General features: G+C 43.0%; 1 protein-coding gene across 1 annotated transcript; it reads left to right on the top strand.

Moving 5' to 3' along the window:
* The first annotated feature begins 35,988 nt into the window (after positions 1-35,988).
* ENPEP (glutamyl aminopeptidase) lies at positions 35,989-94,209 on the top strand. Its single transcript, XM_081877453.1, is given in 21 exon segments — positions 35,989-36,962; positions 47,981-48,122; positions 51,230-51,361; positions 57,579-57,699; positions 61,596-61,750; positions 62,872-62,985; positions 63,682-63,816; positions 65,070-65,135; positions 72,626-72,629; positions 72,632-72,690; positions 74,662-74,813; positions 75,184-75,263; positions 77,424-77,563; positions 77,895-77,950; positions 80,964-81,114; positions 84,514-84,587; positions 85,263-85,367; positions 85,485-85,655; positions 86,364-86,504; positions 88,928-89,009; positions 91,108-94,209. Coding segments are annotated over 21 exon segments (2,871 nt in total). The 5' UTR covers positions 35,989-36,309; the 3' UTR covers positions 91,246-94,209.
* The last annotated feature ends 17,805 nt before the right edge of the window (positions 94,210-112,014 follow it).

Here is a 112,014-nt window from a genome sequence, read left to right as displayed (position 1 = left end):
TTCTTGTCAAACAGTCTCTGCACACTGTGTGAAAGCGTATGCTTGTTCATTTGTGCAGCTCTTCTATTGTGTACAGAGACTATACATTTGTTGAGTAACATGTGACCATCCCCAGCTTGTAGACAAAGTTAAATGTCTGCAAATCACAGACTTCTGCTTGTCCCATGCCTACAAAGCATGGGTCTGATTGGTTTTTCTCTTGCCCCATGCTTTCCCCAGGAAAACCTGCTCTTTAGTATTAAATTGGAGCAAATGATAATTTGGGGAAAACTTGATTGATGTTTGTTCCAATTTAGCAGTAAAGATTGAGGTTTCCTGGGAGAAGGCAGCAGGGCATGGGAATGTCTGGATGAACCCTCTGCTTTGGCTTTAGAACCTTCAAGAAATTTAATAACTCATTACAGGCCCAAAATACACACAGTGTGATTTATTCATCCCACATTTTCATCTTTATTCATTTTCTAGTACTCCATAATTACACACAGTCAAGAAAGCCTAATAAAACAACTTTTCACTCCAATGGGCACTTTTTCCTGACAATGTCTAAACAAATTAGCAAATTTATTTTTCTCTCTCTCTCCTTGATTTTATACATATATTTATATTTATATTTATATTTATATTTATATTTATATTTATATTTATATTTATATTTATATTTATATTTATATTTATATTTATATTTATATTTATATTTATATTTATATTTATATTTATATTTATATTTATATTTATATTTATATTTATATTTAAGAAGATTGTTTTTGTTGGTACAAAAGCTGTTTAGTGGATTCAGAATTGCAAAGAGCTAAGGAGACTGAAAGGGATGCGGGTGGCGCTGTGGTCTAAACCACTGAGCCTACGGCTTGCTCATCAGAAGGTTGGCGGTTCGAATCCCCACGGCAGGGTGAGCTCCCATTGCTCGGTCCCAGCTCTTGCCAACCAAGCAGTTTGAAATCACGTCAAAGTGCAGGTAGATAAATAGGTACTGCTCTGGGGGGAAGGTAAACGGTGTTTCCATGTGCTGCTCTGGTTCGCCAGAAGCGGCTTAGTCATGCTTGCCACATGACCCGGAAAAACTGTCTGTAGACAAACGTCTGCTCCCTCGGCCAGTAAAGCGAGATGAGCGCCACAACCCCAGAGTCGTTCGTGACTGGACTTAACTGTCAGGGGTCATTTATCTTTACCTTTTAAGGAGACTGAAAAGTAGGGGGGGATGCATGCTCAGGTGTAAGACCCTTCAATTGAAATATATCTGTGATTTTCTTTCAGACTTGACAGATGCACTGCGGAGATCTTTAAACAGCATTATTTGTAACTGCTGGGGAATCAATATAACTACCCATCTAGCAAGCTTGACTGAGCTGTCAGCTAAGAGTATTCCACTCTTGATTTATTCTGAAGGATTTCATGCTTCTACAAATTGACACAGATGTGAGTTGTTCATGTCATCAGGGGTTTTTCAGTTTTTGTTTTCATATTTCTCCTAGAGGGAGGCTAGTACTTTCAAGTCGACAACAGGGCAAAAGGTGCTGCTGCTGCTGCTGCAGAGTGGGGAAGCTTCATACGTAGTCTATTGAACTGATGCTAAAAGGAATTGCAATGGGCCCAGCCCATAATGATAGATGGGGAAGTAGGAAGGTGACTCAGGCTTAGGGTGAAATCTACAGTCCCTAGCAGTATGTCTTGTGGAGGGAGGCACAGGATATAGAAGACTTGACTTAGGATTGGTGAGAAAGGTCTATACTCAGAGGCAGAGAATCTGCTTTGCAGGACTACCACTTTGTCACCAACAAAGGTCAGAGTGGGGTGCTGCTTGCTGCCCACTGTCTCCCAATCTGCTGCTAGGGGCACATGTCCTCCTTTGCTCTCTCTTAATCTGGCATTGAAACTGGTGGCCACAGGTGCTCTCCCAATTTTGCTGTCACTGTTATTTGGGTGCAGAGAAATTTCATGCAGGCTTATTGCTCTGCTTGTTGTTGTTATTGCTCTGCTTATTGCTCTGCTTGTTGTTGTTGTTAGATGACAACATGTCCCCGTGTCCAGATTGTGGAGGGCCCTTGATCAAGAATGCTCTCTGGTAAAGGTAAAGGTAAAGGTAAAGGTAAAGGTAAAGGTAAAGGTAAAGGTAAAGGTAAAGGTAAAGGTAAAGGTAAAGGGACCCCTAGCCATTAGGTCCAGTCATGGCCGACTCTGGGGTTGCGGCGCTCATCTTGCTTTATTGGCCGAAGGAGCCGGCGTACAGCTTCCGGGTCATGTGGCCAGCATGACTAAGCCACTTCTGGCGAACCAGAGCAGCGCATGGAAGCGCCGTTTACCTTCCCGCCGGAATGGTACCTATTTATTTACTTGCACTTTGACATGCTTTGGAACTGATAGGTTGGCAGGAGCAGGGACTGAGCAACGGGAGCTCACCCCGTCGTGGGGATTCGAACCACCGACCTTCTGATTGGCAAATCCTAGGCTCTGTGGTTTAACCCACAGCGCCACCCGTGCCCCTCCAACAATCCCCTGATGAAAATTGGGAGGCCCGTCTTTTGGTGCCGCCCTGCTGAGTGTGTTGGGCCTTTGGCTGAACAGGTCTCCTCCTTGAGCTCTTATGCTCTTTCCTTGCTTTTGTCACCGCTCACCTGCTTGGCTAGGAAAGGTGAAGAATTAAAAGAATAGCAGGGGCCACAGTGCTGGTGTCTGACAATAGACTGTACCTCCTCCATTGTAGTGCAGGCGTCTGCAGATGTGTTTGTGTGGCTGCCACCTAGTGACCAAAAGGCAGCAGTGTTTCTTGAGTAAAGGTGGAATTCTGCAAGCTTGAATCCTGTGGTTCCAAGATGGATGCCAGACTAAAAACTGCACAACAGAAGCCAAGAAATAAAACCAGTTGTTGTTCATCTTATTGGTGTAGCTTTCATATGTTATAGATGCCTCACAGTGGCAGCCCCTGAACATGTTCTTTTCAATCTAGAGCATAGCTGTCAACGTTGTCCATTTTTAAAGGGAAATTCCCTTATTCCGAATAGGATTCCTCGCAAGAAAAGGGAAAAGTTGACAGCTATGATCTAGAGGCCTCGTTGGGCACTGAGTTTGGGGACATGCCACACTGATCCCATTATCTCACCAATGCCTCTTTGCCCTGTATGATGTTTATGGAGGGGAGGAAACATAGCTGTTTCTGTATATAGAAAATGCCGAGCTTGTAACTGCCAAAGGTTAAATATTCAGACAGAGATGGTCTTTGTTCTGGAAAGTGCATGGGAAGCAAATTATTCACACCTAGCCCTTTGATCATGATTGAATTCCTGCAGACAGAATGTTCTGGGAGATCTGTCCTTATCTATGTGGCTTCTTCTCCTCACCTGCCTCCAACTGTGTCCATTCTACAAACTAAACTGTGCTTGTTCAGTTGGAAATACAAATATTTTCTCCTTTGTTTCTATTCATAAAGACCAGCGTATATCTGAAACAGAGCTTGCCTTGTTTTAAAAGGGGATAATTTTGAATGGCTTTAAAAGAGAATTTGACAAATTCAGGATCCAGCAGGGCTCTTCTTATGTACTTATATTTTCCCCTGATTAAGTATTCAATAACATTGAAAATCACCTGTTTGAAATATTCTGTTCCAATATTCTGAGGCCTGCAATTTACTCTGGTTCAGTTTCCACAGAACGCTAAGCCAAACCATGGTTTAGTGGAAATGAGCAAATGTTTCATGTTCCCAGAGAAGTCCATAGCCCAGTTCTACTACTGTAACACTATCCAGGACTAAGCCATGGTATAGCTTAGCATTATGTGTGGATCTGGTCTCTGAGCACAACAAATCCCACCTGCAAATGAATTGGTAATTTGCAATTTATTTATTTATTTTATATCCCAGCCCCACCAAAATAGTCCAGGGTGGCAAATGGATGTGCAATTTAAAACAGAAACAAAACAGAAACATTTTAAAACAGTCAAAACATTCTAAAAGCAATTTCAGTTAAAAGCATTATTCCATCTTGTGGTTGCCAGGAACAGTATGTTTCAGCCACCAAATGTCAGGGTAAACGTTTTCAAATCACTCCTGAAAGTCAGTAGGTTCACTTCACTAGGGAGGGCATTTCTACAACTGAGGAACCACCACTGAAAAGGCTCTGTCATGGGTCGGCATGTAGTGCCACCAACAAGACTTCACCTGTTAATTGTAGAGTTCAATGTGGCTGATACTGGGAAAGGCAGTCTTTTAGGAACTTGGGTCTCAAGCCATTTAAGGCTTTATACGCTAGTACAAACACCTTGAATTGGATCTGCTAGCTCACTGGCTATGAACTCTTCTAAATTTTAATGTTCTCAACTGAGCCTTCAGATTTTCCTCTATGGACACAGGCCTAGTTCATAAGAATGTGAGTAGTGCCCCATTTAATTCAGCATCCTCACGGTGGCCCTCTCTCTATTCCCCAGATGGCAGGCAAACCTGGAAAAGGACCCGAATTATAGGATCGAGGTTTGAATTTAAATGCAATCAATCCCACCAGGAACACAACAATGTTGTTGTTTTTTACATGGTGAGCATATAAACTACTGCTGAATTCTTCAGCTGGAAAGTTTGCTTCCTTTCTCTTATGTGGTGAGAAGCATTCCAAGCGGTAGTTGCCACAAAGTTTATTTTGGCTGGGCAGAGCATTAAGCTACGTGACAGATCCATGGGTATTATCCAAAGCAGAGTACATGAAGAAATCATCCCTAGTGACTTCCTTTGGCTGCTTAGTGGCCTGTGCAAAATTGGAGGTGATAATAACTGTTCTGTTGGGTAACTGCCCATTTCACAAGACTTGCTGCAGATGACAACTTTCTCCCTTGCTGGCTGCTGGTCTATGCTGCATGTCAAGGAAACTGATTTTCTAAAAGAGCAAGGGAAAACTGTCCTTTCCCATCAAGAATCAATCCTTCTTTGCAATGCACACAAGTGCTATTAGAGGAAGGTTGGCAGCATGACAATATTTTATTGAACGGAAAGAGGATCATGTTGCCACAGCTGACAACCTCCCATATTTCACCTGGTCACATAGATGTAGGCCTCTTGTTCATACATTTTATTTTATTTATTTTATTATATTATTTTATTTCCTTCCAATCACATCCTATAAAACATCTCAAAGTGACTTAACAATAAAAAACAAAAAACAATAGCATAAACACCATGTCATAGATAGACACAATTTCATAGGTTAAAACAATTTCAAACACAATACAGGTGCAAATTCTACAAATGCACCTTTCATTTTGAAATATACGTACATGTGAGTTAGGGAGAATTATCTCCGGAACATTCAGTTAAATGGTGGGGAATCTTAGGTGCAGGGGCTGAATGTGGTCCTGCTTTGGTTTGGCTCTCACCAACCTCACCCCTCCCCAGCCACACCTCTCACTGGTCCCGCTTCACATGCTCCTTGGATGCTTTTGCCTAGCAGGAATGTGTCCTTGGATTCTGATGATGACTTTTGGTTGCCTGAATGAAGGATAAAGAGTGGATGAGGATGTTTAGACACTAGTCTACTCTACAAAGGTCATTTTTACAGCCATTGCTTTGCCCACCTTTGACTCTGGCCCTGCCCACCACTGGAATGTGGCCTCTCAAAAGCTTACATAGACAGGAATATGGCCCTCAGCCTGATATAAGATGGAGGTTGGAGTTCATTTCCTCTTTTTTCTGTTTACTATTATCATGTGTTAGACTAGCTCTCCCCTCTGCTGTGTTGGGCAGTCCCAAGACATTTTGGGAAGCATTTTCTCTCAAGGCGTGATAGAGGTGCTACCATTTTATCTCCTGCTCACACTGTGAAGCTTTATCTGGTTCCATTTACAGCGGTGTGGAGAAAATGGCTTGTTCCACATGGCACATGAATAACTGGCAAAGGCCAGAGTCACTAATGAATATCATGTATCCATTTGCTATTCTTTCAAAACTCATTCATTTCCCCCCCATAGCAAGCAGGAGAGACTTGCTGGAGGTTACAGGGAATGTGGGGAGAGAGCAGAGAAGAGGGTTGACTCTGTAAACTATCCAATTTTTAACTCAGAAAACACTGTAGTAAATGTGTCCCAGCAGCTAGACTTCATCCCCTCCATGTCATTTGCATGTTTGACCGGCAGATGAAAACATTCTGTGTGTGTTCATTGATATGCTCCTAGAGTTAATTCACATGCCAGCCAAACACATGGATGGCAAAGCCATGGTGACTGGGCAGATTAGCAATGGGGCTATTGTTCACTATGTGAAAGGTGCAACATCTAAATTCATATTTCTTCTTTCTACATAGTATCACAGTAGGGGGAGTTTGGGAAGCAGCAGGAGACAAGGCTTCTTTGTTGCCTGATTTTCTAGAGAACAACTCTCTACTTGAAGGGCTGTCAAAGGACAGTCCTTTATTTGAAGGAATGCTCTATCTGAAAGGCTGTCTGCTCCAAGTCTGGTTTTAAAGTCTGAGCACCATCTTTGCTACCTGAGACAGGTGAGGCTTAACAAGTGCTGATACTTCATTGCATCTCTGAACAAGTGCTGAACCAGTGGCTGGATTTGATAATGGAATGGAAGAGGGTCAATAAATAAATTTTATGTATGTGCTGAGTTTTAAACTCTTTTTATAAATAAAAACGTGTGTGTGTTTAAAACAATGTTTTCTAATTGTTTAAACTGTTTTTATATATGTTCCTGTTTTATATATGCTTTATTATAAAGTATTGAAAAATGCCTTGTGGAAAGTAATTCATAAATGAAATAAATAATAAGGGACAGGATCCAACTAAGCAGATCCAGTAGCGCAAGGATTTTCTCTTGCACAATGGAATTTCTCCTTCCTTTCCTCTACCTGCTCTTTCCCCATTCCCTTCCCATATCTGCTTGGGGGGGGGGGAGTTGAGGAACCTCCAGAACAAGTTTGGGAAGAGGTGCCCAGGCACACACAGGGAGAGGGAAGTGAGGTTCTTGTGAAGCCAAAAGTCCAGCACTAATAGATCTATTTAGCTAGAATAATAATAATAATAATAGTCATCATAGTCATCATCCTCATCATCATACATCTTGAAGAGACTTTTTTCTTTTATCGTTGCAGGCTCAGGCTGCTACAAATGGCTATAGCATTTTGGAAAATCCCCCTTTTTTCCTGCAACTGTGAGCTTGCTCTGTTACAAGTGGCCCATTTGCACCATCTCAGAAATTGTTTCCAGGGCAATCTGGGGCATATCAATAGGAGATGGCTGCTTTGCTTCATAAGTGACAGCTGCAAAGTTGTCCTGAACTGAATGACCTGACCTGAGAGCAGTAAATGAAAGAGCACATCTTCTGCCTGCTCCCCACCTCCTGCCTCCCTGTTTTCCTGGCTGGTCTTCTTATGGTGCTCTGGTAGGATACTAAGACTGGCAAGATGCCTGCATTCTGAACACCTCACTGAACAATATGGGCTTGTCAGTTCCAATTAATAAGAAAGATAACAAGGATGATGCAAACTCTTGCATAAGATGTTCCAGTTTAGGGGCTATTTTTACAAAGATTACTAGTTACCATTAAATGAGGATGACGACCACGATGACGTTAATAATGCTAATAATAACAACATAACTCTGGCCTTATTTATTTATTTAAAAGTATTTCTGGGCTTGGCTTACTATTCTGAAAGCTCTAAGTAGGATACAAAAGTAATAAATCAGTATTATGAAAACAGTAATACAACCTTATAAAATAGGAATTCAAAAGTGACATGGTCCAGTCTTCTGAGTCAGAGGAGACCCAGACAGAGCAACTGCTTTGCATGCAGAAGTTCCCAGGTTCAATCCTCAACATCTGGTAGGACTAGGAGAGTCTCCTTTCTGAAAACATGGAGAGCCACTGGCCAATCAGTGTAGACAATACTGAGCTTGATGGACCAATGGTCTGCCTCAGTCTAAGGCAGCTCTCTATGCTCTTATGAGAAATGAAATCTGTCCAAGACTCAGACCAAAGAACCCATCACATTGGATTTTATGAGCCCATATGGTACCCAATAAATTTATATGTTACCCCTGGAAGCATAAACACCCACCATCTATCACACAATAGTCTGAGGACCTCACTGCTCCCACATTTGAACACATTTCTCTTAAACCTCAGTATCATGTACTACTTGAGCATTTGGGTAAGCTTATGTTAGTTTACGTAGTTATTTAGATCAAGCTGGATGTATAGGTGGTTATTGCATTAATATGAGCTGATGTTTCCACCTCCCGTTTCCCTCTCTGTTTTTCTCACCCCCTTGTTACTTTTGTTACAAAAAAATCATTAAAATAATGATGATTAACATTTGCATGAGTACTTTTAAATCTGAGCTATCAGTTCAAGTACAGAATAGTACCTGGTCACCCTTGCCATGGGTTTTCGCTCAAAGTGATTGTCGAGGCAATGATTCTTCAACATCAACTTCGTTGGACTGGTCATGTTGTTTGGATGCCTGATTACCACCTTCCAAAGCAACCACTCTATTCCCAGCTCAATAATGGAAAACAAAAGACTGGTGGACAACAAAAGAAGTTCAAAGACGCTCTCAAGGCATATCTAAAAAAAGTTAACAGAAGCACTGATAACTGGGAAACACAGGCCTGCGCACACTCCAACTGGAGAACAGCCTTTACCAAAGGTGTTGTGGACTTTGAAGAAGCACGAATTCAGGGCAAAAAGGGAAAAAATGAGCTAAAAGGAAGACACATTTGGCAAACCCTCACCGTGATCAACTCCCACCCAGAAACCTATGTCCCCATTGTGGAAGGACGTGTGGATCCAGAATTGGCCTCTGTATCACTTACGGACTCACTGTTAAGATCGTGTTCATGGAAGACAATCTTATTCTGCTACGAGTGATAGCCAAAGAAGAAGAAGACTGCAAGGGTGCTCTTTAGCTGCTTTTCAGTGTGTATTCCCCTAAAATATGCATTTTGTGCACATTCCACCTCCATAAAATGTCAGGCTTTCTGCAGTTTTGTGATTGAAACTGCATTGCAAAATTTTGGAGATGTGTACATTTTGATTAAATAGTTATGTTCTGATTTGCATACAAGACTAGGACTGGAAAATTGGGTTGGTTTGCCCCAAAATGCAGACTGAATGGCTTTCTCCTCCATCTGTGGATCTTGCATGTATGAGAAGAAGAAGAAGAAGAAGAAGAAGAAGAAGAAGAAGAAGAGGAGTAGTAGTAGTTTGGATTTGATATCCCGCTTTATCACTACCCTAAGGAGTCTCAAAGCGGCTAACATTCTCCTTTCCCTTCCTCCCCCACAACAAACACTCTGTGAGGTGAGTGGGGCTGAGAGACTTCAGAGAAGTGTGACTAGCCCAAGGTCACCCAGCAGCTGCATGTGGAGGAGCGGGGAAGCGAACCCGGTTCACCAGATTACGAGTCCACCGCTCTTAACCACTACACCACGCTGGCTCTCTAGTCCCCAGCTGTGCACAACACAGCCTCATCCTCTCTTCTGCCTGGGGTAAGGTTTCATTGCTGCAAGTGCAACACACTCTTGATACACCCTATTTCTCAGGGGTGATGTGAGGTTAAATTAATTAATGGGTGAGCTGTTTCAATTTTGATGAACATCACAGAAAAACTGGAAATCTTGCTGTGCTCTGGCATTCTATTTTTGCTTTTTTTCACCTCTCCTTAAAAGAAGGACTTTTTCTTTAGGAGCTACATTTTTCATCAGTGACATTACTTAATTTTCCTATAGGACAATATGTTCTCTTGCGCTGTAATTGTTGCAGTGACAGCTTTTCTGCCCTGCATGGTATGTACAAGATCTTCAGTCCGCTCGGTAGAATTATGACCATTATTTGAGAAACAAAAAGCAAAGATTGTATTTCTTGTAAGGTGATTGTTTCGAGCTTGTGCTACATTTGCAACATTTGTGGCCCAACAAGAAGCACATTACTTGGGAGATAACAAAAGAAAGAGAACTAAGCCACAGAAATGACAACGGAGGATTTTCTGTTCTGTGCTTTTTAGCTCCACCAGGGGGCTACTGCTGTGTTACATATATGTTATGTAGCTACTTTTTTAAAGGTAGGTTTCTAGTTGCACAGAGTTCCTCTGATGTCATTCTGCAACATGATCATCATTGCCATCTCTTAGGGTTGTCTCCTAAGTTAGTCTTGGGCTGTGTATACACCACAAATTTAAAGCACATTCCCCCCAAAAGCAAGAACTGTACTTTACTCCTTCCAGAGCTACAGTTCCTTAAACAAACTACAGATCCCAGGATTCTTTGGGAAGGGGAAATACACTTTAAATCAGGCATAGGCAAACTCGGCCCTCCAGATGTTTTGGGACTACAACTCCCATCATCTCTAGCTAACAGGACCAGTGGTCATGGATGATGGGAGTTGTAGTCCCAAAACATCTGGAGGGCTGAGTTTGCCTATGCCTGCTTTAAATGTATGGTGTGTGTGCAGCCTCAGGGTAGACCCATTAAAATTAAGGAACATGATTAACTTGAGTCTATTGATTTCAGTTGGTCTACTCTGAGTTCAACTTAGTTTGACACAACCACTAGACACTGGCAAAATTACATTGTGGCTGGTGTGCATTAACAAATTTGTCCATCCCCCCCCCAGCTGTAAAATGACAGTAAAGGGACCCCTGATCATCAGGTCTAGTCGCGGAAGACTCTGGGGTTGTGGTGCTCATCCCGCTTTATTGGCCGAAGGAGCCTGCGTACAGCTTCCGGGTCATGTGGCCAGCATGACTATGCCGCTTCTGGCGAACCAGAGCAGTGCACAGAAACACCGTTTACCTTCCCGCCGGAGCAGTACCTATTTAACTACTTGTACTTCGACGTGCTTTCGAACTGCTAGGTTGGCAGGAGCAGGGACCAAGCAACGGGAGCTCACCCCGTCGCGGGGATTCAAATCGCCGACCTTCTGATTGGCAAGCCCTAGGCTCTGTGGGTTAGACATGCACAGTACTGCATGTAATAACTTGAAATGGTTCTAACTTGGATGGGTGGAGAAAATCTCTCTCTCTCTCTCTCTCTCTCTCTCTCTCTCTGTGTGTGTGTGTGTGTGTGTGTGTGTGTGTACACCATGGAGTTCTTTGAAATGCTTTGTAAAACAAATATAAAATGATAAACCTTTACCTATATTTGTGTTCTTGTGATGCTTCTGGTCCATCATCAAAGAATAAGATGCCAGATCTCCATCCCCTCATAATAGCAACCTGCGAAATAAACACCCTAGTGCTAGAGAGGGGGAATTGCATGGCTTCTGAAGAAAATTTTTAAAAACTGCACACAATGAATAGTTAAGCTTTTCAGACACGATGATAAAAAGGAGATTATTCATGTTACGCACAATATCACTGGTTTGCTGTTTCCTAAGTTTCTCCCATGTGATGGACAGTGTTCTTGTTCTTTCTTTCTTTTTTGGATGAATCTGCCCCCTCGTGGCCAGATTTATATAGATTTATGCTCTGAAGAAAACCACTGCAATCCTTAAACACATTGTAAAATGGATGGTAATGATTGCAGTGGTACCTCGGTTTAAGAACAGTCCTGTTTAAGGAAGATTTGGTTTACAAACTCCGCAAAACTGGAAATTCTGTCCCAGTTTGAGAACTTTACCTCGGTCTAAGAACGGAAGCCGAATGGTGGAAGGGCACCGGCGGCGGGAGGCCTCATTAGGGAAAGCGCGCCTCAGTTTAGGAACAGTTTCGGTTCAAGAATGGACTTCTGGAACGGATAAAGTTCGTAAACCGAGGTACCACTGTATAAGTAAGCCTTGTTGGGACTGGGCAATGCATTGTTAACAAAAGGGGGGGGGGGTATAAGGCATGATATAAAAAAGGCACATTTTGATTTCATTTATTTATTTAGTTAGTTAGTTAGTTAGTTAGTTAGTTAGTTAGTTAGTGTGGTGGGTAGTAGAGGGAATGCCATTACATTTCATAAAAGAAAACACGTTTCCTACCAGTTGGATGTTCTAGTTAGGTGTATCTTTGATGCAGGACTTTACAGTTGGGATACTTACTGAGTTAACAAGATTTTTTAAAAAATACTGAAACAAGAAACTTAACATATAAGGAATTGGCTTTAAAAATCATTTTCTTTTAGAATTATAAATCACCTAGAGCTTTTTGTAGAAATTTGAAGCTATATAAAAAATTAACTAACTAAACTAACTAAAACAGAAAATGCAGTCAATGACGTGGAAACATTTTTGTAAGAGATCGATCCTATGTGGATATTATCCATTTGTTTCTGTTTTTTCAGGAATGTCTGAGTCACTTTTTGACAATCTCTGAAGCAAAGTACGATATTAAACAAATGTAAAATGATAAGCCTCAAATCATCAAAAGGTCTAAAGAAAGTTTTATTGTATTATTAACTGAATATGGGCAAAATCCCTTTTGGATCCATCAGTTTGTCGCAGCTTATGAGAAACCATTTATTTATTTTGAGAGAAATGAGCCATTCCAGTTACCGTCCCCAATCTGCTTCACAACTAGCCATTTTCATTGAAGAGAGGTGGGACATCATATAGATGGAAGGGGAGAGATTCTTTATAGGGCTGTGCATGAATGGACGAGAGGACCATTTGGTCTTATTTTCATTCCTACTGAGATGAATGCACAGAAGTATGAATGGGAATGAATGGGACTCCCAGTCAAGACTCCCTTTATTCATTCACACCATTCAGGATGCAAGGGGATTTACTTTCCTGGTAAAAGCTGAGGCAGCAGGAGAGCCAGCTTCAGAGAATGCTTTGGTTTCTGTCCACCCCCACCACTCTGCAGGTGCCCAGAAATCATGCTATTCTGGGACTTTTAGATGGAGGTGGATTATCAACCACACAAACACAAATTACAGCTGCTGTGTGTCTGGTGCGTGCACCATTCTCCCTTCCCCTCAGTGCCCCAGAACAATTATGATGTCCAGGTTATCTGGGCTGGAGAAAAAATGGAGGCTGCCAGGAACAGAAATCAAAGCCAGTGCTCCATTTATTTAACTTTTAAAACAAATAGAACAACAAACTGAAACAGATGTGAATATGAGTAACAAATGGGGTGTATCTTCATCAAATGCATGGGGAACTGAACGAGATTTTAATGAGAGTGTTTACATAATGAATTTGGTGTTTCTACAAAAGCAAATATCATTATGAACCAAACAAAAATGCCTAGTTATTTTAATCTCTCCAGGGCAGTTGCAGACTGTCGCTGTTCCTGCGTTGGATTCAGTCACATAGTGGGAAAATCAGGTTGTGCAATGCTAGTGGATTGAGAGGTCCTGCACAACAGACCTGCTCCCCCCAAAATGGGACTTTTTTGTGATAAGGAAAATGCACCGGAAAGGCTGGGACAATGTTTGCTTCGATGCAACACCATCTAACCTCCCCACAAACAAATGAGAACAAATCAGAGAATGTTGTCTGCTCTCCCCGCAAGTAAATCCAATGAACACCTAACTAACAGGTTGTCTGAAAGCACCATAAAGGTAAAGGTAAAGGGACCCCTGACCATTAGATCCAGTCATGGCCGATTCTAGGGTTGTGGTGCTCATCTTGCTTTATTGGCCGAGGGAGCCGACCTACAGCTTCCAGGTCATGTGGCCAGCATGACTAAGCCCCTTCTGGTGAACCAGAGCAGCGCACGGATATGCCGTTTACCTTCCCGCCGGAGTGGTACCTATTTGTCTACTTGCACTTTGATGTGCTTTCGAACTGCTAGGATACCTCTGCATAATTCCTTCTTTTCCCTGTGGGTGGCAGATCAAGCTTCAACAGGTCCATCCTTTAGAGCCAGCCATGTGAATTGGGATGCACTGTGGTTACTTATTGGGGAGGTATATATGCACCTGCTCAGACGCAACCTCTTCTTCTTACTTCACACGTTACAAGTTGGCACAGTGAAAACAGGTTCCAGGGCTCAGTTCATAAGTCCATGGCTCAGCTCTGATGATCCCTGTCTTAAATTAAGCTCTGGCATGGTTACAGCCTTCTTGAGTACAGAAGGTACGGAAGGATGCTGAAGGGTGCTATTTGAACCTGGTGTTCTGCCGAGCACTGGGTGATGGAACTTGCTGAATGGCAGCTGTTTTTCTACCCACAAAGAACATGCCCGTACACAAGCATGGTCTGTGGTGTTTCCTCAGTTGCACCAGTAAAGACAGACAGCAGATTTCATCAGTATAATGTTTCAGTGATTTTACAATCAGAAAGTAGTTTAATTATTTACTGTATGATGGTCCTATTCTGTGCTAGCTGCCTCACCCACAACTGCCTGCAGTCTACCTCTGGCTGAAGCTCCAGCATCTTACACAAACCTCTCACCCTCCAAACATAACAAGCCTCTCAAAGAGTTATCAGCACATGATCTATCAAGAACTGCTGCTGCTGCTTCATCTTCAAAGAGCCACTGACATGAATGAGAGTTGTGCAAGAGTGAGAGATATAAACTACAACAGATTTAAGGGGCCTTCCCTGGTAGTCAAAGTGCAAAAATGACATTATAAGCAGAAAGAGTATTATATCTTGAAAAGTGTGGTTATTATTCTGCATTCTCCTTCTGACCCATGTTTTCCTGGATCCACCTGATTCATTTTTAAAATTGTTGATCTTTTCCTTCCCCTGCTTAAAAAAATAATGAGGATTGTAAAAACATCAAAACGTAGGTTTTAAGGAAAAATAAAAACGCTTCATTTTCTATCATGCACAAAATAGTACAGAAATTTGAGTCCCAAAAACATTTCTCTTCTTAAAGAATGCTACTTGTAACTTTGCCAGCTTGGAGGGATGCAGATTAGCAGTAGAGCACATGCATTCAGTCCTCAGCATCCCCATTTAGGGCTGGAAGGATCCATGCCTAAAACCCTGGAGAGCAGCTACTTGTCAGTGCTGACAAAAATGAGCTAGATGGACCAAGGTTATGACTTTGTGTATGGGAGCCTTCCTATGTGTTTTGTGGTGAGCATGGCTGTTGGTGGCCTGGGGCTTCCTTTAACAATTTACATAAATTATGCCAAGAGTAAAATATTTGCTGGAACAGCCTTCCCACAACATGGTGCTCTGCAGATGTTTGGGACTACAACTTTCATCCATCGCAGACAGCATGGCCACTGGTCCTGGTGATTAAACTTCAATCATCTGGAAAGCAAGAGGCTGGGCAAGGTGGATCTTGATAACAAAAACATAGGAAGCTACATGATAGTGAGTCTGTATTGCCAATGTTGACTGGTGGTGGTTCTCCAGGCTCTACCTCTCCGAGGATCAAATCTGGGACCTTCTGCCTCCAAACTGTGCGCTCTACCATTGAGCTGCAGCCCTTCCCCAAAGATTCAGCAGCCAAACGAAAGACCAGGAGGAAATACAGATGTCTGTTTGTTGATGGGATGTGGAAAAGGCCAAATCTGAATACATCTGACTTCAAAAACGACACCCAGGAAATGAATCTTTTTACCATAATAGAGTTCAAGCTGTTACAAATGCAAATGTTACATTTGTACGTCCCAGTAAATAGTTTCCCACTGCAGTGTAAACAGACTTGACAGCTCAAATCTGACAGGCATTGCAGAGATTATAATTATGCAAATGCCAGGAAACACTGAAGGAAGTCAGTTTCTTTAATATTCATGAGAGAATACTTATGTTTAATTATAGCACCCAGAGCTCTAACATCAGAGGTAGACAAACCACAAAATACCAATGATGACCTTGTTCAGCAAAGGGGAGGGAATAACATGGTTGTTGGGTAGGGAAAAACATTGTGCTTTTTATTTTTAGCTATAAACCTTCCAGCCAGGGATGCAGAAACTTTTTCAGCTTAGGGGCTACATACCCTCATTTGCACCCTTTCAAGGGCCATGTGATGGTGAGGGGCAGAGGCAAAGACTGGAGCAATGGATGGGACTCTTACCTTTGTTCAGAAGGCTACATTCCAGCTACACAAACATCACAGGTTTACACACACCCTCCATCCTCCATACACGCAGGCAAGCAAGATGCATTATTGCTGCTCAAGAGCATGTGTTCCAGCCAAACAAAAACACTTGGGAAGGCCATGGAAGATGACTGGTGAAATATACATGGAGTCGAGTGTGGATTTCATGCTCTTCATTCAGCTCATAGTAGTGAGGAATGCAAGTTCCCCCGAAATGTCTGCTTTATATACATTATTTACACAATGGGCCCCATGTGATTGGCTAAATCCGGGATTCTCCTGTAGGCCAATCAGGTTGCGGATTCACTTCCACCTGGAGTTGGATTGGGTGGCTCCTGTGGACCAATCAGACTGCTGCATCCTGCATCCTATTGTTCTAGGACCAATCAGACTGCTGAATTCTGAATCCCATTGTTCTAGGACCAATCAGACTGCTGCATTCTGATTCCTATTGTTCTAGGACCAATCAGACTGCTGCATTTTGGATCCTATTCAACTCAGTACATAACAACTGGTGAAGTGGGTGGCCTGAGGAGAAAGGGTGTGGCTAGAGAGGGACATGGAAGGCCGCAATCACTGACCACTGGACCTGAGGTTCCCACACATTTTTACCAATGAAAATGTAGGGGTGAAGGAAATTTATACCAAAAAGTATTGTTAAAGATTCGGGGGTGCAACCTCTAAACCCTAGAAATTAATAAATGGTCGGATTTTGATTATTTGGGATATGAAGACAGAAATTCAAGCTGCAGAGGAGTTCCCGAACTAGCCTATGCAAAAAGAACCTGGCCAAGCTAGGACCATTAAGAAATAATGCAGGACCATTGAGAGCCATTGGCAATGCAAGAGAACTGTCCTCCCCTCCTTGCCCTGAGGTGTGAACAGAGACTAGGGATTTGGATGGTTCCCAGGGTAACTGGGTGTGAGGTGACAGGAAGAGAGAATTTTTAGCGGGGTGTTCTGAGAAGAAGAAGGAAGAAGAAAGAGTGGGATCCATCTTGGACAGGCTGCCTGGGAAAGATGCCTTGGACTCCATGGCTGCCCTGCTGTGGGGAACAAGGCCCTCTCGATATGACCATGCTGTAAGATCTGGACTCCCTCCATCCAGTCTGAAAATGTAAATAGATGGATAAACCATATTGCTTAAAGCTACAACGGTCTCCGCCATGTCTCAATTCTCCAAAGGAACACAGACCCTGGGTGAGTGCCTGGAACCCCCTGGAGTCTTGCAGAGAGTGGGCACCCAACATTGTAACCGTATTTATATATAACTCCTTGCGTGGCGAGGCCCCAGACGCTGGGCCCCACTTAGATAGTAAACACACAGACACCAATATTTTGGGTTAATGGGATAAATTAGGGCACAACTTTATTGGTTCCAGATGTGAGTGGTTTGGCTTAGGCATTGGGTGAACCCAGACTATATCCTGACTCCTGCACGTCCGCAGGAAGACTCTTAAGGGTCAGACACTGGTAGGGCGTGCCCTATGATATACCCCCAGGGTCCCCGATGAGGTCATGGCATGGCCCTAACCCAGGCTTTGGACAGGATCCACACCCCTGGATCCCTTTAACAGGATACCCCTAACAAGGAGGGACAGGCAGAGACAACAACCTCCCCACACATGACAAGGCTTACGCAATGCCTAACCTTACAAAGCTGTGATGATTGCTACAAGGTAGGCAAAAACCAAATGGCTGGTGCCAATTTGCCAAGTGGAAAAAATTCCTACCTGGCCCCAACAATAAGATGGCCAACGTTAGTCCATAGCAAGGCCAAAGTCAAGCAACGCATAAAAAGAGGGCAGGTGGGCTGGGAGATCCAACAAGGAGGTGAATGGAGGCCTCCCCCAGCCATGTTGCAGTTTAAATGGCAAGCGGCTACCCCCCGACTAACCTGATTGGTTGGCTGGGGGGCGCGGCATGGCTGGGAGTCCCAGTGATGTGGGCGGCATCCCTCCACCCACAGCCAGGTCACAGGGAGGTCCTAGGTGCCCTCCCGCAACTCTGACTGCCCCTAGGGAAGGTGAGCGGTCTTACCAAACATTCATGATAACTAATTCTTAAGAAAATCAGTACTTGGCTATCTTGTGACAACTCAGAATTGGCAATACAATGTCCAAACGCAATAGCTTTGAAAGTGATAAGAACAGTAAAACTTTAAACACCAAGTGAGAAAGGAGTTTCACTCTAGGCTCTAGCCTAGTCAGTTATAAATAAGCAATCAACACCCTCTGAAGGCCCCACCTCCAGCACCTTCTTGCATCTTAGCACGACTGCAAGGTACACCCACAGCTCACCAGGGGGCGGTACTGTCCACTTTGGAAACCACTGATCTGGTTTATTGCAGCTGGAACAGAAACTCCGTTCAGGTGTTAGACCTGTACATTTTCAATACGTGTGGAGGAAAAGCAGGGTGGCATTCATTTAGCCCGGCGATTAATATCCATGTTTCTGCCAGTTCCTTCCCTCAGCCCTCACACACTGAAGGGGAAGGTCTGTTCAGCTGAACATGCTTAGTTAGAATCTCTCAAATGAGCAGGAATCAAGTTCACACAAGCTCCTTCGTGCGGGAAGATTCTTCTGAGTGAAGATTCCGCACTGGATCATAATCCCCCATCCCATGTCAGGGCAGGACCTGGCTTAAGCTGGTCCCTTCCCACTGTCTCTACTATGAAGGAGCATGATAAAATTAAGATTACCCCCTCTCACCACACCTTACATTGTTCTCCCTCCTTCCCAAGCTTTGAATGCAGTAGAGCTATTGCTGGGACACCAAGGGTGGACTGCAAAGTTGACTGCGGAGCTGGAAGATCCCCAGTCGTTAAGGTTGCTCAGGAAAAGGCTTATAAAGCATGACGTGTAGATGGACCCAACTGCACGAAGGACCACCTTTAGCTGGAATTATTTTTCTGACAGGAGTAACCTGCGCCACATCACAGTTTGGGAAATGAGGAGCTGTTGCTAGGCAGAAGTTAATGACCCTAGTAATGAAATATGCATTGCTTCCTTTTTTTATTTCAATATCTCACATCATATGTAAATGCATATTGTGAGAATCAATTTCTTTTTGAAACTCTCCTCCCTTCCTTCCTTCTCGCCTGCCTGCCTGATGTTCCATGCATTGTGCACCCAGAAAAGGCCTCACTGAATTGGTACTATAGGTGTGCACCCTGCGCTGCTCATAGTGGGTTAGTCTTGCCTATGCATTTCTCATTGACTTCCTTGAGCGTCGCTAACTACTTTTTTTCTTTTGACAACTCGTGGCATTGGGCTTTTAAGTTTTTTTTAACCATCACTATCCTTTAGTGACTCAGCACTTCCTGCCTAAAGCTCTTCTTTGGTAGCTCATTTTCTAAACAACTGGAGATCCAGAAATTGCCGTGGCCCCATTATAATCAATTGCTTCATGCTTTCATTCTGCCTGTTTTCACTTCCCCACAACCTTCTCTTATATTCTTGGGTGCCCTGTTTTCCTGTGGCCACTGTTTCCCTTAGCCCCTCCAGGCTCATTCCTCTTCTCAACACCAACCCAATCCATAGCAATATTGCTACACTGGAATCCTTTTTTCTATTCCAGGGCAGGAGTTAGCAACCCTTACCAGGAGCTCTGGCCTAAGAGGCTTACGGTCTATAGGATGTAACTCCAATGTGACCTGAAGATGTAGATGATCAGAGCTCTGCACATTTGACTTCAATGTGCTTCACAGAATCCCAGATAACCAGATAACTTGGTGCCCTCACTAGGCTTGACTTCTGCTCTGTATAGCATGGATGAAGAACCCATGGCCCTCCAGATATTGTTAGACCAACACATTTTCCTGTAGCATCACACCCCTGTCATCTTCGCAATCTCCCAAATATCCTGTCTCTGTCCACTCCTCTGAGCAGGGAGGAAGGATAGCTTTTTGCATTGCAAATGGCCCTTAATATCCCACTGCCACGCTTCTCATTGTTTCTCAACAGTTCTGGGCTTAGCTAGCCTAGACAGACTGGTTTGCATAAACTAGTCCAGGAATTTCTTGTCTGGCTCATTTCTGCAGCTTGTATTTTCCCTTCATATCCCAAATATTATCTAATACTACTGTTTATTAATTTCTACCATTCTCTAACAGACTCTGGTATTCCAGATCTATGACAGTATACACCAAAAAAAAAGCTCTAGTAGACCGCTTTCAGTCCTCTTTGTAAAATACCATGCGTCTCTAGCTAAATGTTTTCAATGAATGCTGAGATTCTCAGAATCCTAAATTTCTGATGAACATGGTGCTCACAAAAAATGTCTTCATCGAAACTTGGGACTATCTTTCTTGACTGTCTCTTCCTTGAAGCAGTTTCAATTCGGAGCAATTTCAAGATTTTCAGCTATCTTATCATCTCATCAATTAAACAATGTGCATGATCAAGACTTTATACGGAGCAATAAACCTCACCCTCTTTATCAGAGTTTATGTCCCACTGTGAATTCCAGAAGAGATTAAATCTTTGGGAACTTTGATGGCATTTGTTATCTTTTTAGGGATACTAAGTACAACTTCAGTGTCAGGTCCAAGTCCATTCACGCCTGCTAGCTCATGTACTGATTAAAGCTATTATTGAGTATTACTTTTAAAATGTCACAATATGAAGGCACTTGAGTAAAAAAAAAAAGAAGAATATAAGAGGCTATTTGACTGCAGGATTGGACCATAAACACTCTTTGGTGCATGGAACGTTGGCAAACACATATGAGAGCTGGGTGGGATAGCTTCTTGGGGAATGGTCAAGGCTCAGTATTAGAGCATCTCTGTTGCATACAGAGACTCAGCAACTTCAGTTACGGCTAAAACCCCATCTGAAACCCTGGACAGCCACTGCCAGGCAGTGTAGACAATACTGAGCTACTGTAGGTGGACCACTGGTCAGACTCAGTATAAGATAGCTTTCTACGTGGTTTGTTGCTTTTGCTCACTAGCAGAGAGACACCAAGTGAGAGCAGCTTACACATTCACAGGAAACCAGTAACCATGACTTACAGACAGACATGGTACCATGTCAGGGGGGTGGCAGGGACAGACATTGGTTTGAGCTTTCGTTATCAGTGTTGGAAGCTGAAGGTAGTTTGATGGAGATTTGACTTCCTAGGGGTGGTATCCAGTTAATGTATCCCATCAATGTAAGGATTTCTGCTTGGGCAAGGGGAACTCTCCCTTTCTCCTTCCCCTGCATATTCCCTGCACCCTCAACAAATCTGCTCCAGAGGGCTAGGGAAACCCCTAGAACAAATGTGCCGGGCACACGCGGTGAGGTGGAGGAAAACATAGGAAGTTGCCTTATAATGAGACATAGGAGCATAATAATGGTCTGATGGATCAGGCCAGTGGCCCATATAGTCCAGCATCCTGTTCTCACAGTGGCCACAAGCGGGATTCAAGCACAACAGCATTATCCCCTCCTGCAGAGAACTGGTGTTCAGAAGCATTGCTGCCTTCAACTTTGGAGGCACAGACATCATAGCTAGTAGTCATCAATAGCCTTATCACCCATGAATTTGTTCAATCCACTTTTAAAGCCATATACAGTGGTACCTTGGGTTAAGTACTTAATTCGTTCTGGAGGTCCGTACTTAACTTGAAACTGTTCTTAACCTGAAGCACCACTTTAGCTAATGGGGCCTCCTGCTGCCACCACGCCGCCGGATTCCGATTTCTGTTCTTATCCTGAAGCAAAATTCTTAACCTGAAGCACTATTTCTAGGTCAGCAGAGTGTGTAACCTGAAGTGTATGTAACCCGAGGTACCATTGTAGACTGGTGGCCATCACTGCCTCCTTTGGGAGCGAAGTTCAGAGTTTAATGATGCACTGCGTGATTGTATGGAATGCCTGGCATTGTTTACCGGTATTTATCAAATTGAGATCCTGCCTTTCCTCCCCAAAGAACCTAGGGTGGCCTTTCATTTAGTTTAATACATAGAATCATAGAATCATAGAATCATAGAGTTGGAAGAGACCACAAGGGCCATCAAGTCCAACCACCTGCCAAGCAGGAAACACCATCAGAGCACTCCTGACATATGGTTGTCAAGCCTCTGCTTAAAGACCTCCAAAGAAGGAGACTCCACCACACTCCTTGCCAGCAAATTCCACTGTCGAACAGCTCTTCCTAATGTTTAGGTGGAATCTTTTTTCTTGTAGTTTGGAACCATTGCTCCGTGTCCGCTTCTCTGGAGCAGCAGAAAACAACCTTTCTCCCTCCTCTATGTGACATCCTTTTATATATTTGAACATGGCTATCATATCACCCCTTAACCTCCTCTTCTCCAGGCTAAACATGCCCAGCTCCCTTAGCCGTTCCTCATAAGGCATCGTTTCCAGGCCTTTGACCATTTTGGTTGCCCTCCTCTGGACACGTTCCAGTTTGTCAGTGTCCTTCTTGAACTGTGGTGCCCAGAACTGGACACAGTACTCCAGGTGAGGTCTGACCAGAGCAGAATACAGTGGCACTATTACATAACCATGTCAGTGCCGCCATTTTATGGTCCGTGAGATCAAGAAGGGGAACCAAGAGCTCTGAAGTAACAATACCTAGTGTTGTATTTGGGTCCCCTCCAAGTCTGCAGTTTTATATCTCTGAGGTGGGATTCTGTAGAAAGAGGGGTGGCTCAAGTGGTCAAAACAGTGTATTGGTTAAGGTAATGACTCTAGCAAGTCTGTAAAGTATCTCTTTGCATGATGAAAGTGTGGACTAAAGGGTTGGAAACTAGCTGGAGATGCTTCCATGGACTAAAGGGGACAGGCCTTCCTTTGTCTACTGGATAGAGGTAATGTCATCAGTGAGTGTAAAAACAGACCTGGGTTGGGAAGAGACATAGAGTTTTCCTTGCTCTCTGTTTGGAATTCAAAGCTATGGTTTTTGGAATCCTCCTAGAAACTTAATAGGGCAGCTAGATCTGCTGGAACGTTAATGCTGTGAGCCCTTCCACCCTACGCTCAGCCTAAATATATGCATAAATAAAACCATATATCACAAAGACATTGCCATCTCCTTTGACCTTCTTTCTAAGGATACCAAACACAAGAAATTTGCTGGCATGCTTGAAATATTTCACTGCGTGGAGATTTGGGTGCTTGTAACAATATTTATAGAAGGGTCCCTAATAAAAGGTTTGCGAACCACTGGTCTAACAAGACCCTGAACAGCTGACTCAAATAAAATATTCTCAAAGACTAATATTTATGCCTACGGATGGGAGCTCTTCCAAAAAGCAAGATGCTGCCACTTGTTATGGATTTCTGATCCATTGCAACATTTCCTTTCCTGCTGTTAAAAAACATCTAGTTATCACAGTCCTTCCCTGCACACTGCACATAATTCTAATCTGATAACGTAAGTACTAGAGCAGCATGACAGAAGATAATGCACCTATTAAATGACCTATGGGTCATCCAGATGAACTGCGGCATCATCAGTTTCCTTGAGCTTAGAGCTTTCTCCAGAGTATTTCAAAAGAGCATTTTGCTGCCTGATGCACATCGTATTCCTCCTAATTTTGACTGCTGTGCTACAGAATGAGAGTTGGCCCAGTCTGGAGACAGACACCTTGCGGAAGGTGGCAGTGGCTGGGAGCCAAATGATCGGCCGACTGTACCAAGAACTTGTCTGTTTGCTAAAATGAGGCCGCAGCGCCATCTGCCAATTTGGATCCTGTTTGAGGCATAACATTGAATTATTTGTGGGTTGCCAAGTAGCAGAACACAACAGGGCCTGTGGCCAAATCCATACTCGGTAGAAGCTGAATGTGAATGGAGGCAAGACCACCTTGTACCTGCTGTGAGTCTCTGCCCTTGTAAAGTCTGCTGAGATATCACTCAAATCTCACTAACTGATGTGAAAATAGGAGACATTAGGTTCAAATCTTCCATTTCTGACATGATCTAGCCCTGCAGTCCCCGACATGACATCCATGGGTATCCCATGGGTATTAAAACACCCACCAAAGTTCTTTGCTTCTCCCATCTTTTAAACTAGTTTTAGGGGAGTGTTCAGTTGCATGTTTATTTTTTGTGAAGAATGAGAAATTGTGTCTTTTTCATCTGTTTTATATGTGGTGGGGGAGTAGGTTTTCATTTGAACTTTTCCCATTTTTCCTCTGTGAAATGGGTTTGTGGTCTGTGCCCATGACAGTGTCATAGATTTGCAGGTGTGAAAGTCTGCACCACACAATGGAACTCACTGACTTTGGTTAAATTCAAGCTGTTTAAAAGCACACCCACAAGCACACACCTCTTATCTTTCTGCTGTTCCTAGTGCGAACTTTCTCTGTACAATTTCCAGTGTTGGAAACTAGCTCATTTTTGGCAACTAATGTTTGCAAATGCAATAAAAGCAGCATTTGACTTGAAAATAGAAAACCTGTGCAAAACCACCATTTTCCAATTCATGTTGCTGCCACAAAAAAACCTGTAACTGAGTAGGGTTACAGGTGTGCACTGAGAAATAGTTTCCCCCCACCAAAAATGTTACAATGAGCAACATCCAGTTGTTGAAAGTAAAATATTGTCACGCACCACCCCAATCTCTGCTGTGTGGTGCAGGATTCCAGCAGTACAGGAGCTTACCCAGCGCTTGTATTTCCTTTGTAAATGAGGCAAAGTAGAGACTGTGGTCTCTTTATGATATATGGTTTGTTTACACATATATACAACCTGAGCCTATGATGGAGGGGATTCCAGCACTACACTCCAAGAGGGTCCAGCTTTTCCCACAGCTGCCACCTTGGATTTAGACTGCTAGCCCCCATTGCTCTGATATCTTCTTCTCCAGCTAGATGCCACTTGAAAACTAACTTTTCCTCCTGCTTCCATAAAGCTGAACTGCATTGCTGAAACTCAGCTCTGCTGAAGGAGAGGGCCCACCTCTCTGCCATCTGGTACAGAGCCTTGGCTAATGGTGCAGATCCCTGTCTTTGTTTGCTTAACGACTTGGCCATTACATTTCTTTTGTTCTCCTTGATGGTCTTCTCCCAAGCGGGTTTCCTAGACCGGGAAAGCTGGTTTGGCCTGTATTTTAGCACTTCACTAAGCAGTTCACTTCAATACTCCAAGCACTGAATAAATTCTAACATCTAGAAATTAGAAGGGGGGCCCGGCACCCCAAAAACTCATAACAATACAGAAGCAAACTTCACAAAAATTCACTCCCATCCACACAAACTTAAAGGGTTAAAGATGATCCCCAATGTATTGATAGAAATGAATGCAGAGCTTGTGGGGCCATGTGGGCTAGCCCTGCTCTCATGCATGCAGCATTCATGCTCTCACTGTCTGTGTATTTGGCTAGCATGTAATGCTGGTTCCCTTCTACTGATGGAAGGAAGACCCTGAGTGGACCAGTTGTTTCAGTTCATTGGTGGTGGTGGCGGCGGCAGTGTGTCTTCTGCACTTGCGTTGTATCTTTCTGATGGATGTGGTTTCTCCAGTGTCATTTACCTCTGTTTTCCTGTAGCTATGAACTCCATAGCAGGTATGCTGTGACAACCTGTCATTGGCCTGACTGCAGCTTACCTGAATGCAGCAGTGGGGCAGGATGGAGGTGAGGTCAGGGCTATGTGGGTGCTCCACCTGTATATCCACGTAGCCCTGACTTTGTCATGACCCTTCCCTGCATCATCCAGGCAAGCTGCAATGACACCAATGTAGGACATAGCTGTCAACTTTTCCCTTTTCTTGAGAGGAATCCTATTCGAAATAAGGGAATTTTCCTTTAAAAAAGGGAAAAGTTGACAGCTATGATGAAGGAAGGCTGTCTCCATGGTTCTGCCCCACCCTGCCACCCACCACTGTACATACTGATAACTTGGGTTGTCTGCCTGAGTGGCTTGTGTTTTGGTTTCTATATTTGGTCCATAAACTGCACCTCTTGATTATACAGCATTATAAATATAGTCTCAAAACAGAAAGTGAAAAAGAGGCTAAACACAAGTTAAAAGAGGGTGCAAACAAGCAGGGCTTAAGAAAGCTGAACGGCACACGTTTCCTGCAACACTTAAATCTTTTGACAAATTTGTTATCTCCCTCTCGACTCTCCATCTGCCCTTCTCCTGTTTCACTTCCCTGTCTCAGAAGCCCAGTACCTTCATACCTTGACTTGCACCTGTTAGAACTGATAAAATATTGGTGGCCCTGTGGAAGCCAGCGGATTAACAAGAGTACAAACAGGACAAAACTGTATTAAAAGATTAGGGGAGCTTAAATTTACTTAAGCACATGGAGCAAACTACAGAAACTGTTCTTAGCAGATAGTTTTATACAATCCCCAGCACATGAACACTGTCCTTGGGGGCTTCTGTCTACTTACAGGACAATGGTATGTGAAAATTGTGGGCTTTCCTCTTTAAGGATCTGGTGGCACTCTTCTGGGTATTGTGTCTTTTTTTACATATTGTGGGCAGCATTTCCAGACCAAGTGGTGAATGTAAAAAAAAAGTTTATAGAAACATTTGCCAACTCACTGTAAATCCCCTGCTCCTGCTTCCATTTTCCCTCGAAGGGCCTTTGTGAACTGACTTTTACCCTTATGTCTCAGAGGTAAATCCCATTGAATTCAGTGGGACTTTCTCTCAGGTAAGTGGGCATAGTTATGCAGACTTAGTTATGCACACCATGAAGTCTTAAAGCCCATCTTTGTTTTCATTGTTCAATATACATGCAAGGCTAGATTTAACTGAGCTGTCCTGCCAGCAGTATCCAGTGTGTGGACTCCTGCTAGCACAACAGGGCTTCCCCCTCCCTCTCCTCACCCCCATGCTTCCCCCAAATCCACTCTGGAGGGCTGAGAAAACTCCCAGAACAATGCACAGGGGGAGGAGAGGAGGAGATCAGTAGAAATGCTTGAGCTGATGGAATGATTGCCATAATGTGAGGTTGAATTCCACCCTCACCTTTATAAGGTCACTTATTCTAGATAACTTTGTCCCCGTATTACTTGCCTCAAAGAAATCATAAAACCCTCATCACAATTGCTTGGCAATAACTTTACGAAGTCAATAAATGAGGAGAGACAGAGAGATCTGTGGTCTTTCCATGGAGTAGTCAATCACACTGTAAACAGGTTAGGCCACTTGATAGAGCTGTGTGAAAGCCAAGCCAAGTATTCTCTTCCTTTACATATTGTAGGAAAGAAAGTTCCCTCTACACAAAATGTCAAGAGTTTCTCACAAGCCTATAAATGTCTGTTTAATGGCCTGGGTACAATCCACACTGAAGCTTCTTTCATGTGCAGAGCATCTCTGTACTGTACTGATCTTTTTTGCAAATGCAATTGCTGCTCAGAAGTCACACTATATTTCCTTAACCACTGAAGCCAGGTTTTAATTGGCCCTAGGTAACACAGAATGCTTTTTAAGAAGAAACAGCAGAGCACATTTGTATACTAAATAGACTTAACTCTCTTGGTTTCCCCCTCATCGATAGAAATGAAGTCTGATATTCCTGTTACTCAAGAGCCCTTAAAGAAAATTCCAAAGGTTGAACCCAGACCCAGTGTTCATCAGAGGCTTCCAGTGGAGCTGATTTTTCTAGATTTCCCTATCCTCTGCAGGCAGCTCTCAGACCCACCTCCTATGCTGTTCTCTGTCGTTACCACAAGATGTGGATATGTCCACCAGCTTATATGGCTTTAAAAGAGGATTAGATAAATTGATGGAGGATAAGGCTATCAATGGCCACTTGGATGGGAGGAAGCATGTCTCTGAATGCAGGCTTCCTCAACCTCGGCCCCCCAGATGTTTTTGGCCTACAACTCCCATAATCCCTAGCTAGCAGGACCAGTGGTCAGGGATGATGGGAATTGTAGTCTCAAAACATCTGGAGGGCTGAGTTTGAGGAAGCCTGCTATGAATGGCTACTTCACTCTCAGAGGCATCAGATCTCTGAGCACCAGCTGTGGTGAACAATAAGAGAAGAGAGTTATTGGTCATGTGTCCTGCTTGTGGGATTCCCAGAGGCATCTGACTGATCACTGTGGGAAACAGAATACTGGACTAGATCTGATGCAGCAGCTCACGTCTGCCAATTTTCACATGTGCTGTTAAAATTTCAGTTTTCTGGAGGGCTTTTGGACTGGGTGGTAATTAAATTATTCACCAAATGGAATCCCTCTGTTCCAATGCAATGTGCTTCTGAATATCAGATTTTGAGGACAAACAGCTGGGTGGTTGTTACCTCCCCAAAAACATCTGGCTGGCCACCTTTTGGAAGCATAATAGATAGATCAATCCAGCACTGGCAGGGCTATTATGTTCTGATTTAATCAGGCTTGTTTGGGAATAATGTGACTTTTTAAGAAAATGTAGTAAAGATCGAGTTACAGAATAAGCCAGTTTGCAAGCATTTCAGTCTGAAAGCTGGAAGAGAAATTACAAATGGCTTTCATTACATGCACTCAGAGCAAAGTCCTGATGTTTCCAAAATGTACAATTCCAAGAGGACATCACTTACAAGTTGCAAGTGAGAATTATGGCAAAAGAAAATGTTTTTAAATAAACCAAGGCTCTCCATAAAGCAGCAATGTTTACACCCTAGGCAGTTCTAAGAATTAATGATCACTTGACAGCATTAAGAGCTGAGATGAAGAGGTCAGTGTTCAATTCCACAGGAAATATGGAGCCAGGGGAATTCTTTCTATTGTATTTCTTTGGGGTCTTAAATTTTCAGGACAATCAGTTCCATATTTCCTCCTCATTCTTACAGATGCTTAAATTTCCCTGCAGTGAGTTTTGAGGGAGGTGAAATAGCCAAGTAGTCAGGGCAGTGACCGCTTCTCCCTGAAGGTGGCAGGTTTGAATGCCTTTCAGCTTGTAGCATAGATCAACAATTTATTCTATAGGGAAATCAGGGAAGGGCCAGAGCTCAGTGCTTGGCATGTAGAAGGTCCCAGGTTCAATCCCTAGGAACCCCAGATAGGATTGGGGGAAAACTCATTTCTCTCCTTCCATCTCTCCCTCCCTCTTACAAGCACACACTTCTGAGTCTGAAAGGGTTGGATCTCATCAAACTCTGAGCATAGCAATGCCTTTCCTTCAGAAAAAAAAATCTGTTCATAGAATGAATCTGAGGACTGATGCAATGATCGAGTCTTATAGTGAGCCAGACAAGTGACATATGCCTCTAGCTTTGTAATGCTTATGAGTCTGGACTCAGTCATCTGAGGGTTTTTTCCAACCTTCCTAACGTTCCCAGTCCTGTTTTCCCCAATTTGCTCTGTAAACCACCCTGAGGTTTGTTTGTTTGCTTAAGAAATGAAAAGGCGAGCTTGATGTTTCTTAAATTAAATAAACAGCTAAAATCAAGGCATAGAATGCTTTCTGGAGCTGGCATATAGTAACATGGCCTGAATACAAACTGTAGTGTCCTGATTACTCCAGCCTTTGCCAACCTTCCCAGATGTGTCTGTTGGGGATGATGGGGGTTGTAGTCCAAAATAGCTGAACAGCACCAAGTTGATGAAGCCTGGATTGCAGAGTTTACAGGAAACAGGTCTGGCGGCAGCTGGGGAATGGAAATTTAAGACTCCAAAGGCTAAGAATGGGGGTCTATTCATGGGAGCCACTTAACCCATTGCACTCTTATGTTCCAAAACAAGGAACCAATTGGTCTTCTGTTCTTACTCCACAAAGTTTGTTAGCCTTACATCAGAGCAGAACTTGTTCCAGTTCCATTTATGTTCTCTATGATTTGTCCTACTCTTTTTTCTTCTTTCCTTTGTTGACTTCTTTGAGTCTTTCCAGAGCAGCTCCTATGCCCTGTCAGCAGAAATCAAGCAAATGGCTACATTTTATTTCAACCTCCTAACTACACAAATGAATAAGAATCACTGTCCAAAGCTACTGGTAAGGTCTAATATTCCTTTTCTGATGCGGGTGATAGGCAATTGGAGGTAGGAGATTTTTGAGCAGACGTTGTGGACCAGATCCAGGCCCTTTTGGAGGAAACTGATTTTCTAGATCCATTTGAATTGGAGTTTAGGTCTGGTTTTGCTTTGGTCACTCTGTATTATGACCTCTGTTGGGAGAAAAATGAGGAAATGTGTCTCTGTTAATTCTCCTTGGCCTCTCAGCAAATTTTGATACCATGATGTCCTTCTGCAGTGGCTGTCCATGTTAGGGGTGTGTGGCACCTCTTGCTGTAGTTCCAGTCCTATTTGGATGGTCATTTCCAGAGGGTGATGCTTGGGGAGTGCTCTTCAGCCTCATAGAGCCTTCAGTGTGAGGTTCCTCAGGGTTTAATTTTATCCCCCATGCTGTTCATCATCTTCATGAAACCGCTGAGCGGGGTTATATGGAGTTTCAGAGTATGTTGTCAGTAATATGCTGACGACACACAGCTCTACTTCTCCTTTACATCTACAGGGATGTCAGGGAATGTGCTGGACCATTTTCTTCCCTTGGAAATTGACTGGGTGAAGGCTAACAAACTGAAGCTCAATCCAGATAAGAGTGAGGCACTGTGGGCAGTTCCCTAGATTGGATGGGTGGGAAGTCGCCTGCTCTCAATGGGTTACACTCCCCCTGAAGGAGCAGGTATCCCTTGACATGCGACTGAATTAGTCCTGTGACCACATGATCCCTTCAGTCCCTAAATACCAGAAATGGTTGCAGGCTGCTGTGAACTCTTTTCAGTTATAGTTCAGTTTACATAGAATTTCCTACATGTGATCTTATATAGCAGGGAGCAAGTGGAGAAAATAGCTGGTCAGGTCTCATGCATGATCTGTAGTATGGTAATACTAAAGATTTGTCCAGGTGGCAGCTGCGATTGGTCCCAGTAGGGAACTATCAAGAAAAATTAGGATCACAGAAACACAGCAGAAAAAAAGTAAGCAGCAGCACAGGAGACCAAGTGTGAAGACTACATGCTGTACAGGTGAGACCATGCCGTTCATGGCTGGATCAGGAACCAAGTGAGATGGGGAGAGAAAATAGGGGGGAAATGAACCACCACCACCACAGCAGAATGAAGAAGAATGAAGAATGCAGGACATCTAGCCTGTGCCAGCAAGCATCTATGACTTTCTGGAATAGAAACAATATAAATATAAAATTATGGGCTGCAATTCATTTTTCCTGGCAGCTTCATGAACAACACTGGAACAAAATACTTCACTACAGCTTAGTGGCAACTCAAAACTTCCCAGTTTTTGCAATTTCCCATAATGAAGTCATTTAAATAAAATAAAATAAACTCATCTGCTTAGTCTGTATTGGCTCCTATGATTTTGAAATTATGGTTCTTTCCCTCATTGCAAAATCACTTTCTTTTCTTCATTCAGATAAATAAAAGACTATATTTAGCCATCATGACTATTTTTTTATTCCATACTACCTATACTTGAGGTCTTGTTGGTTTATTTGATGTTTGGGTTTAAAGATAAGTAACGGCATTCTACAAATTTGCATGATTTCAGTGACTTATCCTATGAAAATTAGCAAGGCAATAAAAACTGAAGAGTGCTAATTAATGATCCGCAGAGAACCCGTTGCAAAATTCGCTAGGTGTGAATTACCCAATGACCTCATTTAGTTTGGGAGCTGCTATCTGATCTATGAACCAAGAAGCTACCAATTCTCATCTCTCCCTTGAACCTCATCTCTCTCATAGCTTTACTATAATTTGTCAGCTCCAGACTCTTTCTACAATAATAAAAATAATGACCTTCCATAAAGTGTTGTAAATACTTTACTGAGATGATGTATGTAAAACAATGCATTATTTTAAAATAAAATAAAATTAATATATCTATGTTGAGAATATGATTATAATAGATGGACGGTAGGCATCAAGTTAGTGTAGAAGAATGAAAAAGCACAAGAAAATTTAATATTAAACCTAACTACAGTAACTACTTACCTGTTATTTGACCCGAATTAGGTAAGCAGGTCAGCTCAGAAAGTGGGTCAAATTCTCAGCTAATATGATTTGCCAAATCCTCACACACCAACTTTGACTTGTGTAGCCTGTTGAGACTTCCCATTTTTTGGCTGCCTCCATTCTTTCTCCTGCAGCTGTAAACAATGCTGCCATCTCATGGTGTTGTCATTAGTACAATAAGGTCTCTCACCTATGGGCTAACAAGATGTTTTCTGCTTCTAATGGCTTAAATATAGTTGCTTGCTATTTCTTCTTATTTCAACCAGTTGAAACTTGGCCTAAATTGTACTCTCTAGAAGGTGAGAATCTTTCAGATGACTAGTCTGATATTAAGACAGTGCTGTGAGGGTTTGTAGTGTTTGTTTGTCACACCAAAACTTGCCAAATAAGTAGATTTTTGTGTTGCATCAGGAGGCATGTGATACAACACTGATGTTGAGTTTCTCTGACCATCAGTCAGGTTGCCTAGATTACTAAGGTGATTATTGCAGCATAAGACATGTCTGCATGCTTCTGTTTTTCTTCTTCCTACATAATCCCCTGCTCTGATATATTTGCCACAAGCAGAACTCGCTGTTTTGCTTGCCACACACTCAGGAGACTTTGAGGGAGCTGGTAAATAAAAATAAAAATCTGCTTCTCACAGATGAGCACAGCCATTTTCCATGCTTGATTCTAAAATTGATCTATAGGCTGTATAGCTGTAATGCTGTATCAAGAGTCTCCAACGTGTTGCCCTCCAGATATTGTATACTACTACCACCAGCATCTCATTGATCATTGGACTTAACCATCTGGGGTCCATTACCTTTTTATTTTAATCAATATATTTATTGAGACTTTTGCTAGAACAAAATAGGACATACCATGGAAGTAACAAAAGTAAAGTCATAAGACATGACATAGGAATAAATGAAGCATTTACATCCTGGTTCACTGAGTTCAGTGTTGACACGTATAATGCGTCAGTTTCATATTTCTCTAATCGGGATTACAAGAATGTGAAGAATAACAAAGAGATAAAACAAATTTGTCATGATTTCCTCCATTCCATGCCACACACATTTAAATCTGGGCACAATTCAAAGTGCTGGTTATGACTTCCAAATGCCCTCATGACTTAGGTTGAGGCCACATTCTCCCATACAAGTTTGTCTGGTTTTTAATCTCCTCAGCAGAGGCCCTTCTTTCTGTCCCACCAACACCTGAGTTACATTTGACAGGAACTACATGGAGGGCAGGAGTGCCAACTTGGTCTTGTGACTGTGGGTGCCCAGGGCCATGGGTGCCATACAGTATGCATGGCCCTGGCACCAAAATTTGCGGGTGCCTTCATGGGGAATTTTGTGGGTGCTCGGGCACTCAGGGCCCCAGGGAGTTGGCACCTATAGAGGGCCTTCTCAATGGCTTCTCCTTGGCTCTGAAATTCCTTGCTAAGGGAGACACAACAAATTTTCTAGAGACTGTTCAGTTGGGAGCAAAGGCATTCTATTTAGACAGCACTTTGGCTTTTAGGGTGGTATCTACTAAATATGCAGTAGTTGGTGTTAACTGAGAGATTTATAGCTGAATAATACAGTACACATCATGGGGGGGGGGGAGAATGTCCTAACTCTGCTTTGCTTTTATTAATTTGTTTTTACTTTGCATTTTCTTGTATCTATATTATTGCACTTTGATCACCTTTAGGTGGAAAAGCAAGGTACAAATTTAACCAATGAATAAATAGTTTAGTTTGTGCATGAACACAGACCTCCCATGCTTTGGCAAATTTATCAGTGAAAAAGGTTGCAGCCCACAAAATTTTAGATGGCTAATGCTGGGCAACTCTTAATAGCAAGTCTTTGTGAGGGTGATCTTTTTCCAGGATGTGAAACAGGATCAGCTAAAGGCCAAAGTGGAAGATACATGAAAAACATGGGCTTTGTTGTTGCTTCTCACCCCCATACTTTTATTTTTATTTTTTTATTAAAATTTTTATTATATTTTCAATTTACAGAAAAGAGAAGAAGAATAAAGAAGTGAGAAAAAGAAAAAGAAAAAAGAAAGAAAGAAAAATAATCCAACTTTCAGAGTACATTTTTAAGTTATTAACTGAACTTCCCCACATCTCCCTCACCCTGCGTTCTTTACAATAAAACATATCAGCAAATTATTACCTTGTTTCGTGTCTTTTTTACATCTTTCAGAATATTTTACTTCTAGATTTAAAGTACCTTTTGTCAAGTATTTATACCTTAAAATAATAGATATAACAGCTTTAAATTTCAACTTTTCTTACTTATAACGTAGCTTCCTGTTTTCTCAATCTAGTTGCAGGAGCTAAATTTTCCAAATCATGCAGATTCTTAACATTCATACAACTTATAATGTTTTTGTAAATAGTCCTTAAATTTTTTCCAGTCTTCTTCCATTGTCTCTTCTCCCAAATCTCGGATTCTGCCAGTCATTTCAGCCAGTTCCATATAGTCCATCAACTGCGTCTGCCACTCTTCCAGCGTGGGAAGATCTTGTGTCTTCCAATATTTTGCTATAAGTATTCTTGCTGCTGTAATTGCATACATAAAAAATGTTCTATCCTTCTTTAACACTCCTTGGTCCACAATGCCCAGGAGGAAGGCCTCTGGTTTCTTGGGAAAGGTGTACCTAAACACCTTTTTTAACTCATTGTAAATCATCTCCCAGAAGATGTGTGGGGACAGGAGGGTTATAAATGGTTTGTCTACAGCTTTTCTTTGACCTCTTACCAGCATTGAAGTGATATGCTGTTAAATGTATTCATGGGGAAAGGTGGGGCAGTGAGATAAATAAAAGTAACAAAAATCTCCAAAGGGTTTTCATTGGTAAAATCAAATGTGGAATCCGATTCTACATATGATAATGGGGAAGTAAATCCCATTGTGTCCAGTCCTATAGACACTTGTGAGTAGCCCTACTGAATTTAACAGGATTTACTTCTGAGTAAATAGGAGTGCATTCAGGAGAGTGTGCAAATCCCCCCCCCATAGTACATTGTCTCATAACTTATTTTTGTAAACTTTGCCGCATTAAATGTATATTCTGTACTTGACCTCCTTTGTAATGTTTCATTTTGATTATCTTCAAGATAATATTTTAGTTCCCTGTTAATTGTGTTTCTTTTGATGTATACTTTATATTTAACTTTATTCTGTAATGTTTTCTTCTGGACTGTTTTATTTGATGTTTTAATGTCGTTTGAGATTTTTTTTGTTCTCAAGAATATAAAGCAGTGTAGAAATGAAAGGAGTAATAATAATAATAATAATAATAATAATAATAAATAGTTCAGGTTTTGCAAATGCTAGAAAAATCCTCTTTAAAAAGAATGAAAGAAAGCTTGCAATCGGAGGATTTTTGTTAATCTGGAAAGGGGGCAACTGTCCCCTTGCCTTCCTCAAAGTGGAAGCCTTGGAGTGCACGATAGGAAGTCTAATACAATACTATTTCAAAACTTGATATTACAACATGAGAACTAGCTGACACAAATCATTTTGTGCTATCCATTTCTCCCAGGGTCCTAGTTATCTGTTTACACAAAACGAACCAACCATAAATAGCAAAATTGGGGATGTACATCCACTGCTGATTGCCTGCTTGGTATGCAAAGCAGAAGGGACACTTGAAGATTGCACTTGGCGCTTTGCGCACACCAAAAGTCAGTGTTTACAGTCTTGAGCAAAAAGATATTTCTTTTATGGCCAAGTGTTCCTTCTTTAAGCACATGCAATAACAGAACAAAGAGGGAGAGGGGGAATAAAAACTCCATAACTCAGAAAGAGGAAACCCAAACATAATGAGACATGTGTTTTTTTTAAGAGAGGGGGAAATAAGGGGGAGAACCATGGGATTTTTTTTTCTTGCACAAATCTCTGGGGTGGAGGTTCAAGGAAATCATTGCTCATAAAAGATACCAGGGAGGGGGAAACCACAGGTAGTGACAAAGGTTGAGGTTTCTGAGCAGTTGCACACACCTCTCAGTCTGTGATCTCTCTTTTGGAAAGCTGCTGACCGAGCCTTGGCATTTGATCATCTCCAACTGCTGATTAACACAGCGCTGTTTTATATTTAACTCTGACCAGAGCAGGAGGAGTTGGGGGTGGGGTTGCAACTGCTTATAAGAAGCGTTTGCAGCAGCTACAATGTTCTTCTGTGTTAATTTCCTCTGTCTCCGCTCTCTAGACAAATCCTTCTTTACTGTTCACTTTCCTACAGATAAACTTTCTTTTTTAATAAAAGGAAGAAGTTAACTTGAGTTTCTGTAGGAAGGAAGTGGCTGGGGAGCGAGGCAGAGAGAATGGAAAAGTAAGTGAGCGAGGGAGTGAGGGAGAGAGAAAACTATTAAACATAAGCAGAGCTTGCTAAACCAAAAGGAGTGCATATATTTTAAAAGGCTACAGCACTGTTGTTTAATCAGCCTTTTTAATGTTGGATATATAGCTTTGGTCCAGGGGGAGTGGAGATGCAGAGAATGGATATGGAAGATAAGTCATCCAAAATGTACTGCATGAAGAGCAAACATGTGGCCATTATCTGTGGCGTGATAGCTGCTGTAGGTTTAATTTTGGGTCTGAGCCTGGGCCTGGGCTTAAAACCGCAGGACTGTCCTTCAGAAGAAAATGGGAAAGTGCCGACTGCATCACCCACTTCAGTGTCGACTGCATCACCCACTGCAAGCCCTGCTCCAGGTGAGACAGACCCATGCCCGGCTGAAAATAATGAAAGTGGTGATTGGAAAAATTTCAGGCTACCCACCTACGTTAGTCCGATTCATTATGACCTGATACTGAAGCCTGAGATGGAAGCTGATCTGTACGATGGATCAGTCACTATCACCATCCAGTTGGGAAGCCCGACCAGGCACTTGTGGCTTCACCTCCGAGAGACTAAGATTACCAGGATGCCCTTGCTCATGAAATCATCCGGCCAGTCAATTACCCTCAAGCATTGCTTTGAGTACAAACCACAGGAATATGTGGTGGTAGAGGCAGAAGAAGAGCTGGCTCCCACCAGTGGAAATGATGCCTATTTACTGACCATGATGTTCCAAGGCCGTTTAAATGGATCCCTGGTTGGCTTTTATAGAACAACCTACGTGGAAGATGGACAAAACAAGTAAATCTCTCTTTTTTTCTACATATTTCTGCTATTAATTTTTGCTCCAAGTTTCTCTCTGTCTCTGTCTCCCTTCCCTTCTCTCTAATCTTCCTTTTTCTCAACGTAAACTGCATATTTTCAAATGAATTTACTGAATATTAAGAAAGATGGCAATTGGGTGGTTGGCAGGTAGATGATTTATAACATTCTGAGTTTTGGGGAGAGTGTTTACCTTTGTTTACCATTTCAACCCATATATACAGAATTCAATGTGCATTTGAATGTGCATTTAAATGTACTAACACAATGAAGACTGTAAGTTCTCTCTAAGTTAATAGACCAGAATCTGTTCCTGATCAGTCTGATTTAAATATGTCTATTTGAAAGTTGTAAGGAGAGTTCATTGTATTTTTGCTATAAATTTCTGCCTTATGTTTACAGAAAGGTGCTCAAAATAACTTTGAAAATAGCAAAAAGGCTCTCTTTTTATTGCCTGCAAAATATCTGCAGGGACGGGCCATAGATCAGGAGTTGAGCACCTTCAGCTTTTCGTAGAGAAGATACCAGATTCCACTCTCAATGTCTCTAGGTAGGGCCAGGGAGGGACTCCTTTCCGAAATCCTGGAGAGTATGTCAGTGTAGACAATAGTCCGCTAGATGAATTCAGTATGTGGCAGCTGTCTATGTTCCATATGCCTGTCTTTATGTATAACAGTTTGGCAGCAATATGGCAGCACAGTTTGCTGCTGTAAAGTAGCATGCAGAAATGCATCAGAGGCTGGATGGCTGGCATCTTGACTGCTGCTTCCCATCCTCATGACTGCAGCAACTTCAAGAGCGCAGTTGGTGTTTTCAGCTGGACTCTGATGCAGCAATAGTAGAGTCCTACCCATATAGACATAAGGTTACCAGATTTTTCAATGAATCCGGGGACACTTTAATTAAATACATGCATACATACATACATACATACATACATACTACACGTTCAGGACATTGATGCTGCAGCAATGGCAGTGGCAGAGGGGCAGCTGTTGCCTTGACCTCAGCCGCCATGTTTCCCCTTCCTCTGAGGCTTCCTGCCTCCTTTCTCCATGAACCTGGGCAGCCCCTGCATTGTTGGTTCTTTGGTGGTGGTGGTGGGGAAGCAGTGCATGGTGGGTCAGGCATGGAAGGCGGAGAAGGAGGGCCGAGAGTGGCGCTGGTGGGTAGGCTCAGGCAGCGCAATGCCTCCCTTCCCATCAGAGCAGCCCCAGTCCCATTCCTACTTGTGTGCAAGTGGGAGGGGCGGGGATCCCTCAGCTGGGAAGGGAGGCTTCCCGTAGCCTAACTGAGAGATCCCTGCCCCGCTCCTGCTTGCACGCAAGTAGGAGTTGGGAGGCTACTCCGATAGGCAACATGAAGCCTCCCTTCACAGCTTAGTTGCTGGGGTCAGGGAAGGTGGAGGCAGCCCGAAAGCTGTATCTTAGAGCCCCTGCACCACCATCATATGGGGACTTCCAAGCAGCTCCTGAAGCCAGCCAGAGCCAACTGCTCCGGGCTGCTGAGACTGCCTCAGCTGCATTTCCCGGGGACATTAGATGAAATCTGGGGACATTCCGGGGATGGAATTTGTCTGGGGACTTATTCGCAAAACCGGGGACTGTCCCCGGGAAACGGGGACCTCTGGTAACCCTAACATAAGAGCCCTGTCAGATCTGATCCAAAGCCCATCTAGTCCATCATCCTGTGGACAGCGGCCAAGCAGATGCTTATGGGAAACTCTGAAACAGAACTTGAGTGTGACAGCACTCCTGCTTAGTACTCCTTGGCAACTGGTATTCAGAGGCATGCTGTCTCTGATACCAGAAGCAGGACACCGCAGTCATGGCTAAAAGCCATTGTTTGCCTTATCCTCCATGAATTTGTCAAATCACCTTTTAAAGCTGCCTGAGTTAGTGACCATTGTTACATCCTGCGGTAACAAAACTCCTTAGATTAGCTAAGTAAAGAACTATTTCCTTTCAGTAGTCCAACATTCAGCTTCATTGGATGACCCTGGGTTCTAGTATTATGAAAAACTTCTATCCACTTCCAACACACAGTACATAATTTTATATACCTCTATCCTGTCCAGCTCTTATCCGTCTAAATGGAAACATGCAAACTGTTGTAACCTTTACTCATAGGGGAGCTCAAGTCCCTTGATCATTTTGGATGCACATTTCTGAACTACTTGTGCTTAAAGTTAGAAGCTGTGTTCTACATCAACTTCCTTTTGTCCTGACAATGGGACCTGTATATTGAATTGAGTGTGTAGTTCCTACTTCCTTTCACTGCCTGTTATTGAATCTCTTGGCCACATAGCCTAGTCCATAATTGCATCTGTTAGACATTCTACATTCATTTTTTCTGTATAGCAAATGTATCCAGTTCAGGCCATCAAAATATTAGCACCTCCTTCATGGTAGGTGATCGCAGGTCCAGGACCCTAATATGGCCCACCAGCCCTCTCATTCTGGCCCTTGGAACTCTTCCCTTGATCCTGCTTTGCACTCTGAGTGCCTGGCTGGAATTTATCACTGAACTTTGATAATGCTTTTCATTTGTCTGAATGCAGGACAGGGGGGAGTGTGGGAGTGTGTGTAATAATCAGCCTATGGTCTTCAGAAGGTTACTGTTAAAAGAATGTGCCTCTCGGGCTTAACAATTTGAATTTTGTGGGGAAGGGATGCTGCTCAGAGGAAGAGCATTTGCTTTGCATACAGAAGGTACTAGTGTTGGGTGATATCAGCTTTTCAACATCGCGATGTATCACCAGCCAAATATCGCAATATAGTGATACATCACAATGTTGAAAAGTGGAGGAAGGAACAAGCTGCATTGGGCCTGGTGCCGTGAGCTCCCTCCTCCGCCAGTGCCCGGGCGACAAGGGAGGAACAAGCTCCCTTGGCCATGGCACCATGCAGGGCCAGGGCCAATGGAGCTTGTTCCTCCATGTGCTGGGCACTGGTAATGGAGGGATTCACCAGCACCTGTGGTGTTGAGGGGAAAAACAAGTGGCATCAGCTCTGGCACCTCGTATCTCATTCCTCCCTCAGTTTGAGGGCCAAAGTGTGATGGAGGGCCATTGTGCTCTGGCCTTCAAACTGGTCCTGGGTGATGTATCAATACTAGAAGGTACCAGCTTCAATTGCTGACATCTCCAGGCAGCAGAGGCTCTTGCCTGAAACCCTGGAGAGGGTAGACAAAGGTAAAAGTAAAAAAGTAAAGGACCCGTAGACGGTTGCATCCAGTCAAAGGAGACTATGGGGTTGTGGCGCTCATCTCGCTTTCAGGCCAAGGGAGCCAGTGTTTGTCCACAGACAGCTTTCCGGGTTATGTGGCTGGCATGACTAAACTGCTTCTGGTGCAACGGAACACCGTAACAGAAACCAGAGTGTGTGGAAACACTGTTTACCTTCCTGCCACAGCAATACCTATTTATCTACTTGCATTGGCGTGCTTTCGAACTGCTAGGTTGGCAGGAGCTGGGACAGAGCACTCCATTGCAGGGATTTGAACCACCAACCTTCTGATCGGCAAGCCCAAGAGGCTCAGTGGTTTAGACCACAGTGCTGACCATGTCCCTCGAGGGTAGACAACACTGAGCTAGATGGACCATTGGTCTGACTTGATATAAGGCCTCTTCCTATGTTCCCAAAAGGGTCCACACCACTGATCTACCTTATTCCAGAAGCTTAGTCCTCCATAATGTATTATGCCTTCAGTGAAGCTCTAGAAGTGCAGTATAGAGATCCCCATCCAATAAATGCAACACTTCAGTGCTGTTTATAAATTTTGTCACCATCAATTTGATTTGATTATTTAATTTATATACTACTTAATATATTTAAAATATCCCTAAGCAGTGTACAAAAAAGAAGAAGCAACAATAGACAACTGAAACAAAATATTACAAAAATACAGTTACTTATAAAAATGTTGCATTAATACAAAGTTACTAATGCATAAGGCTGCAATCCTGAACATACTTTCATAGGAGTAAGCTCCACAGAACACAGGGAGACTGTATAGAATGGCACTGTAAATCTTGGACCCAGCCCCATGCTATATTAAAATCAGAGTAGCATCAGGGTGAATCATTTTGCTAGCCTAAGAACCAGATGTATCTGAGTGAGATTTTGACCTTTACTCCCCCATCTGCTTTGAATTATAGGTAGGCAAGCCTGAAGACAGGAGAATGAATATGATTGGAGATATTCCTGTTCCCTATTGTCAAAGCCAAAAGTGCACCAACCAGAAACAAAGTCAGGTTTAGCTCTCCATGCCCTTATTTAGGTAGACAAGAGATATACTGCCTGTTCTGGCCTTCCTTTGTACAAGACTCTAACTGATGCTTCGGAATGATGCGTCTTGATCATATCTTGTAAATAGCTATTTGGCAGCACCATTTTACTGACAGAAAAGAGAGCTCATCAGGCAACGCGTAGACTCCAGGCTTGACATTTTCAGTCTTCCCTGAGAACTGCAGTTCTGTGAGAGTTTAGAATATCTAACAGATCATTCTGAATAGAAAAAGCAGAATAACTCAGTGACACCAACGTAAGACACCAAGGTCAGTTCCAGCACCTCTTTTTCTGGAAAAATAGCACTGACCTTAATAATCACCCTTTTTCCATACAGTCCCCGCAAAGTATGACTTTATCTGGAAGTACTTTTAACTAGTACTTTCCCTGCTTATTTTCTTCATCCATGACTTACCTCATTTGTCCATTTGTCCATTTCCCCCCTTACCCTTTTCCTTACAATTGGATATTAATGTTTTCACTCTTTATATATGGGTGGGGTTTTGTTTGTTATTATGTCACGTATTATTGTGCTTTTTATGTTAAAAACTGCCCGGGGGTCCTTGAATGAAGGGCAGTATATAATTGTACATTCTATGTTTCTGCTATTTTCCCCCTCTTTTGTATACTTACCATATCCATGATGTGTATATTTATTTTTTTATTTTCTTTCTTTTTAAAAAAGATGCATAACCATTGAATTAAAAAGAAGCTTTTAAAGAAACCCTCCAGTTCCCAGGATTATGTGGGGAAATCCATGACTGTTAAAGTGGGATAAGGGTGCTTTAAATGGATGGTGAGCTTTAAAATAAGAAATGGCAATCAGAATGCGAATTGGCATACCCTGAAACAGAGGTGGGTAGACAAAGGGATTCAGCAAACAGGCTTTTTTTTTAAAGCAGGGTTTGTTTTATGTAACAGATGACTGACTCATAGCAAGCACATCTTGAAACACTCCCCATCTGTGTCTTCAGTCAATCTGTCTGCAGAATGCTGAATTTAGATGCCATTCAGGAAAACTAGGTGGGTGGGTGGGGGCTACCTATATCAATGGACATTGAATTAATACCCCTTGGCAAATTTCCCCATCCAACCCTCTTACTGATGGGTAACTAGGTCCCAACTTGATACGAGAATTAGCAGGATATAATAGCAGGTGGCAAAGAAATTTGCTGAGGAGGTGGCAGCTTTGGATACAAATGACTGAGGTGAAATGACTGAGGTGAAAAACAAGCTAGCCATTCATTGTTATCAGTTTTCTCTTTGAAATGACTTGGGGGATGTATTTTCAATATCAGTTGGGCTAATTTCTCCCCCCCCCCCAAATTTGTACTTCAGCTTTGTTCATCCCATATATTTAAAGTGCATGGCTTTCCGCAAAGAATATTGGGAACAGTACTTGTACCTTGCACAGAGCTACAGTTCCCAGCACCCTTAACAAACTAAAGCTCCTAGGATGATTTGGGGGAAGTAATGTGGTTTAACGGTGCTTTAACTGTGCATTTAAAGCCAAAATTGGATTGCCTTCTATAATAGGCTGACAATTTCACTGAAAAGATGTGTTTGGCCAATTTTTTTTAAAAGGCAATTCATCACAGCTTCGGTCATGTTTTATTTTGGGAACAACAGCTGGAAGCAGTCACAGATGCAAGTAAATATTCAGTGTCTTTACACATTTCTTGCTTCTGGTTCTCATTTGTAAGGCCTGGACACTATAATGCAAATGATGGGGGCAGGGCAACATAATGCATTTTGAAAGCAAATATTTCATTTTCTATTGCCATTTTCTCAATACAAAGAGAACACAGCATCTAATTATTATTATTTATAAAGCCCTTAACAAATAGTGTACAACCTAGAGATCTTTTTACTGTTCTCATTGGGCATCATCTAATGGGCAGTTATTCTGCATTCATTGAAATAAATGAGAGCTATTTGCAAACATGCTTTTGCATTGCTCCCATTCATTTCTATGGGTCTTGCACCTAGGGATGGGTGAACTTCTGGTTTTTCAGTTCTTCAGTGCATTCTGATTTAAGGAAAGCAAAGTCTACATGAACATTCATATGCATTTTATCGCTCATGTTTCCTAATATACATATTTTCTGCAAAATTTGGCCTAGTATAAGCATCTTTGCAGAAGAATGTATATTATTTCCCCTAATATACACATTTTGGTATACATTCTTTGTCTGAAGAACTACATCACAAAATCTGGAGAAGTGACAAACTTAAGGGATGGGCCTTAGCTCAAGGGTAGACCAATGAGTCTGACTCAGTGGGTATTCCACAATACTGGGCAAATGACATTAAAGACTTGGTTTCTTATCAAATGAGCCCCATCAACCGGGGGAATGACCAAGATGTTCCTGCAGAACTCAGCAGATTTTTCCTCCATCCTTCCTTGCACCTTTTAAGTCCATAATGAAACAAGGCAGACCAGCTGCATGGTCAGTTGTCACATTATAAATAAGCCATCAGGTTCCATTCTTACTGGTAGTGGAATGCAAGGGTCAAAGAACCTTAGAAGAGGGAGTCCCACACCCTCTAACATTTCTCCGATGAAGATAGGGACATCCCATTCTATAATGATAATTTTACTATTTATATGCTACACATCTTATTGGGTTGCCCCAGCACTCTGGGCAACTTTCAACATATATAAAGACATAATGAAACGTAATACCACATTAAACATTTAAAAAACCTTCCCTATACAGGATTGCCTTCAGATGGCTTGGCAGTTGGATAACTCCATACCCTCCAGCATTTCTCAAATGAAAATCAGGGCATCCTAAGGAAAAGTGGGACATTCTGGGATCAAATCAGAAACCAGGACGGCTTCTCTAAATCAAGGATGTCCCTGGAAAAAAGGGACACTTGGAGGGTCTGGAGTCCTGCTTCAAAAGCAACCGCTTATAAAATATCACCCTTTAGGTAGCTGCTGACATAATATTGGAGCATTCTGTAAACCCACAAAGAAGAGAAAGGAGCAATAAATAACTGAAACACCATTATGGCATGCATGAAGATGTGTGCTGCTGCTTCTGTGATTAAGAATTTAGTGTATTTATGCTGTCAAATTGTAAGCATCTATATAAATAGAACATGATGTAAGCAATACCTAAACTAGTTGCAGTAAATTTAAATAATCTTAAATAAATGCAATTTCTCATGCGAATAATGTTTCACTAGTTCAACAGTTAATTGACATAAGCCATCTTGCTGAAAATATTGTTGTGAGGGGGAGTAGTTAGGCTGTATGCCTGAGCCCCTACTAATTCCTTGATCCAGCAAGGATTCAGTTGTTGCAATAGCCAGGCCAACTTCTTGGTGACACAATGCCCCCCATTTTGGGGTCATTAAGGTGACAAAGGAAGTGGTTCTGTGCCAGAGGACAAATGGATGGCCCCCCCTCCCTCAACTGGCTGGTAGTTAGAAAGACAGAAGCCAGAGCTAGAGTGTGTGAGCTAGAAGCTAGAAGCAGGCTGTAGTAGGCAGAAGCCTAAGAGGGAGAGATTTCTCCCTGATTTCTATTTGAATCTGAGGATGTGGCTGTGGGACCTTCTGGGCTGTTAATGTTGTGAGCTCCTCCATCATTGGCTCACACTGTATATGTGTGTGTAAATAAACCACATACGCTAAAGATGCCACTGTCTCTGCTGTCCCTCATTCCAAGGAAACCAAACCCTTGAACCATTGAAGATTGGGGCGACATGCAACAATATATTTGCTTCTTAGTCTGCTTTCTTGAGAGCACAGTTGTACTTTGGAAGTCAAAGTTCCATTCGACGTTCCAGAAGTCCATTCGACTTCCAAAATGTTTGAAAACCAAATCCCAGCCTCTGGTTGACTGCAGAAAGCTCCTGCAGCCAATTAGAAGCTACGGAAGCCCTGTAGGACATTTGGATTCAAAAAATTGTTTGCAGACTGGAATAGTCACTTCCAGGTTTGTGACGTTCGGGAGCCAAAATGTTTGGGAACTAAGCTGTTCAAAAACCAAGGTATGACTGTATAGTCTTTCTGAGAAGATTTTCAAGGCATGTAGGATATTTGCATATTTCCCTTTCTGTAGGTGCAGAGAGAGGTCTGACCTTAAAGTTTGTACAGCCCATTTTTATGCCCACATTATTATTATTATTTTTAAATTCCATTTGCTTGGTATCTCACTAATTCTTCAGGTTTGGATGTACCATTATAAGTTCTTTATGATCAACTAAGCATTTAGGGAGTCATAGGAAAATGCCAAGGACACTAGGACATTGACAAATTGACTGACGAGATAACTTATAGATCTTCAGGAATGTTACAAGCTATGTTCCTTCACTCTTAATTACTTCTTGTTTTTGCTTTATTTCTTTTTAAAAGAAGGGGGGGGGACTACTTTTATGTAGCTCAAATGTATCTACAGACGTGTGGTTGGAAAGCTACCAGCATTCTGAATTAATTGAAGAGACAACTTAGATGTGTTCTCCCATCAATCATGCTCCATCCTTGAACGCTATGTTGATAAGAAGAGCTTGATTCCATTTAGGGAGCAGATATTTTATGTAAACCTTGGCAACAATTTTAATGACCCTATTTTCCTCAGTCATTTATATCCCAGGCAGGTAAGCTGTTCTGGTACCAGTTGTTAAGGCAAATATCACTATATCAATTTATAGCAATGGTGTTCCACAGCCATTTATTTTGCTGCATCCTATCAGTATTCCAGACCACCGAGATTGTCATTATACTCTTGTCCATGAACAACGAAAGGCAGATGTGCAAGGTTATCTCAGAGTGATCAATGTCCCCGTTATGATTGTGCTGCTTTCAGCTAGCATTTGACAAGCTGCTTAAAGCTATCTATCACAGGTGTGTATGCACAGAAGAGGAGGGTTGGGGGACTGCAGCCTTTTTGTGATGAGACTCAATATGGGCCAAAACAGTGGAGGTTCATTTGGTAGTCAACATGGGGACATTCATATGACTGAATGGGTTTGCTGAAAATGTGTGCATTGTGCCTCTGAATATCAGTTGCAGGGAATTGCAGTTGGGCAGAGTGGTCTTGTCCTTGCAGGCTTCTCAGAGGCATCTGGTCAGCCACTGTTAAGACCAGGATGCTGGACTAGATGGGCCATTGGCCTGATCCAACCGGCTCCTCTTAGGTTCTTCATCCATGATACATCCAGCAGTTTGCCCAGCCCATATTTACCAAATATGAAATTGTGTGTTTACCTGTAGTGGTATAGTGTTAGGTTTTATTCTTTTAACTATGATTTTAAGTAAAGTTTATAACAATGAGGACTTAAATTTATATTCATAATTCTTTTTACTGTTCTTTCTTGTTGTTTTAACCATGCCTGCCCTGGGTCCATATGGTGATGGGCAGGTTAAAAATGCCACAAATTAATAAATGTGAGCAAAAAGTTTTGGATGTGGAGGGAGCTGTGATGTGGTAGGTATGTGGTGAGTAGCAAACCGGGTGGGTGCAATCACACAAATGTTTCAGCACACACAGAATTTTGCATGGGTCCAAATTCACCATCTCAAAACATTAATTTGGTTGGCCCATCCAGTCACAGCTGGGAAGAGATTTTATTATTATTATTCAGTTTGCATTTGAATGTGAACCTAACTAACCCATGCTTCCCAAAACCACAGAAGTCAAACCAAATCTTCCCCTATCCTTAAAAATAATAATACTTCTTTGAATTTTGAAATGCTATTCTCCAACCAAAACAATGCGTACAAAATAAGTGTGTGAGGAGAAAGTGTGCATAAAAATATATTGGTAAAAATAATAAAGAAAAATGTAATCCTTCGGGGGGGGGGGAGGACTTGCAAAAATGTGTGTATTTGGCAGAATTGCACACAAAAATGTGTATATGAGAATAAATGTGCAGTTAGATGCTTATGAATTTTCATACGTATTGTGGAGAATTGCAAACTGATGTGGAAATGGGGTGAGCTGAGTTTAAGATTGAAGAAACAAGAAACTTAAGAGATGCTGAAATACTGTATGTTAGTTTCATCCGTTCCTGGTCACAGCAAACCTGTGGATCATGTCATCATAGTTTTATCTAGGCCTTCGCAACCGAGCCAAATGCAGTCAATGCCTATTTTCCTGGCTGACTGGGAATAAAGAAACAAGGCATTTGTCAAGCACCATAAGGGCTTTTTAGCTATATTTGGCTGTGGGTTCACAGGTTATGCAGGATAATTATGCTTTCAAGCTTTACTTTGTCTTAAGACTATTTTTTATTTGTTTTTATTTCATGAAATTTATACACCGCTTTGTTTTAAAAAAATACACACAATTTTGTAAATTGTTCAAAACATAAAACCAGTGGTAAACTAAAAACAGACTAAAGCATACATCCACATTCTACCCATCTGAATAGGCTCGCCTAAGGAAAAATGCTTTTAGCAGACACCAAAAAGAGTACAGTGAAGGTGCCTGCCTCGTGTCAACAGGCAAGGAGTTCCACAGTGTAGGTGCTGCCAGACTAAAAGGCTGATTTATTACAAACGCAGAACCAGCAGTTCTGCAGATTGAAGTGGTGGAGCAGGCATATATTGGGTAAGGTGATCCTATGATATGAGCCATAGGAGAAAGATTATCCCATTTCTTTCATATGAAAAATTCATTTTACTGCTTTCATACTTGGTCTAATTAGCTATTTGCAAATAATGGTTTGATGTAACTGTCGTTTCTTTCCAAAGGAGTATAGCAGCCACTGATCATGAGCCAACAGATGCACGGAAATCATTTCCTTGCTTTGATGAACCTAACATAAAGGCAACTTATAATATATCCATTTTCCATGAAGACACATATGAAGCTCTATCAAACATGCCAGTGGAGGTATGCATTCTACCATCTATGTCTATATGCTCATATGATACATGAAACCTGGTGGCATTGATCACCAAATCACATGGCCTGTTGGTGCAGCCATTAGTATTCGCTAAAAATGGCCTTGGAGTAGGTGGGTTGTAGTCTGTTAGAGGAATTCATATCAAAGATAGTGGGCATTAAGAGCAAAACATTTGGCATTATGAAATATATTCCTTTTTTTGTTAAACCATAGATGTGGATGTTTGTCAAAATCCTTTCCTAGGCAAAGGTCATAGGTTCACAAATGGTTATATTTAGTTCCTTTGGGTTAAATTCCAAATCTTCTATGGAAGTCAATGGCGTAAGTTCTCTGCCTCTGGGATTTGCAGCGGAAAATGATTTTATGGATCTTGGCCAAAAGAATGTCCAGTGAATAGCCTAGTTGAAAGTCAAAGCCAACACATAACTTTGAATGAATAGTTTCTAAATTTCCAAATTAAGTGCACAATTAAAATGCAAATTCCATCCCAGTAAACCTTTGGCTAAAGACTTTTCCCAAGTTAGTTCACATAAACATCATCTTTAGTACAAAGTTCTAGAAACTTTAGATTACTGTTAACAGAAGTCAAAGACAAAATACGCAAAAATCATACCATGTCAATATCTTTTAAATATTTATGTTAAGGTAAAATGTCCTGTTTATGATATGGGGCTTTGAGACGCCACAATGAAAATGCCCAGAATCCATTCCATTTATGTCCTTGGGATTTTAGAGCACATAATTATGAACTGAGAGCCAGTGTGGTGTAGTGGTTAAGAGCGATAGACTCATAAACTGGGGAACCGTGTTCGCGTCTCCGCTCCTCCACATGCAGCTGCTGGGTGACCTTGGGCCAGTCACGCTTCTTGAAGTCTCTCAGCCCCACTCACCTCACAGAGTGTTTGTTGTGGGGGATGAAGGGAAAGGAGAATGTTAGCCGCTTTGAGACTCCTTCGGGTAGTGATAAAGCAGGATATCAAATCCAAACTCTTTATCATTGCCATACAGCTCCCACTGTTTTAATTTGTGGTTGAAAAATCGGTAGCTACTGCAGTATTTTCTTCTACACAGTAATAAACATAACTGACCTGACATATGCAAAGTTAGCCTATAGATTAGGGTTGCCATACATCTGGGAATTCCTGGACATGTCCTCTTTGGTGGGGTCCTAAATGCCCATCTGGGGGGATTTTACATTTTAAAGCAAATGTAAAATTGCCCTGAAAAAGCTCAACAACTTTTTGTGTCCACCTCTTGAAATATGGCAACCCTACTATAGATAACATTACCACATTTCCTCCACACTACGTATTTTGTGTTTTAAGGGAGCAAGTGATTGTCTAGAAATAATGTTACTGATTACAATGTTTTCTCTCAAATCTACCCAAATATTAAAAAATAAGTACATTTGAACTGTGAAGCCCAATTCTCAACAGCAGTTGTCTACAGTGAAGTTGTGGCTTCTGTTGAGTAGATGTGAAAGTTCCACCAAAAAGCTTTGAAGTAAAACTGCACAATAAGTTTGTAGTAATTTCAGTGAGCCCTCAAAAAATTCCCATTTATCAGTTTGCAAACACTGGAATATTTCTGGGGTAAGGTTGCAATCCTAACCCCTCTTGCCAAGGAGTAGGCCCCACTGTGTTCGATACAACTTACTTAAATAGGCATGGTTAAGTTTCTGCTTTTAGCTATGTAATTCCAGTACAAGAGTAGACCTTTTTATGCATTACCGTACTCCTTTGTATGACACTGCCTGCCAATGACCACATATTGAGCATGGTTCTCTTATGAAGAGTTTCCTATGCACCTCACAGTGTGCTGTCATTAGAGGGTTGAGGTAGCACAGTGATGCAGAATTGGGAGTGAAAAGGATAGCCTTCTCTGGCTATAAACTGGGAGTGCCTGACACATGAGTAACGTGTGAGTTAGGGATGGAGAAGAAATTCAATTCAGTTCATATTTCAAGGTGAACCTACCTAATTCGCAGATTCTGAAACAATATGCAGACTGAAGTACAGCCAGCCTTCAAAATTCGCACATCTCTGAATGTTGCAATGCAATTCTTCAGCCAAATGATGTGTTCCAAAATACACATACTGGGGTGAAATGTTGTTAAAAATGCATATTAGTGAAAATAACACACAAAAATGTTGTGTGCTATTAGGGAAATTTGCTTTGCAGAAATGTGTATGTTAGGTAAAACTGCATACAAATATATGTATATTGGGAGAAATTTGGACTCACCTGCTGATTAATTTTTATGAGGACCTTATTTTTATTTTTTTAAAAAAAGAATTATTCTGGATATGTGGAGAACTGAATTTAAGATTGGAGAAATGAGAAGCTGAGAGAACTGAAATTGACAGATTTGCCCATCTCTAGTGTGAACGCGGGTGGCGCTGTGGGTAAAACCTCAGCGCCTAGGGCTTGCCGATCGCATGGTCGGCGGTTCGAATCCCCGCGGCAGGGTGAGCTCCCGTCGTTCGGTCCCAGCTCCTGCCCACCTAGCAGTTCAAAAGCACTCTTAAGTGCAAGTAGATAAATAGGTACCGCTTTATAGCGGGAAGGTAAATGGCGTTTCCGTGTGCTGAGCTGGTGCCGGCTCGCCAGAGCAGCTTCGTCACGCTGGCCACGTGACCCAGAAGTATCTCCGGACAGCGCTGGCCCCCGGCCTCTTAAGTGAGATGGGCGCACAACCCTAGAGTCAGCCACGGCTGGCCCGTACAGGCAGGGGTACCTTTACCTTTACCTTTAACTAGTGTGAACAGGGCTGAAAACTGCTATGACATCTTGTGTTTTCCTCAAAAGTAACTTCATGAGGGCAGTACATTATTTACCTTCTAGTGACATACTATGCCTTCTTGGCGATTAGGAGAGTGTGCCTTTAGAAAGAGGTGGTATATATTTATTATAATAGTAATAAAGCATTAACACTGAAAAGGGCACATTTTACATGTAACCAAAGTAATAATACAGTAACAACAACAACTTTCCTGCTCCCATTCTGTACCTAAAAACAATTATTTGTCTTGGGAACGTTTTTTACTTGTAAACAATGCATCATTTGATTATTTTTTCCTCACTTTCCCCACAGCAAAAACGTTCGCTGGGCAACGGCTGGACTGTAACAACATTCCAAAAGTCTGTTCCAATGAGCACCTACTTAGTGGCTTGGGCTGTGCACCAGTTTAAGTATATAGAAAAAATATCAGACCGAGGAATTCCTGTAAGTCCTGTGCTAATTCTTATCAAATTTATGCAGTGTTTCTTGGTGATTTTTGCTTTGTGAACTGGAAACAAGCCATCCTCCAGTTACTGATGTTGTGAAAAAGGATAGAAACACTATGTATGTAGAAAGGCCTCTTTTTAAAAAAATCAAAATCCTTTGGTCTAGGTTGAACATGCTGGCCTTATTTTAGCTATAGTTCATTGAAACAATGGGATGTACAGTGGTACCTCGGGTTACATACGCTTCAGGTTACAGATTCTGCTAACCCAGAAATATTACCTCGGGTTAAGAACTTTGCTTCAGGATGAGAACAGAAATTGCACGGCAGCGGGAGGCCCTATTAGCTAAAGTGGTGCTTCAGGTTAAGAACAGTTTCAGGTTAAGAACGGACCTCCGGAACGAATTAAGTACTTAACCTGAGGTACCACTGTAACTGAATTTGTTTAATTAAGGCTGTGTACATACCATACCTTTAAGGGACATTTCTCATCCAAAGAATCCTGGGAACTGTAATTTGTTAATGGTGCTGGGAATTACAGCCCTGTGGGGAATAAATGACAATTCCCAGAATTCCTCAAATGTATGCCATGTATGCAGCCTAAATCAATGGGATTTAACTTAGTTGTCATCAATTTTGATGTGACTTAGCAGTGTAGCACGTGTCTACTCAGGAGTAAGTTCCACTATGTGAAATCGGGACATTTTGTCAGATAAGTGTTCATGGAATGGCAGCCAAGATCTCTTTTCAGACATTCCCCTCCATATGGAGAATGAATCCATGCAAAAGGGAGAAGGATCACACAGCTCGCTGTGGTTTTCCAGGCATCCCTTTGTCAGACCTCGGGTGGTCTTTGTGTGGCTCTGTGTGCAGAGATCATGGGTGGTATGAGCAGAATGCAGCAGCTTCAGGAGTGGGGGCAGGAACATAATCCTTCTTTCTCCTCCACACGTTTAGGCAAGAAGGAGAAAATCTGAGAAACATTTTGGTCAGATCTAAATTTAGCTGAAACTCGGCCAGTCTGCATATTGTCGGTCCCCCATGGGGGGGATTATTAAATGCAGAAGAGCAAAAGAAATGCTTGCCTAGACCAGACCAAAGGTCTGTCTCCAATAGTCCAATGTTCTGTCTCTGATAATAGCCAAGACGGATGTCCCATGGTGATGGTAATTTAGGGGAAAGACATAGCTCAGTGTTACAGCATCAGTTTTCCATACAGAAGGTCCCAGGCTCAGTCTCTTGCATCTCCAGGTATGGCTTTCTCAGAGAGGTTTAGCTCTCAACCCCACCTCACAGAGACCTTTGGAAATTGTAGTTCTGAGAAGGGAATAAGGTAAAGGGATCCCTGACCATTAGGTCCAGTCGTGGCCAACTCTGGGGTTGCGGTGTTCATCTCGCTTTACTGGCGAGGGAGCCGGCGTACAACTTCCGGGTCATGTGGCTAGCAAGACTAAGCCGCTTCTGGCGAACCAGAGCAGCGCACGTAAACGCCATTTACCTTCCCACCAGAGCAGTACCTATTTATCTACTTGCACTTTGACATGCTTTCGAACTGCTAGGTTGGCAGGAGCAGGGACCGAGCAACGGGAGCTCACCCCATTGTGGGGATTCGAACCGCCAACCTTCTGATCGGCAAGTCCTAGGCTCTGTGGTTTAACCCACAGCACCATAGGAGCCTCCTAGTACAGTAACTCTCCATACCCTTAACAAACCACAGCTCCCAGAATTCTCTGGGGGATGCCATGACTGCTTCAGATGGTATCATAGAATCTATTAACCTGTGGCAAGACTCCTGTTAATTGTAATGTTTCATTTGACTAGCTTAGCTCTCCTGCCAGGAATATAGCTGGCTCCTTCCCAGCTAAGCTTCCCTACCAAGTTACTAAACTTGTATGCCTCCAATTCCTTATCTGAAAATAAGGGCATTTTATTTACTGCATCATTTCACCGATCTGCAATTTCCTCCACATCTCTAGGGACCTGTCCCTGAAGACTTAGTAAATATTTCATAGCTCTCAAACAATGTCATTCTATAATGTTTTTTATGCTACGTTTTTGAAAAAGATAGCGGAAGTCGAGCTGCCATTCATCCAAGGAAGTTAACATAGTGATCAAATAGCCTTAATTCCCCTCCTTGTGGTGTTTGTGTATTAATTGCTCATTTAAAAATAGAGGCAAAGGGTCACCCAGTCAATAGTGGGGGTGGGGGCAATTCATGGGATTAATAGCAGCTGTCAGATGCTTCGTTCTTCATGTTTTTAGCATTAGTATTATCTGGCCCAAACACTCAAACACAGTTTTGGGAAAAAAAGTCTCTGTGAAATTAGAATGTCTTTGGGGCTTTTGGAAAATACAGGCGGAGAAAAACTTGGACGGAAACTTCAGCCAATAATTAGCCTTTTAGCATAATGTTCTAATAGTCGCCTTATAAACTAACACATTTATTATGGCCTAAACTTTCATGGACTCAAGCCTGCTTCATCAGAGGCACGAAGTGAAATAGTAGTTGGCAGGAATGTAAAACAGAAGAATGCGAGGTAGGAGCTGAATGGCTGTGAGATGCAAAAATTAAAGTCAGTGATAATTAGAGCTTAAGTATGTCAACAGCAGAGACGTGGGTGGCACTGTGGGTTAAACCACAGAGCCTAGGACTTGCTGATCAGAAGGTTGGAGGTTCGAATCCCCGCGATGGGGTGAGCTCCCGTTGCTTGGTCCCTGCTCCTGCCATCCTAGCAGTTCGAAAGCACGCCAGTGCAAGTAGATAAATAGGTACCACTCTGGTGGGAAGGTAAACGGCGTTTCCGTGCGCTGCTCTGGTTTGCCAGAAGCGGTTTAGTCATGCTGGCCACATGACCTGGAAGCTGTACACCGGCTCTCCCTTGGCCAATAAAACAAGATGAGCGCCGCAACCCCAGAGTCGGCCACGATGGGACCTAATGGTCAGGGGTCCCTTTACCTTTACTTTTATGTCAACAGCAGAGCTGATCCACCCATGAGACAAGGTGCAGCTACTGCCTTGGGTGGCAGGATCCACTGGGGCAGCAGATGCGGCCTCCAGGGAATGCATCACCCACTGCTGCTGCTGTGCTAGCAGCAATGGCTGCAGTTGCAGTACTTGGAGGCTAGATCTGTCACCTCCTTGGCACCTGATGTGATTCAGAGCAGACCCCTTTCCCCCCATAATGCTCCTTGATTCCCACATCAACCATTCAGTAAAGTTGATTTTATTTCCCCCACCTTGTTCACAATGTAGCACTTCACTCACCCCCTTATTCCCAATGCAATTTTTCATTCCCCCCTTGTCCTTGATGCAGATCTTCACTCACTCCTTCTTCCCTGGTGGGGTGTGTACCATTTTTGTGGTTTGCTTCAAGGGCTAAAAATTCTTGGGACAGCCCAGGTTAACACGCATACCTTTAACCTTTTAGCAGGTTAATTGTAATCCAGCAATTTCACATTACATTTTTGCGTCAGAGTTCTTTGTTTTCGTTCTGGAACTACCGTATTTTTCCGTGTATAAGACTAGGTTTTTTTCCTAATAAATTATGTCAAAAATTAGGGGGCGTCTTATACACGGATAGTGCCAAGGCCATTTTCTTAAATCTGAGTCCCCCAAAATAGGGGGCGTCTTATACATGGGGACATCTTATAGATGAAAAAATATGGTAAAATTAGTTTACCAATACCAGTATATAGCTGCTATCTGTGCCTGTTTCTTGCAAATGGTTCCCTGCACCACTGTGGGTGTTAAGGGAATTATTTATTGCATTTGTATCCCACCTTTTTCTTTACAAGGAGATCAAGGTGGCAGCCCAAGCCAGGGAAAGAGCTGAGCAGGCACAGGCGTGGGCACATTGCGACGCCACTGCACCCACACTTCTCTTTCCCCAGCTCAGGCTGGCAGAGACCACAGTGGCCCAAGCCCCACCAAACCTCCAAAACCCAGACATTTCCTTTAAAATTTAAAAAACTGCCCAGATGGGCATGTTGACCCCCCAAAAGAGGACATGCATATGGCAACCCTAATACCTGGTTATTCATACACAAGTGAGGTTTGAACCCTGTTCTCCCAGGTCCTACTCCAACTGCTACACCACACTGATTTTCAGCAGTTATCACAAATGTGCTACTGCAAAAAGTTAAGCATGTGCCTATTAGAGAGAGAGAGAGAGGTATATATTGTTATATTTACAACAATAAATATAGCAATGATTATAACTCCTCCCCATCTGCCTGCTCACCCCCTGATCTCCCGCTATTTCAAGCCTCATTTTTTAAAAGAACACATTTCTTTCCTATTCCTACATCATGCTTCCTGTAACACTCCTCCTTCCCAACTCTGCTATTTACCCAGAGCTCAGGCAGAGGGTCAATGACTGGCCATTGTCCGGTCATTGCACCCTGATTGCTCTTCATCCCAGGCAATTTCCTGGTTTAGCCTGAATTTCAAATCTAATGTCTGGCACCCAGGAATTTAAGGGGATTGTTGCCTGCTACTAACCCATAACACTATATTTAAAAGCACCCTGTTAATGTACAGCAAAATGTATTTGATTATATATTTTTTTATTTTACTATCCTGGGACCACAGCACCTTCTTAAACATTGGATTTTGGAAGCTTGAGAATTACTTATGGAACATAGCTGATATTTTGGTGAGGGATTTGATGGCAGAAGAAGTTTCACACTGTCATCTACAGCAGGGGTGGCCAACTCCCAAGAGACTGCGATCTACTCATAGAGTTAAAAACTGGCAGTGATCTACCCCCTTTTGGGGGGTTCAGGTCAAAGTTGTTGAGCATTTTGTAGGAAGGAAAGCCCTGTTTTTTTTGGGGGGGGGTTCAGGTCTCAGTTGCTGAGCTTTTTTTAGGGAGGAGGGAAGTCCCATTTTTTGGGATGCAGGGCAAAAATGTTGACCTTCTTTTAGGGGAGCCAATGTTTTTCAGCTTCTTTGGGGGGAGCCACTGATCTACCAGTGATCTACCACAGACGTCCAGTGATCTACCAGTAGATCATGATCTACCTGTTGGACGTGCTTGATCTACAACAATGAAAAGTCTCTCACCTAGTTTAAAGGGCTTTTGTCTCAGAAGGCCACTTACGGTAATACCACCTGGGTGCTGTTCATACTAAATGTACCATACTGAGAGCGTTGGCTAATGATAGAATCCCCAGAGACACCCATTTGTGAAGGAAAAGTCTGATCCTCAATGGTCCATGCTTCAAAAGGAGCTGAGTACATCTGTGAGCCACAGCAGCAGGAACATTTTTTTTAAAAAAATACTATAATTTAAATAGAAATACAATACATTTCACCATAGTAGCAATTACACCGGGTGACTTAGGAGCTAGCTCAGTCTGCTGACCAGGGAGGGGCAACCTCAAGACTTCTGTTGTCTCTTTGTATGGTTTCTTCTCTTTAAAACAGACTTTGGACTGGATAATCCTCAAGCAGAGGACAATTTCAGATGCAGGACTGTCCTCTGACAGATGGAGGACTGTCTTCTGTAAAGCAAGGAACATGATCACCCTAAGCCCCCAGTGTGAGATACTTGGAAAGGAAGCCCTGCTCCATCGCTAGAGACCAAATTTGCCCTTTTCCCTCCAAAGCTCTTCTCTCCATTGACATTATTACCCTTCCCTTTGTCGGACAGACATGTGACCTGGGCTTACTCTTTGACTCCCCTTTCTCCTTTGTTCCCCATATTCAGTACATGGCCCAACTCACTTTGCTTCTCCACTTAGAACATTGCAAAATATTGTCACGCCTTTCTGTCCCATTGGCTAAAGCTTTGGGGCATGCCCTGCTCATCTCTCACCTAGGCTACTGTGAGTTCTCCTCTCTGGTCTTCCATCCTCTCACGTTGGTCCCCTTATGTCTATCTACTACTCCACTGCCAAAATCATTCATCTCTTTCATCAGCCTGATCACATGAAATGCGAAAAGTTAACAGGGGCTGGGGAACATCTTATCTGGGATAAATCACCCCTTAGAGATGTGGGGGTGGGAGTTAAATGTTTAATGGAAGAAGTGTAGAACTAGTCAATGAAGCCAAAGTGCTATAGGGTAAAATGTATGAGAAGGTGCTTCTGCCTTTCAGGGCAAGACGAGTTAATCCTTTTAGCTCTGTGAATTGATCAAATGTATCCTGGTGCTAAACAGTAACTGTGTCCAGCAAGAAACACCTCTGATAATAACTTTGCTTTGTTTTACAGCTCCGTGTTTATGCCCAGCCCCAGCAGTTACACACAGCAGAATATGCAGCAAATATAACTAAAGAGATATTTGATTTCTTTGAAGGATACTTCAACATGAGCTATTCTCTTCCCAAACTCGGTAACAAATTAACATTGATGTTCATTTGCTTTCAGGATTTTGTTGTCAGTCACTGAGTCACCTGGAAATTGACAGGAAGTATGATGTTTGAAGTAGTGGTGTTTAGCTGCTGTGCTTGCGCCTTAACAGTATATTAGTATGCTTTGACAGGAAGATGAAGCTGCCTTATAATGGGCATGTACTGTACACACATAAGGCTAAACCATAGTTTAGCACTATGTCAATGACTTTCCACAAACCCAACCAAATTGTCAAGATTGCAGTTGAATATTGCTTTCAAATAGCCTTGGCTTAGCGTTATGTACAAATATGGGGCTACGGTTTATAACAAACCAATGATCAGTTGCTAAACAACACAAATTGACACTGGCAATGTGTCCTATGTTACAGAGGACAGTCCTCAATTTGAAAAGCCATCCAGTCCAAGTCTAGTTCAAAGATTTAAAAACCATAGGAAGTGAGTGCCAGTGGCTTAAGTTGCCCCACCAACAGCACCCAGGCAGCAGATTGAGTTATGCTGTATTTCTATTAAATTTACTTCTATACATATTAATCAGGATAGCCAAATTTCATGCAAATCTGTACCATCCATTGTCCTTTTCCTGTTGATGCATTTATTCTATTTTGACTATACTTGTGTGTCTTCCCTACATGGAAAGGTTGGTAGGAAGCAGCAGGTGTGCCTATTTAGGATGGTTTTGACCTGAGTAGTGCCATTCCCCACATGAACTTTGAGAAATGTCATACAGACCCCAGCGGCAAAATACAGGCCCACTGTGGCTCCAAATCTTGCAAATAGACTGCTTAAGAGATCCCTGGATCATGTGTTCACTCCTGAGGAGGGACAATGGCTGCTCCACTGAGGGGTTTTTCATTAGACCCATGCACAGCCCCGCTCAATCCAATTTGGGGCCTGATATGGCATTTTGGAGCAGCCCTGAACCACCCAGATCTGGGTCCCAAAGTGATTTGGGGGTTGGTTATTTCACAGTGTATAAATAGGGTTAAACTCCCTAATTAAAGATGCTGTCAGGAGAGGACAAGAGACATGCATAGACTGCCTGCATGAATCTCTTCCCCTGCCAATCCTTGCCACCAGGCAGCCCTAGATCACTCCAGGTTAACCCGACTCTACTTAAGGGGATCCAGGTTGCCTCAGCCCACTCTAGCCAAATCCTGTGTTGTCCCATGAGCCCAATTCAAGCCAGAAACTGGTGTTTGACCAGAGCCCTGCATCGCCCCAGTTTTCACACAAGTCTTCAAATCCCTCTGACCCTCTCAATATTCTCAATATTCATGATATTGCACACACATGATTGCAAAACCCACGTTGCCTAGACTGGAGCATACAACAACAACACACAGGCCAAAATCACATGTGCATTTTCAATGGATCCCTCTGGAATTTCCCCCTGCTTCAGCTGTTTCAGGGGACCATTGCTCTAAGGCAGGAGCTCTGGGGTAGAGTGTCTGCTTTGCATGCAAAAGGTCCCAGATTCAGTTCCTAGCATCTCCAAGTAGGAGTGAGAATGTACCATCTCCGAAAACCCTGGAGAGCTGTTGCCAGTCAGTGGGCACAGTTACTGAGCTAGATGAATCTGGCTCAATAATGGCTTCTAGCCACAATGGCTGCACTCTGCCTCCATGGCTAGAGGCAGTAATGCTTCTGAATACCAACAGCAGGAAACCACAGAAGGGAAGAGTGCTCTTATGCTTTTCAGGCATCTGGGTGAGCACTGTGAGAACAGGATGCTGGACTAGGTGGGCCATTGGCCTGATCCATTAGACTCTGCATATACTGATATGTCCTTTTATAAGGCAACTTACTATGTTCCTGTTCACAACTAAAGGAGCTGTGATCTATCTGTTAATACTCACCTGAGATACATTTTATTCTGCAGACAAAAGTGGTTGAAGTGTGTGTGTGTGTGTGTGTGTGTGTGTGTGTGTATTTCTCAATGTCTACAATTCCATCTGAACAATGGTGGGTGGTAAACTACTCAGAGGTGAAGTGCGGTTCAGAAAGGTTGAACTGCAATTATAAACATGCTGCCCTGCACAGTCCCAAAATGAAACCCATTTTGACCAAAATTAAACAGAAAGCAGTGGTTTCTGGCTTTTGAACCAGTGGGTCATGCTTTAGCATTGCCCATCTCAGAATCAATTTGAATTCTATGCGAGGCTAAGTAGCAGGGCTGTTCAGCCTCTCAGAGGAACCTAGCGTCCATAATTCTCATTTAAGCTGGTATTGATTGCCAGCCATGAAGACATGACCCTCCATGTTGTGGGGAGTAGAAGCAGATGTTCTTCATTACATGGGGATTTAGTTTACTTAATTTGCCAATAAATATTTCTTAGTCCCATTTACAAAATCCTTTTACAACCTAATTGCAGGAAGACATTGTAAAGACTAGTTTGGCATTACCAATCAGGCAGCAGAAAGCATCCCCTGTGGCAGGGGAAGAGCCTGCCAAGTGCCCTACTGAGGGATTGGGAAGAGGTCCAAAGGGATGTCTCCAAACTGATGTGAATGGGCATTAAAATGGCAATCATGGTTCAGTTGCTTTGCAAGGTATGGAGAAAGTGGAGAGAGAGAAGTTTCCCTCGTTCTTATAGTACCCAAATCCAAGCTCACCCAATATACCTATGTAAGTGGTTGGAGATTCAGGGCAGATGAAAGCAACTACTTCACACAGTACATATTACTATCATAGACTCTAGTGATGGTCACAAACTTGGATGGCTTGAAAGGGTGTTTACAAATTCACAGAGGATAAGACTATCAGTGGCTAGTAGTCATGATGGCTGTGTACTACCTCTGGTATCAGACACCATATGCCTCTGGAGCCTATTTTCTGTGGAAGACAAGTGGGAGAGAGCTACTGCACACCTGTACTGCTTATGGCCTTCCAAGAGGCATCTGGTTGGCCACTTATGGTACATAATTTTGGACTAGATGGGTCTTTGGTTTCATCCAGCTGGTGTCTTCTTACATTCCTGGTAGGACATGTACCTGGCATAGCTCCCTTCTCTTCTACATCACCCTTTGTTTGGCTGAGGAAAATAGGTACAGGTCTGAAGAAGGAGTTGGAGGAAGCCAACTGAGATATTTCATCCAGGACTCTGTACTGACCAGGCAAGCTTCAATTTTGGGTGGCTCCTCAAGAGTACATCTTTCATTGAATATATTTCAGCAGAGATTGGACAGCCATCTGCCAGGGATGCTGCAGTTGCCTCCTACAGTGTGAATCCTGTGTTGATCAAGGTTGTGGTGGACTAAATGTTTTCCAACATCCCTTCCAATTCTTCAGTTCTTTGATTGCAACAATTTGTACACATACTGTACCTAGTCAATAGGTGTCAATGGAGGACATCTAATCTTCTTGCCTTCTTTCCTCCCGATGTTAGTGCCTCCTTATCTCACTGTCTCTCCTTCCTTGGCTCTTCCCATTGGATACATTTCAGTGGGAAGGTGAACATGTAGATGCATACAGCCAGGGGCTGTCCTGCAAATACCATGACTCAAGGTCCACAAACCCAGCTCTTCATGCCCTCACCTATTTGATTTCACAAGCTCTCCAAAATATTAAGCATAGTTGCATCCATGCTGTCATAAGGGGGAATGTGAAACTGGGAGCAGAAGAACCTGGTTCACCAGCATCATCTTGGCATTTCAGCAGTCCAGACACATGTTGAATGTTCTGCTGAGTCAGACCAAGGGTTCACCATTGCCTATACTGACCTGCAGCATCTCTCAGAGGGTTGAACTCCAGGACCTTATGCATTTCAATGGTGCAGGGGGCACAAGCAACAAGCTGAAGTATTTCTGTTCTGTGACTTGAATAAGATAAATGAGCTTGAACACTCAGGGTAAACGTCTCTCTTTTTCTATCTAGACAAAATAGCCATTCCAGATTTTGGCACTGGGGCCATGGAGAACTGGGGATTGATCACTTACAGAGAAACTAATCTCCTTTATGATCCAAATGAATCTGCTGCTTCAAACAAGCAAAGAGTAGCGGCTGTGGTTGCCCATGAACTTGTTCACCAGGTACAGCTTGCATAGCATCTTATCACAAAGGCATCAAATGATAATATTTTCGTCAAGGAAATAATGATTCACTTATGCCATTTATTTTATTCTGTCAGATTTTTCTGCTTTCTTTTCAGCTGCAAAATAAGTGGATTCATTTTAAAGCTTTGAAGTACTGAAACATATTTCAGATAATGGTTTTGTCTCATTTTCATCCTGTATCAACAGCACTTCATTTGCTGGAGATTTACTGTTGGGGGCTACTACAACACAAAGCTGCAGTGAGACCATAGTTTCCCACCACACCCATTTTTGCTGCTGCAAATCATGATAAATTGCAGGAGCAATCTTCTCCCATGGGAAAGTGGAAGAGAAAGGAAACAACACCACAGTGATTTGAGCAACATCTCATGCATCAGTTGAATTAGTCCACCCCAGAGCCAGCCCTACTACTAGGCAGAGTGAAGCTGGGTGCCTCAGGTGTGTGTGCTGGAGCTGTAGATAGGAAGATGATAGTAGACAGAGCTTTGTGCAGGGATGTTGGGCCAGAATTCAATTTTGATTGCATTTTAATGAGCAACTGCCTAATTCACACTTCTAGAACAATAAGCGAAGTGTCACACAGCTATCCTGTGAAATTTACACTTCTCCAAATTTTGGATACAGTTCTTGAACTAATGTGTACAAAAAATGTACTTGAGGGAAAGTGTACATACTGTAAAATGCATTCATTGGTGAAAATAACATTTATTTAATCATTTATTTATTAGTTATTTTTCTCAACCACCCTTCATCCCATAGGACATCAGGGTCCTAACAAACAAAATATAAACAGAGCAGATAAAATGCAGACATAATTAGATTAAAGCCTAGTAAAAAGAGCGCAACAGATTAGTTCAGGAATGGTCTCAAAAATATCCAATACCCCAATGCCTCCATTAACATATCTGTTTTAAGCTGGCGCCTAAAAGTCATCAGTGAAGTGGACAGCATATCTCCATATAAGGAACCCTTTCATCTATTAATTTTGACACAGCAAGATCTGCACAATAGCTGTATTATGTAAATATTTGCTAAGTTACCATAGAGCTATAACCTGTATAAATAATGCTGCTTTCCCTCCCTGCTTCCCATTGTAGTGGTTTGGGAACATTGTGACCATGGACTGGTGGGAAGACTTGTGGCTGAATGAAGGATTTGCCAGCTTCTTTGAATTTCTTGGGGTCAATGCTACAGAAGGAGATTGGCAAATGGTAAATATTAACATTCTTACATTACATTATATTACGTGCTTATATTGTGGTGTGGAGCAGAGGCATTATTATTACTGATTTATGTAGATTTTTTTGAACCGATAACATGGGGGGAAATGTTTTATCAAAAACTCAAAACAAGCCACAGATATAGTGTAGAATAAAGCATTTTTAAAAAAAAATAAAAAAGCCATGGAGTGCTACCAAACCATGTCTTTTTCATGTTTCCTCCCCCAAGACCACTAAGTGTTCTTTCTTCCTCACAAAGGGCCACAAACTCTTCCCCAGCCTGCAGACCATCCTCTCTCCAATCTACAGTTTTCCAGCAGAAGGAAAACAGCATATCTCTTCCTATCCCTCCCTATTTCCCCCCACTCCAGTCAGAAAAAGCTTCCCTCAGTGCCAGGGAGAAAGAAAGGGAGGGAGGGAGGAGAGCTCACCAGGGGGTTATGGAGGCACCTCCCCTTCCTGTCCTCCTCTTCCCAAGATTATCCATTCAGACTCTGAGGTAGAGTCCTACAAGAGCCACTTTCCAAGTCTTGTCTCAAACTGTGTGCTTCTTTCACCCTTCGAGGTTCAGATTGTCATTGCAACATGATGACAGACCAGTAGAAATATTAAACAGAGAGGCATAATCATTTCTTGTAATCTTATTCAGTGTATTTTGCTCCATTTTTCGTTCATTTTTCTTTACAGATGGACCAAATTTTGATTGAGGATCTGTTCCCTGTTCTGAAGGAGGACTCTTTTATCTCCTCCCATGCTATTGTAGTGAATGTGTCTTCTCCTGATGAAATAACCTCTGTGTTTGATGGCATATCCTATAGCAAAGTAAGGAAGAACTTGTCTTCTCTTTGATACAATGTCAAAAAGGCAGACACAAAGTCAATAGTGTTTGAGTTGATATGTGGCTCTTTAGAAGAGGTCAGGAGATGAAGCTTTAAAGAAACTGATTTTATAGTATCTTCTTACAATGTGCTTTGGCTTCAATGCAGAAGATACTGGGACAAGTGGAAAAGGTGGTTTCTTTTAATATCCAGATGGTCCAGAGCAGGGAAATTTGGAGTTACAGCTGCATTAACAGACCTGGAATTCTGCACTGTAGTAGAAAATGTGTACATTCAGGAAAAATATCATACACAAATGTATATGTTAGGAGAAATTTGCACTAATGAATTAGTGTGTGGTGTTGTTGTTTTTTAAAAAAAATGCAAACTGATGTGGAAAACTGAACTTATAACTGAGAGAGAAACTGAGAGTAACTGAAACTGACAGATCCGTCCATCCCAATATACAGCTCTTTTTCCCAATCAGATTGCCACAAGCAAGGGTGGAGAGAGCAAGCAAATGGCCATAAGCCAAAGGGTTATGTGAACTGGGCCTTGCTTGAACACAAATGCAGAAGGTCAGCATGCCATATGAACCTGGCTCATGTTTGCTAGAGAATGTCTTCACTTAGGAATCTTTTTTTAAAACAACAACAACAACCTCCTGTGCAAACTTAAGTGCTTACACTGCTTCCTTGTATATGTAGGTATGTAGTGTTGTACGGGACTAGAATCTTCTTCAGACTAGAATTTCTGAGAACTTTGGCTTTTGTTAGTTATTGTCAGAAGTGGCCAAACATTTTGAAAAGCATCTGCAGGCAGGATCTCTTAAATCCACAGAAAACAAACAAAGTCGCAGGCAGAGCTATTTGAGGCAGGAGGGTAGGGCTTCCTTTGCTCCCAAGCCACAGGCGGCATTTAAGGTAAGATGCAGACAAACCACTATGAATTGCTTATGGCTGAAACTGGGTGATTTCTGCCTACTTCTTGTGCTCTGTGGTTGTTGGTTCATTCTGGGTTGTGTTGACTCTCATGCAGTAAGGAGGAAGGCAATGGGCTGAGAACAGTTCATAAATGTAAGGCATTAAAAATATTAATGATATGTTGCTGGGCTGTGCATAAATAAGGGAGTCAATCTTTTATCCATGTATTTTGCTCAGTCAGTCAGACTTTTTCAAGTTTCAAGAACATGGCTTGATTGAAACTGGTATAGTATCAACTGATAATTGCTGATCATCCCGATCTCTGCTTTCTTAGGGAGCATCGATTCTCAGAATGCTGGAAGACTGGATCTCACCAGAAAAATTCCAAGCTGGATGTCAGGTATGATCTACTCAGATTGGTGTAGAACAGGAAAATAGGGAAATGCTTAGTAATTAGTGTGAAATCCTATGCACACTTCCTTGAGAGAATACGTCCCCACTGAAAACAATGGGCCTTACTTCTGAGTAAAGTTGTTTAGGATTGTGGTGTGGGTCATTGTAGGGAATTTTGGTCAGAACTTTAGAGAATTATTTCACTTTGGTTCACAGAACAGGTCTTGGTCTTCTCCGAGCATCTGCTCTGTGATGACATCTCCAAACAGCAGCAATTTGAGTGTATAGACATGTACATAAGACCTTTCCCCACAACTATGTCTGTCTATCAGCTTCTCTATTACTAATATATATATAAATCAATATCAGTTCATTTCCCTCTGACACACCCTTCCCCCTCAGCCTCTCACCCAGGGTCCAAACAAACTCTCAGCTCACCCACAAAAGCTTCACAAGGAGTGTTCCCAGAAGCAGCAGGCATCACCCTAGTCTCTCACTCTAGACTTGCTTTTTATAGGCAGGCCCAAGGTGGGTGGCACTTCCTCAGGCTGCCCATAGCTGTGTCCCATTCAGCTTTACTCTCCACACCCAGTGCCAGGTACAACAGGTTTGCTGAGTTTCCCAGGGGACCAAAGGCTAGGGAGATGACTACCCTCCACTCACAACCCTTTCTTCACCCTCTGTCCCCTCCTCCTTCTCCAGATGTTTTACTGTCCCATGGCAGGGCTTATATGGACAGGCCCATATAACCTTTTTTTAAGGTTCTCTCACCCACCTGAAACTTCAAGCCCCCCACCACCACCTGGGGGGGGGGTCAGGCAAACCTGGAGACTTAAGGTCAGCCCTGAGGGTCTGGAAGAAGAAGAAGAAGAAGAGTAGAAGAAGAGTTTGGATTTGATATCCCGCCTTTCACTCCCTTTAAGGAGTCTCAAAGCGGCTAACATTCTCCTTTCCCTTCCTCCCCCACAACAAACACTCTGTGAGGTGAGTGGGGCTGAGAGACTTCAAAGAAGTGTGACTGGCCCAAGGTCACCCAGCAGCTGCATGTGGAGGAGCGGAGACGCGAACCCGGTTCCCCAGATTACGAGACTACCGCTCTTAACCACTACACCACGCTGGCTCTCTCCATTGCTGGAAACTGCAATGCCCTTTTGACATGTGACCCTGCAGAGAGTTCAAAGGGTAGTGCAGCCTTTGGCTTGAAAAGGGTTAGCCATCCCTTTTCTAGAGGGGTCTCCAGTCATTTCCTAGTCATTGTAGGCCATTTGTGTATGCTTCCTTTAACAACAGTGATGCTTGCTACCAGTGCTATTTTTCTAGAAAAAGAGGTGCCAGAACTCACCATGATTGTCTCCCTTGTTCTCTTGTAATGGCAATGGCACCCACCTGAGAGGTGCCGGAACTGAGTTCCGGCAAGTTCCAGCTGATGAAAAGCCCTGTTTGGAGCCACTGTGGTATAGTGGTTAAGAGCGGTAGTCTCGTAATCTGGGGAACCGGGTTCGCGTCTCCGCTCCTCCACATGCAGCTGCTGGGCGACCTTGGGCCAGTTACACTTCTTTGAAGTCTCTCAGCCCCACTCACCTCACAGAGTGTTTGTTGTGGGGGAGGAAGGGAAAGGAGAATGTTAGCCGCTTTGAGACTCCTTCGGGTAGTGATAAAGCGGGATATCAAATCCAAACTCTTCTGTTTGCTACCTTTGTCAGGACTCTGGTTTGAGTCCCAACTTCCATTTTTTGCCTAAGAAAAATGTGTGCCTTGCTGCCTTTAAAAGATACTGTAGGACTGTTGTGGGGAAGCTTTGGATGTCAGGAGTTGCTGACCAATAGCTCCCATCATCCCTGTCTATTGGCCATGCTTGCTAAGAGTGATGGGAGTTGGAGTTGAGCAAAATCTGGAGGGCCAGATGTTCCCCACAAGCACTGGCTGCACTAGTGCTTAAATGAAATTATTTACCATACCATTATATTGGGCCATTGCTCACTGTTACATCGCAGATGCATCCAGTGCCCACTGCCAGAACTGAGACCAAAGTGATAAAGGCATCCAAGCCTTTAGGATATTGCATTCTGTCATCACGGTTCTTATGCTAATAGAGAAAGGTCACCGTTGCGGTGAATGTAGCCTCCCACCCTTATTTCTGTACCATGGTTGCAATCCATTTGCACTTACAATTCGCAGTCTGCCATAATGTAAGCTTGTGTTGTATGTATATGCTGAAAGTACAGAAGTAGTTGAGAGTGAGACAAACAGTGCCATCTACTGTCCCACTACAGCTAAGTCAGGAAGGTACCAGGAAGAAATGGATGGTGTTATATACTCGATGTAACGGTTGTAACCTATCTGTCAAATAGCAATTGTCAAAGTGTCAGAAACACACACTTTGGAACTCCCTTCCTATTGACACCAGGCAGGTGCCTTCACTGTTCTCTCTTTGGCACCTACTAAAAATGCTTTCCTTTAGACAAGCCTACCCAGATATGTAGAATGCTGGTGTGTGTTTTAAGATGCTTTTAGTTTATTTCTGATTTCTTTGAAAGTTTTAAATGGTTCTTTTTAACTGCTTGTGTCAATTATTTTATTTTATTTAATTTTGTAAACTGCTTTGAGGGTTTTTTTTGGGGGGGTTGGGGGGTTGCAATCAAGCAGTGTATAAATTTTATGAAATCAATAAACATACCAGAGAGTTTCAGAAGAAGCCCTCTTCAGACAATCACAAAATCAAAATATGAAAGGCAGCGTTTCTCTACCTCTCCCCCGCCACTAATACACCATCACTGTTACTGCCACATCATTCTCAGGAATCTCTAAAAACCTTCTCCCATGCAGTTAACCTTCCGTGGCAGAAAAGCCAACTAACTACATGGGCAGAAGTTTTCATACACATTCCTGGGAGTGATGCAAAAGCAACTGCAGAAGCAATGCCAACCACGCCAATCAGACGTGTATTTAGGGAGCTCAGTCCACAAATAGCTATTATCCATGCATATGAGCTTGTATAACACATAAGGAGAACACAGGAGTATGAGATAAGCCCTGCTGGATCAGACACATCTAGTCCAGCATTCTGCTCCCACAGTGGCCAAACTCATGACGAGAAGCCCAGAAGTAGGCGAGGTGTTCAATGAGTGGTGACTTACCATGACGTTCCTGTAACCACCTGGCATATTTGCCAACTATGTCATCCTGCCAAGTGGTAAGAATATGATCATTTTATCATCAACATCATCATCATCATCAAGAGCACCTACACTTGATCATTAATCTGAAGAAGCGAAGACATGACAAGATTTCCTTTGCCTCTTTGCAAATATGATCAGCTATTGAACCATGTGGTGACAAGCACCCTGTGAGAATAGCAATCTGGGCATGTAACTATAGCCACCAAAAATGTACCATCCAACAAAGTGGTTCCCACACATCCTCCTTATCAACTACCATATTTTTCGCTCTATAGGACACACTTTCCCCCCTCCAAAAATTAAGGGGAAATGTGTGTGCGTCCTATAGAACAAATGCAGGCTCCTTGGCTTCAGCAATAGCAACGCGAAGCCAAGAAGCGTGGCAGGAGCGCTCCCACTGCGCTTCGGAGGCTTCGCGTTGCTTTCGCTGAAGCCTGGAGAGCGAGAGGGGTCAGAGAGCGAGAGGGATAGCTGCCTGAAGCCTTCGGAGTTCCCGCTGCGCTCCACAGGCTTCAGGTTCCTTTCGCTGAAGCCAGGAGAGCAAGACTCTCCTGGCTTCAGCAGAGAGGGAGAGCTGCGAAGCGCCCCTTCAGCCAAGTGGGAGGAGAAATGGAAGGGGCTATGTTTCTCCTGCCACTTCGCTGAAGGGGCACTGAGCAGAGAGGGGGAGAATTTTTTTTTCTTGTTCTCCCCCTCTAAAATAAGGTGCATCCTATAGAGCGAAAAATACGGTATATCACTTTAAACCTGACCTTAGGTATAAGATCTAGAAGAGGAGGGGGGGGGAACCCACCCATCTCAATTAAAAACCAAAGCACAGGGGTGATTTTAAAAGACAATTCAGCAGAAACACAGCTGTGTTCCCTGACAATACAATCTAGAGTGAAAAATCAACTTCTCTCCACGCTCCAATCTTGCATGTCTGCAGGATCCATTCTTTGGTCCCTGAAAGCAAGTTTCAACGCTTTCCAAAGGACAGGTCTATTTTTTATCCAGCAGTGACATTGGGAGTCAGCATTTTCCAGCCTGACACATTTACTAGGCAGTGCATTAGCACTAAAGAGCTTGGAGAGAGAGAGAGCGCGCTCTGGCTGTGTTCTTTTTTGTTTACTGAGGCCCACATGGTGTACCTGGATTATAAATTCCTGTCTTGGTAAATGGATGAGTGTTATTTTAAGATGTGTTCTCGAATAATGGGAATATGAACTCAACCAGGGTATAATGAGAACAATCTGCTCTCTTACATAAATAGCTTTTAATTGGGGGGAATAATTAAGGTCAATGAGAATTACATTTGTAACGGTTTAATCAAGGACAGATTTTAAAAATAACCCTCAAAAAAATCTCAGATCCCTTTCATTCATCTTGTACAACTTTTCTGTATAATCATTCTAGTCACAGATGAAATTCTTGGGTGGCCAGCATCTTACACCCGGTGATCTTAGAGGCTCAGCATCCTACACCTGGATCTTGCACATCAAGGCTGGGGAACCTACAGCTCTCCAGATGTTGGAGGACCACAACTCCCATCAGCACCAGATTTAGGGCGGTGCAGGCAGTTCCTCCTCACAAGGCACTGAGCCAAGGGAGTACAAAATATGCTGTACTGCACTTGAGAGCAGGCACAGAATAGAAAGTGAGAGGGAGGAGGGCATGAAACGCACAACATTTTGTCCTCATTCAGGGTGCCATATTACCAAGTCTATCCCTGATCCTATCATACTTAACCAGTGTCTGTGGCGGCTGAGGTTGAGGGGTGTTGTGGTCCAACATTTGGAGGGCCACAAGTTCTTCAGCCCGGCACACACAATCATTTATTTTATTTGTATGCCACTTTTCCACAAAGGAATAATGCTCAAAGTGACTTACAACAAAGAAACAGATATGCATTTCAAACATTACACAAAAAAATCCTAATAACATGGCAAAACAATAACACAGTAACATTTTCACAATAACATAGCAAAACAAAAATATTATAACATACCAAAAAACAACCCACATTTCAATACTATAAATAGAACAACATGCAGCATCTGAAATAAAAAATAACAAGGGAGCTTCACAGTTTCACTTTAGTCCTTCTTGAGATGTTGCTCAGAGTCCATCTCCTGTAGCAGCTGTGTAAGCAGCAGTTTGTTCAGTGGAATTTACTTCTGACTGAATATGCTTAGGAAGCATCCATGCAGTTCAATGTTATGTGAGGAAGAACTTGCTGATTCAGGCCAGTGGCCCATCTAGGACAGCATCCTGTCCTCCCCTCAAGTCCTCCTGCCATTCCCGGCAGCTGGTACCAAGACACATGCTGCCTCTGATCATGGGGGCAGAACATAGGCGAAGGGTCACTGATGGCCTGCTCCTCCATGAATTTGTCTCATCCTCTTTTAAAGTCATCCATGTTTTTGGCCACGAATGCCTCCTGTGGGAGCAAATGGTTTAACTTTGCGCTCGGTGAAGAAGCACTTTCTTTTGCCTGTCCTGTACCCTCCAACAATCCTGCAGCTTCATTGGATGCCCATGACTTCTAACGTTAGGAGAGGAGAGAAAAGCATTCTCTATCCACTTTCTTCATGCCTTGCAGAATTGTATACACTTCTCGCATGTCAAGGGTTGGTTCACACTTCTGCTGTGCCTAGAAAGCACGGGTCTGAGCGGTTTTCCCTTTGCCCCTCTCCTTACCAAGGGAAAAACTGCTCTTTAGCAATAGATTGGAACAAATGGCAATCCAGGGAAAACCCAAATTGTCATTTTCTCCAATTGAGCACTAAAGGTAGCAGGGTTTATTGGTTTGTTGTTGTTTTTGTTTTGTTTTTGCTTTTATTGTGTATTTTGTGCTTTTATGTTTCATTTTTATATTGTGAACTGCCCTGAGATCTGCAGATGAAGGGCAGTGTACAAATCTTAATAAGAATAAGAATAAAACAGTTTTCCCTGGGGGGAATCAGAAGGACAAGAGGACATGTGGCTATGCCCTCCCATGCCTTTCCTCTAAATTATGTAAAAGGTAAAGGGGCCCCCGATCATTAGGTCCAGTTGTGACCAACTCTGGGGTTGCGGTGCTCATCTCCCTTTATTGGCCGAAAGAGCCGGCGTACAGCTTCCGGGTCATGTGGCCAGCATGACTAAGCTGCTTCTGGTGAACCAGAGCAGTGTACTGAAATGCCGTTTACCTTCCTGCCAGAGCGGTTACCTATTTATCTACTTGCACTTTGACGTGCTTTCGAACTGCTAGGTTGGCAGGAGCAGGGACCGAGCAACAGGAGCTCACCCCATCGCCGGGATTTGAACCTTCTGATCGGCAAGTCCTAGGCTCTGTGGTTTAACCCACAGCGCCACCCGTGTCCCAACTTCCTCTAAATTAAAATACTGCAACCTTCCCCAGGAGTATTTCTTATAGTGTTCAGTGGGAACCTGAATTTCCTTGAGAATCTTGTCCAGAGCACTGTTATTTCCTTTAGCGCTCTCTGTGCTTTGGAAACTTGCCTGTTGCTTGCATGCAGGTTTTAAACTGACTGCAGCAGCACATAAGTGAGATATACCAATAGTGACACTCGCACTTTGGCCAAAGACATGACGCCGCACTGCTCAGAAGGTCTCTGCATGAAGTTGGTGCATGGCTGAAATAGGCAAGAAGGAAGGAGATTAAGAGGCACATCTGTTACGTTATTCAAAGCCACCCTCAGATTTTTGAATCACGCCTATGAAACAACAAGAAGCCAATGCAGAGTGAAAAGTTGCAGTTGCTGATCCACAGAGTCAGGAGGGTGGCAACTGCATGCTGCAGATCTTCTAACTGTTAGAATTCCTGATCTATGATTGCAGTCATGGGATTTTTGTCTATCACATGACAGTATAGGTTTTGACTCCACAAAGTCGGAAGTGACGGAGACAGGATGTTTGTGTTACTGTGTTTCGTGAAGTGGGACTATTGTCCTTTGTTCTTTTTCTCTTGGCTGTCTGATGCTAGAGAGAGAGGGAGCCATGTTGCAGAGCTCCGTGTGTGTTTATATGTAAATAAAGTAGATTATCCAAAATGCTGAGTTGCTGAGGTCTGTCACATGCATGATGTGCAAACTCTATGGATCCCTAAGTGTGCTGGTGTCGGTTGGCATCGGTCGCTGATGTTCGGGCTGAAGAAAGCTTATGAAGCTCTCGAGTGATCAACCAGGAGGGAGAGAACATGCCAGTTGGGCATGTGTCTCTGTCAGGGTCCTACTCGAGTGTAGGCTCAACTCCTGACACTAACATCAGACCATTAAAGCTGTTGAGGTGGGTGTTCATACTAATATTGAGTAACTGTTTCCATTTTCTCCAACAGAAATATTTAAAGATCATGAATTCAAAAATGCAAAAACAAGTGACTTCTGGAAAGCACTGGGAGAGGTATGTGTATATATGACTATGAATCAGTACAAATGTTTGTATTATTTTATTAGGGACAGCCTCCTAGTCCCACTTCCCCCATCTTTCTGCTTGGCTAGGAAATCTAATCTTAAAAACAACTTCTCTCCATACATTTTGAATGCATTGCTTCTGGCTCACACAACCTCCTGCTAAGTGCGACAGCATTTCTCAGTAAGAAAAATGCCTCAAGGCAGGTGGATAAGAAGAAATCCATAATGAAAATAAACTGCAAAAGAATTTCAACGTATTGGGCATTTCTGTTCAGCATGTTTCATCCATAACCTGCCCTGCTATTTTTAAACAAGGAAGTGGCTCGCCTGGTGGTGTGGAACTACAGCAATAGGCCTCCTGCAGCAGTATCTCCTAGTGGGAAGGACGAGGAGGTGGCAGGTCAGAGCTGCACAGACAACCTGCAGGATTGGCTCTGCTGGTGCAGCTGCCACCTTGTCCCTCCTAGTAAGTGGCACTGCCCCACTGTCAGGAGGCTTATGCTGCAGCTCCACCCCACTAAGTGAGATTCTCCTGCAAGAGCAACATCAAGTACCTTAAACGGGAGCTCACCCCGTCACGGGGATTCGAAATGCCAACCTTCTGATTGGCAAGTCCTAGGCTCTGTGGTTTAATCCACACCGCCACCCGCGTCCCTGTTCAAGTACCTTACACCTCTTAAATAAGACTGCTGAAGTGAAGAAAGCTTGGGTTAACCGGGAGTGTACTTTTGTGAAAGTACCAGCTCAGTTCTGGTTCTGAGAACAAATTCTAGGGTTCAGAATGTGCTCAGAGGCACCTTGTTTTTAATGCTGACCATAAGCTTGTTCACATATTACACGTGGTTTTTTTTGTGTGTTTTTTTTTTGAAGAGTGTACAGCTTTGTGCAGCTCAGCTGTTGTATACACAGATGCACTGACTGTACGCTTATTGGATGTTACTGTGCTCAACTATTTGTGTACAGAGTTGTAAATTTGTTGAATGGAACATGTGAACACGCATATATTTTTTGCTCCTGGCTGGTAGATCTTGAATCTCTAGTGGTTCCAGTGAATTGGTTCTAATGAGCCTGAAGACTGCTCCCCTCTGGCCTATTGCCTTTTATCAGTGCAGTCCTTGCTGTCCTGATTGCAAAATTATGGAGAGGAGAAAAAGAGAACATGAATGAATCAAGAAGCACAGATCACTAGGAATGGATGTCTGGTGGCAGTCTATCTTTTTTGGGGGGAATAGAAGCAATTTGACTAAAAGTGCTAAGCAAGAGTCGGCCAAAAGGATACGCTCTTCTTATCAACCCCAGTTGGATACTCAGATCCTTTGAAACCCTTTTTTCCCTTTAGGACCATTAATCATGTGTGCACGTGTTTCAAATGAAGCTGTCAGACAGCATCTCAGGCAGATTCCCTGTGGCTTTCATAGCCACAGTGCATGCAGACAAGTAGCCATGGCACTTTATCCCATCAATGTGGCAAACTTGGGTGGGTGAGGTTGTTGCCTACAGGGCCAGAGCTTATATCTGGTGGGAGGGGGGGAATGAGATTTCTTCCAGGCACCTTGTCTCTGGCAATGTCCAAATCCCTCTCCTTCCTTTTGTTATACTAATCATAGCAAACATCTTCGTATTGAATTTGCTATACTTCCCCCCACAACTTTCATGGAAGGAAAATATGAAAGATATTGAATGCTGTCACCTAAGGTGGCTTGTGATATCTTGAGCATTCACCTCTGCAGGAACTCCAAAATGTTGCCATCTATGCAAACAGTGTATAACGACTGGCTGGCCTTTCCTTGTTGTTTACAATCAATAAATACTGTTATTTAGACCAGCTATGCCCGTGCGTTTTCCAAAGCCAGCATTAGAAGAGAAAAACTGTAGGTTCTCACCTCCTGAGCAGAAGAGTAATATCCTTCTTCAGTCTCCTTTTGGTGTTCTCAGCATGATCATCCACTGTTATTCTTAGGTCAGTGGTTATCCTGTCCAAGAAGTGATGGACACCTGGACCAAGCAGATGGGCTACCCCGTGCTGAACATTCTTCCAAACTCAATGATCACACAACAGCGCTTTCTCCTGGATCCCACAGCAGACCCTTCCCTGCCAGCTTCTGAATTTGGGTACAGTTTCTCCAGTAGATGAGTATGCATTTTGCAATGCCAGTCAGAGTCCAAATGGGGATGTTCTGCTTCTCCAAAGGCTTTAAATAAAACAAATCCCCTCTCCCCTGTGAAAAGCTGTGCATAATTTTTTTTTTAAAGCTGCATTGAAGTTGGGTCTATGTAAGTACTCTGCCACCTTGGTAGCACTGGACTCAACTCACCACAGCAGATGTGTGCCTTAATCCTTTTTTGTTGGTGTTGTTTATTTAATCTAGCCAAACTATGGGCCATTGCTACAGTACATTGCATTGATTCTGTTTTTAAAAATATTTTGTGTGGTGGTGGTATTTTTTTTAAAAGTGAAATCTCTCTCTTTCCAAATGTTCAGCTATAGGTGGAATATCCCAGTGAAATGGTATGAGGGAGCTGACACTGATACAATATTCTACAATAAATCAAATTTAGCAGGTAATCCTCATTAGCAGGCAATAGCTGTCTATGCAATAAAGTTTATTAAGCAGTGTGCAAACATCAAGCTTCATGTTAAACATTAGTCTTTTGTGCTCCACAAGCTGGCATAGTAAATATGTGACCTGGGTAGAACCCAGCAACATTACTGCCCTCCTACAAAAGTGCTGTGATTTGCTGAACTCATCTCCCAATCTTTTCTTGTGTGGCATGCTGCTTTTAAATCTGCTGCTTATTCTTAACTCCATTGGGTTTGCTTGTTTGATTCCTTTTTAGGTTGTGCTTCTCTTATTGTGCTAATTTTGTGTAAGCTGCCTTGTGCACTTTTGTAGAAAAGTGGGGCATAGGTACTCCGAAATACTAATAATAACATGTTGGATTATGGGCAGGTAAAACAGCAAAGGAAAATCATTCTGCCCAAATCCCATCAAATTGGCCCTAACTGGACAAGTGATAAGCACCAAATGTGGGGTTAAACCACAGCTAAGAAATTGTTTGAATGTTTCATCATGAGGCCCAAACACAGAAGGTACTTTTGAAAAACCTTGCAAGGAAGCTGACTGAAAGTTCTGCATTGCTGAACATAAGATGTGTTCTAGATTTATAATGGAGCAATCAGATCATCATTTGCCAGTGGTCCACCCACACAGGAGCATTGCATGCCACCATAATAAGGGCATTGTCATAAGACAGAAGTGCTTTTGACTTGGTGGCTGAGTATGTGACAACAGAAGAGTGATAACTGAGTGTTGCAATCAAGTCTATGACAAAAGACAGGGGAGAAATCTGATTTGTAAATAGCTGAAATCCAAAGTCCAGTGATCTCAGTGAGTCTGTAGACTACTCTGTAGTCAGATACATCCCTATTTAACTCACTGTAGCTGGCTTCCAAGTAAATAGAATCATGCGGCCCCTAAAACCAATAATAAATGTTAACAAAAAAAAAAAAAACACTGCCCCATTTATCACAGGGTGATAAATATTTCCAATTAACGTCCTGTCTGCATGTGAAAATTGCCAATTAAACTACATTTCATTAAATCAGTAAAGTTCATTTCAGCTTCTTCTTCTTCTTTTTTTTAAAAAGTCCTGTTATCACAATGAAATGCTTTCTAAGTTGGGACGGCAAAGGTTACGTAGCTAGAGAACCTTCCAAACTGATTTTAATTAAATTGGCTCAAATTTCTTCTGAACACAGTGTGTAACTGTTGGATTTGAGTTGTCTTCAGGAGGTACTAGAACAGGAAGAATGTTGGGGGAAGTTAAGGAGAGAATGGCCTTGCCACTGATATCTAATTCTGCTGATAACATCCAGACTTGATTACTACCATATGTTGTGCTGCATGTGCAGCTGCCCTGGAAACTTCAGTTGGTTCATAACATGGCAGCCAGACTATTGACTGGAACTGACTGGTTGAAATGTATGTTGGCAGCAGGAGTGGTCAGGGAGGAGGTCGGCACCACACACCTGGCCTTTATCAGAGGTTATCAGAGGACTGCTTTCTCCTGTGGGAGAAGGCAGAACATGCCCAACGACCCAGCTCTTGAATGTCCAGCCAATATGTTCCTCCTTTAACTGGCTCTAACTCCATCTTTGTCCTGCCAACAGATCTAGTTTTCAAGTACTCTCCACCACCACCACCACTCGTAGCTAGCCTTGGCTGTTCAATTATATAGGTTTCATTAATGTTTGTTGTTTTAATATTTATATGTAAGAAGCATTGTGAGAGTCGCCTGAAAGGAGGAGTATGTAAGTTCACCGAACGGACTATGATGCACACAATAAAACTTTATTCTCCGTCTCCTCCCTCTAAAGCATCCTCAATCAGGATCAAAGAGTTGCGAGACCCTGTGAAGCAGATTTTGAGGGTGCATAGTCTAACACTGCTCACACCACATTGAACCTGGATAGCTCAGTTGGTTAGAGCATGGTGCTGATGATGCCAAGGTTGCATCCAACGTTAATAATAAACACCTGCATTTTAAAAAATGTGTACAGGAAGGCAAAAATGTTTTGAATGACCCATCTAATTTGGCCATCACATATAATTTTGGTTCTTCCTTGTTCCATTTCGAAATTAACATAATTTGGAGAGTTGATATGTCATCTAGTCACACGTTCAGAAGTCCTTCACCACTGTTTGTTTTTAACCACCACAGGAATTACTATTACGCGACCCAGCAATCCTGATCCCAATTCTTTCTTGAAAGTGAACCAGGATCATGTTGGGTTCTATCGGGTCAACTATGAAAGACAAGCCTGGGAAGACTTAGCCAGGATTATGGAGGCCAACCACAAGGTCAGTCTGCTGAACAGTTGCTTCATGGGATGTATAGATGATCACTCAGGGCCAGATTCAACTAACGCAGTGCCCTAGTAGCAACCAGCACAACAGCTTCCACTGCTGCAATCATGCTTTCTCCCCTCTCAGTGTGTGCTGTTGGGTGCCCCCTGCACTTCCCCCCAATCCACTCTGGAGCATTGGGGAAACACCCAGAACAGCACACAGGGGGAGGAGAGGGGATGATGGGATGGTCAGAAGAGTGTGGTGTTGAACAGCTATGATTTTGTTTCATCCTTTGGTTTCGCCACCAAGAACTCACCTGCTTATTTCCTTTTTCTCCCATAAGCAATTTAGTCTTGCAGATCGCGCTGGCTTTTTGGAGGATGCATTTTCATTGGCCAGGTAAGTGTCATAATCAAAGGAACTCAAGTAGACATGTCCAGTGGCGTAGCGTGGGGGGTGCAGGGGGGCCGAACACACCGGGCGCAACATCTGGGGGGTGGGCGCGCTCGCGCTCGCGCTCGCACTCGCAGCTCTCTGCCCCTACTAAAATCCACGGGTTAGGGGGCGTAAATTACTTGCCTTGCCCTGGGTGCTGACAACCCACGCTACGCCACTGGACATGTCATCTTATTATTTGTACCACACAACACTGAAATTTGGTTAGTCATCATTATATTTAACTGAAGAAAAAATAGAAATTGTGTTTTGTAAGTATATTGTTGTAATAACCTTTGTCCTCTCTGACTTAAGGCTGCAATCCTAGGCTTACTTCCTTAGGAGCAAAATCCATTTTTCAGTGGAACTCACTTCAGAATAGATATGCATGGGAGCAGGCAGTATGGCTGAGGGACCCCTTTCATGTGATTGAATGCTTACCTGTTCTAGGAAGGGAGTGACTTAGCCCCAAAGTAGCATCTAGGACAAGAGAAATGTGGTCCTTCAGATGTTGGACTTCAACTTCCAGCAGCCTCAGCCAAGTGGCTAGTGATCAGATGCAACATCTGTAGCACCATAGGTTTTTCTTCCCAGATCCAGAATCATGGCATTCTTACATTTCACAATCAAAGCCAGGAGTAACTGACCACTGGTGAGAGATGGAGCCTGGCAGCATATGGAAGGTACCACTGATCACTGATCCTTCACAGCTTCAATAGCAGCAGATATATTGTCTCCACAGAGCCATAATGGTTTCTTAAAACTCTGGCAAGTCCTTTTTCCTCAGGTTTTATTATATGACTGGATCTAGGCAGGAGATTAACTTATAACTGATTTAAAGCTGCAGCCCTGAGCCTGACAACTGCACAAAGTAACATGTTTGCACAAGACTCTTGAATCGTAGCACCTGCCCTGGTTTGCTAGATTCCCATCTAAGGGGGATAATCTCAATTCTTATCTTGCTTGTGAATATCAGACACATTGAATCAATACTCCTGACACTTGCAGGGTGGGGTGGGGGCTTCCATCCAGAAGTACCCCAGGATCAAATTCCGCGCCACTGTGATGAAAGTTTGAGAAGCTTCCTGTCTATTATGACCCAGTACAGGCAATTGCTTTTGCTATGGAATGAAGCTGAAGAGCTCTTGTAAGAGTAGAACTAAGTAACTGTGTACAGAAAGGATAAATGCAGACAACTGGGGAGACTCTTCATAGAAATCTTGTAGAAAGTCAAGAGAACATAAAGGCAACTTGAAACTCATTGCTAAATCCGTTAGGCATGGATCTGGAATAACAAAAGGAAGGCAGAATCAAAGGCTTGTTCCTAAGTTGCTTGGAGCTACTCAGATGGCTGTCCCTCCCCAGCCCAAAAAAGAGAGAAACAGCATTCCCCAGAGAGAGATTCTCAGGTGTGAACCAAAACACTGCTATCCTTCAGAATTCACGCTTATCCAAATTTTGCAATATAGTTCTCTAACCAATGTTTGCAAAAATGCATGTATTAGGGGAAAGTGTGCATAAAACAAATTGCAAACAACTTGCACATCAGTCAAAACTCAATATTACACGTGTTTATTAGGAGAAATTCACACTAAAATGCTGATGACTTTTGATTGCCATCCCAACTCCCTTCTACAAGTAATTTTTGGTATGGGACAAAACACAATTGATGCTGTTCAGGGAGATCTATCTCACAGGCAGCAGAAGTCTTGATGTCTTTCCTGGTTCCTTTTTGCATCCTTGTTGACAGCATTCCAAATCCTGCACACAAGTGAGCCTTTTAAGCATCTAGCGCTATTGCAGGAGGAGATGAACTAATCACCAAGCATTACTGTTGTGACATCTAAAGGACAAAACGTTCTGAAATTACGTTGATGCAAACCTCCATGAATTATTGCTGTAGGAACGTCTGACTTTTCTCATTCAGGGAGGGATGGGAGATGCAGAATAGGAGTCCTACTTCCTCCCCCATACTACATGCAGGATAGATTTCTCTTCCTCCTCCCACCTCCCAAAAATATGCTGGTCTGCTCTGTCATGAAACTGGGCATGCCTCCAGAGCAGGCTTTGAGGGCAATCGCTGTGTTATTACAAGTTCCCCAACAGACACAGTGCTGATCTGTTGCTTGTTTTTGATGTGCCTCAATTTAATCTTAAAGCCAGTCAACATAAACTGAATTCTCATGAGTGCCTGAAAATGTCCAAGCTGAAAATGCCATATGAATGAGGAATTAAGACAGTTAAAGTCTGCCTTACTTCCTCTTTGTGGTATTTGGGAGACTGAAAGATTTTGATACATTGCCTAAAATATACATGCCTTAAATTTCCTCTGCAGTTGACATAGGCAGAGTTTCACTGGGAGTAAGAATTTATCCATCCTTGTTGCTATGCAGTTTAACCCTGTAAAGCACAGGAATTTGGAGATCCCCAGAATTTGTTTAAAGGCCTTTCCCACCCCCACCTCACAAGCTTTTCAGGTCACTTTCACATATTGTTCATCATCAATTGCTTTTTAAATGCATACCCTGCTTTTTCCATGCACAAATGAGTTGCTCAAAGACTGTGACAGCCTGTGGCAAATTAGTACCTTTGCTTGATTCTAAACACTTCTGTTCAGAATGGTGCTAAGGTTAGCATGTAAATACTTAGGGGAAAGGGGCAGTGATGGCACCAGAATATATATATATATATATATATATATATATATATATATATATGGGGGGGGTAGGCCCAGAAGGGACACAGTATATTTCTACGTGGGCAAGTTGTGTCCCACATCTTAAGAAAAATACAGTAACAATATATGTTAATCAAAGGAGTTCAGCAATGGGAGGGTTGGCACGGCCCCCCTCTGGTGCCACCTGTTGGAGGAGGGGAATACAGCTGCAACTATAAGCAGTACTAAATCAGATGCTTATCTAGACAGTTATACAATAAAGCAGTTGTTGAAACTTCTCATTTTTTATTCATTTCTCAGGGCTGGACTTCTGAATTACAGTTATGCCTTGAACTTAACACGTTATCTAAAAAATGAGGAAGAATATATACCATGGCAAAGAGCCGTAGTAGCTGTATCCTATCTTAGAGACATGCTTGCAGATGATAATACACTCTATCCCAAATTTCAGGTAAGGTTCTAATGAAGTAAAGAACTATATGCCAACAATAATACTACATATTATTTATTTTTTTAAAAGAAAAGAAGGCTGTAACCCTGGCTTTCATTTTCTCCTCCTAGCTACAAGTGGAGGAGTTCTCCATTTTGGTTCTTAGGAGCCAGGGGAGCAAAGAGAAAAGTATTTCCTCCATGTGCCTCCCAGGATGCCTGTAATTATTTAAGGACAAACAAAATATGTAGCTGCTTTCTATGTATAATTAAGCAAATGTCAAGGTTGCCCTTGAAGGTTGTAGATTTAATGTTCTTCCAAGGCTGACCCTGGTACGTATTAATACATTTCTGAATCTTCTAGACCTGCAACAGAATGTTGCAATGTGAACTGTTAATGGTCAGAGTTGGTTTGCTGGTTTGTCTGTTTTCTATACCACTCTTCATCTGAGGATCATGGGGCAGTTTACAACATAAAAACACAAAAATACATAACATAGTATGAAAGAAAAAAAGAATCCCCACAAAATTTAAAAGGCCATAGATTGTTTAATTAGCTAAAGGCCTGGGAGAAAAGGAATGTTTTTGCCTGGTGCCTATAGAGATGCAATGAAGGCGCCAGGCAAGCCTCTCTGGGGAGAGCATTCCACAAATGGGAAGCTACTGCAGAAAAGGCCCATGTCAGCCAGCCAGCCTCGGGGTCCTCTACATCCCATCTACATCCCATCCCCCTGGTTTCCCATTCTTTTCCACAACAGACATTCAGTGTGCTCAGGCCTCATCGGTATGTGATTTCCCCCCTTATACCTCTGAAAACATTGGTGGTGTTTTCCCAAGCCTGTGTAGATCAGCATTTGGAGTTCAACATTAGCATATATGATTTGGGGAATACATTGGGCCTATTTACACTATAAAATAATTGTGGATTTACATAGGTTTAACAATCATGGTTTCCACCAGAAGATTCTTGGAACTGTGGCTTGGTACTAGTGCTGAGTAATCCCAATATCCTCAAGGAACTATGGTTGTCAGGGTTCAGTGGAAAAGTGCATTGGCAACATTATTTGGGCAGGATTTCAAGAGCAACTGTAAACAGGGTGCTCCCATTTGCGGGCACAATGTTATTTGTGTATTTTTATTTCTGTTGCAGTCTTGATTTATGTATAAGCCACTCTTCCATTCAAAAAAGGACCCTCAAAGTGGCATAATTCATGAAAAGCAAAAAGCGATTTGACAAAAGCCAACATCAAAACAAAAACAGACTAAAATGTTGAGAAGCACAGAAACAGGAGCCTTCAGATAGGACAGACCTCTGGGCCAGCATGTGATTCTGGCTAAGCTCCTTTTCTATAGCTTCTCCATTTCTACCAGTAGTTGATGACATTGTGGTGCTCACCTGACCTCCTGACAGCTGAGATACTGCTGCTTAGTGGGAAGTAGAGAGGGAAGGGCAAGCCAGCAGAGAGGTTAGCAGGTGCTGATACACTGGCAGGAATGCCAGATGGCATCAGGCAGATCACCCTGCTGCCATGCCTATCTCCATCTCTCTCCCAGTAAGCAGCAGCATCTCAGCATTTTGGAGCTCAGTTTAGCACCGCCATCCTACAACGCCATCCACTACTGATCTCTACCCACCTGCTCTCCTTGTGCTGGCAGTGATCTGCTGGCATAGGGGTTGCGCTGACCCAGCAGTCTTCTGGTGCAACAGTACTTTTGCGCAGGCTTAAATGCACATGCCAGCATAATGTTTTGCACTGCCAGTGCAAGGGGATTTAGTTCTGTGGTCCTGTATTTGTCCATCTGGCAGATGGGGCCACTCTGATAAATGCAGAGCCTATCAAATCATTTGAATGTTTCTTAATGAGCAGTGATGTAAGAGAGAATCCTTACCAGCAGTCCTCAAGGATAGGACGACACAGGCAATACTTCTCTGGAACAGGTTCTGTTGACACAACAGAATGCAGACTTTTGTGATAACAATGGGTGAAGCTGGAATGCATGCGGTGGGGAGACTGTTTGGCCAGACACAATGACAGTGGGATGAGGAATAGCTTGCTCATTGTGCTATAGCCTCGCCCACACCCATCTGAGTGAAATTCCACCCACTAACAAGGATCTATTGAATGCAAAGGCTTTAAGTTGTGCTCACCAATTAGTCCACAAAAAAGTAACACCTTACGTCAATTCTCTTTTCACTATTACATTACTCTCCGTAATAAGTATTGCTTTTGTTTTTTTCAAATTATAGTGGAGAGACCAGGGATTCAAGATGCTGAATCATAGAATTGTAGTCTGTTCCCACTCAGTCCCACCCATTTCAGTGAGTTTACCTGGGGATAGAGCTCCACAAACTACAACCAGGGCCTTGCAAATGCTATGTGGCGTGCCTGGCTTGTTCCCAAGCAATTTATCTGAGAACATGTTCATGGTTGGAGGATGGATGGCGGCTAACAGATTGAGGTTGAATCCTGACAAGACTGAAGTACTGTTTTGGGGGAACAGGGTGGGGGTGGGGGAATCCCTGGTCCTGAATGGGGTAACTTTGCCCCTGAAGGACCAGGTGCGCAGCCTGGGAGTCATTTTGGAGTCACAGCTGTCCATGGAGGCGCAGGATAATTCTGTGTCCAGGGCGGTCGTCTACCAGCTCCATCTGGTACGCAGGCTGAGACCCTACCTGCCTGCGGACTGTCTTGCCAGAGTGGTGCATGCTCCAGTTATCTCCTGCTTGGACTACTGCAATGCACTCTGGGGCTACCTTTGAAGGTGACCCGGAAACGGCAATTAATCCAGAATGCGGCAACTAGACTGGTGACTGGGAGTGGCCGCTGGGACCACATAACACCAGTCCTGAGAGATCTGCATTGGCTTCCAGTACGTTTCCGAGCATAATTCAAAGTGTTAGTGCTGACCTTTAAAGCCCTAAACGGCCTTGGTCCTGTATACCTGAAGGAGCGTCTCCACCCCCATCGTTCAGCCCGGATGCTGAGATCCAGCACCGAGGGCCTTCTGGTGGTTCCCTCATTGCGAGAAGTGAGGTTACAGGGAACCAGACAGAGGGCCTTCTCGGTAGTGGCACCCGCCCTGTGGAACACCATCCCTTCATATGCGAAGGAAATAAGCAGCTATCTTATCTTTAAAAGACATCTGAAGGCAGCCATGTTCAGGGAAGTTTTTAATATTTAATGCTGTATTGTTTTTAACACTTGATTGGAAGCTGCCCAGAGTGGCTGGGGAAACTCAGCCAGATGGGCGGGGTATAAATTATTATTATTATTATTATTATTATTATTATTATTATTATTATTATTATTATTATTTCGCTCCTTTGTTCTTCAAATGTTTAAAACAAATAGTAGTGAATCCATGAAAATGTTGTTGCCCAAAGCGTCCAGTGGTCATTGCTGCTATGTCTGTTTTCCAGGCATATTTTCGTGAGCTGGTTAGACCCATCGCAAATCAACTGGGATGGGGTAACGATGGAGTCCACATCAATAGGTAAATCATTTGTTTCAGGCTTGTTCTTTGAGAATTGCTTTGTATTTCTGTATTTCAAGTGTGCCTTATGTCTCCCATTTCTCTCAAGTTCATTGGTCCCTTCTCTGTTTGAAGAACAGAAGTTGCAGATAAATTTTGGGAGCCCTGTGCATAGTAATGGGATGTGAACATTCTGACTACCCAATTGGAAGCAGCCAAACTCATTTGCATTACACAGACAGTCAGTGCTAAGCAAATGATCATCTCTTTAATACTAAAACTCTTTAACAAATGCTAAGATCTTCTAACTTTCTAATGCTCCTTTTCAGGAGGCTACTTGTATGTTCCCAAAAGGGTATGTAGAATTCTCGGAATTTCACCTTGTATAGTGTAATCATGGTATAGAATGCATATATAGGCAAAAAAGCCAGGATACAAATAGGTATTTTAAGTACACATGAAAGCTTTGGCATGCCCATTGAGAATTTTTTATATCCCCTTCCTCCTTTAGCAACAGATGCCTGTTTTTCCAAGTCCCTTCACTTTCATATATGTGGTATACAGAGCAGCTGTTTGAGAAACCTAAGCTCCAAATCCTATTGGGTGCACATATCTACTTGTACTGCTATTTTACATTACTTAATATATCATATTCAAAATGAATAAAGCAGACTTTATTTCTTCTTTACTCCCCAGTCTCCTCCGTGTGACAGTTTTAGAGTTTGCGTGCAGCATGGGTGACCAAGAGACTTTGAACAATGCATCTAACCTATTTAATGACTGGCAACAAGGAACAACAAGGTGGATATCTCTCTATCTATGTATGAACTTCATTCAAAGAAGTACATGACAATCACATGCAGAATAAACTGAAAGCTGTTCCACCTCCCCTAATAGTATTGTTTTCTTAAATGTTAGCCCAGATGTAAACCTCCGCCTCTTGGTCTATCGCTATGGCATGCAGAACTCTGGCAATGAGGACGCCTGGAATTATATGTTTCAGAAGTACCAAAATACAACATTAGCTCAAGAAAAGGAGAAGCTGCTATATGGCCTGGCATCAGTGAAAAATGTCACCCTTTTGGACAGGTTTGTTTGGGATCTTACTTGTTTCCCATATAAAAGCTTTTATTAGGTGCTCTTCAGTGTTAGCTCCTGGAGCAACATACAATATAAAAACATAAGATAGAATTTTTTAAGTAGTAAATTGAATCAAGCAGCATTTTTTTAAAGCCCAGCATAAACATCATAACAAAACTAAAAGACCTGGGCAAATAAAAATTGAATGTTGTTAGGAGGCCCTATTCCTCTCTGAGCTACAAATCTCTGAGTGGTTTAACAATCAATCCCTCTTTACAAAGAATTCTGGTAATTGTAGGTCTTTTGAGTGGAACAGGCCTTCCTAACAACTCTCAGCACCCTTAAAAAAACTGCCCAGATTTCAGGAGGGGGAGCCACGACCATTTAAAGTGTATCACAGTGTTTTCAATGTACGGCATGAATGTGGCCACAGACTTTGTGCAACATCAAAGTCTATTTAGTCCACTGCCTGCCATTCACCATGCCCGTTACTCTGCTCCAGATCATTTATTGGGCATTCTGGCTTTGTAAACACAAACCGTGGGAATAGGCTCCACTTCTTCTTCCTCGTCTTCTTTAAAAAAGAACTTGTGTTTTTCTTACGAATTCATCTTGGCGGAAGCATATCTCACGGCGCAGTTTACAGCTCATTTCCCATGCAGCCCTAATGAGATACTAATCATCATGTGTAATTGCTTCATATCTGATTGCTCCTAGATTTTTAAAGAATCTCATGGATCCAAATCTCATTAAAAGTCAAGACGTGTTCACTGTCTTGAGATACATCTCCTATAACAGCTACGGCAAAACAATGGCTTGGGACTGGGTACGTCTCAACTGGGAATATTTGGTTAGCAGGTAAGTGCATAGCCTCTCAGTGCAGTTTACTCTCTCTTTTAGTATGGTTGAGGGGTTGTTGTTATTTTGCACTGGGAGTGGGGGAAATATATATGTGCAATGGCTTCCATTTTACCATATCCACTTGCCACTGAAGCTAGAAAAGTGCTGCTTTGCTCTCCCTTCTTGTGAAATCAAACACACCCTAACAATAATGATATTTGCACAATAAATCTAGGAATAGTGTTTATGCAGGACCTTCCCAAGACATTTTTGTTGCCTGATCCAAGAGCCATGCCCCAGAATCTGCAATGTCACAGACACGGCATGCTTAAAGAGCAAAACCCATGTTGGGATGAAGCTGCCAGTGGCCGACCTTGGGGTCTCAAATTTCAGCAGCACCCTGTGCAATGCCAAAATCTGTCACATCCTCCCCATCTCTCACACTCCATTCTAAATCATAGTTGTGGCATCCCCTGTGGTGCCCCCAAAGCTCCATGCCCATTGCAACCAAACCAGTTGCTCTTCCCTAAATCTGCCAAATCGAATTAAGGGAGCCTCTGAGCATATGCATCAGAGTCTAGGGCCCAATAAAGGCCATACTGGAACAGCAGATGGAACAAACTGGTCATGCAATGGAGACCCAGATCCTAGGGGTACAAACAGAATAGCTTTCCATTCCTATTCCTCACACTGCCTCCAGATTCCTGAATCCCTGATGCTTCTGCTATGGAAGCTGTAGAACATGTTTTGGAGCAGGGTTGGAGAACCGGTAGTCTTCCAGATGCTGTTGGACTCCAACTCCCATCAGCCTCAGCCCACATGGGCAGTGGCCAAGGGTGATGGGAGTTGTAGTTCAACAACATCCAGTTCCACATCTGAACTGCAAAATATCATATTGAAATAGCATAAATAGCCAACACCGTGCTCTTCAGAAGTTGCTGAATTCCAGCAAACCAACCTTGATCTCCTTGGGGAAAAGTTGGTATATAAATGTAATAACTGTGGAGGTAAAACACAGCCACCGTGCCTAGCAGCCACTGATCACCTCACCCTCCTTGAACTTTCATCTAATGGGCAGGAGCAACACTACAGTAAGGGCATTATGGGAAATTTAAATGGCTGCTTGCCAGAGCAGGCATTAGTAGTGGTGAAGCCCTGGCTGCTGCCCAAGGATGCTATGTGCTGGTGCCAAACCGACTGGTGCTGAATGGTTTTGTAGGGCAAATCTTTCTAAAATGCCTAAACTGACTTGGTTTCATAAAAGGTACAGAGCCTTACCAATAACTTCTAATATCCAAGTGAAAATTGTCCTAGGTCACAAATGTGAGAAGATGCACAAAACTTCCATAATCTCGGGAGCCTTTGCTCTCTGTCTTGAATTCAAGAAATATATCTGCCAACAGAGAACAATACTTTGAACACCACAAAAGGGGCTCCAGAAACATGTATGCCACAATCTCTTACAGTGCAATGCTATGCCTGGCTACTCAGAAATAAGCCCTACTGTATCCAATGGGACCATATATATGTACAGTGGTGCCTCGCAAGACGAAATTAATCCGTTCCGCGAGTCTCTTTGTCTAGCGGTTTTTTCGTCTTGCGAAGCAAGCTCATTGACGGCTTAGCGGATTAGCGCTATTAGCGGCTTTTAGCGGCTTATCGGCTTAGCGGATAAGCAGATAAGCGGCTTAGCGACTTAGAAAAAGGGGGGGAAGGAAAAAAAACCCGCAGGAACTCGCAAGACATTTTCGTCTTGCGAAGCAAGCCCATAGGAAATTCATTTTGCGAAGCACCTCCAAAACGGAAAACCCTTTCGTCTAGCGGGTTTTCCGTCTTGCGAGGCATTCGTCTTGCGGGGCTCCACTGTACCTAGGATTACAACCTTAGCTGTTAAGAGTTCCAGAAGACAATGTGCTGTGATCCTAACGAAATTTACCTCCCCACCTCTCAACACACACCTGCCATTATTATTATTAAGCAAGAGATCTGGTTTATAATGACACTTTTAAGATCTACCACTCTAAAGGCATTAGGCTACACTCTGCGAATAGCTACCACTCTAAAGACATTAGGTGGGTTTTTGTGAAGAAACAATAGGATAACTTCCTTGTATGCCTATCTTTACTCTTTGGGAAAGGGCTGGATGCAAATGGGAATAACAGCTGGAAATGAAATATTCCAGAAAGCAGAGCACTGATATTATTTATTGTTCCCTTTCCATGCACTGTTCCATGCAGCTTTAAAAATTAAAGCTGATATACTTTGTGCCAGAAATTCAAAACCTGTGGCCTTCCATATATTGTTGCATCCCAGCTCCCAGCCAACAAGGAAAATGATCAAGGAGGATAAGAGGTGTAAAGCAACAACATTCAGAGGGTCACCAGAACCTCGTGCCAGCTTTATCTAGATGCATCTATAACAGGCTTCTGTTATCTTTTCAGATACACTCTCAATGACAGAAACCTTGGTCGCCTAGTGTCAAGAATAACAGAAACCTTCAACACAGACCTTCAGCTTTGGCAGGTAAGGGAGCAGTCTGACCTTCCAGCTTTCCAGCTAAAATGAGGATAGTCATTGTGGAACCTTCCCAACGGTCAATGGATTACACTGTCCATCATCCCGTACCATTAGTTACACTGGATGGGGCTGTTGGGAGTCCAACAATATCTGGCAAGCATCACATTGGCTACCTCAGTGTTAAACCAGAATGCCATAATGTTTCAGGATGTCTATGTATATTGTGATAGATCTATATTGCAATCATAAATCACTTAAAGGCTGCCTGGGCAAAACTAAAGTGCCTTTCACAGACATGAGGAACACAATAGCTAACCTCTGTTTAGTGAAACCAATTCATTTGAACATTTCTGACAAGTAATAAGACTTTGGAAAATCTTTAGACCATCCACATTAATGGGGTCATTCTTGAGCCACATATATACTAAATTGGTAGGATTACATCTGGAGCCTCACTGATTTGGTAGTTTCAAAAAGATCCGTCTGCCGTCTAGGCCAGAAAGATAAGAGCTGCTTCCAAAAACAAAACAAAACAAAACAAAACAAAAACCAGCATTCACACAGAAAATCTCTGGTTGCAAGAACAACCAACATGGTAGCCTCTGGATTTTTTTGGGCCCCGTCAGCATCATTCGGCATAGCCAATAGTCTGAGATGATGAGAGCTGTAGTCCAATCTGGAGGGCATTACAGTGGCTGTCCTTGAATTAGGGCATAACTCTGCACTTTCTCTTTACTCTTGATTACATAGACCAGCAGAACAACAGTCTATACTAGCTCTCTTTTCACTGATACACTAAAGCATAGTTTAATGCCACATGCATGAACAGAAGTGGCATGCATACACTCTCTGCCTGTGGCACAACCATGAGAGGGAAGCTGTAAGCATCTCCTTCTTGTTATAAACAAACTGGAGCTCATGGTTATGCTCGAGCAGCAGAGAACTCTGGCGAGTTTGAACTATGGTTTGCTAACAAGCCATGACCCATAAACCACAGCTTCCTCCTGGCTTTCTAAAACAAAATCGGAGTTTAAACTAACCAGAGTTTCTACCAGTTCAGATTTAATTATGAACTTCGGCTAGTTTTAAACAGGAAGCAAATGTTTCTCCTCATGGACAAGCTGCAAGAAGAGAGGGAAGGAGAAGCACATAAGCCTGAGCAGGCTCATTCATGTAGTACCAAGCCATGGTTTAGCATGATGCCCCTGAACAGGTCAGCTCATTTAGGCCAGGAGTGCCATTCTTTAAAATCAGCTGGTTTGGATCAGGGCCAAGGCAGGAGTAGCAGATCTAATCCTTTGCCCTTGTGCCAATTCTTCCATTTATATTCCCTCCTGAAGCTGTTATTAGCATATTTGGGGAAGGAGCAATTTAGATTGTGGCTGTTGCATTGGAAGAAAAGGTTATAACAGTCCCCTCCCCCACCCCTCTGCTTCATGCTGCAGCTCCTGTCTCAACTGGAGACTCCCATATCAGTGTGTGTTTGCTTGTTTGTTTCAAGAAAGAAAATACAGTCATACCTCGGGGTACAGATGCGTCAGGTTGCGCGTTTTTGGGTTACGGACGTGCCGAAACTCGGAAGTACCGGAACGGGTTACTTCTGGGTTTTGCCGCTCACACATGTGCAGAAGCACTAAATCACGCTTTGCACATGTGCAGAAGCGCCGAATCGCAACCTGTGCGTGTTCAGGTGCGGCACTGCGGGTTGCGAATGTGCCTCCCACACAGATCATGTTCGCAACCCAAGCGTCCACTGTAGTAGGACGTTCCCAATCAGTCACTGAACACCTTGAAATGCGTCATTTGTCCCCAGATACAGCGGCAGGAAGAGGGTTACAACATGATAAAATGTGATGAGATGATCCACAGCTCTGATCCACACTGCAGGTGTAGCCATGTCCTTCTGTCATTCATTCTGTGGCTCAGATGCATATCACCCAAGCCAATGGTTGCAAAGCCCAGTTTCAAATTGCACAGGGCAGCTGTATATTCACATGTATCTGATATGCAGACCCGAGATAAGTTAGACAATTATTCATCTTCTAGCAAACCAGTTTTATCATGCAAATGAATGCACATGGTTGTTGTTGTTGTTTTTCTTAAGATGGAAAACTTCTTTGAGAAATATCCTAATGCTGGAGCTGGAGCATCTTCCAGGACTCAGAGTATTGAAACGGTGAAGGGCAACATTGAATGGTTAAAGCAATACCGAGAAGAGATCGCAGCCTGGTTTCCGAATTAGACTTGATCATCCTTTGTACCCTAAACTAATCTTTAGGACTTTCAAAGTACAGCAAAATGAGGATTTGTAGAAATCCTGCTTTCAGACCCTGATAAAGCTGCCAGTTCTGTCAGAAGGAAACAACACGGGGATAGAGTAATTTATTGAAATGTATGTTCAAATATGCCACACGGCAATGCTAGCTCCTCAAAACATCGAATGTCCATTAATACATTTGTTCTCCTATTAGTGGGGCTGCTTATAGAGTGAAAAATTATCATGCTCACATGGCTCATTAGATTACCCTAGTCTTCTTTGTGAGGATCACTGGTGTGTGTACTTACCACACATAGACGCACACTCCTTTGAAAACGAGTCCTTTGTTTATCCCAAACCCACATTATTCCATGTACTCAGGCCACCCTTCCAAACGTACCTTAACAGCGATCCATTCCAAATGTAGAATTTTTGCCTCTGGCTCTCCTGAGGAAAATTAGATGAGAAACTTTCTCTCCCTCAGAGGACGTTCATGCTTTGTAAAACCATCCTCAAACACGTTATCCTCCACTGCATATACAGGTAGCCTATTATTTCCAATCATTTGCAGCATTTTGTAATGATAGCAGGGCAGTGAAATGACACTGCAAAGCAGACTGTGGTATCTGCGTGTTGCCCAAGTGACCCTGGCGAAGCCATAGCTCCCTGGGAGGGTACCTGATCGGCATACAGAAGGTCTCACATTCAAGGATTTCAGGCCTGAATGTAACATGCAGTCAAATTATGTAGCAGACAGCTATGTATCTTGTTTTTCCTTAATTAGTTACAGGTGTGGGAGAGCCCTCTAAAGGCAGTGTGTGGCAAGGGGTAGCTTCTCCCTTAATGCACAAACCTACTAAGATTAGAATGGAGATCGCCCCTCCCCACAAGACTTAGGTACCAAAAGCAATTTCACCCCAAAGGCAGCCTTAACTGACCTTGTGCCCTCCAGGTATTTTGAACTTCCACCAGCCCCAGCCAGCATGAGCGCTATGTTATGGTGGTTCCAATCCTACCCACACAGCCATGTCCAGAGAGCGCAAGTGTCGCATATTGTTCATTCTGCACCTGCAAGGAGTTGATCCTTCAGTGTGGTGGCTCCTATGTGTTAGAACTCCCTGCCTGTTGATCTTAGGCAAACATTTTCACCACACTGCTTTCAGTGCCTGCTAAAAACTTTATTTTGTTTGCTCAAGTGAGCCTATCCAGAACTGTAAATTTGGCATGTATTTTAACATGTAATTTTATTTTCTAATGTATATCTTTGAAAAACTGCTCATTTATTTTTTTTTTAATGTTAGGCTGGTTGTTGTTTTTTCAATATCTGGTTGCATCAGTAATTTTAAGGGCATATTTTATAATTTACCTGTTAAACAAACAAACAAACATCTGGAGGGCACCAGGATAGTGAAAACATTTCTGAAATTTCCAGTCCAGCACAGGAACGGAAAACCTTCCTTTCCTGCATGCTGCCTTCACAGTGAAAATTAGGCTTCCCCACCCAATTAAGTAATGAAGGAAAAATAGACTGCCTGCTATGTATTAAGTCCGGGTAAGCCAACATTGTGCCCTCCAGATGTTCTTTGCCTGCGTCTCCCATCACCCCTGATGGTTGGCCATGCTGCTGGCAACAGTAGTGACCAGCAGGGAAACGCAGGTAGTGGGGTGCTGCTCACCTGGCGTCCCAGTACTGCACATTGCTGCCACTTACTGAGAGTCATAGAATTATAGAGTTGGAAGGGACCATGAGGGCCATCTAGTCCAACCCCCTGCAATGCAGGAATCTTTTGCCCAGCGTGGGGCTCGAACCCACAAGCCTGAGATTAAGAGTCCTGTGCTCTACCAACTGAGCTATCCCAGGCCCACTGGGAGGGGGAAGGCAGCAGGGGGCTCACTACAGTGTGGCAGCTGTGCCCTCACCAAGTTCCCAACTTGGGATGCTTAAACTAATTCATGCTTGATGGTACTGGCTCTTGTGTGTGCCTGCTTATTACCCATAAACTCCTTAGCATTCTGGGTTCTTAAGAAAACACACACACACACACACAGAGAGAGAGAGAGAGAGAGAGAGAGAGAGAGAGAGAGAGAGAGAACGTTAACAAGGAAAATGTAACACTTTGGCTGCAAAACCTTATGCATTTTCTGGAGAACTCAAGCCAGAAAATAATGCCAGTATCAAAAGCAGCTAGTTTGGAAGCACCTTAGGGGCATAGCTGTCAACCTTCCCTTTTTTTGCGGGAAATTCCCTTATTCCAGCGCCGTTTCCCACTGCTTCCCGCTGCTATCCCGGATTGTTAGATATCCCGTAGACTGTCCCCAGGACAGGTGAGGCTGCTGATCCCTTATTTTCGAGGCTGCTGATCCCTTATATTCAAATCTGAAAGTTGACAGATATGCTTAGGGGTCACTCACTGCCGAACTACACAGTCCATCCACTGTATCGTGCTGGTCCTTGAAAAAAGAATTTGTCTAATTCTTATAACCAACTCTCTCGTGGTTCTAAATGTCCAAAGCCAATGTTGTGTACACAAATTTGCTAGAAGGGGAAAAAACACCATAATGAGGAGGAGTACAAATCAAATTAGTAAACAAAGGCAGGAATTAACTAACATGGGTGAAGAATGCAAAATGTCTAGTCAGTTTTCATCATGATGTAGGAAGAGCAGCCCCTAGTGGCAAAGAGAAGTCATTACAGATAAACGTTCAATAATTATTTATGCACTAGGAACTGTCGTGGCCATTTGTTGTCCGATTTTCTGCAAGCCACTAATCAGAGTCAAATAATAGCACAGCAGCGTTTTATCGTGGATCCATTTTTTTTTCATCCTAGCCAGAATTCCAGAATGTCCCAATCAAACTAATCCATTTCAGGTCTTCGTTTGGTTAAATATATGCCTGTATAGATATTGATGACAATAAAGAATCCTGTGTTTGTTCACTTGTTTTAAAGTTCTGACCTGGGCGTCTATTATTTCTGAGTGCACCAAAAATAGCATTGGCAAAGACAGACAAATAGACATAGCCCAATACTCCCTGCAATCCAGCAAATTTCCCCAAAATAGACACACCTCTAAATGAAGCAGGGTTCACCCGCTCCCCAGGTCTCATCCAATCTATTGGCATCAGCGATGCCACAAGAACTGAAAGAATAAAGGGGCTTTTGGCCTGGTGTCTCAACCCACAACAGAAACCCTTTGACACAGGGAAGTAAACAATTTCCTTACCAGTCATGGCTTGCTTTGATTATAGAAAGGCAGCTGAATTTTGGTAGATGAAACTCAGTGTTGATTTTCCTGTGGGTTTCCTAACAGAGGATTTCTGTCAGCCAGCACTGATGATTATTCTCACCAGCCAGTAGTACAAAATGGACATAAAAGCCTGCTGGATCAGGCCAAAGGACCCACGTAGTCCGTCACTCAGTTTTCACAGCAGCCAATGGGAAGCCCACGAGAAGGAGCTGAGCACAATAGAAATCTCCCCATTCTTAGCAACTAGTACTCAGAGATGTACCAGGTCATCATTACAGTGGTACCTCAGGTTACAGAGGCTTCAGGTTACAGGCTCCGCTAACCCAAAATTAGTACCTCAGGTTAAGAACTTTGCTTCAGGATGAGAACAGAAATTGCGCAGCGGTGGTGTGGTGGCAGCGGGAGGCCCTATTATCTAAAGTGGTACCTCAGGTTAAGAACAGTTTCAGGTTAAGAATGGGCCTCCGGAACCAATTAAGTTCTTAACCCAAGGTACCATTGTACTTCATCAAAACATAAACAAACAAACAAAAACCAATTAGATAAGAAGGCTTTTTCTCGGTGAGGAAGGTAAAAGCTGTCTCAAATTGAGCGTGACTAAGAATGTACCCCCTTCATCAACACATATGTCTCCCAAGAGGTTTTTGTGATCCCCCAATCCCTCCCCAATTTGTCTTTTTAAAAATAAATAAAAGAAATACTGAGTGATCATAAGGGTCTCCTGCTGTGATGTCATAATGTCAAGAGGTTTTCCAGTGACATCCAAGGGCTGCTGCCACAAAAAACTTTCTAATAATAATAATAATAATAATAATAATAATAATAATAATGATGATGATGTTGCCATATGTCCTCTTTTTCCGGACATGTCCTCTTTTTCATGATGAGAGTCATCACAGAGATCCATAGTTAAAAGTAGAAGTTGGCAGATGTGTCCTCTTTGTCGCTCTTCAAAATATGGCAACTCTAGTATGCACACACACACACACACACACACACACACTTACACTATCACACACACACACACACACACACACACACACACATATATACACACACTGACTACACCCATAGTTCTTCTGCTGTGATTCCATAATGCCAAAGGGCTTTTGTGATTCCAAAACACAATGTACACAGAAAAACTGAGGGGTTTTTTATTTAAAAATACTACTACTACTATTAGGCATCTGCACTTTTACACTTTGTCTCCTGGGTGAATGCAGCCCTGAAAAGGGTTAGACAATCCTGCCCAATCAAATCACAAAGGTAACAGCACAATGGCTGCATCCCCATAAAGCCACGGGAAATAGGCCTTATATCAAAATAATTTCATAGCACCTTCCAGATTCCAACAGTAGAAAACAAGTGCCATCTGCAACTTGTACAGCACTGGCTGCAACAAGCCTACATACTTCAAAGGCAGACTGCCATGGTGACCTTAAGATCTTTCATTGCTCCCTGCATTATTTCAAAGGTTTTGCAGCAAGAGCAAAGTTGTTCTAGGTGGCTATAGATTTGTTACCTCTGTTTAATCAATCTTAGCACAAGTGCTTGTAAGTAGCTAGATCCTTCCCCCCCCCCCCCCACAGACAGTAATAAATAGCATAGCCGCTGTGTCTAAACCTTGGCTGTTGTGGCCCCCATACTAGATACAAAAACTGCTTTGAATCAGTGGCATAGTGGGGGGGGGACACAGGGGTGGTTGCCCGGGGTGCAAAATTCTTAGGGACACAACATTTCAACACCTGGTGCTGCCTTAATACAGCTGTGTGCTTCCGTGCCTGGGCTCCGTTGAAAACGGCTTCTCCATATGAACCAGAAAGTGACCTCTCCAGACAACGAATGACTCTTTTTTTCTTATCTCTGTGGCTGCGATCTCCTGGGTGACCCAGATGCTGTTAGGCAGTTGAAAGCACATTTGTACTCCATCCGTTTCCCTCCCTCCCTCCCTCCCACCACCACCCTCCATGTGGCCCTGGGCACTGGCAACCCATGCTACACCACTGCTTTCAATATCTCCTTCCCCTCAATTTCCAAAGCAGTATCTCATGAGGCATACAGGATTCTATTTGGGGAAGTCCATCAGCACTATCCTTGGGATGCTTACTCACAAGTATGTCCTGCTCAATTAAATGAGGACTGCTTACTTTCAACTAAGTATGGGATTCTCACCTAAAGCCCATTGACTCAAAAGAGCTTGAGGCACGATTCTTTGCATCTCAGCTGCAGGATATAAGTTTATGTAGAAGCAGATAGACACCAATGGAAATCTTAACCCCACAAGAGAGCTCTGGATATAATTCATGCAGGGGGAATTGTAGGTTCATAAAAACAACGCAGAAGTGAGTGGTACCGTCACACCTAACAGGCATTGGTTCTGTTGTGACCTCACTAGAAGGAGCAATTTATTTTGAAATATTAGTCAATATTAGCTCAGTGCTTAGCCAAAGCTCTTGTGAGTCAAAACTCAGAAGATATTTCTGAAGCAAACAATGAAGTATCGGGAGGAGGCAGGAGAGAGGGAGGGGATGAGTGCAACAGTAAAGGAAAATATAATGACATTCATTCAAAAGCTTCTGAAAACTCCCAGGCTCTAGAAAAATCAGTTGTAAATAGCATTCTTTCTAAGTTTGGCTATGTATATGCTACACCTTTAAAGTGCATTTGGAACACATTCTTTCCCTCAAGCAATCCTGGACACTGTAGCTCACCCCTCAATGGTTCCCAGTAACCTACAGTACCCAGAATTCTTTGAGGAAAAGAAGGTGATTCAAACGTGCTTTCAAGGTAGAATCATGAAATCTTAGAGCTGGAGGGACCCAAGCGCCATCTAGTCCAACGTCCCACAATGCAGGAATCTCGACTAAAGCATCAATGACAGATGGCTGTTAAAGCCTCTCCTCCTACCAGAGGGGAGGAGTTGTGAGCGGGAGCTGGTTCCCACGATGGCAGGGGGCGTATTCGGCCCCCTGGGTCAGTTTCCCGCCTGCCGCGCCGCGCCCGTCAGCCAGCCAATTGGGCTGGCTTGGGGGCAGGGTTTAGCTGCATTCAAGCGGTCACAGCAGCACTGTGCCCTCATGCTCCTGCCTGGAGTCATCAAATCACCCGCCCACCCTCCCTTTAGGTCATATTTATGCTTTTAACCTTGCTATGGACTTTGGTTGGTTGCCCTGGTTGCCCAGGGGGCCTGATCGGAACTTTTATCCATTTGGCAAATTGGCAACAGCCACTTGTTTTTTTTGCCTACCTCGTAGCAAATCGTCACAACTTTTCGGGCAGTGGCGGTTAGGCATTGGAATATGTGTCATGTGTTGGAGGGCCATCACCTACCCCTCCCCTTGTTGGGTATTCTGTTAAAGGAATCCGGCGGTCATGGATCCTGTCCGATGCCCTGCGGGTGGCTAGGGCCATGGCAAAAACCCCGGTGACATCAGGGGAAGCTTCCGGTTGTATTTGCATCAACAAGCTCCTCCCACTGGTTGTTAACCTTCGGATGACTCCCCGCTGAGCGGGGTGGATTCATATATAGATTGTTTGATCCAATGCCTAAGCCAATACCACTCACATGCTGTAACCAATAAAGTTGTGGCCTTCTTTAGCCCATTAACCTAAAATATACGTGTCCTTGTGTCTTATTTATCCCTAAGCAGGTGGGGGGGTCCTCAATTCACAACCTCTGCTTAAAAACCTCCTTGGGAGGAGAGATATTGTATGTATGCAGCCAGTGGCATTGCGTGGGTTGTCAGCACCCGGGGCAAGGCAAGTAATTTGCGCCCCCTAACCCATGGATTTGCGCCCCCTAACCCTAACCCCCAGATGTTGCGCCCGGTGCGGCCGCCCCCCCCTGCACCCCCCACGCTACGCCACTGTATGCAGCCATTGACTGCCATCCTTAGACTGCTGCTGTTAACATTTTGCTTATGAGTGCTTGTTTCCAACAACTTATGCTGCCGTAAGAAAATAATTTGTCTGAAAGGACATTTTAAGCTTTGGTTGTCCTGCCCTTTCAAAGACTCATTTGGAAATCAAAATAAATTTCCAAATAGTGATTTCCACCACCACCCCTTTTAAGTAACAATGGGGTTGAGAGTGTGTCAACATTTACTTTATAACCTCTGCTCAAATGTTAGGCATTTATGACTACTGTAAACATTCAAGGAGGACTGCCTCTTAAGAAGCAAGGCCACCGCTGAGGTAATATGTTGGTTTTATTGTTCAATACCCTAAATGGCTGCTTGTTTTGAGGCAACATTTTCAAGGCTAATAGTCTGGTCTACAATCCAGTTCAGGTGAAGTATGGGGGCTTAGAGGCAATTGAGAGCCATCAAAGTTGGTCCAGGCTAAATTGTTTTAATCCAGATTAAACCAGATTACAGATTGGGCTATTGTTTACAGAGAGTTTTCTAAAGTTTCCAAAATGAATGAGCTGGTGGTGGTGGTTATATGTGTGTTTGTATAAAATTTGTTATTTTTGCAAGCCATTTAGAGACTATTTTAGTATTAAATAAGCCATATATATCATTATATTATATTATATTATATTATATTATATTATATTATATTATATTATATTATATTACATTTATGTCCCATCTTTCCTCCAAGGAGCTCAAGGTGGTTCACATGGCTCCTCTTCCTCCTCATTTTGTCCTCCCAACAACCCTGTGAGGTAGGTTAGGCTGAGGCCAAGGTCACCCATGGGCTTCATGACTAAGTGGGGATTTGAACCCTGATATCAAAGATCCTAAGGGATGTGGGTGGCGCTGTGGGTTAAACCACAGAGCCTAGGACTTGCCAATCTGAAGGTCGGCGGTTTGAATCCCTGTGGCAGGGTGAGCTCCTGTTGCTCGGTCCCTGCTCCTGCCAACCTAGCAGTTCGAAAGCACGTCAAAGTGCAAGTAGATAAATAAGTACCGCTCTGGCGGGAAGGTAAACGGCGTTTCTGTGCACTGCTCTGGTTTGCAGAAGCGGCTTAGTCATGCTGGTCACATGACCTGGAAGCTGTACGCCGGCTCCCTCGGCCAATAAAGCGAGATGAGCACCGCAACCCCAGAGTCGATCACGACTGGACCTAATGGTCAGGGGTCCCTTTAGCTTTACCTTTATCATAGATCCTAGTCCAATACCACATCACACTGGCTAAACAATAAACATAATATATGACACTTTTCATTCAGCGTTGTCTCCCATTTCCCCCCAAATGCACATGAAATTCAAAGCATGAAACATGAAAACATGTATATGGACAATGCATTCAAACTATTGAGTGTGTAATACAAGTAATTTTCTATGAATGCCACCATATGCATCTTCATAGGTATGCAAACAAGAAGCACAGGAAATTATCCCTTCTATATTTTCAATTGGATAACCTCACCCAGATCTTGAGTCAGTAATAGCTAAAACGCTTCCTGAATGGAATTTGTGAATTGACAATAGCAAACTCATGAATACCAATGCACAGAAACATATGAAATCGCATTGGACAGGGTTAGGTTTGCCTTAAGGCTGACCTAGAGGACAGACTAAGGCATACCTCACACAAACAATGGATACAAGAGGTTGCCAGACAATTCAGGTCTAGACAGCATAACTAGCTTGACTCAGTGCTACGCAGTTTCATAAATTCATATGAAACTGTATTGATGATGATTCATAAAACCCCAAAGGCCAGGATGAGAAAATAAATTGACAGCTTCTGTGCATTTATGCTCCAAGCACACCAAAAACAGGTTAATAGGCGGTGCTGCAGCCACCTTCCTTTGGCCCGCCTCACAGAAGAGAAGGACTGAATGAAAGTTTATACTTGTTGGGGTGGCGGAACACTGGCCATGCAGTTCAATGGAAATCAAAGGTGCTGAAGGCTCTTTAAATTGTTCACATGAAAACATCTGAGCTAACAAGAGTTAAATCTCAACCTGCCTTTCCCTGCAAAACAGAGTCTTGGGTCTTGGATTACACGTAAAATATTTTAAACACTTGATCTTACCCGTGAGGCCCAGGGAAGCTCAAAATCCTAAGCCTTGGGGGGATTTCACAATGGACCACCCACTATGAAAGTTGAGGTTGGCACCTCTGCCACGGCAGCTTGCTCTTAAGAAGCCCTTCCAAATACTGCTGCGGGCTTTCCCTGTGGAAACAAAAACAGGACTGCAAACGGCTGGCTAGTTGATGTGATCTGGAAAAGCTCTGCAGTGTAGATTGCACACAGTGCTATCATACCCTCCAACATTTCTCCGATGAAAATAGGGACATCCAATTCCACCATTATCCACGGACCAAAGACTATATTTGTATGCTATGACAGCAGCTAGATTTCTGATAGCCCAAAAGTGGAAAACGCAGGAGATACCGACTGCAAAGGAGTGGCAGACAAAGTTGGTCGAGTACGCGGAATTAGCAAAGCTGACATAGGATTCGCAGTCAGGAGGAGACAAAGTACCAAAAAGAATGGAGTAAATTTGTGGTTTATATAAGTGAGAACTGTAGAAATTTGAAGACGTTAGCAGGACTGAAATAAATCTTATGTCATGGTTTAGTCTTTTACAAATGAAATTGTGAATTAAAGATTGGAATAAGAAAACCTGCGGAAGGGAAGGAAGGAAGTCAATGGCTTTATGGAGCATAAAGTAGGATACATGTAAAAAGATTTGATGTTTTTGTTTGTTGGTGTTGGTGTATTTAAAATGAAAACTTAATAAAAAGCATTTTTTAAAAAAACACAATTCCACCATCATCATATTTATACCCCGCCCATCTGACTGGTTGCCCCAGCCATTCTGAGCAGCTTCCAACATTTATAAACGTAACAAAATATTAAACATTGAAAAACTTCCCTATACAGGGCTGCCTTCAGATGTGTCCTTGGCTCAGGGGTTGCATAACTCCATACCCTCCAACATTTCACCGATGAAAATAGGGACGTCCTAAGGAAAAGCAGGACATTCCAGGTTCAAATCAGAAACCAGGATGGCTTCTGTAATTCCAGGACCGTCCCTGGAAAATATTCTTTACAATGTTGGCATTAAGCCTCTTGTGCTGCCCTGTGTGGCCTCCTAGAATTAGCTCACAGTCAGTTGCAAAAACATAGGAAACTTGCTGCTTCATACTGAGTCAGACAAATGGTTCATCTAGCTCAGCACTGTTTTACGATGACTGCATACCTTCCAACCTGTTGAGTTCCAATATTGGAATATGTGTCTTCCTGTCCATGCTCCTGTGCAAGTCCCATGACCCGTGTGAGGTCACAGAGCCCAAAAGACACACTTTTTTCCAGGGCTGTGCTCTCACAGCACCCCAAAATGTGCATTTTAGGATGCTGTGCAAAATCGTGGCCCCGAAAAAGCCAGGTGGGATGTGCTAGATGCTGTACAATTTTTAACTGTATTTTAATTGCTGCTTTTTTTCTTATATTGTATTTTATTGATTTCAGTCTGCATTCCATAAAATCCTAATTATAATACAATATAAGAAATAAAAGAAGCAGTGAAATTACAATTAAAATTGAATTTGTGTATTTAATGTGTACATTCTGCAGACCACCTCCACAAAACTCATGGACATCTGGCAGTCTACAGACTACAATTGTGGAAATCTAGGTTTAGGATTGGGCCATCTGAAGAACTACTTCCATCTGCCCAGGTGTTGAGACCTTAAGGAGAGGCCTATCTATCTATCTATCTATCTATCTATCTATCTATCTATCTATCTATTTATCTCTTCTGTCAGAATCAGATGCATCTTTGGAGACTACTCAAGAAAAACCCCTTTTATTTCAACAGGCATTTTGGCCTTGGGTTGTTGTTGTTGTTGTTCTGCTACTCTGCATTTTGAACCTAATTTGATTTTAATTGTGTTTTTATCTAGCTGCTATTTTTATCTGCTCTTTTCTGGTTTCATTGTCATCTTGCAGCCTTGTTTGTGCTCTTTTCTTTCCGTTGTTTTTTTTTTAACTTGTGGGTTTTAATTCACAAACAAGGAAGCCAGATGACAATAACACCGGATTAGAGCAGATAAAAATACTTTAATTAAATTTTCATTTTTATTTGTTGTGTTCATTATTTTTATGTGTTATGTGTTACATTTATAGCCTGCTTGGAGGTTTTTTTATGGACAGCAGTAGCAAATAAATAAATAACCCATTTTTCTCCATTGAGGAACATTTAGGGAGGACTATCAGCAGCTGCTGAAGTTTCTAAGGTTCATTGAAAGCATATGAATGTGAACCAAAGTTATTTCAAAGAATGCCCAAACCTTCAAGTTTAAACTGGGCTATCTGCTTCACTGCTTCAGTGGATTTGCAGTCTGCTTGAAAAAAAACTTATTTTCCATGAAGATCATGCAGAGGGGAGGGAAAACAGTTTTATCTTACCAACATTTTGCTAAAGTCCATCATCTAGGCCACTGTTCTATCTTTTGTACTTATTGGCAGGGGCTCCAAATGTGCAGGGATGCAAAATCTGGGCATGAAAGTGAGATCTGATCTCTAGCAAGTCCCTTCTGTAATATTTATCTACAAAAAATGACTAGAAGGCCATATGCTAAGCGAGCCATAAATGTCATGCTTTGTTTCAATTTTGGAGTCTTTTGCTGGTCAGAAAGAAAGAAACTCTCCATTAAAAAGATGAGTAATGACAATGCAACCCAAAGGAGGCTTAAAGACATGTGTTCTAGATGTGATCATACTGCATACCACCTAACTATTTTGTTTGCTTGTTTAAAACTTTAAATGATGGCACATTCAATGGGAGTTTCCCTTCTTTCCCTCTGCTTCTCACATGCCCTCAAAATCTACTCCTCCGGCTACTCCAAAGCAGGTTGCAGGATAGGGAGCCGAAGGGGAAAGGAAAGGAAGGGGAGGTCCCACTGAGCCAGCAGAAGTCTAGTCATGTAATGTGAGTTGTCACCCATATGCTGGAGAAATTAAGCTTTTATTGGAAAACACCAAAACTTGCTACATTTCTACCAAAATGTACTGACAGCAAAATCAGTAGAAAACCTTAAAGTACACGATTGATCGGTGAGCTATAAGAAGCATACAAAAGTCTTTGTATGCTAAAACTTACAATTTACGCTCTCCCAGATAAAGGGAGCAATCTGATGCACCAGAAGCTGTTGTAAATGAAGCTAAAGCTATGTCCAGATCCAAACTCTGCTCAGCAGCAGAGCTGCTGCTATTCTGCCCAAACCTGGCAGAGGGAAAGCAAGCCGTTAAAATAGTCTTATGACAGATTGCCAGGTTACAATATCAAGCTGGATGGGTTTAGGATCTAGCCTATGTACCCCCACTCTGGTCGCACCCATCCACACCCCCAGAATGCCCATTTTGGAGGACTTCCACTGGCTTCCACTCAGCCAGTTGAAGCCCAACTGAGCAAGTTATGCTGGCGTATCTTGGCTGAGCCAGAGTTAGGACAGAGGCAAATTTAAGGGAGTGGGAGTGGTTCACCTGCACTGGGTGCCAAGCCAAGAGGGTACCGCAAGGGCACTGCAACAATGATGAACAACGGAAGGTGAGAGGCAGGGGTGCGCTGGATTTTGGCATCACACAAGGTGCCACAGAAATTTTAAAGCCCAATGGCCACCACTAAAATCATAGAATCATAGAATCATAGAGTTGGAAGAGGCCACAAGGGCCATCGAGTCCAACCCCCTGCCAAGCAGGAAACACCATCAGAGCACTCCTGTCAAGCCTCTGCTTAAAGACCTCCAAAGAAGGAGACTCCACCACACTCCTTGGCAGCAAATTCCACTGTCGAACATCTCTTACTGTCAGGAAGTTCTTCCTAATGTTTAGGTGGAATCTTCTTTCTTGTAGTTTGGAGCCATTGCTCCGTGTCCGCTTCTCTGGAGCAGCAGAAAACAACCTTTCTCCCTCCTCTATGTGACATCCTTTAATATATTTGAACATGGCTATCATATCACCCCTTAACCTCCTCTTCTCCAGGCTAAACATGCCCAGCTCCCTTAGCCGTTCCTCATAAGGCATCGTTTCCAGGCCTTTGACCATTCTGGTTGCCCTCCTCTGGACTAGTTAGGGGCTTAACACCAGCTGAGCCAGAGATCTGTTGCATCCAAAGCTACTCATCCCAGAAGATCTCTTGATAAGATTGGCCCCTAAATTTCCCATTTTGGAACATAAAAGCAAGCAGATAATAGGATCAATAGAGCACAATGCCTCTCGTTCAATCTCTGGATGGAGATTGACCAACCAAGACCACAAGATCAATCCCAGAACAAAAGCTGGAGTGAAGGGACACTGAGAAATTCATGGCTTCCCAGCATACTTAAATGGGGTGGATAGTTGCTCCTTTTATCAACCTTTCCCACACAAGGAAGTTGAGGAAAATATAGCTGCTTTTTAGCAAGCTATGGTAGAGGGGCTGTGATTTCCCTACACGTATTAGAATTCAGAAGTGCAATTTATTGACATCATTCAATACCCCCCGGCCAATCACTCTTTCCCATAACTAAGTGGCAAGAGACTATGTCCAAAAATAACATTTCAAAATAATGGATTTAGGATCCACATATTTTTCCAATGAATCAAATCCTTATTCTGAGCAAAGAGCCTCCAAAAGAAGTTTCTGCTTTCTGGGGAAAACCAAACCATCATGTTGTGCATGATATTTATGTCAGATAGATCTGAATTATGACTTGGATGAGGTACTAATCAGTAAGGACAGACATCTGACAACATAAATTATGGAGAAAGGCACGTTCCAGTCACGAAGGAACAACTGAAAACACAAGCCTGCATTTGGTGAATATAACTCATTGTTGTGCCCAAATGCATCGTACTTCACTGTAAGATCACATAAATGGACTCCTTTGGTGTGAGAGCGATCAGTTGTTTGGAAGAGTCTTTTGGGAATGCTGTCAAAAGTAAGCAGTTTCACTCTTTCCTATTCAAAATTGCTGTGCTTTTCCCCATTTCTGGACTGTGGTTTCGTCAGCAGTGAACCCTTGCATGTCCCCCTCCAAACAAAGTGACAAGGAAGTGACACCTATCTCAGATAGTTGGTCCCAACAACAAACCCCTCAGAACCATTTAGAAGAAGTCCTGCCATACATCTCTGGGTATAGACCTGAGAAAGTATTATGCATGGCACTCCATTGATTCAGATTGCAATGCCTTTAGAACTGTGGACCATGGCACTACTGCCAGTGCTGATATGAGTCCAAGCTATCAGTTCTACCAGTAGGATTTATTGCCACATAATAGGCACAATGCAAATAATGTTAACTGAGCATTTCAATCCCATTTATTTCCATGGGAACTTCTGGGTCTCATTCATTAGTCCATGTGCATATGGGATTTTTATTGCTAGGGGAGTGGGCCTCTACTAATAACCATTCCCACAGATGCTGTTGAGTCCATTTCCACTGCTCCTGACAATGAGGAAATCCAGCTTGCATGGATGGAGCTCAAGTGCTGGACCATGGCCACAGCAGAAGGCATTCACTTTGTTTGTGCATGTTGATGATTCTATGTGTGCAAACATATCCCAGTCCCGTTCCCATTACAAAATGTGCATAACCCTCACAGTGCATCCAGCCTCCTGTATGGGTGAAAATAATTATCCGGCCTTTGTGCTTTGGTAACATCCAGACTTGATGACTGCAATGTGTTATGCGTAGGCTTGCCTCTGTTTGGAAACCTCAGCGGGTTCACAAACTGGCAGTCTGCTTGTCGCCTTGCCAATACTTGTGCTTGCTCTTTTCACTTCTTTACAGCAAAATTATATCATACTGACACTAAAAGTTGTGGACATTCAATGAAGCTGAATGCTGCAAAATTCAAGATACACAAAAGAAAGCAGCAATGAAGCATATGAGAGGAAGAAAGGTGGTTGAGCGGAAAGGGTGATTCAAAGCTGAGTTGGAGAAGAACGTTTGGGTCTATAACCCTAGCCTCATATTTGGGATGAGCATTAGTGAGCTGCCAACATGTGTATTCCTGAGCCCGGAGTATTGCAAAGTGCCAGCATAAGCTGACTATAGCTGCTGTAAATCAGTGGGATGCAAAACTTATTCACTTCTGATGCATATCTGCTCTGAAAAAAGCCCCACCCAGCACGAAGGGGCTTACACCCAGGCAAGGGTAAAGGATTGGAGGGCAGTTCCATTCAAGCTGTCATTATACAGTACTTATAAAAACAACCCATTCTTTTCTTTTCATATGCTGGCTACATACCTTCTAAAGCGTGTTTGCTTTTGCAGAAAGGTTGCAGTAGCATTGTTTGTTTAAATCTCAGACCATTTTAGGCACTGTATACTCTAGCAACAAAGAATAAAACTACTGAAGAGGACTTCTGTGTGCTGTGTGGATAATGTGTTATGCATAGAATGCATTTCGATAGTCCATGCTGGCTACTGACCTGCGTCGTGGCGTTTTCATCTGTAGGGTTAATCAGCCCTTACTAGGGTGTCAAGTAAAATATACTTAATATGGATTAAGAGAGCCTGTTTTGGGTTGAGCCAGTCTTAACCTTGTTTGAATAAGAGTCAAATGCAGTATGTTCACATTACTTTTGATCAGTGCTAAAATGGTCTGAATAGCCTTAAAATGGGCTAGCTAACCTAGATTAGCTAAACATATCTTAATTACTCGTGGTGGTGGGCAAACCTTCCCTATAGACAAACCCTCTAATTATTAACTTAAAATGTGCATTAAATAGGCATTACTTAACCTACAGAGCTAATTAACCTCCTGAGCTCAGAAAGTTAAGCTCCTAACCTTTGCTCAAAATAATCCTAGAGTGGGAAAGCAATGGAGGCTGTAACTCAAACTGGACCATATAAATACAGAGGAGGAAGCTGGTATTTGTTTGGGTTCTTTAAAAGCAAAATCTGCTTGCTTGGGGTCAAAATAAGAGCCTCTTTCACAACAGCTGCTGGAGAAATGCTCTTTTCTATAAGGAAGAGGACAAAGAGTGCTCTTATTCCTACTCTTCCTAGCAAAACAACTCCTCCTGGTTTTCCTACCTGTGGGTGGTCATCACCACGTGACTGCTGCTTATTCCAAAGCAGGGGTGGATACCAGAGAGAGCCAGGACCGTACATCCAGACCTAATAAACACACCAATTGTCTGTAGTTATAACACAGGTAGTAACCACTAATTAGATTCTATACTCTCCTGTCAGGAATGTTTATACAACCAAGCTCTGCACTCATTCATAGCCATTATAGTCTGTTAAAAAAATACTACTGTTTCTTATATACGTCATTTGTTTCAGTGAGCGAATCAACCCCTTGTTCACGGGGGATTATATAATACCTTTTTTTTCTTTAAGACATTTTGTTTTTATTTTATTTATTTGTGGGGGGGGGTTCTTTCATTACTAACCACTGTGGGATCATCTGGATGAATGATGAGATATAGGGGGGAAACTCTAAATTAATAAACTGTTGGTAAATATACGTACCAATTATTGAAATTATTATGTTGCTGGTAAATATGCAGACCACTGCTGCTAATGTGAATTCCACCTCTTTGATTTCATTTCTGTAAGAGGGGGCAAGGCTGTCACAATCTATTTTTCTTTCCATGAGGAGTTTGTGACTCTAAAAGCTCTGTGGCAGGTAAAAATGACACACAAATGGGTGAAATTGTTCTCGCTTCTGCAATGCAACTACTAAAATTGGGACAATTCAGGAAAAGCAAGAATGGCATGCAATCAGGTAGCTCTCCCATCATCTAACTATTGAACACCTATTTAAAGCCCTGACAGAGGGATGCGCAGGACAGAGAGCCCTGACAGAGGGATGCGCAGAAGCAGATTTCTGTGTTATCCTCACTATTCTTTGTTAAGACCATTATTAATTTGCTAGTAGCAAGAGTGCTGAGCGTCAGGTAGTGTAGCTCTGTGGCAGAGCATATGTCTTGCATTTCAAAGATCCCAGATTTAATCCCTCCAGGTAGGGTAAAGAAAGTCCCCTACTCGAACCCCCCCCCCCCCAGTTGCTACCAGTCAGCGTAGATGCTGCCGAGCCAGGCAGGCCAATAATATAATTCCGTTTTTTGCGTTGAATGTAACCAGATTTATTCACTGAAGGGGGGAATGAATAATAAAAGGAGGAAGGTTTGTATTTCTTGCTATTCCCTTTATCACCGTATTGGTGATTGGGTCATCTGCAGAAGATGCTTCTTCTGGGAAGGAATGATGATGTGGGTATGCATAGAAATAGGAAGGAAGGAAGGAAGGAAGGAAGGAGCGAGCGAACCCGTCCATGGTTAAAGAATGAAGACAAGTTCCACGGAGGAACCAGCCACGCGGATAGCTCTTACCTTGAACCAGGCTAGATTCTTAGCAGAAAGGTTTAGTCGAGAGATCCCGGGGAAGGATCAGGCCTTGCAGATGCAGGGGTGGGGTGGAAAAGGGAGACTTTCATAATCCTAGCAATTTTAAGGAAGATCGGTCCGAGCTGATGCAAAAAGAGGGAGAAGTTCCCCCATCTTCCGCCAGTTTCGCGATGCAACTTTTTTCGCCGGGTGTGCGTGCGCGCGCGCGCCGGCGCAGAGTTCCCCTTTTCATGAATGGGTGGGCAAGTTCATGATAGAACGCTGGGGATAATTAATAAGGATGATGCCGCCCGGCAGTCAGCGCGAGCAGAGGAAACTTTCCCCGTCTCTTAAGGGAATGGAACTGCCCTTCCAAGTTCAGTTAATTGGCGCTCCAGCCAGACAGGATCGCTGGAGAAATCAGCTTTGTCCTTTGCCTGCTTAGGCTACAGCCCCATATCCACTTTCTCGGGAATAAGCTCTGTCGGAAATCCGCAGGACTTACTTTCGAGTAGGCGTGTTTCGGATCGGATGGCGCCGTTAAAATTCATGAACGTCTTTTTCAAACGTGTCAGCGCCGATTACATCCCTAACTAACCTTGGGCTTGTTAGAGGCTTGTTTTTCTTAGATGCGATGGGAGAAAACAGCTGGGAGGAATTTTGCCACTGAGTGTCGTGCAGTAAATCTCGTTTTGTCCAACTAAAGTGTGCATAGGATTGCGGTCCTCGGCGTGAGTGGGTCATTTTTAGGGAAAGGATGCGAGCATAGCAGATTTCTGAGCCCTGGCAGTAAAACCGAATTCCTCCGCGCAACGCAATCTTATGCAACTCAAAAATAATCCTCATGGTTTTGAATGGAACTTACTACCAGGTACTTACATCTGCACAGGAGCGCTCCCTTGGTGTCCGCTTGCAATCCTTTGCACACTGATTTGGGAGTAATCCCAAATGCAGAGCAAGCATTCATAGGATGCGAGGGGGTTTCAGCAAGACCCCATTCCCTAACTGCCTGATTAGAAGCGCAAGTTTTTAGAGATGGAAGAGCCTCTGGGAGATTAGAAAGTCCAAGCTTTGGCTCCATGCAGGAATCATCTGGAATATGCAGTTCTTCAACTCTATATTCCGAGGTGAGCAGTCTTAACAAAAGTCAGTTTAGCTACTCTAGGAGAACCAATAATTTGAATCCAAGCTTTTTACGTTCATTCACAGAAGATGAAGGAATGATTCGCTCCCCCCGCCCAGGTCCCTGCAGACGAATCAGCAGTAATTCTTCTGAGTTAGGCGAAAGGCAATTCCGTGCGGGTTTATTCCGAATTAAAGTTCCCCCGAATTCAGCTCAATAAACCGGGCAGAGTTATGCACACTTGCGGAAGCGCAAGCCACAATCAACGGAGTGGGATTTGCTTCTGAGCAAACAGTTAAAGCGTTCACAGTTCATCCGGATTGCGAGTACGGGATATTATGGAAGTACCCCGAAACAAAAGGGATGGGGGTTAGCAGAGAGAACTTTCCAAAAGGAATGGGGGCCAGACAACGAAATATTTGACACCTTATGGTGCAGTTGTCTAGAAGTGAAGCCACTACTATTACTCCAGAGGAACGGATTAGAAGGACACTCTCCTTCTGAAGTGGTGGTAGTGAGTAGTCAGATGTGGACTGCCCTGTCTGCCTACTCTAGAGTAGCCCCAGGATCCTCTCTAGCCCATAATCCACTTCAATGCAATTCTCCGTCAGCATCGCTATGGTCCTCTGGGGTTTTAAATTCCCTTTCCAGCTTATTGACTGTTGAGAAGCCTCCGTAAGACTTTTGTGCGTCTAAACGGAGCTGTGGTGGTGTTACTAGTGGTAATACTGATGGTGTCATTCAGCTATTGTGGCCTTAGTGGGACAAAACAACCTCAGACAGTCGTTTAATAGCGAGCAGCAACAGCAGCTTTCTTGTTTTTCGGGTGCAAATATTTAGTGGAAACGTAAGAAGTCAAGTCGAAAGGATTAAGTGCATACCAAGATTTATAGAGCTAGTTTTATGGGACCTTTTACGAGAAACTTAGAGATGATTCATTTTTATATGTAACATTTTACACCGCAATGCAGCTCCCAGACTGTTAATGTTCAACAGAGTTTGGGGGCAGGAGAGGAGCTCACACACACACACACACACTTTTTCTTTTTCTTTTACAGGTCGGCTTTTATTTCGCCTTGGAAACCATTTCAACTATCGGACTCCAGGAAAGGGTTAAGGGGTTAGCAAGACTGTGTTTTTCTTTTCCTCCCCCTGTGTTTACATGGCTGGCGGGTCCCCTCAAAGAGGAATTATGAAAAAGAAAATAGTTTCCACCTGTAAGCCTGAAGGCTGATCCTAAGGCTGCGGTCCCTGCGCACAAGGGAGGGAAGGGGAGTTCCACTGGGCTCTGAAGATTTCCTTCCTAATAAATATAGAAGCCTAGGATCTCATTGCGCGGCAATGTGAAATTAACGGGACACGCATTTTTTGCAGCTTCAGCCGTTGCGTGTTTACTCATTGCATTCAATAGGACTTACTTCTGAGTAGACATGCATAGGTTTTCAAGGCCTGTTGTAAGCCATAGTGAGCGCAAGTGGGCTTACTTCCGAGTAGACACTCAAAGGAGAGGCTATAATTATGAATGCCCTTCTTCGGGGATTCAAGTCTAATTGTAGGCGGGGGCACTTCGAAGTTAGGGCGCTTAGTAACATAAACTGACTTCGAAAGTAAGTTCCAGTGAAATTAAAGTGACTTCGTCCCAAGGAAACACGGCCAGGGTACAAAATGAGAGGTCAGTCTCTCCACCCAGTTCCGTAGGTGCTAGGGCGTCAGTCCCGCTGAATTCTCTGGGGCTTAACTTCTGAAGTTTGGATTGGTCTGACGGCTGCCAACCACCTTAAGCGACTCCTCTTTGAAATCAATGTCGGGGGTAAACAGATTATGATCGAGCTTAATTGGGAAACGCCATCCTTGGCGTGCATTCTTGAGACTGTCCCATTAAATACTCTGGATTTGCCATAGAATCAGCATCCATTAAAATCCCAGTTGGGGGCGCCGGACGCCAGATTATTAAACCACCCGGTTGTATCATATGATTCCAGTTGCACGTTTACTTGGAAGTAAGCCCCGCTGCGTTCAGTGAGGCTTACTTCCAGGTAAGCCCAGACATTTATCTAATCAGAAACCAGCCTCGTTATTTTCATTAGGAGTTACTTGC

Source organism: Podarcis erhardii, assembly GCF_964252035.2.
Source record: "Podarcis erhardii genome assembly, chromosome: 9".
In the NCBI taxonomy this organism is placed as follows: Eukaryota; Metazoa; Chordata; class Lepidosauria; order Squamata; family Lacertidae; genus Podarcis; species Podarcis erhardii.
The sequence above is the reverse complement of the archived record's forward strand: the minus strand, read 5'-3'. Positions and strand labels throughout refer to the sequence as shown.